The 120460-nt window shown below is 48.0% G+C and overlaps 20 protein-coding genes, 1 long non-coding RNA gene and 1 pseudogene across 29 annotated transcripts; 11 read left to right on the plus strand and 11 right to left on the minus strand.

Annotated features, from left to right (window-relative positions):
* The first annotated feature begins 44769 nt into the window (after positions 1 to 44769).
* Positions 44770 to 45540, plus strand: LOC9650780 (cytochrome c). Of its 3 annotated transcripts, none has more exons than XM_024673840.1 (3): positions 44770 to 44895; positions 44975 to 45108; positions 45152 to 45540. In XM_024673840.1, the coding sequence occupies exons 1-3, from the start codon at positions 44775 to 44777 to the stop codon at positions 45212 to 45214; spliced, it is 318 nt and encodes a 105-aa protein (XP_024529608.1). In that variant the 5' UTR covers positions 44770 to 44774; the 3' UTR covers positions 45215 to 45540. The 3 variants fall into 3 exon arrangements, with proteins under 3 accessions (XP_024529608.1, XP_024529607.1, XP_002968670.1); XM_024673839.1 differs by having other exon boundaries at positions 45162 to 45540; XM_002968624.2 differs by having other exon boundaries at positions 45186 to 45540.
* A 1113-nt stretch (positions 45541 to 46653) lies between these two features.
* Positions 46654 to 48728, minus strand: LOC9651624 (purple acid phosphatase 23). The gene is made up of 7 exons (XM_002968899.2): positions 48476 to 48728; positions 48209 to 48400; positions 47837 to 48158; positions 47575 to 47783; positions 47333 to 47523; positions 46976 to 47257; positions 46654 to 46918 (listed from the first exon to the last, which is right to left on the minus strand). The coding sequence occupies exons 1-7, from the start codon at positions 48726 to 48728 to the stop codon at positions 46715 to 46717; spliced, it is 1653 nt and encodes a 550-aa protein (XP_002968945.1). The 3' UTR covers positions 46654 to 46714.
* Positions 48729 to 48909: 181 nt separating this feature from the next.
* On the plus strand, positions 48910 to 50574 carry LOC9651625 (probable mannitol dehydrogenase). Its single transcript, XM_002968625.2, has 7 exons — positions 48910 to 48919; positions 49114 to 49261; positions 49315 to 49428; positions 49537 to 49761; positions 49810 to 50095; positions 50148 to 50301; positions 50358 to 50574. The coding sequence occupies exons 1-7, from the start codon at positions 48910 to 48912 to the stop codon at positions 50552 to 50554; spliced, it is 1134 nt and encodes a 377-aa protein (XP_002968671.2). The 3' UTR covers positions 50555 to 50574.
* An 18-nt stretch (positions 50575 to 50592) lies between these two features.
* LOC9650782 (uncharacterized protein YKR070W) lies at positions 50593 to 53284 on the plus strand. Its single transcript, XM_024673837.1, has 14 exons — positions 50593 to 50711; positions 50784 to 50899; positions 50962 to 50997; positions 51051 to 51124; positions 51194 to 51234; positions 51322 to 51393; positions 51452 to 51623; positions 51676 to 51771; positions 51842 to 51909; positions 51959 to 52124; positions 52169 to 52252; positions 52304 to 52655; positions 52836 to 52913; positions 52975 to 53284. Exons 1-12 carry the CDS (start codon positions 50650 to 50652, stop codon positions 52361 to 52363), a joined length of 1047 nt encoding a protein of 348 aa, XP_024529605.1. The 5' UTR covers positions 50593 to 50649; the 3' UTR covers positions 52364 to 52655; positions 52836 to 52913; positions 52975 to 53284.
* A 1040-nt stretch (positions 53285 to 54324) lies between these two features.
* On the minus strand, positions 54325 to 54879 carry LOC112345972. The gene is made up of 2 exons (XR_002992243.1): positions 54779 to 54879; positions 54325 to 54595 (listed from the first exon to the last, which is right to left on the minus strand). It is a non-coding gene; the product is annotated as an uncharacterized LOC112345972 (long non-coding RNA).
* Positions 54880 to 56905: 2026 nt separating this feature from the next.
* Positions 56906 to 60602, minus strand: LOC9650784 (DNA-binding protein SMUBP-2). Of its 3 annotated transcripts, none has more exons than XM_002968900.2 (7): positions 60012 to 60596; positions 59594 to 59917; positions 59200 to 59480; positions 58110 to 59147; positions 57834 to 58002; positions 57556 to 57713; positions 56906 to 57438 (listed from the first exon to the last, which is right to left on the minus strand). In XM_002968900.2, exons 1-7 carry the CDS (start codon positions 60502 to 60504, stop codon positions 57217 to 57219), a joined length of 2685 nt encoding a protein of 894 aa, XP_002968946.2. In that variant the 5' UTR covers positions 60505 to 60596; the 3' UTR covers positions 56906 to 57216. The 3 variants fall into 3 exon arrangements, with proteins under 3 accessions (XP_002968946.2, XP_024529730.1, XP_024529728.1); XM_024673962.1 differs by having other exon boundaries at positions 59594 to 59912; positions 60012 to 60252; XM_024673960.1 differs by having other exon boundaries at positions 57239 to 57481; positions 60012 to 60602.
* A 24-nt stretch (positions 60603 to 60626) lies between these two features.
* Positions 60627 to 62589, minus strand: LOC9651626 (annotated as a pseudogene).
* Positions 62590 to 62665: 76 nt separating this feature from the next.
* On the plus strand, positions 62666 to 65953 carry LOC9651627 (putative elongation factor TypA-like SVR3, chloroplastic). The gene is made up of 14 exons (XM_002968628.2): positions 62666 to 63045; positions 63110 to 63225; positions 63285 to 63488; positions 63563 to 63739; positions 63790 to 63942; positions 64007 to 64093; positions 64155 to 64289; positions 64348 to 64464; positions 64531 to 64682; positions 64729 to 64813; positions 64878 to 64972; positions 65034 to 65196; positions 65317 to 65512; positions 65600 to 65953. The coding sequence occupies exons 1-14, from the start codon at positions 62808 to 62810 to the stop codon at positions 65734 to 65736; spliced, it is 2055 nt and encodes a 684-aa protein (XP_002968674.2). The 5' UTR covers positions 62666 to 62807; the 3' UTR covers positions 65737 to 65953.
* Positions 65954 to 66664: 711 nt separating this feature from the next.
* Positions 66665 to 67508, plus strand: LOC9650785 (auxin-responsive protein SAUR72). The gene has a single exon (XM_024673829.1). The coding sequence runs from the start codon at positions 66857 to 66859 to the stop codon at positions 67256 to 67258; it is 402 nt and encodes a 133-aa protein (XP_024529597.1). The 5' UTR covers positions 66665 to 66856; the 3' UTR covers positions 67259 to 67508.
* An 841-nt stretch (positions 67509 to 68349) lies between these two features.
* On the minus strand, positions 68350 to 69424 carry LOC9650786 (auxin-responsive protein SAUR50). The gene has a single exon (XM_024674006.1). The coding sequence runs from the start codon at positions 69097 to 69099 to the stop codon at positions 68671 to 68673; it is 429 nt and encodes a 142-aa protein (XP_024529774.1). The 5' UTR covers positions 69100 to 69424; the 3' UTR covers positions 68350 to 68670.
* Positions 69425 to 69667: 243 nt separating this feature from the next.
* On the minus strand, positions 69668 to 71993 carry LOC9651628 (dihydrofolate synthetase). Its single transcript, XM_024674005.1, has 10 exons — positions 71835 to 71993; positions 71687 to 71784; positions 71498 to 71639; positions 71350 to 71412; positions 71136 to 71297; positions 70905 to 71087; positions 70727 to 70826; positions 70546 to 70677; positions 70361 to 70492; positions 69668 to 70310 (listed from the first exon to the last, which is right to left on the minus strand). The coding sequence occupies exons 1-10, from the start codon at positions 71991 to 71993 to the stop codon at positions 70060 to 70062; spliced, it is 1422 nt and encodes a 473-aa protein (XP_024529773.1). The 3' UTR covers positions 69668 to 70059.
* A 1187-nt stretch (positions 71994 to 73180) lies between these two features.
* On the plus strand, positions 73181 to 74843 carry LOC9651629 (auxin-responsive protein SAUR50). Its single transcript, XM_002968630.2, has one exon. The coding sequence runs from the start codon at positions 74006 to 74008 to the stop codon at positions 74474 to 74476; it is 471 nt and encodes a 156-aa protein (XP_002968676.1). The 5' UTR covers positions 73181 to 74005; the 3' UTR covers positions 74477 to 74843.
* Positions 74844 to 75695: 852 nt separating this feature from the next.
* On the plus strand, positions 75696 to 76457 carry LOC112345934. Its single transcript, XM_024673688.1, has one exon. It carries the CDS (start codon positions 75846 to 75848, stop codon positions 76320 to 76322), a length of 477 nt encoding a protein of 158 aa, XP_024529456.1. The 5' UTR covers positions 75696 to 75845; the 3' UTR covers positions 76323 to 76457.
* A 1189-nt stretch (positions 76458 to 77646) lies between these two features.
* LOC9650787 lies at positions 77647 to 78872 on the plus strand. The gene has a single exon (XM_024673687.1). The coding sequence runs from the start codon at positions 78067 to 78069 to the stop codon at positions 78583 to 78585; it is 519 nt and encodes a 172-aa protein (XP_024529455.1). The 5' UTR covers positions 77647 to 78066; the 3' UTR covers positions 78586 to 78872.
* A 426-nt stretch (positions 78873 to 79298) lies between these two features.
* Positions 79299 to 80550, minus strand: LOC9650788 (auxin-responsive protein SAUR50). Of its 2 annotated transcripts, none has more exons than XM_024673689.1 (3): positions 80474 to 80550; positions 80213 to 80414; positions 79299 to 80083 (listed from the first exon to the last, which is right to left on the minus strand). In XM_024673689.1, exon 3 carries the CDS (start codon positions 79926 to 79928, stop codon positions 79506 to 79508), a length of 423 nt encoding a protein of 140 aa, XP_024529457.1. In that variant the 5' UTR covers positions 79929 to 80083; positions 80213 to 80414; positions 80474 to 80550; the 3' UTR covers positions 79299 to 79505. The 2 variants fall into 2 exon arrangements, with proteins under 2 accessions (XP_024529457.1, XP_002968950.1); XM_002968904.2 differs by having other exon boundaries at positions 80465 to 80542.
* Positions 80551 to 80580: 30 nt separating this feature from the next.
* Positions 80581 to 81321, minus strand: LOC9651630 (sm-like protein LSM5). Its single transcript, XM_002968905.2, has 4 exons — positions 81226 to 81321; positions 81033 to 81156; positions 80848 to 80920; positions 80581 to 80766 (listed from the first exon to the last, which is right to left on the minus strand). Exons 1-4 carry the CDS (start codon positions 81257 to 81259, stop codon positions 80740 to 80742), a joined length of 258 nt encoding a protein of 85 aa, XP_002968951.1. The 5' UTR covers positions 81260 to 81321; the 3' UTR covers positions 80581 to 80739.
* Positions 81322 to 82164: 843 nt separating this feature from the next.
* Positions 82165 to 83130, plus strand: LOC9651631 (50S ribosomal protein L9, chloroplastic). The gene is made up of 5 exons (XM_024673881.1): positions 82165 to 82221; positions 82448 to 82512; positions 82639 to 82684; positions 82748 to 82845; positions 83010 to 83130. The coding sequence occupies exons 1-5, from the start codon at positions 82165 to 82167 to the stop codon at positions 83128 to 83130; spliced, it is 387 nt and encodes a 128-aa protein (XP_024529649.1).
* On the plus strand, positions 82639 to 86703 carry LOC9650789 (pentatricopeptide repeat-containing protein At3g26782, mitochondrial). 2 transcript variants are annotated; one of them, XM_024673685.1, is made up of 5 exons: positions 82639 to 82684; positions 82748 to 82845; positions 82900 to 82947; positions 83010 to 86445; positions 86480 to 86703. In XM_024673685.1, exon 4 carries the CDS (start codon positions 83332 to 83334, stop codon positions 86431 to 86433), a length of 3102 nt encoding a protein of 1033 aa, XP_024529453.1. In that variant the 5' UTR covers positions 82639 to 82684; positions 82748 to 82845; positions 82900 to 82947; positions 83010 to 83331; the 3' UTR covers positions 86434 to 86445; positions 86480 to 86703. The 2 variants fall into 2 exon arrangements, with proteins under 2 accessions (XP_024529453.1, XP_024529452.1); XM_024673684.1 differs by having other exon boundaries at positions 83010 to 86703.
* Positions 86704 to 86798: 95 nt separating this feature from the next.
* Positions 86799 to 87800, minus strand: LOC9650790 (cyclin-dependent kinase A-2). Its single transcript, XM_002968906.2, has one exon. It carries the CDS (start codon positions 87798 to 87800, stop codon positions 86799 to 86801), a length of 1002 nt encoding a protein of 333 aa, XP_002968952.2.
* Positions 87801 to 95033: 7233 nt separating this feature from the next.
* Positions 95034 to 97418, plus strand: LOC9651633. The gene is made up of 5 exons (XM_002968634.2): positions 95034 to 96021; positions 96183 to 96240; positions 96384 to 96467; positions 96622 to 96763; positions 96856 to 97418. Exons 1-5 carry the CDS (start codon positions 95409 to 95411, stop codon positions 97219 to 97221), a joined length of 1263 nt encoding a protein of 420 aa, XP_002968680.2. The 5' UTR covers positions 95034 to 95408; the 3' UTR covers positions 97222 to 97418.
* Positions 97419 to 97440: 22 nt separating this feature from the next.
* Positions 97441 to 101199, minus strand: LOC9650791. 3 transcript variants are annotated; one of them, XM_024673791.1, is made up of 10 exons: positions 100797 to 101199; positions 100529 to 100629; positions 100374 to 100466; positions 100189 to 100299; positions 99100 to 100116; positions 98608 to 99042; positions 98418 to 98522; positions 97969 to 98313; positions 97773 to 97904; positions 97441 to 97708 (listed from the first exon to the last, which is right to left on the minus strand). In XM_024673791.1, exons 1-10 carry the CDS (start codon positions 100948 to 100950, stop codon positions 97559 to 97561), a joined length of 2643 nt encoding a protein of 880 aa, XP_024529559.1. In that variant the 5' UTR covers positions 100951 to 101199; the 3' UTR covers positions 97441 to 97558. The 3 variants fall into 3 exon arrangements, with proteins under 3 accessions (XP_024529559.1, XP_024529557.1, XP_002968954.2); XM_024673789.1 differs by having other exon boundaries at positions 97969 to 98316; XM_002968908.2 differs by lacking the exons at positions 97441 to 97708; positions 97773 to 97904 and having other exon boundaries at positions 98204 to 98541.
* Positions 101200 to 101301: 102 nt separating this feature from the next.
* LOC9651634 (phosphoglycolate phosphatase) lies at positions 101302 to 102514 on the minus strand. The gene is made up of 6 exons (XM_002968909.2): positions 102323 to 102514; positions 102199 to 102264; positions 101983 to 102135; positions 101824 to 101909; positions 101646 to 101754; positions 101302 to 101568 (listed from the first exon to the last, which is right to left on the minus strand). Exons 1-6 carry the CDS (start codon positions 102503 to 102505, stop codon positions 101404 to 101406), a joined length of 762 nt encoding a protein of 253 aa, XP_002968955.1. The 5' UTR covers positions 102506 to 102514; the 3' UTR covers positions 101302 to 101403.
* Between the last annotated feature and the right edge of the window lie 17946 nt (positions 102515 to 120460).

Genomic DNA, 120460 nt, shown 5'->3' on the forward strand with positions numbered 1-120460 from the left:
CAGAACCCGAGGTTCAGGGCCTTAGGCCACTGAATGAAGGAATGGTGCCAAACTCCCAAGCATGGAGCCAAGGAGTGACAGAACTAGACCACGGAGCAAATCCTGAGCATATAGCCCAAGGAGCAAAGGGAAAAGAGCCCGAAGTGACTTGGAACAGTCCTAGAGTAACCAGCATCCCAATGCTAGGACCAGCACACAAAATGGAGCCAAACAGAGTCTGGCATCATTTCGGCATATTAGTGGCCTAACACGAGGACATGACCACCAACTAGCATGGAATGGAACTTGGGATTAGACCCAAGCCAACATAAAACAAAGACAAGCATGCAAGCGGGAGCTAGACTATGCCTCAAATTGTTCAGCCATGCCCGACCTACCCACTATCCTTACTATACATTTGGAACCCCCCCCTCTTGACGGACACATGCTTTGGGCTTTCACCCCAAGCCTCCTTTAGTATTAGAAGTTAGTCTCTGGGACAAGCTTAAAACTTACTAAATATGGAATGGCACAAAATTGCGAATTTAGAGACGGGACAAACACCATTCTGTTCAAAACAATTTCTACATTTTGTAGATGTGCCAAATGAGGGAATCTAGACACTTTCCATAAATAGCATTTATGACCGAAATGATATTAACACAAAGGGCATGATAGCGAGGGTGTTTGGCAGACACAGTAAGCTATCATCCAGCGATATTGAGGGAATAGTCTCAATATACGAGGGTTTTTGTCAAGCCAATGCAAGACAGAGCAAAAAAGAACTAAAAAGCCAAGCCAAGTATGCTTGGCTAAATAGACACTTAGGAATTCCGTCCTTATGCTCATTCGGCCAAGTACAGATGCAAAATCTAGTTTACTAACACTTGAACAAGAGGGGCCAATAAAGGGAACCAGCAATACCGAACTCCTACCATCGTGGCAGTAAGGAAAGAGTGTCCGTAAGGACTGGTTGACAGGTAACTTTTGATACTTGAAGTCACATTTGAGACACTTTCCCACCCTAGGGAAGATCGACGTCCTCGTCAATGCATACTCCAGTCTAAAATACTGCCAAGGAAACAACTCCAGAAAAAGTTCATAGTATTCACACTATGTAAGAAATACACCAACTTAAATGAGTTAGGAGGCAACCTCTTTGTGTAATGCAGATGCGCTACCAACTCAGACACCTTCCGACCATCGCTGACAAAGAAATGACCAACAGAGTCAGCCACCCTTGCTGCTCTGGGTGTCACCCAACTTACAAAAGTGTGATACGCCCCTGCCCGCAGGGATATAAAGAGAGAAGTCAAAGGCCCTAACCCTCCTGAGCAAAGAAACCAAACCTGTTGGTAAGGTTTAAATAGATTATTGTAAACAGGCAGTTAGAGTTGTTTACACGGTCATGCCCTTTTAACAAAATAAGGACATCAACAAAGAGGCAGGTGATGTGACCACTTGACAGTAGCTACCCCATGACTAAAGATTTCACCATGCACACGAAGTGCCAAAGCTAGTCTGCCTATACTAGCCCAAATTCAAAAATCAATACATGGACAATATCAAAGTCAAAGACAATGATATCTTAGAAACTTAATTATTAGTGTATAAATCTTAAATTAGAACACAAAAGTATTCTAAGTAAGTTATCATCTGATAAACTAGTAGTATAGGATAGGAACCATCAAGATCACTATCATTGAAAAACATAGGATTCACTATCGAACAAAATTCAATAGCAAGTATTTCATCAAGTAAACTCAATGAGAAAACTTAACTACCGAATATTGTAAACAATACACCAAACAACTTACTAAAGATAACTCAAAGAACAAAAAGTATCATTGACTGACAAACACAATACTCACGAATGTATCACCTAAAGGAAATAATATCCAAATCTATCAAAACTAACTTGAGCAACAATCAACAGAATAGAATGAATGCAGTAAGACTAATAAACACTCATTCATGCCAATTATCACACTAGATAATTTGAATATATCCTAGTTAACAATACCAAGGAACCATAGTTGCTCAAGCAAGTGCCAGCAACATTCTATTTATGTCTCAAACCCAAGAGACCAATCCAAAGCAAACCACAAAAAACATGTGATATTGTGAAAAGCCATAAGCCACCAAGGAGAACCAATAACTATCATGAAAGATCATCAGTCATCCCATCAAAAGGAGATGCATAATCATCGGCGAAAAAAGAATCCACCATCCCGAAGAATAGCGAATCATTCTAGATCAACAATAATCAAGCAAAACCTTTGACAAGGATAATCAATTATCTTAGATGATAGTCAATAATCACCAATGATTGCCAGATGCAAAAACCAACTTCAACATTGAAGTTAATAAGCCAAAATGCCTTCCCCAACAACTCTTAGCAAATGGAACAATGAGCATAAAAACTCAAGGAACTAAAAGCTTGAAGAAGCTTATAGCTAAGTCGTGCTTAGCAATGATCATAAGTCTTGCATGAACTAACTTCAATAAAGAAGAAATCATGGTACAACCTATAATATCCTCTTCAACACATCCATAAGCTAAATTTCATAATGCCAAAGCTAATGAAAAGTATATCTGCATCAATCCAAAAGCTAAGCACAATGAAACTATGCTCAACAAGTGATCACTAAACGATCCTCTATAAATCCATCTATAGCAAGATATAACTCACTTTATAACAAGCATAAAAAGAATCATCAATGATCAATATATTCAACTCAAATCCAATAAAGAATAAAATATTCCAATATCAATCACTAACTCTTCATTTTGTAAAGCTAACATGGTCAACAACTAAATCACTTTTCAAGGAAAAGCTAGAGCTCAACCCCTACTAAATAATCTCGTCTAAAACATAACTAACTCAACTTGCCACTTAGTTCATTTGAACGTCAATACAATTGCTAATTAGCAAATGCACGAATGCTAATAACACAAAGCTACAACCAAATTATCAACACTATCTTCATCAAGATTAATAAAACTCAAAATCAAGCTCTAAGGAGAATTCCTCATCACTTAAAATAACAATACCACTTCCACTAACACAAGTGTTAGCAATGTCAATGCTTCAACTACACACCTTCTTCATCCAACAATCTACTCCAAGTGCTAACGGATCAACCGATGAGCTATAGCAAATGAATGCTATAACCCTTTTCTAACACCTTATGGGCAAACCCTCAAGAAACAGGGTACCAACTTAAACTTAGCATAATGGACCACCATCGAGAATTCAGTCAAAGCTACTACAATGCTATTACTTGTAAGTAGATTAGCTTCACCATCAGCTACTTTGGGGTTGATCATCATTTAACCAAACAACTTTGTAAATACATTGCTTATTATCACATGGATATAATATAAGTATCACAATGACTTGATCATCAATCAAGCAACACAAGAAATGTCAACGTCATTACTTCAAAGGTTTATATGAATATCAAGTGCCAACTTGATTCGATAAATTGCAACATAAATGCCACACTCCACCGATAGAGATTTACAACACTTAATACCATTAACTTTTGTCCACAACATGGACAAACTCATGCCACTCTCTTTCAGACCAAACTCAAAATTAATCCAACACCAAGCTACTCAACGAGCAATAGCAAGGTTCCCCAGAAAAGAATTAAGCATTGCAACCCAAGTCTTTAATAGCAAGCTTAGACAAAATGGTTTAGCGTTTCATCGCTATCCATCCCATGACTCACCATTTACAAGACTGTCATTTCCAACATGCATCAAGGTAGGAACTCTTGATTGCATGATGTGAACATGAGCAATGAGTCACACCTCATTGCAAATCATCTCTCCAAAAAAAGAAGATAATTTACATGTTTGATCCTTCATCCCTGACGACTCTCTTTTTGGTCTCATCTTTGACTAAACCTTAAACTTGCTTTCACACTGCCTTCAATCCAATCCAAGAAAAGTTTATGAGAGAGTACGGCAATGACTATTTGAACCAATAGGCTAATCCCTACAATCTTGATTTATCCACTTGTAATCATGCCTAGGAAGGATCCACTAGTGCTATGCTTAATAGCTACGGACCAGCTTATTTGCCACTTATAGCAAACCCATAGAATAACTCACGGAACCATTGGAACAACTTATGGAACCACCGATATGCTAACATTAATCTTGCCAACTCAAATTGTAATCTTGAGTTGCTAATGTGCCTTACTCACGAGCCCAAGCTCAAACTCATGCAAAATGGTACAACTCAATCCCTCTTATAAGCCCAAGAGCAAGCTCACATTATTACGGTACAAAAGGTAACCAAATCCATACCTAAGGAATGAATGCGAAGCCTTTGCACCAAAACGTGTACCCACTCGAATCATTGTTTTCATCTCTGCGTATGCAACAAGACTAGTTGCCCAATCTCATTGAATAGTACTTGTTGAGACTCATTCTCTGATACCAAATGTAGTGCACGTGGTTTTGACCCATTATCCTATGGTGATTTACTATAGGATAACACTATGTAGTGGAATCTAAACCCTCTTTATGCCACGTGACACATGCCATGTGTCATATGCCATGTGTTCAAAGGACAATGGTGTGGAACCCGAAGTTCAGGGCCTTAGGCCACTGAACGAAGGAATGGTGCCAAATTCCCAAGCATGGAGCCAAAGAGTGACAGAACCAGACCACGGAGCAAATCTTGAGCATATAGCCCAAAGAGCGAAAGGACAGGAGCCTGGAGTGACTTGGAATAGTCCTAGAGTAACTAACATCCCAATGCCAGGACTAACACGCAAAACGGAGCCAAACGGAGTCTGGCGTCATTTTGGCATATCGGTGGCCTAACGTAAGGACATAGGTACTCCACCAGCTAGCATGGAATGGAACTTGGGCTTAGACCCAAGCCAGACGCAGAACAAAGATAAGCACGCAAGTGGGAGCTAAACTATGCCTCAAGTTGGATCTAGAGACTTTCTATAAATATCATTTATGACCGAAATGAGACTAACACAAAAGGCATGATAGCAAGGGTGTTTAGTAGACACAATAAGCTGTCATCCAGTGATATTGAGGGAATAGTCTCAATATGCAAGGGTTCTTGTCAAGCCAGTGCAAGACAGAGCAATAAAGAACTAAAAAGCTAGGCCAAGTATGATTAGCTAAATAGACACTTAGGAATTCCGTCCTTATGCTCATCCGGCCAAGTATAGATGCAAAGTCCAGTTTACTAACACTTGAACAAGAGGGGCCAATAAAGGGAACTAGCAATACCGACCTCTTGCCATCATGGCCATAAGGAAAGAGTGTCCGTAAGGATTGGTTGACAGGTAACTTTCGATACCCGAAGTCACATTCAAGACAAAATTGAGTTGGCACTTAATAGTCATATAAACCTTTGAAGTAATGACATGAATGTTGCTTGTAATGTTTCTCAATTGATGATCAAGTATTTGTGATTTTTAAATCATATCTATGTGTTAAGGAGTAATGTGTTTATGAAGTTGTTTGGGTAAACAATGATAACCCCAAGGTGGTTGATGTTGAAGCTAGTCTACTTACATATAGTAATATTGATGTACTCTTGACTGAATTCTCGATAATGGTCCATTATGCTAAGTTTAAGTTGGTACCTTGTTTCCATAAGAGTTTGCATATTAAAGTGTTGGAAAGGGTTATAGCATTCACTTGCTTTGTTTATTTGTTAGCACTTGGAGTAGATTGTTGGATGGAGAAAATGTGTAATTAAGGCATTGACATTGCTAACACTTGTGTTAGTAGAAGTGGCATTATTATTTTAAGTGATGAGGAATTTTTCTTATACCTTGATTTTCATGTCATTTTTTTTGTTAGTGTTTTGGCTTCACATTGGATCTTGAAGGTGGTTGAAAAAGAGTGTTAATGCAATGTGGATATCCAAAGATATAGTCTTTGTGATCAAGCCTTAGATGTTTATTTTGCATTTTGTAGATGTCAGTGTTGGATTTGGAGATATGGTTATAATGTTCGATGCTTAAGCATGCTATTGGGTCATGAGAATTTGTGTTGAGGTGAACCTGTATAAAGTTGTAAATAGGAGGAAGTTGGTTGAGTCTTGAAAGTTTGCATTCCTGGACTGAGAATCATTCTTTCTCTCGGATGGAAAACTTTTCTACAAATTTTCTTTGACTTATCCAATGGCTGATATATTGATCATTTTGCTCGAAAACTATTCAATTTTCATAAGCCAGTACAAACTAGTGAAAAGGTTGGAATTGACTTCGGTTAGCTTAGACTTTAGTATGTAGTTTATATGATGCGGCCCAAAAGGGATACTTACTTTTGGGAATAAGGCAATTGAGTTGAATAGAGTTTGGAGTTGATGTAGAAAAGTGGCTATTACAATTTTTTAGAAATGTGACTTTTGTGCTTTTTTTTTCTATAGCATTATAATTGGCTGAGGATGCTGATATCTAACTTAGTTGTTTGAGGTTAAGATGTTAATACCTATACTAGAGCTTTGTCTATGGGAAGGTTGTGTACAAATATGAGTTCATCTCATGGTCTTCACTTTTGTTTCGATGAAGTGTTGATCATTTATATCTAACATCTTCAAGGCATACTCAAAGTTGTTGGCTAAATGTATTGGTGAGGTTATTGCGGTTGAGTTGGATTCAAGTGATCATTTAGTTTGTGCTTGTTTATGAACCTTTATCTCATACCTAGGGTATCACGTTCATGTTGGATAAGTATATGACTCGATGGCAAAAGTTTAGTGTTTGGGTCTTGTGAAGGCAAGTTGAAAAGTGATTGTTAGTTGCTTTGCGATTAGTGATTACTGTTGCGAATATGACTTCGGGTATCAAAAGATACTTGTCAGCCAGTCCTTACGGACACTCTCTCCTTACTACCACAACAGCAAAAGGTCAGTACTGTTGACACGGTGATGAGAAATTCATGATGTTAGCTTGCACTTGCTAGTGTTGGGAACCCCCTTGATATTGAAACTAGTCCCTCAATATTCACTAGATGATAGCTTACCATGTCTGCCAAACACCCTCGCTATCATGCCCTTCATGTTAGTCTCATTTCGGTTATAAATGCTATTTATGGAAAGTGTCTAAATTCACTCATTTGGTATATCTATGGAATATAAAGGTTTGCCTAAACACAATGGTGTTTGTCCCATGTCCAAATTCGCAAGATAGGGACATCCCATATTTAGTAAGTTTTGAGCTTGTCCCAGAGACTAACTCTTGGTACTAAGGGAGGCTTGGGGTGAAAACCCAAAGCATGTGTTCCTCAAGGGGGTGGGGTGTGGGGGACTGTGGGGGTTCAAATGTATAGTAAAGATAGTGGTTGGAATGCATGTTTGACCACCTAAGACATTAGTTTGGCTTCCGTTGGGCTGTATCACTCCTTGTTCTGTGTCCGGCTTGGGTCTAAGCCCAAGTTCCATGCTGCTCCAGTCGGTGGGGTACCCTCCTCCTCGCGTTAGGCCATTGGTATGCCAAAATTGTGTTAGACTCTGTCTGACACCATCTTGCGTGCAGATGCTGGATATGGGGAGCTAGTGCTCGTGGGATTGTACCAGACCTCGTTTCGTAGTGCAACGGGCTTGGAGTTTGGCACCAAATTTAGGTGCGCTACATTTGGTATCAGAGCATTGTCTCAGCAATTCCTATCCAACTTTTGTTGGATTCTCTGACTCAAATTGCAGTTTCAGAGACTTTTCTAGTAGATCTAAAGAGATTTGTGTAGGATTAGTTGGATTGCACCATTCGATAAGAATGTTGTATGTATGTTCAGTTACTGATACAAGCATGCATACAGCTAGCGAGATGGTGAAACAGAACCGTGCTAATGATGCTGAAACCTCTAAATGGGCAAATTGAGAGGAGGAAACTCCTGCTGGAGATGCTGCAATAGAGGCAGAGGCTGAGTCAGAAGAGGAAGAGCCAAATGCTGTGGCACTGCAGCGTACGGCTCAGGAAGCCGAGATCGAGAATTTGCAAAGGGAGATTCGCAAATTGAAGAAGGAGAACAAGAAAAGGAAGAAAGAAGCTGAGGCAGCTAAACCTAAGCAACCAGACTCCTCTTCAAGTTTTGAGGACGATGAAGTTCTGCAACCACCTCCGGTTGCATGAGTGTCAAAGTTCAAGCCTCCGAAACCACCCAACTTCAGAGGCATGCAGGACTATCAAGTTTTGGAAGATTGGGTCTACGATATGGAAAACAATTTTATAGCGGCAGACGTAGATGATCCTACAAAAGTTGCATGCGCGCAATCCTTTCTCATCGATCATGCCAAAACTTGGTGGCACCAAGTGTGTGCTGAAAAAGGGCCGACTAAAAGTTGGACCAAGATGCAATCTCGTATCCATAAGGAATACTTGCCAAATGATCTTGGTTTAAGACTTCATTCAAAGATGTAGCGGTTAAAGTAGCGAGGGGACCTCATGCATTACATTAATGCGTTTGCTTAGAAGCGCATTATAATTGCAAATATAAGTGATGAAGATGCTCAAAATTATTTCCTAGAGGGTTTAAGTTCACTTTCTCTTAATGAGATTTTGAAGTTTAAGCCAAAGACATACCTAGAGTGTAAGGAGGTAGCGCAGCAAGTTGCCTTTAGTCACTCGCTCATGGAACAATATCAGCAGCCATATGCTGGTACCTTAGACAAGAATAAGAATTCTGGGAATAAACAAGGTGATCGGAAATAGAGGGTGGAAGGCAGGTTCCACCCTGGAGGCTCACAAGCAATGGTTAACAAAGGTGGTCAAGGGTGGAGACCACTAGCAGCTTCTTCTGGTCCTAGGCCCTTTGTTCCTCCTCCTAGTGGGTACAAGCAGTAGCAACCTGCAAAACCTGCTCCTATTGGAACGGGTAGTGTGGGTCATTGCTTCCATTGTGGAGAATTAGGACTTAGGTCCTCGGAATGTCTCAACAAGCATAAGACAAAGTTTTGCGTTAATATCATGAGGGAAGACGGTGGTGGTGAAGCTGAAAGGGTTGATGAGTTGGTCAATACAGACTATGAGGAAGAGGAGGTGAGTTACTTTCGTTGCTTTCCTTAAGCTTTTCTTGCAGTCAATGCAAACACTGATCCGTTAATGTATCTAGTAGGCTTTGTCCACGGACACTGAATCTGAGTGATGATTGACTTGGGAGTTACGCACAAGGTGATATCCGAAGACTTAGTTAAGTTGTTAGGATTGAATGCTGAGCAAATGTCGCCTATGTACTTCTGGTTTGCGGAAGGTGGGCAAGTAGCCAGAAAGTTTGTGAGTGATGTTCCAATAAAAATATCCAAGTGGAAAAAAAGAGTGGACTTGGTAATGTTGAAGATACCAGATTTTCAAATGGTGTTTAGTATAGATTTTTCAACAAATATATAAAAGGGATTTATGGTGCTGGACAAAGTCGTATCACGTTGAAGTCGGAAGGACATCCCGATGTGTCCTTTGTTATGATCCGGCGCAAAAAGATAGAGATCTAGTCGCCCTAGACTATGCAACGCCACCTCTTGAGGTTCCTCACCACCCAACCACCCCCGAGCTACCTCAAAAGCTCCATTGCACTACTGCTCCACTATGAGCCCTAGGGTAGGTTTTTTGTCCCTTACCCTAACATGCCTTAATATACCCTTGAGTCTCCCTTTGATTGATGTTGACCACGTGGTCAAAGCTAATGCCTAACAATTCTTCCCCCCCAACAAAGTCCTTATCCCAAGGACGAGTTGTACCGGTGATCACCCTTTCTGGGGAACCCTGCTTAAGCTCCTGGTCCATCTTCTACAGCCATATATATCAAGGAGGCATTGGACTCATCACTCCGAGATAGTACACCTTTCAACTGGCTGACATAAAATACCGGATGAATTTTCACCCCAGCTGGCAGTCGCACCCGATAAGCTGCTTTACCAATGCGCTCCAGCACTTCATATGGACCAGCACATCGATAGAAAAGTTTATCACTCTTCCCTGTCTGTAAAGGCACCAGTGTTCCGCCACTCACTTGAAAAAAAGATCACTCGCACACAGACATGATCACCCACTTTATATTCCCGGAATTGGCGATGCTCATTGGCAAACTTCTCTGCTCTATCCTGAGCTGCTTGCAAATTCCATTTGCACACCACCAGAATCTCATCAAGTTCTGTGGCCAGATCAGTTGCCTCGGAATCAAGCTTATCTTGATTGTCCTTACTTAAATGCAATCCCAACTCCACCTCTGTTCGAGGATGCCTTCCAAACATGGCAAAGTAAGGACTTAGCTTGGTTCCACTGTGTTGGTTATTATTGTAAGCAAATTGCACTAACGGAAGATATAAATCCCATTATCTTTGCATTTGACCAATGCTACAACATAGCATATCTGTGAGACACAAAATCCCTAGGCCCCAAAGTGGAGCCGAAAGGGTGCCACGTGGTAACGGCCGAAGCGAAAGCCAAACAAACGTAACACTTTTGGATTGAAAGCTCTGACTTGAAAGGTTGAGAGCGGGAGTGGAACTCCCAACAAAGTGCTCGAGGAACAAGCATGAAGCAAGCAATAAGCGAGGCTCCAAAAAGGGACCCAAAAGAACCAAAACATGACACATGGAAGTGTCTGAGATGGAGTCCGAGATGGACCCGAGTTGGAGTCTGAGGTGGAGTCCGAGACGGAGTCCGAGATGGAGTTTGAGATGAAGTCTGAGATGGACCGAGACAGAGTCCGAGAGGGATCCGAGATGGAGTCCGAGATGGACCCAAGATGGAGTCCGAGATGGACCCGAGATGGAATCCGAGATGGAGTCCGAGAAGGACCCGAGATGGAGTCCGAGGTCGAGTGTCGCGAATGTGACTTCGGGTATCAAAAGTTACCTGTCGGCCAGTCCTTACAGACACTCTTACCTTACTGCCACGACGGCAGGAGGTCGGTATTGTTGGACCCGTTATTAGTCTCCGCCTAAGCTAGTTGAGAAACTGGTCCTCGCGTGTGCACTTGACCAGATGGGCATAAGGACGGAATTCCTAAGTGCTATTAGTCAAGCATACTTGACCTGGTTAGAGAAACTCATTCGTTGACTTGCACTTGCTAGTGTTGGGAACCCCCGCGATATTGAGCTTGGTCCCTCAACATCGCTAGATGATAGCTTACCGTGTCTGCCAAACACCCTCGCTCTCATGCCCTTTGTGTTAGTCTCAATTCGTCCCAGATGCTATTTATGGAAAGTGTCCAGATTTGCTTATTTGGCATATCTACGGAATGTAGAGATCGTCCTGAACACAATGGTGTTCGTCCCGTGTCCAAATTCGCAATCTAAGGACATTCCATATTTAGTAAGTTTTGAGCTTGTCCCAGAGACTAACTCCTGATACTAAGGGAGGCTTGGGGTGAAAGCCCAAAGCGTGTGTTCCTCAAGGGGGGGGGGCTATGGGGGGTTCCAAATGTATAGTAGGGATAGTGGGTAGGTCGGGCATGGCCGACTAACCTGAGGCATAGTCTAGCTCCCGCTTGCGTGCCTGTCCTTGTTCTGCGTCCGGCTTGGGTCTAAGCCCAAGTTCCATTCCATGCTAGCTGGTGGAGTACCCATATCCTCACGTTAGGCCACTGGTATGCCGAAATAGCGCCAGACTTCGTTTGGCTCCGTTTTGCGAGCTGGTCCTGGCATTGGGATGCTGGTTGCTCCAGGACTGTTCCAAGTCGCTCTGGGCCCCTGTCCCTTCGCTCCTTGGGCTGTATGCTCGGGAGTTGCTCCGTGGTTCGGTTCCATCACTCCTTGGCTCCATGCTTGGGAGTTTGGCACCGTTCGTTCGTTCAGTGGCCCAAGGCCCTGAACCTTGGGTTCCTATGGACACGTGGCATGGACACGTGGCATGTGACATGTGGCATCTGTCACGTGGCACAAAGAGGGTTTAGGTTCCGCTTCGTGGTGTTATCCTATGGTAAATCACCATAGGATAAAGGGTCAAAACCACGTGCGCTACATCGAGACCGAGACCGAGACCGAGACCAAGACCGAGACCGAGACCGAGATCAATACCGAGACCGAGACCGAGGCCGAGGCCAAGTCCGAGCCCGAGCTCGAGCCCGAGGCCGAGCCCGAGTCTGAGCCCGAGCCTGAGCCTGAGTCCGAGTCCGAGTCCGAGTCCGAGTCCGAGTCTGAGTCCGAGCTCGAGCCCAAGCCCGAGCCCGAGCTTGAGCCCGAGTGCGAGTGCGAGTCCGAGTGCGAGTCCGAGTTCGAGTTCGAGTCTGAGAGGGTGAAAACCCAAAGCGTTCATCTCCCAGACCCTGGGGGGTTTGGTGAGCTCCAAAAGTATAGTAAGGGGGAGGACTGCAGTGGAGCCAGTTTGGCCATGAAAGGCCAATTTGGCCCAGGAAGGCTGTAGCTAGTGTTGGGTGATGAGCTACCCACTGGGAAGTCCAAGACTAGAGTGAACACAGACCGACAAGCGGGGTAGCTTGGTGAAGTGTTCAAGAGCCGGCTCTAGTTCCCCCGGGAGATCGACTGGCCGATGCTCCCAACCCAAGTGTGGGTGGCACTACCTACTTGGATACCTAGTGTGGCTCAATGGAACCTCGCTCTAAGCCCATGGCTAGAGCACCCGAAGGCGGAAGGTGGGGAGAGTACCCACGAGGCTCGCGTAAGGCCGTGGTGTTCCAAAATGTTGTCCCAAAGTCCTAGACTGTGAAAAAGAGGAGGAGCCGTCCTCTAGTGTAGAGACCGAGGATACAGTCATGTGAGGAGGTAGTCCCAGAGGACCAAGGGACTTAGTGGTTGGGCTTGTGGGCCTTGATCTAGTGGCAGTGTTGGTGAACACAGCTATGGACAAAAATGGACTTGGTGGGGACTACAAAAGGGATATTGGGGAAGGCTAATCCCCATGTTTGTGGGCATCTTAAGGATGCTAAAGAGTGGATCAGGGATGATCACTCATGGATGGATGGCCTAGTCTTTGAGGGATAGGACTGTGATGCAGGTGGTGTTAGGCCACCGGTATGACCAAGGTAAAGGGGCATGGCCTTAACGTAATAGGCTGATATGCCAATTGTACCTTGGGGTGTCGGTCATGGGATCAGACATGTCAAGCACTTGGAACAAGTGCAAAGGTTGAGTGGCGAGGATGCTATTCTTGGGGCTAGCAAGCCCAAGTCCAAAATAGGACTTATGGAGGTTGTGAGTGAGACTCCTCCAAGTGGTCGGAGGTGTGGTTAAGTGACTAAAGTAGAATGGAAAAATTAGTCGCTTATAACTTGGTATCGGAGCTGTTCCTTAGTCCGCCTTTTATTGGTGCTCAAGTATATCACCATTGATATTGGCATCGAAAGGTCCTAGGAGTGGGCCTATCCTTGAGGAGTAGCATATCAAGAGGACATGGCTCTCCACTCAAGTTCATACGTGAACTTGGGCGCGATGTGGTGGATAGAAAAGGGGCCAGTAAGGGAACGACTTTGGGATCTTGGGAACAATATAATGGTTTCCTCATAGAGTTGAGGATGTGATCCAGATGAGTGTTTGACATAGCCAACTGGCTAATGTAGTTGTGGTAAACAACTATAGTTGGTGTCAGGAATCCCCCAATTCTTGCCACATTTCTGACTCTCGCCAGATTCCTGACCTGCAGACCACATTCCTGACTCTCGAGACACTTCCCTATTCCTGACTCTTGAGACACTTCCCGATTCCTGAGTCTCGAGACACTTCTTGATTCCTGAGTCTCGAGCCACATTCTTGATGATGATGTGGCGCCTCCTCGACCTCAGCTGTATTTAGGCCGTCCTCAATCCAAGAGTGGTGGAGCTTCATCAACCTATAGTATATATAGGTTAGCCTTGTTCCATTTCTCCACAATCTGAATCAACACCAGTCTAAGGCCTCTTCTTTGATTTCACTAGCTTTTTCTCTTTGTCTTTAGCATTTTCCAGTCTTGATCTTGTTGGGGGTCTTGACAGTTTGATTCAGATTGTGGTTTTTTGCTTTTCTTTTAGCTCGTTTTGATTATTTGATTTCCTTTGTCTTTTTCCCCCTTTTCTTTTCTTTCTTCTTGCCAATGGAGTCTCCAAGCCATCCTGATTTCTTTGCCGAAGTCCTTGCAAAAATCCAGTCTGAGAATACCGAGCTGAAGGCGACCCTTCTTCGCATGCAACAGGAGCTTGCTTCACTTTCGGCTCAAGGATCCAGCAAAGTTCCTGAACCGAAGGTGAGTTTCCCGGCGAGCTTTCAGGCAAGCGTTCGGAGCTTCGTGGATTTTTGAACCAAATGGAGCTGATCTTTGCACTTCAACATCGGCGGTACCCCACGCCCGAGTCTCAAATCGGCGCGATTGGGACGTTGCTCGAGGGTGCAGCTTTGTCATGGTTTTCTCCTCTTCTGGAGAAGAGCATGAAAGGGGTCGTGGTTCCGGAGCTGACGGATCTTCAATTGTTCAAAGAGAAGCTCAAAGCATGTTTTGGCGAGATGGATCGGGTTCAGGCTGCTACCACAAAGATGAGACGTCTCTCTCAGGGGTCTCGTCCTGCCTCGATCTACGCTGCAGAGTTCCAACTCCTTGCCTTGGACACTCAGTGGGATGAGCGGGCCCTGATTGACCAATTTCGTTTCGGCCTCAACAACGGTGTCAAGGATTTGTTGATCACCATGGAGGATCCCAAGGACCTGTCGGACGCCATCAACAAAGCTGTTCGATGTGACAATCATCTCTTTGAACGTCGTCAGGAAAGTCGCTGCGCCGCTGTTTTTCCGTCCCAGACTCAGGAATCCCAGCTTGAGTCTTCGGGGCATAGTCCTGAACCTACTGCTCCGGTCCCGATGGATATTTCTGGTACTCCCCGACTCATTAGAGGGAAGTTGAGTCCTGCTGAGAGGCAACGTCGAATATCTCATAATCTTTGCCTCTACTGTGCTGATCCTAATCACAAAGCAGCTGTGTGTCCCAGGAAGCCTCCCCGATTGCTCGAGTTCACTCTGCCTCAAAGTCCACTTCTGTTGCAGTTGGGAAACGACCCTGTCCAAACAGAGTAGGAGCTGTCTGTTTGGACTCCCCAAATAAAAATCACTTTTCTTCCTTATCAAGCTCCTCACCACCTTTCATCAAAGCCACCACCAATTCCCACAACTTCCGCGTCCCATGTCTCCTTTCTTTCACCGGACAATCAGGACTCAAGGCTTTGGCGCTACTGGACTCGGGTGCAACTTCCTGCTTCATGGACACGGACTTTGCTGCCTGATATCACGTTCCTCTTTCTCCTACCATATGGGATCTGAGGGTTGAAGGCATTGGCGGGCATTTTGTGTCTCCATCTTCTGGACTTAGGGAAACATTGCCCGTTCGAGTACACATCGGGTCCACCGTCACCGATATCGCCTTCAACATCATCAACAGCAAGTCCTCCTCTGTGGTGCTCGGTCTTCCTTGGTTCCAACTACATCAACCTCAGATTTGTTGGAAATACAGCTCATCTCTCCCATATCACCATCTCCCACGGCTTCCCCTGGTGTTCATCGAGTCCGAATCAGGAAAAGTTCCCTAAACTCAAGTCGGGGTGTTCTGTTCCTGACTCTACGAAGTTTTCATCCTCTTCTTTTTCCTCTCTTCCATCTTACACTGGACAGTATCCTCGTCTCATCATTCCATTTAGTCGTACCCCTTCTCCTATCTCCACAATCACTATGAAAGAACTCCTTCATGAAGAACCTCTTTTTCTTTTTGCTTTGCATGTTTCTCCTGTCAGTCTTCCTGAGAAGTATCATGATTTTGGGGATGTGTTTGACAAGAAAAAAGCTAGTGTACTGCCTATTCATCGGCCTTATGATTGTCCCATTGATTTACAGGAAGGAGCGTCACCTCCGTGGGGGCCTATCTACGGGTTATCCCCGTCCGAGCTTAAGGCCCTCAAAGAGTACGTGGATGAGAACCTTGCCTCGGGCTACATTCAGCATTCGCAGTCCCCGGCTGGAGCGCCTGTCTTCTTTGTCAAGAAGAAGGATGGGAGCTTGCGACTAGTCATCGACTACCGAGGTTTGAACAAGGTGACTGTTCGGAACCGTTATCCGCTGCCCCTGATCTCGGACCTGTTGGAACGTCTCGGCGGTGCCCGCTTCTTCACCAAGATCGACCTCCGTGGAGCATACAACCTGATCCGGATCCGGCCTGGTGATGAATGGAAGACTGCGTTCCGAACCCGCTATGGCCACTTCGAGTACACTGTCATGCCATTTGGCTTGACAAATGCTCCAGCAGTTTTCCAACACATGGCGAACGACGTTTTTCGGGAGTTTCTTGATCAAATGGTGATCGTCTACCTCGATGACATCCTCATCTACTCAAAAACTCAGGAGGAGCATGACGAACATGTTCGCAAGGTGCTAGCGAAGCTGCGAGAACACGGCCTATACGCGAAGCTTGAGAAATGTTCCTTTGATCAGCAGTCTGTGGAGTTCCTTGGGTACATTGTCACTCCTGAGGGTATCACGATGGATCCTGCTAAAGTCAAGACTATTCTCGAATGGGAGCCTCCACAATCAATGTCGGACGTTCAGGTTTTCCTTGGCTTCGCCAACTTCTACAGCAAATTCATTGATCACTACTCTGACATTGTCCTTCCTCTCACACGTCTCACTCGCAAGGATGTTCCCTTCTCTTAGTCTGCTACTGCCCAGCAGGCCTTCGACACACTCAAGGCAGCCTTCAGTTCTGCTCCTGTCTTGATCCATGCTGATTCCTCACAACCTTTCTTCATCGAGGCTGACGCCTCCAACTTTGCCATTGGTGTTGTGCTGTCTCAACTCGGAGCGGATCACGAACTTCATCCGGTCGCTTTCCATTCTCGGAAATTCCAGCCTGCGGAGATCAATTACGAAATCCACGACAAGGAGCTCCTTGCCATCGTGGATTCCTTTGGAGAGTGGCGCCGTTTCTTGGAGGGGGCGAGCCATCAAACAACAGTCTGGACGAATCACAAAAATCTCGAGTACTTTGCCACTTCCCGAGTTTTAAGCCGTCGTTAAGCAAGGTGGGCACAATTCCTGAGTCGGTTTGACTTTGTTATCAAGTACAGACTTGGAAAGTTTCAAGGCCTTCCTGATGCTCTTTCAAGGCGCTCCTATCTCAGTCTCAGGCCTGGTAATCCTGCCTTCGATCAACAGGATCAAGTTATCCTCGGTCCTGATCGGCTTCAAGTTATGGCAATTTCCCTGGCCCCTCAGGACTCCTCCTTGATGGATGCAATCAGAAACGATCTTCAATCCGATGATCTCGCTAGCGACATTTTCCCCCATCTTCAGGCTGGACACCCAGTGACTCCTGACTGCCGGCGATTTGACGAGTTCGAGTTCTTAGATGGCTTATTGTACCGTGGGGAGCAGCTTTACGTTCCTGAAGGTGATGCTCGAAGGTTGGTCTTGATGGCGTGCCACGATAGCCCGACTGCTGGTCACTTCGGCATTGCGAAAACCTATGAGCTAGTTGCACGGGACTTTTGGTGGCCTCACATGGACGACTACATCAAAGCTTTTGTTACCTCCTGTGACACTTGTGCCCGGAATAAGGTACCTCGCCACCTTCCTTCAGGTTTGCTTCGTTCCCTTCCGGTCCCTTCAGGTCCTTGGGAATCCATCTCCATGGATTTCTTGAGTGATCTTCCGAGTTCTGGAGGCTTCAACAGCATTTTAGTTGTGGTGGATCGCTTCACAAAGATGGCACACTTCTTGCCATGTACCAAGGAGTTTTCGGGCGAGGACATGGCAAAACTGGTATTCAGGGAAATTTTCCGACTTCATGGGATTCCTACAGATGTGGTTTCGGATCGGGGGCCTCAGTTCATCTCTCATTTCTGGCAACGGTTTTTGCAGCTGCTTGGAGTGAAGGCCAACCTCTCTTCGGCATATCATCCTCAAACTGATGGGCAGTCCGAGCGAACGATTCAGACGTTGGAACAATTCTTGAGGTGCTTCATCAACTATCATCAGGATAACTGGTTCGATATCCTTCCCCTTGCTGAGTTTTCCTATAACAACTCTGTTCACTCCTCTCTTCGAGTTTCCCCTTTCTTTGCGAACTCTGGCCGAAATCCCCGATTCAATCTCTCACTTCCTTCCCCATCTGAATTCTCTCGTTCAAATCCCCGCTCTGAGGCATTTATCTCCAACCTCCAGGAAATCCACAACTCCATCTCCTTCCACCTCCATCGTGCTCAGGAATCTCATAAAACATTTGCCAATGTCCATCATCAGGATTGTCCCCCTTACAATATCGGGGATAAAGTCTGGCTCCTCAGGCGAAATATCTCCACCACCAGGCCCTGTCCAAAACTCGATTTCAAACGCCTTGGTCCTTTCCCTATCACTGCCATCATTAATCCTGTCACTTATCGCCTTGCACTTCCCTCCTCATATCAAATTCACCCCGTTTTTCACTCCTCTCTCCTTGAGCCTTATATTCCCAGTCCTATTCCAAATCGGGTCATTCCTCCGCCTCCACCAGTGCAGCTCGAGGATGGGTCTGAGTACGAGGTTCAGGACATCCTTGATTCCAAGATTTCACGGTCTAAACTCTATTATCTGGTGGACTGGAAGGGTTACGGACCTGAGGAACGCACTTGGGAACCTGCGGACAACCTGATTCATTCTCCTGACCTTGTTCAGGACTTCCACCGTCGCTATCCTTCTCGTCCCAGTCCTCATTTTTTTTCTCCATCTCCCATCCCTCGCCGCTCATCTCATCCTCCTCTTCGTTCTCATTCACATCCTCGTTCCACTCGTTCTTGAGGAGGGGGTGCTATCAGGAATCCCCCAATTCTTGCCACATTCCTGACTCTCGCCGGATTCCTGACCTGCAGACCACATTCCTGACTCTCGAGACACTTCCCTATTCCTGACTCTCGAGACACTTCCCGATTCCTGAGTCTCGAGCCACATTCCTGATGATGATGTGGTGCCTCCTCGACCTCAGCTGTATTTAGGCCGTCCTCGATCCAAGAGTGGTGGAGCTTCATCAACCTATAGTATATATAGGTTAGCCTTGTTCCATTTCTCCACAATCTGAATCAACACCAGTCTAAGGCCTCTTCTTTGTTTTCACTAGCTTTTTCTCTTTGTCTTTAGCATTTTCCAGTCTTGATCTTGTTGGGGGTCTTGACAGTTGGGATCAAGTGAAAGATAGAGACTCTAAAGCAATAAAGGAGTCACAAGATTATCCTCATATAGTTGAGGTTGGTGCTCATGAATGTGAGACCAGAAGTAATGACTGCGGGAGGTCAAATATGGAAAAGGATACGAGTCTTTGAAATGGTAACCGAAGCTACCTCTAATAAATGCTGGAACAACCCAAGGAGTTTGGGGTGTACTCAAAGGATGAGTTGGTATTCTCATCACATGGACAAGTGGTCCTAAGGGGCAAAAGGTTGCCCCAAGAGAACAAATCAAGTGTCAGAATAACACTTGCAAAGATGGTCCTTATGAGTAGGATTTGAATACAAGAAGTTGTATTCTAGTGAGTTGGCACCTTAAAGGTAGAACCTCATGGGTCGTCAGATGACAAAGTCCAAAAAGCTGGATGACTCAAATAGAGTCAAAGAATAATCCTAAAGGATTGATGGAAACATTTGGACTAAGCTGTATTGTACCCCACGGGGGGATCATAAGATCCAAGGATGAGAATAGAGGGTATCTCATTGATGGCAGAATGGGCCATGCTAAAGTCGTGGGAAAGGTGTTCCCCAAAAAAAAAAATAATTTTGGCATAGAGTTGTATGTGAACACTATGGTGCAGTGCTAACTGATAGTTGGCATGAAAAACAATTGCTTTGGTCTTGGCAAAGACCTAGACACAAGTAAGAAGTGTCATACAGGTAGGCTCGTGGAGCCATTGGTGTGGAGACACCAAATGTGCCAAAGTGAGATACTTTAAGGTTATGTTGATGGGTTCATGGGAACCCCTTGCTAAGGGAATGGCATAGCTTAAGCTAGAAGGCATGTGGTTGGCGTGTGGTGACCCAGATAATGATGAAGGTATGAAAGCACCAAGCAATGAGTTGTAGGACTTGATAACTATGGGGCAATTAAGCAAGAGGTGCAAGATAATTGGTTAAACGGGTAGAAGGTAGCTACCTAAGACTTCTTAATGGCATAAGGAAGTTAGATATACCCTTACAGGGTATAAATTGCTTATGTTGCGATATAGTGAGTCAATGTTGAAAAAAGAAATGCTCATTGTCAAGGAGACCATCATTAAGACACCCAAACACTCTAGAACACTAGGAGGTGGTGTTTAGTGTCGCGAGGGCAATAGATAAGGCCTAAGGGACTAAGTCACTAGCGAATGATGACTAGAAGATGCTATCCAAACGTCCAAGGTTGTGGAGACGGGAGGAATCCGTCTATCCGATTTGGACAAAGCCAAAAATGGGATTTTGGCAAGGCTAGTGATGGGCATATGGAGGCCCATAAGTAGCAACGGTAATCCCGGTGTGTGGAATTATAAGGTGAACATGCCCAGATTGATGAACCACTCCTTAAGCTATTGGGTAGGTTCATCCCTATGAATACTTGCTAAAGCATAGTAAAATGTGCAAAGCTATCCTCCTAGTTTGGAGGAGAATAACTAAAAGAAATGTGTGAGAGCAAAAGGCAAGTAGTAAAGGGATAGAACCAAACCATAGGAAGCGAAGGGTATAACCTAGGATGGTTATGCAAGGTGGGAGTGAAGAATCAAATAGGTGCTTGAGTGTGTTGTTGGTAGCAACTGTGATGCCATAGAGAGTCTAAAGTATGGAATTGTTCATGCTAGACCATATGGCAATTGGAAAACTTGCGAAAGGAGAGGCCTTAGCAAGCTAAGGGACAAAGTTCCTTCAAGGTTCCCAAAGACAATTCTAGGTAGTGTAGTACTTAGAAAGCCAAGTGTAAATAGTTCATAAAACGCGCAAAATTAGAATGGCGCAGCAAAAACATGGTCTTGAAGGTTGCCATAAGGCAATGCTATCAAGGTTGGGGAAGTAGTTCCCGAGTGTTCAAAGGGATGACTTTGAACGAAAGTGGATGGTCAAGGACTTTCACGCTTATGCATGAAACCATGTTACATTGGTCGGATGACTTGCTAAGCGAGAGTGGCAAGTCAGGGGAATGAATCCCCTAATTGAAGGTGCTAACTTCAAAAAGGGTGGCCTATGGGGCCAAGCATGGAAGAGTCCATACATGATCATAAACTTATCAAATGAGAGGACTTGGCAATTTGGAGGGACTAGGTTCCTAAGTTATGATCCGTAATGCACTTTAGAAATAAATTGGTGCACTGGCATGGGGAGTTACGCCAGACATCTAGGGTGATGCCATCCGTAGATGCATATATGGAGGTTGGGTTTGAGTCCCAACCCTCTAGTGTTTGGGTTCAAGTCCCAAATCACTAGGGTGTGATGATGGTTTGGAATATGAGGACACTCATTTTTTGGTGGTCATGGACTCTTAGTGAGGAGACTGGTTTGGGCACACTGCCAAGCGAGGGATGCCTGGGAGTCGTGATGCACGGTTAGATTGCTTAGTGTGGCTCGGCATATCTAACTTGAACACTTGGTACAAGTGGCACCAAGGACATGGTGAATGAGATGGGGACACCCAGTCTCAGTTGCTATGGACCTTTAGCCGGAAGGGCTAACTTGGGTGCACCGCCAAGTGTGGGGGATGCCCCCGGGGTCATGGTGAACAACTTAAAGGTCTAGAAGATTTAGTACCTATTGGCAAACCTGTTAAGGTGCCAAGGTGTGATCACCAGATGATCTTATAGCTAAAAACAAGGACAAAGTCCTTGTGAGGTTAAGGGATAAAATCCCTAGTTCAAAGTGTAGGTTTGAACTATTGATGATGGTGTGGCTTAGTCAAGGTGACCAAAATAGGAAAAACACCTAAGGGAAATGATTTGTGACTATGTGATGGCATAGTGAGTCTGAATAAAGTAGTCTCTATAAAAGACCCATGGGAGGGTCACAAAGTTGGGCCAATAGAAAATCCACAATAGAAAATCCTAAAGAGACGTACTAGGGGTGAACACTTTCTGGACTTGGCAAGGCAAAGTCCTTGCTATAAGACTGAAAAGATACCTTGAGAATGGAGGTAGTGATCTGATGTTGCTAGGTGTAGCAATCAAGGATAGGAGCAAAAGACTAATGGCTAAGAAAAGAGCCATGGGAATCATGGGAAAGAATCCAAAACACAAAGTTAGGCTAAGAACACTAATGTGTTGGGTGCTAATAAATTGTGGGAAAGGTAATGTGTTTCCATTTAAGTTCTTTCTCCAAGATTCCTGCCTATTGTACCAACTCCTACTTGGTCCTACTTAGTTTCAGCAACTAATTACATGAGTAACAAAGTGTTAACCATCCATCCATAGATTCCCAAATTCTTTCCCAATCCCTCTCTCTAGGTAGACTGGACTTAAGGTTCAACTACACTCCCTGCAAACACAAGCAACCAAGCACACTAAACCTTCAGATTCCTAACATCCCTTGGTATAACAAGGTTTGATCATAGGACCCTTTAAATCCTAAGTCTTGGGTGCAACAGTTGCTTTGGGACACCTAGGGGAAACACCATAGCCTAACAACCTAGTATAGGTACCCCTACTCCCCCACATCCATCCTAAAGGGAAGGCCCAAGCCCTTAGGAAGGGTGAGGATCAATGAGCCGCAAGGTACTCAAGTGGGGTACCACTTTACATAAGCCAGGAGCATTGCAATTGGTTTCCCTTCTGGGAGTGGGAGTTGCTCTTGAGCACTTCCTTGGGTGGCCCCTCTAGCACCACCTGAGTCCATGCTCACTCCCATCCAAGGCCCCTTGGCCCCAGTCTCAACCTCAAGTCAATTTGGAAGCACCACTAGAGAATTCCTTCAAGACTGGTTTCTGTACCTCACTATCTCTACTATACTTTTGGAACCCCCTACAGCCCCCCCTTACCCCCCCTAGGAGGGCTTTCACCCCACGACTTGTATTAGTATTTGGACTCGGTCTCGGACTCGATCTCGGACTCGACCTCAGACTTGGTTTGGAGTCAATCTTGGACTCGATCTTGGACCCAACCTCGAACTCGGTCTCAAACTCAATCTCAGACCCGATCTCAGATCTTGGACTCAATCTCGATCTCAGTCTTGGACTCAGTCTCAAACAAGTTGGTCTCGAACTTGATCTCAGATTCAGTCTCGAACTTGGTCTCAGAGTCGGTCTTGGACTCAATCTCGGACTCAATCTCATCCGATGAACTCTTTATCATTTTAGTCATGCTTTCGGGGATTCTTTAGCCTTCGACACCTTGGGGAGTTGGTTCCTTACACTTATCTAATTAACTTACAGTTAATTCCTTACACTTAAAGGGAGAGAAATAAAGTGCACTACAGCCACATTGTCACTGATCAAAGAGTATGTCACTTAAAGTTGTTGATATTGCTTCATTAGATTAAGTTTTTAGTGATATATATAATCATATTAGTGTTGTGCCTATTCTTAATATTCTGCCATCTCTTATTGATGTGGAGCGTGATTGTGACATCAATTAGAGAGCTATGAATGATGTAATTTGGTTCTTAAAGAATGTTCAAGGATCAAGTTAATGGGAAGATGATGTTTATGAACTCAAATGAATTCTAAATTGTGATTATAAGCTTGATTATTATAAAGATAACTTTGGAGATGAGATGGAGAGTTTGTAGGGTAGGTGTTAGTCTTTCAATCTACCATCTAATCCTTTCCTAACTTTTTATTATTTCTTGGCCTGAGCCACTTTCTCATGTTCCTAGTGTTCTTTCCTCATTTACAATATTTTTTTCTCTTAGCACATAGATCATTTGTGACTCTTATGATTTTCATTCTTAATCTGTTGTTGAATTAAGTGTCTTTTATGCTCGTCATACTAGTTTAAATAGTGAGTATGTATGTGAAGTTGAGAATTTTACTTTTATTTCTTTGGTAGAGTCTTTGATCAATTCTGGTGTTGAGTATTCCCCTATTTGAAAGGGTTAAATCACTTTGGCTAGAGTTTCGGGTTGAGTGTGTATCCCTAGTTGTAAGTGCCATTGAGAGTTTTTGTTTTATCATTGTTGCTGAGGAGTTTATATTGTTTTTTTTTTTTTAGTGTGTGAACTTTTCTATTGATTTTTCTACTCAAGTGTTGAGTTGTATATTAAGGAGGTTGAGCAGTGTGAATCTTTTACATATATTGTGGTGGTTGAAGTATTTTGTCATAGCATATCCTCTGTTCTCTAGGTTTTAAGCACAGTTCCTTTTTTTCTCCCTATTTCTATTTTGACAATTGTTGAAAATTCCTCTTTTGATATTTCTTTATCCACTTTTTCTTCTTCCACAATTTTTCTTGCTTTCTCCTCTTTGCCTTGACACTATAAACTTTATTTTCTTCAAAGAAGGGGGGAAAAGAGGACAAATGGGAGTCTAGCCCTAGCAATGGAGTGAGGATAAGTATAACAAGTTTAAATGGAACATTCGACTCTAATGTAGTGAGGCTAAACAAATGCAATAATGGAGTGAGGCTAAACATAGATAGCAGAATGAAGACGAGTCTAAATAAAGCTGGTGCTTCAAAAAAAAATTCCTTCAAGAAGGGGATAGAGAGGATATAAAAAACAAACGAAGTGAGTCAAATTGTTAAATAAGGATGAAGGTTGTGAGTTTGAGTTAATATAAGTCTCAAATATTGACTAAAGGGAAGATGTAAAGGCAAGATCTAATTATAATAATATGTCTAAGTTAATTGTAGTCTCAGACGATCGTCAATAAACAAACTTAGAGATAGAATGTAATATTTACTACAATAGTGTTTTTTGGACTATAATGGCTCCCACAGTCCCTTGTTTTAGATCAAAGTTATGGCTTTGAGATTGATTTGAGCATTATGTAGCTATATATAGAGTTGCAATTGGTTCATCATTCAATGTTTATACCATGTTTTAGTCATAGTTGTTAGCAATTTGTGGGAGCTTAAAATTCTCGCAGTATTTTTGCAACAATAATAAATCTTGTCTCTAAGTCTACTTGTTGACAATCCTCTAAGATCACTATCTCACTACCATAAGTAAATCTTGCATTTATGTCTTCCCTTTAGTCAATATTTGAAAACCGTGCTAACTCAGATTCATCTTCTTTTTCCTTATCTAACACCTCACATAAGAAGACAAATTCACTTCATTCATATTCCACATCCTCCTTATCTCCTCCTTGAAGGAAAAAAATGTTCTAAAGCACTAGTTAAGCTCTATTTCGTTAAAGTGGGATTTATTCAGTAAAATGGGACTAGGTACAAATTTTCAAGTATTTGAAAATGACGTGAAATTATATGTTTTTTGTCCAGGGGCTAGACATATCTGGGGCATGGTGACTAGCGCGGTGACTTTGTGTCCAGACTGAGTCCATCTGGTTGTATAATAAATCTTATTGTCAAGGTGAACAAGCCAAATCTGAAGCTAAAGAAGAGCGATGGCATGCGTGCACACATTATTTGTTTGTTCATTGAGCGTGTGGTGAGCTTTCCAAGATGAACGTCATTCCTATTAGCCAGACATATAACTTAATGGTGAGAACATTTAGATATTATTCAATGTTATCTTATTCTAATGAATCTAATTGTGAAGGTGTAGCAAGAGGCATTGCTAGTCTGGAGAAGTCATTTAACTCATTTGACCCTTAGTGTATTTTCATGAAACTAAATAACATTCATATTATTAAGGAATTTCTCTAGTACCTTTTTTTTACGACATAGAGGCTTGCATTTCTTTCAAAGGTGATTTAGTAAAAGGCCTGAGGGCACATGCCATTCTATTTCTCAGACCGGTATTAAGATATACTAGTGCAAAGGGCCACATGCCATCACGCCTCCTCTGATTCAGATTCAGATTGTTCACCTTGAAATAAAATACATTAGAAACTTAGTAAAGGAATATTAATGAATCTCACCTTGAACCCGGGTTATGAATGCTCTTGCTGCATCTCTTGCATGGTCTGGCAAGGTGATGGTGGCACTCTGCTTCCGCATCCAACCATGCACAACATTATCCACCGATATGCTCATGCTGGGATCCCTTGGATTCAGCACCCATCTCTTTTCTAGGCAATCCTTCGTATATCCGGAACTTGGCTTGAACCACTCCACAGTTACATTGAAGGAGTTAGTTTCCGCGTCCTCCTCTGCATCAATGATGCAGCGCCCCACCCATATCATTTGTTTTTTATTACTGGGTCTGACAAGCACGACCATTCCTTTGCAGACCTGTACTGGATTGAATGCTGAATCCGGCTTCTTGTTCCTCGGCCCACAATAGTGATCCTCAACATCGTTATCTGTCACTGCATTTCCAGAGGACATTGTTCCGCTACTATCTGGTGCTCTGGGTTCTGGCCAAAAGGACTCTTCCAATTCTTCATATACACTCGGCCCATTTTGGATAGCAGATATAATCTTCTCCCAGTATTCGAGCAAAGGCTTGCACCTCTTAAAATAGGATTCTCCACCAAACACCAACCCCCTCTTCCAGAAGGCAATATGCTGTCTAATCCCGGCCACTATACTTTTCTGGTCTTTGAGTCCATCCGGGTGCATCGGCCGTGGGGAACCCTGAGGAATCATAGGTTCCTCAGTTATGGGATCTCTCTTGAAGAGTTCAATGCCATCCACTGGCAGCCACACTATGTCCCATTCTCTCATCTTGTACCTCATCACTGGAGCACCGTCACGCATGCTGAAATGAAACTAAAGAGGCTTGGAGTGGCCAATCAGCGTTTCGAATCCGTCCCTGATGTAGCCTCTTACAAACCCCTTAAAGTCTGGAACCTCTGTCACAAATGCAGCTTCAACAGTGCCTTTGATGTAATTTTGGAATTCATCGTAGAGTTGTGGGAGGGTGAGGACATTGGATCGCCGGAGGGACTCTGCCAGGTGACTGAACATGGCATCGACGTCTTCATGAGTGTGCCCAACCATGAGAAAGCCAAGTGTAACCGTTTCAAATATGCCTTTGGCAACAAGCATCGCCAAGTACGCGAAGACATACATGTTTTTGTTCTCACTGCCAGCATTGTCTGTTTGGAGCAGAAGATGGGGTGGAAGGCCACATCGGCCGCAAGAACTTCCTTGAGATTCTGCTTCGTTTGGATGAGGCTGTGCATTCACCGGGCGACCAGCCTCGTCGGAATGGCATGAGGCCTCACGTGATAACCCTACAATCTGACGGCCAACATATTCACTGGGATGGCATGGGGCCCCACGCGATACTGCAAGCCTTTGCTCCTCCTCTAGCTGAAACCTGTATGGGGTTCGATCGACAAGGGCCTTATGCAAGGGTTGGCCGTTCAGCTCAGTCTGCGCACTTTGCAGAGACCTTAAGTGTTTTGCTAGGGACGCAATCATCATGTTTGCACCCCCGCCACCCCATAGAGGTACAAAGAAGTTCCCATAATTCTGGGCACCATGCCCATGAGCGATTATGCCAAACAGAGACACAGGCAGCTGCATGGATGAAGAGATTGCCTTGGGGGCAAGATTGAGTCGAGGTAAGCACGTCTTTTTCTGGTCCATTTTGTCGTGGATGATGCAGAAGTAAGAGTCAGGTCTCTCCATGGAGAGAATCCTGTTATGATAATATGCAGTCCTGCAGCTTCTCTGCTCGATGTTGTGGTCGAGCCGCCTTCTAACCAACGTCTCTCGCTCTTGAGCGCTGCAAGAATTCTTCGACAAAGCCATTTTGATAGCAATGCACTCGTCACACTTTGAAAAGCTGGAGTACTTTCCTATACTCACATCCCTGAACCTGTTGCTCCACAATCTACTAAATCTAGATTGGCTCAGCTTCCTGTAGCCATTACTCTGGAGTTCCCGATTCACATCTTCCAATATGGCCCCCTTGGTATACATGGAAGGGAGAACTCGTTGGGTGTCTCGTGTTCCATCTTCCAAGAGGCAGGTTTTATGTGGTTGCTGCTTGCTACATGTGTCGACAAACCTCTTGAAGATTGCCTCTCCATATACAACATGATCCCTGGTTTTGTGCGTACCGTCGTTCCCATGGACTGCCTGTTGAACCCTTTGTTCCTCGAACTCAGTTTTGATTCTGTAGAATGTGCTTCGAGGGACTCCATAAATGATTCTCCATGCCTTCATGCAGACCAAACCCCTCTGGAAGACCATGCCCCCCACCTGATGTTCTGAAGCATCAACAGATGACCGTAATGCCTCATACACAAAATTGCGAGCTACCTTCCAGGACAATGTCTTGTATCTTGCTCTCTCCTCTTCAATAGCATCCCAATTAGCATGTTGACAGCACCTCCTCTTGCAACAAGCAACTGTCGAGACCATTCGAACCTCCATCGCCATTTTCTGCCTTTTCGGTTCGTTGCTCAGATCCCTTTGGCTGCGCTGTAGGAAGGTGTACTTTCTTTTCCCATGAAGAGATGTTCTGTCATCAGTTGTAGTGGTGTTTGATTGTGAATCCTTCACATTCTCAAACACTAAATGCCTCAATTTCCACTGCACAATGCTTCCAATAGTCAGACTGTTTTCTTCTGTGTCAACAACCTCTAAAATCGCAACTCCAATATCATCCCAGCCCAATTCTTGATTAGCAACCGCATCTCTTGGATCGACAACTGTGGCTAAGCCCTCAGCTACCACCTCCCCCTCGGGGTTGTTTAGAAACACCTTTGCCTGAATCCATGTAGCACGGTTCTTAAGATCCACGGAGGGAACATGCGTCGCACTTGCGCTGTCCCCAACATCTGCTTTCTTCTGCAGATTTTTCAAGGCAACAACAACATTTACCCCGACGACCATCTCTCCTCGTTCAATAGTGACCACATTCCCATCGAAGACAGTCTCTACTGATACAGCAGCATTGCCTTCCCCAAGCCTTTGACAGTGTATAACAAAGTTCCAATCTATAGACACAAGGGTCCCTTTTGCAACTCTCTTCCCACCATTCAAAATGTAAACCTTTTCCCCAACCCTGAAGGCCATTCTGAAAGTGCAGAAAAGAAGTTAAGACCATACAAAAAATGATTGGAGAATGGCCTAAATCATAACATACCAAATAGCATGAGGCCACATGCCATTATTCAAACATGCTATTGACACCCACGTGAAATTTCGCATTCACAAAATTGGCATGAGGCCTCATGCCATCTTGATATACACACAGCTGCAGGCAAGTAAAAACATACATGACAATACGCTAGCCATGAAATTGCAAGGGCCCAAGATGGCATGTGGCCTCATGCCATTTCTAAATGTGGTCCTAAACCATTCCATGGTGAACATACCAGGAAGCACAAGTGCCGAATATCAAGAGGAAGCGGTAGCCACACCAAAGACAGTGCCGCTCGCAACACCGCAACTACTCGTAGCGCCACTCGCAACACCGCAACTGCTCGTAGCGCCGCTCGCACAAACTGCCACTCGCATAAACTGCCGCTCGCAATGGCGCTTGCAATGCCGCAACCGCTTGTAGATGCATAAACCACAGCTCACAATGCCGCTTACACAAGCAGCGCTCACTGCGCTCAGCGGAACCAAGAACACGGCGCACAAAAATGATAGACCTAGGAATGAGTTCGAGAATTCAAAAATAACACACGCTTGAACGTCACATCAAATCCTCTGACAAACTAGATCTTATGATTCCTCTGACAAATTTCAAACTGAGTACCTTCTAGACTTTGCTGTCGGAGGTTGAACTTTGTCACATCATGTCCTTGCCTCGATCCAGCTGTGCCATGTCAGTGATTCGAACTTTGCCATGCCATGTCAGCGATCCGCGCCAAGATTATTCGCTGTGTAAAGGAATAATTATGCTGTGTGTGTGCCATTCAAAGAATAATGCTAGTCGAGCATTTTTTGGTGCATTTTTGGGTTCAAAATTGCATGAGCCCACACGCTATAAAGTTTACCTATACCAAAAATAGAAACAGCTTTATTTACTTGGGAATTTAAGTGGTTGAGGCATTTTTAAACTTACAAACACATGCCCTACTTACATTCCTTTGGTTGCTTAAAATTCAAAAATATTATAAACCTTTCTTTTTGCATTTTCAATGTTTTCAATTATGGTTTTTGATTTTTGCAGGACCAGCCTAGTAATCTATTTGCATCCCGTCATGTTTATAGCTATCTTTCGTTTGTCCTGAGATACATCTGCTCGGCATCTGCCTCTTACAGCATTTGCCCAGAAAGGGCATCTTTCTTCACGCAGCATTTGCCACATGTTTAGGGTTAGGGTTTAGGGTTTAGCAATTCAGTAACTTGATAAACATGCAAATACAGAACTTGATGCAAAATCCTTTGATATGTCACAATGCACCTAGGACGATAAACACATTTCAATAGAGAGGGTCCTTTCATTTCATAACTCTTTACGTAGATCTTGGTGAAACCAGAGTTAGTGAAGTTGGTTTCTTGTGATCCCGCATCTGATTGTGATGTCCCTTTGCAGTGTCAATGGAAAGGTCAATGCACACCAAACAATAGAATCTTGGAGCAAAATAACGGTCGGATCTATGGCAAATGCCCCTGAAACATTGTAAGGCTCGTGTGGTCTCATGTGGTGTCCGATCGAGATGCTTCTTTGCAGGGTCATCAAGAAGGACATTGTATACCATTCTGTAAAATCTAGTTGCGATCTAACGGTTGGATCTCCAGGAAACTCAAAACAATCTCGCGCGTGTCAGAATATTCTAGGAATATACTCCTATGTGCTCCTGAAAATGGCATGCGGCCCCACGCCATTCAAGAGATAACGCCAGATGACGCTGAGCATTTTTTGGTGCATTTTTTGGGATCAAAATTGCATGAGCCCACACGCTTGAACGTCACATCAAATCCTCTGACAATTTATTTAGCTGAACATCTAGCATTTTTGGAAATACAAGATGCTTTGGAATATCCAATCATGCATGGTATAAATATAGCGAGGGTATTAAATGATATCCCAATCATGATCTTTCTGTTGGATTTCGCGTGCATGCAGTCCAAGGAATTGCGGATTTCTTTTGGATTTCACGCATGCGCGCGCCGATCCAGAAATTAATGGTGGCGCCTAAGTCCGAGGAATGATGACGTGGCGGGATTACCAACCGTCGTGACATTTCGCGCGTGTGAGGTTAGGTTTTGCATTTTGCTTCGTACTCGCGCTCGCACACTCGCGCTCGCATCACGCTCCCACTTCTCTACAGGTTTCTCGTGTGCATCGGCGTCCACTTGCGCTTGCATCACACTCGCGCTCGTGTGCATCGGCGTCCACTCCAAGACACACCCAGTTTGTAACTTTGCCGCCAACTCCGCCGCCCACTCCGCCACCCACACGCAGCCCACTTGGCGTCCCGGGAGATTTCAGCGCCACTCTCCAACTGTAAGTGGCAAAGTAGCCTTGCTGCTATGATCCGCTGCACACACAGTGCACATTCGCCAACGAGTCCGGTTGTCACGCCTCCATTCGGCTTCAAATGGTAAGTCTTTTAGGCCAAGTAGAAAATGGCATGAGGCCATATGCCATTTAGTAGCAACATTGGCATGCACCGATTGGGCTCTCGAGTGCAGTCCGGTTACAGATGGCGTGTAGCCTCACGCCATCTTAGGATGCAGCCTCAAGACATCTGATGCAGTGGTGAATGGCGTGTGGCCTCACGTTATTTCCAGCTGCTAGCTTTTCATCTGTCAGCTCTAATTGTTGTGCATTTCTGAATAGGCGAGGAATTGCGTTCTTCTTCCAGCCACTGTCAATGTGGATGTAGAGAAGGGGGAGGAGTTCACTAGTTGGACTTTCGGGATGGAAGGCGAGGATCTGAGGCTGTACAACACAGATGGTGGGAGAAAAGAATGCATGGGGATCCTCATCCAAGTGACAGACACTCCATGCAGTTCCATGCAAGAATATGGACTGGCACTTGTGGTAGAGACAGCGTCTGCCTTCAAGATCCACCTTGCACATCCTAGCGGCTTCCCGGAGGGGGGCAGCGGCTATGAGGAATTCCTAGAGGGAGCCAGGGAGAGGTTGTCCAGGAGGCCCACAATTTCAAAGATGCTGCGGGTCTATGAAGATCACATGGAATCCACGGACCTCACCTACGGCGATGTTCAAAAACTATATTCCAACATTGAGCCGTTGAGAGTGCCTCCAGTTCGCGAAGCGAAGGGGAAGGGGGTCGATCTGGAAACTACCCCGAAGCAAAAAAGGGTGGTCAAGCTCAAGCTGACGTCCAGCTCTCCTCCAAAAAAGAAGCTACTCGGTGATGCCATTGCCTCGGGTTCGAACACTACACCCACCAAAAAGAAGAGCCGCAAAGAGCAGAAAGAGCAAGAAGAGGCAGCAAAAATCGTCGCAGATAATAGTACTTGTTACTATTCCAACAAAGTATATACAATCGACGTGAGCCGTATCGACATCCAAAGCAAATACAACCACAGGCTAGTATCTGATGAGTGGGTGGAGAAACTGAAGCAGAAGATGCTGGCAAGTCCAGTAACACCCGACATCACAGACGTGATCCCCTACTACCGAAAAATGAAGGGCGAGACGAGGTTTCTAGACTTGATCAATAGGAAGGTGTTGGACGATCAGAACATCCGGTTCTATGCCGTCTCCGGGCAGCATTCTAGCTTGGCGATGCAAGAGATAGTTGTGGATATTATGGTGGGCGAGGAGGTGAAGAAAGTTTTCAAGACAAGAGTTGTCCGCCTGATAAAAGGCAACTCGCCCCTCCGATCTATCATATACATTTCCCACGCGCAGAATGTCAAGCAAGAAACGTGCTACAAATCGGGTCTGCACGAGACATTGGCACAAACACGGAAGCTCTGGGTTCAACTGAAGAAGCCACAAAAACCAGGACAAGGACGTGCACTAGCAACTAGCGCCTGGCAGGTAAGCCTCGTTGCATGTGGCCTCACGCCATTTCCATTGCAGGAATTCTCGAGTCTTCTCTCAAAAACACTGGGAGTCAATGACACACTCAGCATCCATAACATTCTACTCGCGACAAAAGTTGTTTTTGACAAATGGGTAGATGTGCTGAGGAGGTACCATGACGGGGAGTTGCCAAACTCAATGGGTGTGGAGGACGGCCGGAAGCCCAATGATTTGAAGCTCAACGCCTTGCGTTTCTCGCGGTCTCTAGACGACGACGACCTTTTGACAGTGGCTAATGCTCTTCTACGTGGTGAGGTAGTCTTCAACAAGACCAAAATGACTCCCGGCCATATTGTGACATACGAGGACTTGTGCACGACTCTGAGAGCTCGTGCGCTATTGAAGGATTGGATCTTCGAGCAAGTGGCCGTGGAGAGGGTGAGCATCGACACCACGCAAGAGATGATGGAAGCGCTGGATTTGTCAAATGAAGACATCGACGAGTACGTGAAGGGGGCCCCCAAGTTCATCGATCTGCTGCGGGATGCCACGAAAAGTAAAGCTGAGAAGTTGGATTAGTATCCAAATTTCATTAAGATTGATGTCGACCGCCGGCTTCAGAAACAGCTCGACCCCGCAGCAGAGGCCTATCGAGAACCTTACCGGGTATACTTGAATTCGGATGAGGATCAAAGGTGGAGGAGCATCGTTTCCCGCGGAGATGAGCAGGTCAAGAACATCTTTTGTGTGATGGACTTCACAAACGAGGAGATCACTCATGCAGACGAAGTCAGCTCCATCATTGACTTAATGGTGGGACTTGCAGAGGTGGAATCTTCAGTCCACTATATGATCTACGACTCCGAATCCTATCACAAGTTCTGGAAGGCCTTGAACGAGGTGAAGGCTCGGTTGAAAGGCAAGGAGATGCAGGAAATCCATGGGATAATGGCTAAGAAGAAGATACCGACGAATGTCCGCATCTTCACACTCGCCCTTGTTATTGGTCCTGCAGCAGAGTGGGACTGGAGTGACTTCCCAGCTTCGTTCGACAAGGCCAATCGAATTGATCTGAGGGAGGTCAATTTACCCGTGCCTGAGGAACTGAAGACGGCTATGGAGCTTTCAAATCCAAAGAAAGCTCCAGGTGCAGCATGGGAAATGCTCAGCTGGGTCTTCAACGCAATAGCGAGTGGGTCACCTGCTTCCGACTCCAAGGGCAAATGCGTTGTCGAGTACAACTGCGGCGGACTATTCTTTCAAGCCGCACTACTCAAGGGTGTCCCGTGTGTTGCGGTGACAAACTCCATTGAAGAGGTGACTTCAATGGAGCATATAATTACAGTTGCCAAAGAAAAACAGTATCTTCTCTGCGAACCTGGTGAGTACACACTTTAAGTTTAAATGTTATCTCACAAGCTCTGTATGCAGGAGTGTGGCCACCCCCAGATGCTGAAACGGCGTTAACAGCTACTGTTGAAGATACCCATGTTGGGCCGAGCTCACAACCTGTACAAGGTAAGGTCACGTGAGGCCTCATGCCATTTTGATTATAGATCGTTGTGAATATTCAGACACGAGGACTGAAAAGCACACTGGTGGCGCATCGAAGAAGGACAAACAGACAAGCAATAGGAAAAAAGGAGGTACAAATTATATTTGCAATGGCGTGTGGTCTCATGCCATTCCTTGCAGGAGACACTTCTTCAAAGGCAAAACAGGCAAGCACCAGCCAAGCTCAAACTGACAGTGGTCATAAAAAGTGAAAGCACGTTGGACAGTCGTCGAGATCAGAGGCATTTGATTCGAAAAGGAAGAAGGGCAACGAAAAGATGATAGGTAATGCCTCGCGGTTATGGCGTGTGTGCTCATGCCATTCATTGTAGATCAAGGGCTGAGTGAAAGCAGGCAGTCACCACCTCCTGACTCAGATTCCTATGGCGGACTCCCCTTCCCCAATCTCAATGAAGAGGTACAATGGATGAGGGATGCTTTTCAAGTCAGGGCCACGTTTTTCTCATCTCGTCGTCTTCGAAGGGTGCAAGAACGTGCAAAAACCATGTTAAGACAGTCGGGTGAGGATACGGTCCTAGGTCACGCACTAAAACAGGCTATGGATGTCTTGTATTTTGAGATGGAGACTCGGCCAGATGATTTTCCCAAGATGGTCCTGGAAGAACAAGCCATCCAGCCTGAGCAGCCTATGGAAGAAATGCAGGAGGGGGATGAGGAGCCAGAGAAAGATAATGAGCAGGAAGAGCAGAAGGACGAAGAGGAGGACAAAGAAGAGGAGGACGAAGAAGAGGAGGACGAAGAGGACTTGGATGGTCCTCACAATGGTGACGATCACAATAACGACGACGACGACGATGATGACGATGGCCAGCCTGAGGTGGCCAAAGAGCAGCGGAGGAAGGTCATACAAGACAAACCATCAGGTAAATAATAGTACATCCATTCCTAACCCTTTACCATTTCTAACATTGTCCATGTAGGTCGCAGAGCAAATGGTAAGTAGAGATTATTCAGTTGAATTTACAAACTCTAGCCTTTAGTGTCGAGGAAGGATAGTGCCAAGTAAGGGTTGAAACGTATGTCCAATCCTTCAGAATCAGCAGTGCGCCCAAGTGATATCGGTCATAGTTCCTCAATAGCAGTTGATGGTAAATACAGTATAGTCGATTCAATGTGCTAATGAGTTTGTTTTTAGTAGCACGGGAGGATACCATCTCAATCGAAGGGAGATATTTGGACATGCATATGGATCCACCAGTGGACTCTACTTGCCTACAAGAGTCATCAGAGCTGGTGGAGGCTACTATCCATATCAACGCCAAGCAAGCTGACCACGCTCCACTTGATGCTGCCCATACCACTAAGTCAATCTTGTCCACGTATCCAACTGACGGTGACCAGGCGCCATTGGACCCGCATGAGGCCGCCCCAGCCGCCGAGCCGGTCGTATCCTCATTTCCAACGGACTCAATGTGTGCCCAATCGTCTGACTACGCGCCGTTGGAACCTCCCTACACCGCCCCTGCTGCCTGTTCGGTCATGTCCACTTTGCCAACGGAGGCACCAGCTGAAATGGCGTATGATCACACGCCATCAAAACCACCCCATGCCACTGTTGAGCCAGTTGTACCAGAGTCTACAGCTGAAATGGCATGTGCCCACACGCCATCGGATGCAATTGACCCCACATTGCAGAGGAGAGTATTTCCGCCCTTCACGTTTCCTTGACCAAAACCCTCTCAACGACCATCGGGAGCACCATTCGCTAATATTGTAGATGGTAAAATTGACTTGTACCATTTTTTATGCTGACGCATTTCATTTCAGAGTCACGGCGAAGGTACTGTATCATTTTTGATCTGAACGGTGTCCTTTTCTCCCATGAGCGTGGCTCGTCCTCGAATGTCATTGCACCCTCCAAAGCCTGCGGTCGCAAGTTGGTCAAAAGAGACAGATTCACATTAATCACACGGGAGAAACTGCGGGATCTAATAATGACCATGCGACACTTAAAACAGAGGGCTGGGTTCAATTTGCAATTGGGAGTTTGGACATCCATGATGCGCCACAATGCATTAACGTTGTTACAGATGATGCACGATCAGACGCGAGTAATATTACCATTTGACTTTCTCCTAACGCAGGAGGATTGCTTGACTATGGTCCATGTGAGGGGTAGCAAGCCCATCTTCGTCAAGCCAGAGGCTGTAGTGATGAACCGAACTGCTAGCTCAAGTGAAATCCTCATCATCGATGACTCGCCGATTAAAACTACAGCGAACACGCACACATATGCAGTGCACCCCATCTCTTGCAGTATGGAAACTAGGGAGAAGAAACTGTATGTTCTGGGGGACCTTGCAAAACGGCTTGGAGCGATGGTGATAGAGAACCGGCCAGTCCAGGAGGTGGCTGCAGAAATCAACCAAATGGCAGATGGAACGGTATATCAGAAGCCATTTGATCGGACAAACACCAGTCATCATTTATGGCATGTATATTGTCTAGCCAAGCACTATCCGCATCTCCATAATCTGCTCAACCGGATGGGTTCTTCGACCACTGAACATGAGCGTGGACGTATTAGAGAAGAGATGGCATTACTATTGGGTTTAAATCCTGATAGTGTGGAGAGTGATGAAATTCCAAGATTATTGTATAGGCGTTGGAGGAAAAAAATAACAGTCTGAGATGGCACGTATTTATTTAAAAATGTAACTTATTATGGCATGGGGTTCCATGCCATTGTATTAATATTAAAAGACAATTCTTTGAGAGGATTTGCATTATACTAGAAGTGTTACAGCATGTTATTGGAAGTCTACGAAATTGTTTTATTAATAAGGGGAAAGTAAAGATTGAATGGGGACTTGGGCTCCACTTAGACTCGGAGCAACTGAGCCAATATTAAAAGGATGGAAAGAAATTGGACGACGATGACAAGGAGAAGAGAGAGGTGAAGTAGTGGCAGGGGGAGGAGAAGTGATTGAGTAGACATTTCCTTGTTTAAAATAAAATGGCATGTGCCTCAATGCAGTTGAATTTTGTTATATTTATATACTATATAAAGGTTTGGAAACCTTATTTTACAAGTGGGATAATGACAATTCCCACTTTAACAAAATAGAGCTTAGTTCCATTTAGCCTTGCTATATTCATGTTTATTTTACTATTTATGTTCAACCTCATTCCACTATTGCATTTGTTCGATCTCATTATATCACTATACTCATCTTTACTTTACAATCTATATGATTTGTTTTTGTTCCACTACTATATCCATTAATTCTCACTCTATTGTCAAGGCCGGACTCTCAACTGTTTCCTCTACCCCCCTCCTTTAAAGAATTTTTTTTTGAAATGTTGGGGCAAAGAGGAGAGAACAAGATAAATTAAAGATGTGAAAGAAGAAAAAGTGAATAAAAAAGCATTAGAAAGGGAATTTTTAGTAATTGTCAATGTGAAAATAGGGAAATAAAAAGAAAGATATATGCTCAAAACTTGGAAAATTAAGAACTTTCTATCATAAAATACTTCAACCACCACTATATAAATAAAAAATTCACACTATTCAACCTCGTCATGAGATGGGAAAATCAATAAAAATGTTCACACTCTTAAGAAAATATATAAACTCCTTAATAATAATGGTAAAGCAAAAGCTCTCAATGGCACTAACAAGTGAGGACATGTGACTCAACCCTTGAAATAGAGAATAATCAACACTAGAATTGATCAAAGATTCTACTAATGAAACAAAAGTAAGATTTTCAACTTTATGCGCATACTAAACATCCAAATTAGTATGAGGAGGATAGAAAACACTCAACTCAACATTGTCAAGACCCCCAACAAGATCAAGACTGGAAAATGCTAAGACAAAGAGAAAAAGCTAGTGAAAACAAAGAAGAGGCCTTAGACTGGTGTTGATTCAGATTGTGGAGAAATGGAACAAGGCTAACCTATATATACTATAGGTTGATGAAGCTCCACCACTCTTGAATCGAGGACGGCCTAAATATAGCTGAGGTCGAGGAGGCGCCACATCATCATCAGGAATGTGGCTCGAGACTCAGGAATCGGGAAGTGTCTCGAGAGTCAGGAATAGGGAAGTGTCTCGAGAGTCAGGAATAGGGAAGTGTCTCGAGAGTCAGGAATGTGGTTTGCAGGTCAGGATTCCGGCGAGAGTCAAGAATGTGGCAAGAATCGGGGGATTCCTGACAGCACCCCCTCCTCAAGAACGAGTGGAACGAGGATGTGAACGAGAACGAAGAGGAGGATGAGATGAGTGGCGAGGGATGGGAGATGGAGAAAAAGAATGAGGACTGGGATGAGAAGGATAGCGGCGGTGGAAGTCCTGAACAAGGTCAGGAGAATGAATTAGGTTGTCCGCAGGTTCCCAAGTGTGTTCCTCAGGTCCGTAACCCTTCCAGTCCACCAGATAGTAGAGTTTAGACCGTGAAATCTTGGAATCAAGGATGTCCTGAACCTCATACTCAGACCCATCCTCGAGCTGCACTGGTGGAGGCGGAGGAATGACCTGATTTGGAATAGGACTGGGAATATAAGGCTCAAGGAGAGAGGAGTGAAAAACGGGGTGAATTTGATATGAGGAGGGAAGTGCAAGGCGATAAGTGACAGGATTAATGATGGCAATGATAGGGAAAGGACCAAGGCGTTTGAAATCGAGTTTTGGACAGGGCCTGGTGGTGGAGATATTTCGCCTGAGGAGCCAGACTTTATCCCCGATATTGTAAGGGGGACAATCCTGACGATGGACATTGGCAAATGTTTTATGAGATTCCTGAGCACGATGGAGGTGGAAGGAGATGGAGTTGTGGATTTCCTGGAGGTTGGAGATAAATGCCTCAGAGCGGGGATTTGAACGAGAGGATTCAGATGGAGAAGGAAGTGAGAGATTGAATCGGGGATTTCGGCCAAAGTTTGCAAAGAAGGGGGAAACTCGAAGAGAGGAGTGAACAGAGTTGTTATAGGAGAACTCAGCAAGTGGAAGGATATCGAACCAGTTATCCTGATGATAGTTGATGAAGCACCTCAAGAATTGCTCCAACGTCTGAATCGTTCGCTCGGACTGCCCATCAGTTTGAGGATGATATGCCGAAGAGAGGTTGGCCTTCACTCCAAGCAGCTGCAAAAACCGTTGCCAGAAATGAGAGATGAACTGAGGCCCCCGATCTGAAACCACATCTGTAGGAATCCCATGAAGTCGGAAAATTTCCCTGAATACCAGTTTTGCCATGTCCTCGCCCGAAAACTCCTTGGTACATGGCAAGAAGTGCGCCATCTTTGTGAAGCGATCCACCACAACTAAAATGCTGTTGAAGCCTCCAGAACTCGGAAGATCACTCAAGAAATCCATGGAGATGGATTCCCAAGGACCTGAAGGGACCGGAAGGGAACGAAGCAAACCTGAAGGAAGGTGGCGAGGTACCTTATTCCGGGCACAAGTGTCACAGGAGGTAACAAAAGCTTTGATGTAGTCGTCCATGTGAGGCCACCAAAAGTCCCGTGCAACTAGCTCATAGGGTTTTGCAATGCCAAAGTGACCAGCAATCGGGCTATCGTGGCACGCCATCAGGACCAACCTTCGAGCATCACCTTCAGGAACATAAAGCTGCTCCCCACGGTACAATAAACCATCTAAGAACTCGAACTCGTCAAATCACCGACAGTCGGGAGTCACTGGGTGTCCAGCCTAAAGATGGGGGAAAATGTCGCTAGCGAGATCATCGGATTGAAGATTGTTTCTGATTGCATCCATCAAGGAGGAGTCCTGAGGGGCCAGGGAAATTGCCATAACTTGAAGCCGATCAGGACCGAGGATAACTTGATCCTGTTGATCGAAGGCAGGATTACCAGGCCTGAGACTGAGATAGGAGCGCCTTGAAAGAGCATCAGAAAGGCCTTGAAACTTTCCAGGTCTGTACTTGATAACAAAGTCAAACCGACTTAGGAATTGTGCCCACCTTGCTTGACGACGGCTTAAAACTCGGGAAGTGGCAAAGTACTCGAGATTTTTGTGATCCGTCCAGACTGTTGTTTGATGGCTCGCCCCCTCCAAGAAACGGCGCCACTCTCCAAACGAATCCACGATGGCAAGGAGCTCCTTGTCATGGATTTCGTAATTGATCTCCGCAGGCTGGAATTTCCGAGAATGGAAAGCGACCGGATGAAGTTCGTGATCCGCTCCGAGTTGAGACAGCATAGCACCAATGGCAAAGTCGGAGGCATCAGCCTCGATGAAGAAAGGTTGTGAGGAATCAGCATGGATCAAGACAGGAGCAGAACTGAAGGCCGCCTTGAGTGTGTCGAAGGCCTGCTGGGCAGCAGCAGACCAAGAGAAGGGAACATCCTTGCGAGTGAGATGTGTGAGAGGAAGGACAATGTCAGAGTAGTGATCAATGAATTTGCGGTAGAAGTTGGCGAAGCCAAGGAAAACCTGAACGTCCGACATTGATTGTGGAGGCTCCCATTCGAGAATAGTCTTGACTTTGGCAGGATCCATCGTGATACCCTCAGGAGTGACAATGTACCCAAGGAACTCCACAGACTGCTGATCAAAGGAACATTTCTCAAGCTTCGCGTATAGGCCGTGTTCTCGCAGCTTCGCTAGCACCTTGCGTACATGTTCGTCATGCTCCTCCTGAGTTTTTGAGTAGATGAGGATGTCATCGAGGTAGACAATCACCATCTGATCAAGAAACTCCCGAAAGACGTCGTTTGCCATGTGTTGGAAAACTGCTGGAGCATTTGTCAAGCCAAATGGCATGACAGTGTACTCGAAGTGGCCATAGCGGGTTCGGAACGCAGTCTTCCATTCATCACCAGGCCGGATCCGGATCAGGTTGTATGCTCCACGGAGGTCGATCTTGGTGAAGAAGCGGGCACCGCCGAGACGTTCCAACAGGTTCGAGATCAGGGGCAGCGGATAACGGTTCCGAACAGTCACCTTATTCAGACCTCGGTAGTCGATGACTAGCCGCAAGCTCCCATCCTTCTTCTTGACAAAGAAGACAGGCGCTCCAGCCGGGGACTGCGAATGCTGAATGTAGCCCGAGGCAAGGTTCTCATCCACGTACTCTTTGAGGGCCTTAAGCTTGGACGGGGATAACCCGTAGATAGGCCCCCACGGAGGTGACGCTCCATCCTGTAAATCAATGGGACAATCATAATGCCGATGAACAGGCAGTACACTAGCTTTTTTCTTGTCAAACACATCCCCAAAATCATGATACTTCTTAGGAAGACTGACAGGAAAAACATGCAAAGCAAAAAGAAAAAGAGGTTCTTCATGAAGGAGTTCTTTCATAGTGATTGTGGAGATAGGAGGAGGCGTACGACTAAATGGAATGATGAGACGAGGATACGGTCCAGTGTAAGATGGAAGAGAGGAAAAAGAAGAGGGTGAAAACTTTATAGAGTCAGGAACAGAACCCCGATTAGAGTTTAGGGAACTTTTCCTGATTCGGACTCGATGAACAGTAGGGGAAGCCGTGGGAGAGATGAGCTGTAATTCCTTCCAACAGATTTGAGGCTGATGTAGTTGGAACCAAGGAAGACCGAGCACCACAGAGGAGGACTTGCTGTTGATGATGTTGAAGGCGATATCGGTGACGGTGGACCCGATGTGTACTCGAACGGGCAACGTTTCCCTAAGTCCAGAAGATGGAGACACAAAATGCCCGCCGATGCCTTCAACCCTCAAATCCCGTATGGTAGGAGAAAGAGGAACGTGATGTCGGGCAGCAAATTCCGTGTCCATGAAGCAGGAAGTTGCACCCAAGTCTAGTAACGCCAGAGCCTTAAGTCCTGATTGTCTGGTGAAAGAAAGGAGACATGGGACGCGGAAGTTGTGGGAATTGGTGGTGGCTTTGATGAAAGGTGGTGAGGAGCTTGATAACGAAGAAAAGTGATTTTTATTCGGGGAGTCCAAACAGACAGCTCCTACTCTGTTTGGACAGGGTCATTTCCCGACTGCAATAGAGGTGGACTTTGAGGCAGAGTGAACTCGAGCAGTCGAGGAGGCTTCTTGGGACATACAGCTGCTTTGTGATTAGGATCAGCACAATAGAGGCAAAGATTATGAGATATTCGACGTTGCTTCTCAGCAGGACTCAACTTCCCTCTAATGAGTCGGGGAGTACCAGAAATATCCATCGGGACCGGAGCAGTAGGTTCAGGACTATGCCCCGAAGACTCAAGCTGGGATTCCTAAGTCTGGGACGGAAAAACAGCGGCGCGGCGACTTTCCTGACGACGTTCAAAGAGACGATTGTCACATCTAACAGCTTTGTTGATGGCGTCCGACAGGTCCTTGGGATCCTCCATAGTGAGCAACAAATCCTTGACACCATTGTTGAGGCCGAAACGAAATTGGTCAATCAGGGCCCGCTCATCCCACTGAGTGTCCAAAGCAAGGAGTTGGAACTCTGCAGCGTAGATCGAGGCAGGACGAGACCCCTGAGAGAGACGTCTCATCTTTGTGGTAGCAGCCCGAACCCGATCCGTCTCGCCAAAACATGCTTCGAGCTTCTCTTTGAACAATTGAAGATCCATCAGTTCTGGAACCACGACCCCTTTCATGCTCTTCTCCAAAAGAGGAGAAAACCATGACAAAGCTGCACCTTCGAGCAACGTCCCAATCGCGCCGATTTGAGACTCGGGAGTAGGGTACCGCCGATGTTGAAGTGCGAAGATCAACTCCATCTGGTTCAGGAATCCGCGAAGCTCCGAACGCTTGCCTGAAAATTTTGCCGGGAAGCTCACCTTCGGTTCAGGAACTTTGCTGGATCCTTGAGCCGAAAGTGAAGCAAGCTCCTGCTGCATGCGAAGAAGGGTCGCCTTCAGCTCGGTATTCTCAGACTGGATTTTTGCAAGGACTTCAGCAAAGAAATCACGATGGCTTGGAGACTCCATTGGCAAGAAGAAAGAAAAAAGGGGGAAAAAAAAAGGCAAAGGTAATCATAAAATCAAAGCAAGCTAAAAGAAAAGCAAAAACCACAATCTGAATCAAACTGTCAAGACCCCCAACAAGATCAAGACTGGAAAATGCTAAGACAAAGAGAAAAAGCTAATGAAAACAAAGAAGAGGCCTTAGACTGGTGTTGATTCAGATTGTGGAGAAATGGAACAAGGCTAACCTATATATACTATAGGTTGATGAAGCTCCACCACTCTTGAATCGAGGACGGCCTAAATATAGCTGAGGTCGAGGAGGCGCCACATCATCATCAGGAATGTGGCTCGAGAGTCAGGAATAGGGAAGTGTCTCGAGAGTCAGGAATAGGGAAGTGTCTCGAGAGTCAGGAATGTGGTTTGCAGGTCAGGAATCCGGCGAGAGTCAAGAATGTGGCAAGAATTGGGGGATTCCTGACAAACATTAGACTGAAAATAAGAATTATAAAAATTACAAATGATTGATATGCCAGGAGAAGGAAATATTGTAAATAAAGAAAAAAAACTAAGAACATGGAAAGGTGCCTCAGGTGTCGAGAATAAAAAAAGGTTGGGAAAGAGTAAAAGTAAAGATAAAATATTAGTAACTTGAAAGATTGATAAACATAAATGTATATTATCCTATGTCCTATAGAGATTAAACAACATCAAGAGCACACTTTCACAAAGAGAAACTAGGTAGCACTAGATATTCATGCTCATAGTATATTAATTGGGGTTTAAACCCATGTTTATGGATCATACTCAATTTTAAATGGACACATAATATTTAGTATATTACCTAACCAGGGTAATGCATGTATATATATATAAGTTAAGAAACTATAAATAAACCTATATTAAAATTTATATAATAAATATAATTATAAAAAACATTTTCTCAATATTTAATTTTACATCATAGCAATTTCTTTTTAACACTACACAAAAGATATAAAACTTACACTCATAATTTTTTTATTTTTTTCATAAATTTAGAATTCATTTTAATGAGATTCCCTTGCCAGCCAAGGTGGGAAAGAAGTGGTAACTGTTTTTTTTCTTTTATGTGTGAAACACATCCCCTTGTCAACTTTTACTGTCCAAAGGGTCCTCGAGTAGCCGTGTTGAACCAGTCAATGCGTCCAAATGAGATTTTGGTTGTAGGACCTCCTTAAGAGCTGATATTTCAGTCATTGCAAGAAGTGCCGCCCGGAACTACTACAACGTGGTAGGAATTTGTGAGGAACTCTCCGACTTGGATCCGGCAGAGGGAGAGGTAGTTGCTGTGAAGAGCTGCGACAGAGTTATAGAGAAGGTGGTCAGGCAACATCGATGGTGGAGCTGAGTTTTCTAGTAAGCCGGGCAAATATACTTTTGTGCAAAATTGTTCTTTTTTTTTATTGTATCCGATGCTGACATGCAAATATTCTTTGCCATGTGGCAACAAGATTCAAGAATTATCCGCAGGGATTATCATGGCGACAAGCTTCCAGGACGCGCCAGTCATTGTCCGCAATGCTGCCAATGGGCGCAAGATTTTCATGGCCAAATGCTCAGACTGTCACGCAGTGGAGAGCGATGGCGGCCACAAGCTTGGTAAGGCCCAGCTGATCGATGATTTTTGTCCTTGTAGTTTCGGAATTTTACTGTGGCCCTTGATCTCGATCGGTTCCAGGCCCCAATCTCCACGGCTTGTTTGGAAGGCAAGCAGGGACCGCGCCAGGCTACGCATTCTCGCCGGCAAACAAGAACACGAAAGTAATCTGGGACGAGGGAGCGCTTTTCGACTACATTTTTTATCCGAACAAGGTACCACAGCCATTATCTCTTGACGATCGCGCAGTACTGCTAGAATTATCCAGTGTTTCTCCTCCACTCCATCGCAGTTCTTTCCAGGAACGAAAAAGCCCTATGATGGCCTCGCTTCCCCGCAGGAGAGAGTCGACCTGATCGCGTATTTGAAAAGAGCGTGCTGACCGGCCGTAAGGTTTCTGACTGCCTGTAGCCAGTTGCTGGAAGTTCTGCGAAGGGCCTGGCAATTCTGGCGGAATTTTCTTGGTGTCCAAACGGGACATAACTATTTTGAATCCTTTATCTTTGGAGGAACTTCATCGGTTTGCTACTTCTTTCGTAGACTTTCACGGCGGTGCCTGGACACACTGGATAATCTTCGCTATGGGCACGTAGAAATCGATGTCTCTCCCCAAAAAGGGTGTCTTTTTATAATCTAAAAATTAAAAAGAAACACGCAAACTTGAAAAATCATAAACTGAGCTAAATTTCAATATTTACTTGTATAGCACATTGCGTGGGCCCCGCGGTTGCAACGTGGCTGCCCGTTGCAGCCGCGGGGATGGCGTTCGCGTCTTCTCCAGTCGCGATCTCAACGACTGCATCCAGAACGTCGAGGGAGTTCTCCAGTGCTGCTAGATCCTTCTGGATGATCAAACTATATCCATATGATGAAAGATGAATAACTGAGTGAGCTCCCATATGATCTCTCTCCTTGTGATGTTCATAAAAAAATGTTTCGCTGTTCTGATCAAATAAAACTTACTCACGGAAGTTTCCAGTCTTACTTGTACAACTTTTTCTCATACAAAATTTATATTAAATTAAGGTATATTATTCCTAATAAATGAGAATTTCTTTCACTTTAAAGTCTATGATCCTTATTAATGTCCCGTTTCATCAAGGATTAAAATCATAAATGTAGTCGACATGGGCTTGCTGCTCGTGATCACCAGAGATAGTCGACTGACAACACACGATCATGCATGTCAAGAATATTGTCTCAAATACAGGATTATTTTACCCCCGGTTCGGCAATTTTTGCGGTGGAATTGGAATCCAGCTGATTAGCAATCGTAGCCATCACTGTAAAAAGACAAAAAGATTCAATTACGTAAGAACCAGGTTACACGCTTGCATGCAAGCGAATGCAGGCATGGACCATGATGTTTCAAAAGAAACACAGAGATCAATAAATCCAATTGAGATTAGAGATCGGCATATTCAATCGAGATTGGAGAACAGGGATTGTAAGAAACGGTACGTACCTGTTTCATTCTTCACTGGCCGAGAGGTCACAGCAGCAGCCACCAAGAGGACGAAGAAGAAAAAACTTAGTGCGCGAGACATGATCTAGAGTTTCTCTTGCAAAGAAAATCTATCAAAGAGAGACAAAGAGCCAATCAATGATATGATCAGCGTTTGTGTTGATATCGTATATATGCTGCCGAGAAAAGGTCAACCACTGAAGAACGGCCACGTCAACATGCAAAGTGGCAGTTTTGACTGGATGGCTGGAAACCAGACTTCCAGTTAGCTTTTCCCTCTCCGAAATTACTGGAATTCACTCGCGAGAATTCTTTTCATCCTGCTCATTTTTATTAACTTTTGCACTTTCAAAATTCTAGAGTAAAAGCAAAATGGCTAGAGCTCCCAAGATCCTGGAGAGACTTCCACTGTTTCCACCCGATCTTTCGTCAGCTTGGAAAGCGGGATAGTTCCGGCACTGCGGTGATTTCACAATGTAGATCTGGTCTCCAAGGTGACTATCACCATACACGTCTTGGTTGCGGTACCACGTCCACAGGGCATGGGTATTGTTCTTCACCTAAAGAGAAAAAAGAGCAAACTTCGATCGATCAAGAGGTTCAACTCTCGGGGTTACCTCCAAGACGCCGTGACCAAAGCTTCCATCTCGCAGCGCGCTCCAATCCGGCTGCCTGCCCCAGCAGAATTGATTCGCCGCTGGTCCAGTGCTGAAGTTTTGAGCACAAACTCCACCGAATTGGGGGACGTTGTCCTCAGGCTTGGGGCACCTCCCCGGATCGTCGGCGTGCTCCGTGTCCACTCTCTCTATATTGCCGCCATCGCCCACCACGATGTAGAGCGGAGCGCACGGGTCCAGCTCGTAATTGTAGACTCTGTTCGTCCTCTCATAGGCATGGACCTGGAAGAACACCCAAAGAAATTGGAACCCAAATGTGAGGATTCCTGTCGAGATCGAAAAGAGAGAGGGATTTACATGGCCATTGATGACAATGTCGACGCCGGCATTGTAGAGAAGCTCCTCCATTTCGAGACGCATGCACTCGACCTCGCGGTAGTGGGAGCCGTAGCTATTGTACCACGGCGGATGCCACGCCGCCACGATCCAGGGCGTGAGGAGCCTGTTGACGCGCTGCAAATCATCCTTGAGCCACGCGAACTGAGCCCCTAGTGCCAAGAACCCTAAAAACAGAGCCCAAGAACCCTACAAGGTAGTACCTGTTCTGTTGTAGTCAATGTATCCTCCCAGCATCAGGAAGTGGATGCCGCCGACATCGAACGAGTAATAAAGGCTGGAATTCGATCCAGGAGGCACCGAGAATCTGGCCTTGTATGATTCGAATGTTTTGCCCAATGCCTGGGGCTCGATCTCGTGGTTGCCCTCGATCACCATCATGGGCACCTTGGCCGTGAGCGGTTCCATGAATCTGGGAGCAAGGAAATCAGGGATTGGATCGCGAATCTATAGTCTTGCTCTCACCTCCCCCAGTGATCCCAGTGAGGCTGATAAGTCTCCCGGATTGGCGCGTCTGGAAATGCGCAGCTGAAGCAGAGCGATCCAGTGCCATTGGTGATGTATTGATCCGAGTATGTGAGATCGCCCACCATGAGGAGGAGCGAGGGATCGTTCCGGATGACGTGATCAACCGTGGCGCTCGAGTTGTAAGTGAGTCCCAGATCGCCCACGACGGCGATCCTCGCGGGATAGCCGCGATCGTCCAGCGTCGTGAATGAGAGCTCCTCGCTCAATCGCTCCAGCGAGCTGCCGCATCGGTAGTAGTACGTCGTCGATGCCTTCAATCCTGCGCAGAGACTTCCCGAAAATTCCACGAATTTGCGCTCTACATCTTACCGTCGAGGAGGACGTGGTGATTGAATCCCGAGGTGTAATTGAGAAGGCCCACGAATGGATAGAGCTGGCTGTAGACCACCACCGATCCCTCCGCCAGGAAATCGTAGTTGTGAGTGGAAGTCCCATACAGGACAAAGCTCTTAGTGGTGGAAGGATCGAGGGGGACGACGTTGTCCCCGATTTGATAGTCCCCTGTTACATCAAGCAGCACACAAATCTCAAGATCGATCGATCAATTCACACCCCCAATCTCATGGATTTGATTACCGGAGACCCACGACACCCACATCGATCCATGATGCGAGAGCGCGAGCTTGATCTGCTCGGGAAATCCGTGGGGCCTCGTCCGCTGGAGCCGCGGATCATCGGTGGGCAAATCCTGGCTTCCTCGCCGCAGGGAGCTGTCGAATGGGATCGTGACTGGCTTGAACGGGCCCTCCAGCGTCGTCGGGGTCGATCGCGAAAGCCCCGCGAGAAGAAAAATCTCCACCAAAAGAAAGATCCTCCTTCTCCAATCCATTTATTCGCGGGAGAGAAAACACCGCAAAGCTCCAAGGAAAATAAATACGTTTGGCGCCCCACCGTACGGACTGGGGAGCGTACTGTTTCACGCGCCAAACGTTGCTGATGTGGCAAGCCCTAGCATTTCAAATTTTAGGGCTAGAGCTCTTCGTCTTCTCGGGGCTCCGCGAGGCGAGGTGATGGCGTGCAGCAGGTGAATAGGGTCGGGATTTGAGTCTCAGTGTAGGTGGCAGTAGCGGCGCGGCTCCCGAGTGGATTTTTATGGGACAGGCGCGCGTTTCTTGCTGGGGATCGTTCTAGGGTTTCGTCGGTCCAGCGCGTCGATCTGCGAGTGCTATGATTTCATTCGCGTCATCATCCCTCCGTGAAGAGAGATTCGTGAGGCTTCCTTCCAGCTTGCAGACGGATTGACATTGCTCGGTTTTTCGTTTTGTTTCGGCCGAGCAGCAACACGGGGAAGGAATCGGAGTGCCTTGGCTGGGCCGCCAAGGATTCCTCGGGTGTCTTAGCTCCATGGAAATTCCCCAGAAGGTATGAATCGTTCTCATTCCATCTCCATCACTACATTCTTTTTGGAATGGCAGACCCTTGCGTTCTACCGATGTAAAATTCAAGATCTCCTACTGTGGAATTTGCCACACAGACTTACACTTGATCCACAACGAGTGGGGTTCGTCCAAATACCCCATGGTTCCTGGGTAAGAAAGGCAGTCCGTCTGTCTGGGTTATAAACTGGAAGATCCAAAACAAGAACATTGGAAGCAAACATCCGGGTGACTAAACGTTTGGGTGAGATGATCGACCAGGCATGAAGTTGTGGGAGTGGTCACCGAGGTTGGTCCCGGTGCCAAGAAGTTTAAGGTTGGCGATCACGTTGGTGTGGGATGCATGGTGTTTTCCTGCCTAAAGTGCGACCACTGCAAGCACGGAGACGAGCAGTACTGCGATCAACTTATCTGGACGTATAACAGTCTGGAAGACGGGAAGATCACTTTCGGAGGCTACTCGGGATTCATGGTGACAGACGAGAAGTAAGTGAGGATCTTTAGCAGCACAAGTCTAACTCTTTTCTTCTCCAGATTTGTGTGCCGTGTTCCAAACAATCTTCCTTTGGACGCTTCGGCACCCTTGCTGTGTGCTGGGATCACCGTCTACAGTCCCATGAAGCACTTTGGCATGACGCAGCCTGGGAAGAACTTTGGCGTCGTCGGCCTCGGTGGTCTGGGTCATATGGCCGTCAAGTTTGGCAAGGCCTTTGGGATGAAAGTCACAGTTATCAGCACCTCTCCAAACAAGGAGAAGGAAGCCCGGGAAGTTCTGGGTGCTCATAACTTCATTGTCAGCCGGGACGCAGCTCAAATGACGGTAACGAGCAATCGTTCCTGGGGACTGTAACTTCTTAAGTTTTTGATTCCAGAAAGCTGCGAAGACAATGGACTACATCCTCGATACGGTGTCTGCGCCGCATCCCCTGGATGCCTTGCTCGAGCTTCTAAAGATCGATGGAAAGCTCGTCATGGTGGGATTACCAGACAAGCCCCTTGATCTTCCGGCAGGAGTCATTATCTTTGGTACGCGAACTCTTTTGATCTCCTCGAGTTCTAAAAGGTTTCCATGGATCAACCAGGTCGTCGAACGCTTGCCGGTAGCTTCATCGGATCAATCAAAGAGACGCAGGACATGCTGGATTTCTGCGGCAAGAACAATGTCACGTCCATGATCGAGCTCGTCCCCATGGACTACGTCAACAAAGCTATGGAACGCCTCCGCAAATCGGATGTGAAGTATCGTTTCGTGTTGGACGTGGAAAAGACTTTGAAATAGAGAGAGAGGGAAAGAAGAAATTCCATTCAATATAAACAAACATATGCCAAGAATTTTGATTAGGGTTTATCGAAGAGCAAGGGCGGGAGGGAGTGATGGCGCTCGCTCGTCGCGTCTCTAGAAAGGCTTGTGCCACGCTCCTCCTGTCGATTCGAAGGTATGGAAAAATGTGGATCGCGATTGAAGGAGTGAGCTGAGATGCTTGTGTCACTTTGCGTGCCCCATCCAGGCATAGTACTTTCGGCATTGCCTTTGACATTGATGGCGTCCTTGTTCGCGCAAACAAGCCGCTGTGTGGGTCATCGCAGGCCCTTGCTCGTCTCTATCAAGAGCCCTCTTCAGAAAGCACGTATGTTGTTCTTTCTTCTTCTCTTATTGATTGTTTTTCCCTTTGCTGTGCCTTGCAGCCACGCTTCGTGTCCCTTTTATACTTTTCACAAACGGTCGGTAAGATGGTCTTTCTTCCTCTCGTACTGATCTTTTCGCATTTTTCTAGGTGGCGGGTACACGGAAGAGAAGAAATCCTTGGAGCTGAGCAAATTGCTGAAGATCAAGTTGTCAAGTGATCAGGCAAGCGGGATTGTACTCCATGTTTGTTTTTCTTCACCATTTTCTCTAAGCTCCTGCGCGTTTGTACAGGTGTTCTTGAGCCACACTTCCTTCAAGGAACTTGCAAGCTGGTCAGTGGTTTAAACTGCAACTTTCACGTATGTTTGTGCGTGTGCCCGGATAGACAAGTGGACGTAAACGCTGATTGCGTGATGCAGCTACCGGGACAAGAGGACGCTGGCTGTTGGCAAGGGCGAGCCGGCTCAAGTGCTGCGGCACTACGGGTTCATGTAAGCGTGTTTCTTCGCTAGAGCTTCGACGCTGACAAGCATTATTGTACTGCACCAGGAACGTGGTTGCGATGGACGATTACGTTTGTGAGTTTGAAAGCATTGATCCATTGGAACAGTACAAGCCGTGGTCGAGAGCTGGCTCGGCAACATTGGCAGGGAGGGAATCGCAGGACGTCCAAGCTGTTTTTATCGTAAGCGACCCTGTTGATTGGGGCCGTGATATACAGGTCGTGTTTCTGGATTTTCATTTCGGTGACAATATGGAGTGCTGGCTTGCAGGTGGTTTCTGATGTTCTAAATGGTGGAGGCAATCCTTTAAAAGTTGGTGGAAAGGCTCCGCCTTTATATTTTGCGGCGGACGATCTTATCTATCAGGTGAAGAATCCACCTGGCATTCCTCGAGCTTTTGGAAGAACAAAAAAATTCATCTTTGTTTCATGTGCAGTCAGCATTTCCCGTCGTGAGGTATGGGATGGGAGCATTTCGAATCGCGCTGGAAAGCGTTTATACCAGGTAAAACGTGATGAAGCTTCTGCATTGTTTACACATTCCTTGTGTTCAGATTAACCGGCATGCCAATGGTGTACACGTCTTTTGGGAAACCAAAACCAGCGACGTACAAACTCGTTAGAAAAGAATTGGAGAAACTTGCTGGCTCTGTGGATCCATTGCAAACGATCTACATGGTTGGTGACAACCCGGCGACTGACATCCGCGGTGCAAAGGAGGTGGTGTGACTGTGCATAATTCAACACCTTAACGTTGTCCTTAGGCAGGAAAGCCATGGTTTTCAATCCTCGTGAGGACTGGATGCTTCAGGGGAATCAACAACGACGAAGAATTTCCAGCCGATGGGGTAGAGTTTGTGAGCGATTTCTTTGCTTTAACTCCGATATTTGTTCCTCAGGTCGTCGATAACATCGTCGAGGCAGTAGATTTTATATTGAAAAGAGAGGGACTAGATTGAGACATCAACGTCGGTGTAGCTTGTAAGGACGTCTGGATTTTTTTATTTCTTTTTCTCATCGCTGGTTACCATCGGCGTTGAAAATTCGTCGTACGGAGGCGAGAGATCTTTTTTTCCCCTACTAACATTGCTTGATGGAACGAAAACTCGAGTTTTCCATGCAGATCAAGCGGGCCTGTTCAGAGTAAGGCAAATGTATCAATCGCGGATCGACAGAGGCATTTACAAGTCCTGTGGCGCCGGTGGTTGGTTGCAAGGGACAAAAGGATGCACGGAACAAGGCCACGGAGAGGTACGGTTTGGTGGATAGGGTGTCTCAATTGGAGTAAATGCCGCGAAAAAAGAAAAAAAAAAAAAAAGAAAAACCGCAGCAGTATCCCCGTGTGGAATGCTTGTTGCCTTCGCCCCTCGTTGCTCTCTTCTTTTTTTCTCTCTCTCTTTTTTCTCACACTTTTTCTTTTCGTTTTTCCAGTCCTGCGAGGATTCCAGCAGTAGGAGCCAGTTCTCTGGTTTTGATGGAGCTGGACGTTAGCGGCCTGCGAGCAACCAGGTAAGTTAAGTCGCCAGTTCCATTCATTGTTGGAACGACTTCTTCCAGTGCTGCAGTGCAGTGCTTCTCTCACAGTGGCGTCGGTTATCTTTGCAGGAGGGGGAGCTCTCCATCGCCTCGGTGTAGCGCGATGCGACGAGAGCTTTGGTTCATCTCTTCCCGATCCAAAAGGTCGTAGCAGCATTGGTTGGAGATTCGGTGGGGCTTCCCTGTCTTTTGTCCGCTCGCTTGTTATTGGGACTAGCGAACCAAGCTTCCCGAGAAGACGAAGACGAAGGCGAGAAAGAAGAGCTCGCCGAGAATTTGTCTACGCATGTATGATCGTTATCCTCATTTGCTTTTCTCTTTTGCTGAGAGGCCATCTTTTCTCTCTTCCTTGTTGTCTCGCAACCGCTAGCTAGGCGAGAAAAGAGACGAAGTTTTGACCGACGGGCAGGATGGGGTTCCGCGAAAATCGCGACACGTGGACGGCCACGATGCTCGGCTCTCCGCGTTGCTTATATTCCCTTCTCTTCTTTAAAGGCGGGTTATATATTTTATTTTTCACTCGCGGAGTTTGAGCGTTTTCGCGGGGCAATGAGCAAGAAAATGTGTGGCATTGCATCGCTCTTCCAGCAGAGAAATTCCTCCTCGTCGTCGCCCCGGAGCCGGAGCTCCTATTCCTGCGGCTCCAATTCGGCTCTGGGATCCGACTGGTTGCAGCGCGTCTCCAGCTCCTCGTGGGACGATCTCAGCAGTCGGTCCTCCTCTCCTTGCTCCACCGCCATCTCCTCGCCCAATTGCGGGGAGGCGGCGCCGCCGGATGTGCCCGAGGGATCGCTGGCGCTCTACGTGGGGCGGAGCGAGCAGCAGCGCCGGCGATTCGTGGTGGGCACTGCCCATCTCAACAATCCCCTGTTTCGCCCGCTGCTCGACAAGGCCGCCGAGGAGTATGGCTACCACTACGAATCCGGGGCGCTCACCATTCCCTGCGACGCGCACCTCTTCCAGCACGTAGTCTGGCTGCTCGACCACAGCGATGATCCGGCCGCCCAAATCGGCCAGCTTCTCAGCTGCGGCTCGTCGTGAATTTGGGCCTCGATCGCCCAGGTGATCGATCCTCTTGCCCCTCTTATCTGCGAGGATTTCTCTTCCAGAGCGCGACGACGTACGACCCAATGAATCTTCCCGCAGGGAAAAAAAAAAGCCTCTCAGGGTGAATTTTCGTTCGCGATCTCATACTCGCGCGCGCTGCTCGAGAAGAGATTTGTAACATCATCTCCTAGATAAATCAATCGATCGATCATGGCATAGAAACCACATTCGAGAAGCAGTGATGTACAGCGCTCCTCCTCTTGATGCTGAAAGAGAGAAGAACAAATAGACTTATCGGGCGAGTATCGTCATGGAGATAGCAACACGCCAAAGTTTGTGCATAGGATCAGTCGATCAAATTCCATGTATCCAATCAATCACATGTTCACTCACTGGATGGAGCAGTACGATCGATCCCGCCGATGATCGCTGTTCGTCTTACTCATCCCGTGAGCGCGAATGCTCTGGAGTGGAGGAATGGACTGGAGCCAACTGTGGAGCTGTGACACGCAAACGCAACGTGCTTGGGCGACCTCGTCACACAGCCACATTGATCTTCCATTTGTCGGCCAGGAATCCGACCGCTCTCCCAGCTCGTTCGAGCTCACCTGGAGAAACAGAGGAGGGAAAGAAAAGAGGAGGAATTTTTTAGAGGAAAAGGTGATCCTCATTTAAAGATCTGGCTGGAGATTCTAGCTAATGCAATCACGCAAGAACCATGCCTCTGCTTTGGCACCAAGAATAAATAAAAGAGAGCGAGCTCCAAAAGCAAAACCGGAGAGAGATCTTACAGCTTGGAAGCGTCGGCCTCTCGTTCCTGAAGTTCAAAAGATGGACTTGCACCGCAACAGAACTCGCGGGAACTGCTGCATGGAAAGAGCGAGGAACTTATCAAAACCATCTTTTGCGATGAATAGTCGATCTAGTGCAATCGATCCATCCGGAAACAAAAGGAGTAGAGAGAGAGCGACGCCAACCTGCGTCCAGGATGAGAACTTTGACGTGCAATGTCGGCTTCCAAAACGATCCAGTTCCCAAGTGGTCCATGCACTCCTCGCATCCCATTGCCAGGCTTCCAAACGCTTGTCTTGTATCCAGCAACAGTGTGGCTGCTCGCGTCCTCCACGCCTTTTTTTTTTCTCTGTCTCTATGTTTTTTTTTTTTTTTCTCTCTTTTTTCTTTCTCTGTCTCTATGTTTTTTTTTCTTTGTCTCTATGGCTTAGATCTCGATTTCCTACACTTTGACAATGCTTTTGATTGCTTGCTTGTGTAGAGAGGTTTTTATCCATCCTCTACTCTTAGATTCTTTGAATATATGGTGTTGGTGAAAAGAACCGGCTTGGACACACTGGACTTGGAGCATCGCCGCTTATCACCGGCTTATGCGTTGACGCTGCATGAGCAAAGTTGCGAACACGCAAGCTGCAAACAATTCCGATCCAGCACGACGCTTCCATTGCCTCCCCCGCCTCGTCCACCACCGCTAGCCCCCGCTCAATTTAACACTCGTCTTGAGCCGCCGCACTTACGTCTTGATGTTACCATCCTACCGCTGCACGACTTTGGTGATGAAAAAAGGCCAGGATACAAAGGCGCATGCGACCGCTCGCATGCAACCGCTCGCTTATACTTAGGACTCTTGCAATGGAACCAAAAAATTCAGAGTGTCTTTTTGACAAGTCCCAGAGTTCGGGCTGGAACCAAAAATTCAGAGTGTCTTTTTGACAAGTCCCAGAGTTCGGGGTGGAAAGGATGCCGTGATCAAGCTACTGCTGGAAAAGAAAAAAGAAGCCCCCAAAGCAAGTAAAGAAAACGTCATGCAAAATAACCATCCTTAAAAGAAGATCCAAGAGACAAGAGAAAATTAGAAATTGCTTTAGGTGGAATTCTAAATATCATTTTTCTTGTGCATGACTGTCATCTTCAAGAGGTAATTCTAGACTCCGTCGTCGAGGGTTCACTTCCTCAGGTTTGAGGTCTGTGAACCTGTTGAGGACCTGCCTGGACATGACGCCCGGTGTGCTGTTGTGCTCCTCAATCTCCTTGTACGCCTGCTTGAACAACCCAAAGCGATACGCCTCCTCCTCTGCACTGGAGTAACTCTTGTGCCACTTCTCTTTCCACTCTTCAAACAAGCGCAACAACGCCTCCTCCTCTATTGGTCTTCCCATACCTATACACCTCGACCTAGTAATAACCCGCTGCCTTTATTCTCATCTAGAAACATCATCCAGACCGTCGATATCAATGACAAGGATCATAGCAAACAAAAGAAGAGAGAACAGTTGCTTCACAGGTTCGCTGGGAAGAAACAAGAAAAGCTGTCGGAAGCATAATCCTTTGATGAAACAAACAGACCTCGTAAGTTGTTGCCTTGGCGGGATCAAAGATCTTGTTTTGCTAGGTTCGATCGAAAAGACACCCCTACCAAGCCTGGGAAGAAGAGACAATCACAAAGTTAGAAACCATGAAACAAAGAATGCGATTGACACTATAGATATGGTCAAGCAGAGAAAATGATGAGACCTTTGAAGGAACTGATAGCAACCAGGTCATGCATGATGGAAGAACTCGAAGAGCTCGAGGAACTTTTTTCCTCCTCATGCTTTTCACCGCAGCGGGAGCTAAGATTTTTCTTGCCTAGGCCAGCATCGATCTACGAAAGCGTCTATGTTGCTGGATCCCCGCCACCATCTCCACGCTCAATCCCTTGAAACTTTTTTTTGCCATCTAGAATAAGAACGTTCACCGGCGCTTCTGACACTTAATTTATTGACCATATAACAAAAGGAGAGTGATCTCGATTTTCTTTAACAAAACTCTTCATTTCGCCCATTTGATCGTTCCAAAGTATCAAAATCGTCGAGTCTACTTGGAAAAAACTACATTTTCCTCCTGTTTCTACTTCATCCAGCACATTCCAGCTTAGACGACGTCCAATATTGAATGACCAACAGTGAAGTAAGCAAAGGTTCGTCTTGTTCTCAAACACTGAAGCATAGCTACTCGAAGAGTTTTCCTACAGTGGAAACTGTGCCTGTGAAAGAGATGAGAAATCTACTTGCTTTAACTCTTTCTCTGCCGAGGGTTCACTTCCTCAGGTTTGAGGTCTGTGAACCTGTTGAGGAAGCCTGGACGTGACGCCGGGTGTGCTGTTTTGCTCCTGTACGCCTGCATCAACAAGCTAAAGCGATACGATTCTCTTATATTGAATCAATCACTCGATCAATCACTGGGTGGAGGAGGAGTACGATCGCTGTTCCTCCTGCTCGCGTACCACGACGATCCCGTGAGCGCGAATGTGCTGGAGGAGACGGCGGAGGAATGGATTGGAGCCAACCGTAGAGCTGTCACACACAATCGCGACGTGCTTGCGCGACCTCGTCACCGCCACATTGATCCTCCGCTTGTCGGCCAGAAATCCGACCACTCCCAGCTCGTTCGATCTCACCTGGACAAACAGAGGAGGTGATCCTGAGATATAGACTATCTGGCTGGAATGCAATCACGCAAGATCAAAAAGAAAGATTTTTACAAGATCCAAAAGCAAAAAAGAGGGAGATTTTACCATGGAAATCACGACAGCATCGGCCTCTCGTCCCTGAAAGCTGTCGATGCTCTCGGTCTGTACGATATCTCCCAGGCTTTCCTCGTCGAGCCTGGCTCTCAAGAGATGGACTTGTGCCAGGTACGGCGATTGCACGGCAATAGAACTTGCGGGAACTCCTGCATATTAAAAGCGAAGAACTTAGCAATGAAAAAACCATCTTTTGCCGATCCATTAAGCAGCTAGAACGATACGATTGATCAATCCAATCGTAGTGAAAAGAGGAGAACGAAGGCAACCTGAGTGGATGAGAGCTTTGACATGCTCCACAACAATGTCGGCTTCCCCATCGTTGTAAAACGATCCCGTTCCCAAGTAGTCCATGCACTCCTCGCATCCCATCGCCAGGCTTCCAAACGCTTTTCTTGTATCCAGTAACAGCATGGCTGCTCGTGTCCTCCACGTCTCCTATGAAAGCAAGCAATCAAAGCGTAAGAAATCGAAAAACAAAATCTCTCTTTTTCCTGCCATGGAAGAAGAAGAAGAAAGTCGAAGAAGAAAGAAAGTCCAAGTACCTTGACTTGTGGCGAATCCGATAGAACTTGCTTGGCCACCGAAGGAGCGGTCTTCACCAATCCTCCATACATCTCGCTCGACGCCCAGCTCGCGATGGCTTCGTTCATCCGGTACTGGACCTGGAGCATCGTGTTCATCACCGCGGAGTGGCCCAGCGACGTTGACGCTCGCTCCATCAGCGAAGTTGCGAGGCCTCCATCCACGGCTTCAGCTGAAAATACCGTTGGTGCCAGCTGACAGGCATCCCCGGCCAAAACCACGCGCGAGCTGCGAAGAATTCCGATCCAGCACGACGGTTCCATCGCCTGCCCGGCCTCGTCCACCACCGCCAGGTCGAATAACCCGGTTTTGCGAAGCAAAGGATCGCCAGCTCCAATGCTCGTGCACAGGACAACTTGGGCAGCCGCCAGGACCCCGACTGGGATCTCCTCTTCCTTTTTTTTCACGGATTTGTCTAGCCTCCGCAAGTTCTTGTCTATCTCCGCCTTGATCTTGCCATCCTGGCACCGCATAGAAGCTCTCCTCAAGGCGGCTTTGTCGCTGGCAATGCTCCGCTTGAAGTCGACGAGTTCGGAGCTGACGATGTGAGTGAGCGATTTGGAGACGACCGAGGGCGACATTCTCACAGGATTCCCGACGCGAACAACCCGCAAGCTCGTGTCGCTGAGCCGGTCGACGAGATTATCCACCGCTGCGTTCGTAGGGGCTGTCGCAAGAACTTTGTCACCGCGAGCCACGGCCTGGATGATGATCTCCGTCACTACGTTTGTTTTTCCTGTCCCCGGAGGCCCCTGGATCACGGCCACTGGCCTCGACTTGTCCAGCCCGAGCTGGATCGCTCGCCTCTGGGATTTGTCAAAGGATGCTCCAGACAAAGTTGACGCAAGCAGCGAGTGAGTATCTTCAAGTTGGTCTTTGCCGCGAGCAAGTTTTTCGATCTCTTCTCCTTGTCCGAAGAGAACAGCGGCGATGGCAGCTGCTGGATTGTCCTTGCTCACTGCAACTTTCTTGAGTTGCTTCAGTGCTTCACAGTTTCGCTGGGAAGAAACAAGCAAAGTTAAGACAGATCCTTGAGTGAAACAAACACACCTCGTAAGTTGTTGCGTTGGCGAGATCAAAGATCTTGTCGATCCGTATTGAGCGACCCGATAGCTTCATCAGCGCCCGGCCTCCACCGGGAAGAGCTACTTCGATAAACTGGCCATCTTCACAAAGCTTGTAAACGGAGCCTCGCAGACACTCAGTCGCAGGGATTCCTTGCCTGTTCGAAACTCTCACACAGACCATATCCCCGGGAGAAAGGCTTGTCGGAGGAAGCCGGTTTTGCGAGTTTTTGGATCGAAAGGACACCACTTCAGTGCCTCCCAAGCCTGAGAAGAAGAGACAGTCACAAAGTTAGACGAAACCATGAAAGAAAGGAATGCGATCGACATATGCTCAAGCATCGATCATGCTCAACCTCACAGGGAGAAAATGATGAGACCTTTGAAGGAACTGACAGCAACCAGGTCGCACAATGCACCACACTCTTCATGCAAGATGGAAGGACTGGAAGAGCTCGAGGAACTCTTTTCCTCCTCATCGTGATCCTCTTCGTCACCGCAGCCGGAGCTCAGCTTTTTCTTGCTGCTTCCATCGAGTGCTTGCTGTGTGGCAGCCAACTCGGCCTGTCTCTCTACGCTCAAGAGCTCGAGGTATCGATCTACGAAAGCGTCTACCTTGCTCTGGATCCCCGCCACCACCTCCTCGGTCAACCCGTTAAAACTCTTCTTCGCCACCTTGATCCTCGCGGAGCTTCGATGCTGGCCTAGATTTCAATCCAAATCACGTTCTGAGAATGATCGGTCGGTATGATCGATCCCTGATCAAAGAGAATGACAAGGAAGAAGAAGAACGCTCACCGGATTTTGATCTCTTCTTGAACAACTTCCACGAATCCGTCTCCTGCCACTCCTCGACACTCCCTTTCTCCTGGAGATCCACCAGAGAGTTCTTGAGCTCTCGCTGGAAGTGATCATAGAGAGTGGGATAGTGATTCCTGGCTCGCTGGCACTCATCTTCCAGGCCCTCTGGAAGCTCCACCCTGTCGAGAAATGGCTGGACGAGCCTCACGAGCTCCTCCCCGACTCCCACTCTCTCCTCCACTCCGGCCAAATCACGCGCCCTCTCCGCCTCGGCGATCTCGGCCGCCATAGCCTGGATTCCTCGCCCCACCCAGCTCACCACCTTCTTCCCCAGCTCCCTGCGGCCCAATGGATTGCAGTCTTCGCGGCTCAAGGCCGCCACGATCGCGTTGCCGCTGTGAGCAAGATCCGAGCTAGGATTCATTCTCACCTTGATCCTCCTGCCCAGGAAGCCATGCATCAAGAGCTCGGGATTGCAAACCGCGGCCATGGTCGATCAAATAGTGGTCAATCTCGAGCTCTTGGGAACGCGGGCTACAGCATCGCGACACGAGCTCCAAACACGACCGCGCCACAAGAATTCGAGAGAACTTCCATGGCCCAGATCAAAGAGAAGTAATATCCAAGCGATTAGTTTTTGAGAAAAAAGAAGATTTTTACTCCATCCTGCTAGCATTCTTGCGAGATTGCGCGATAGTCGAGGTTTCTCATACAAAATCGAGATCGCTCTCCTTTGCCAACCAAGTGTTACATGGTTGATCGCTCTAGAGTTTCAAGTATCAAAATCGTCGAGTCTACCCGGAAAACTCTACGTTTTCCTCCTCTCTACTTACTTCAACCTCATCAGACTCGGATTCGCTAGAAGAAGACGATGATTCCGACGAGCAATGGCTCTGCAAACTCTTGAGGAACTCCCGCAAGCCATCCGTGAGACCACCTAGGCCGATGGAGGTCAAAAAGTTGATGGCGAAGCGTGTGCTCTTGGGGTTATCTCGCGGGAAGATGCCGGCCACACTTCCTCGCATCTGCTCGTCGTCTAGGCGCTCCTTCAGCTTGAGCAATCCCAGGTGATCCGCGAGCTCCTGGAAGAGGATCTTGATGAAGATGCGAGACGACGACGTCGTCGCCTCCTCGCTCAAGCAGATGTACCCGAGACTCGTCCACGGGAGAGCGTCCGTTGCTAGCAAATGCGCGAAGAACCTCGCCACGTTCCTGAGCTTGTTGGTCTCTAGCCTGTGGATTGATGCGTACTGGCCGAGGAAGCACTCGCCAAATTGCTGCTGGAACTTCTGGTTGATCATGGAAAGCCTCTGTCCCAAAAGCCCGTAATATCTCTGGTACGTCCGCTCTTGGCAGCAGCATTCCAGAAGCATGATACATACCTCTTTCTCCTGGCCTGGTTCCATCTCCATCTTTAGCAGCTTGTGCCCAGACTCTTCAAACCCGACGCTGGACATGATCGTCAGATAGATGGTCCGCCTGAGATTCACCAGATCTATTTCAGTGACGTCTTGAATGCCCTGCGAAGGATCTTCTTCCTCTTCTTCTTCGTCTTCACCATTGTCGGGATCATTCGGCTCCGAGCCATTCTTTTCCTGCTTTCCAAGAATGCTACTCTTGATGGCCTCGTATTTCTTTTCGTTCTCCAAGTAATCCGGATCCTCAGAAAATATGTCAAGGCCGCTCTCTGGATCCAGGTCCTTGTCCAGGAGCGAGATCTGGTGCGTCTCCTGGTCACCTTCCACGACAAGATCCACCTCTCGCATGATCGCTGGATGCCCCTGGAAGTTGGACTTGCGCAGAGCAAAGACGTCCTCGATCATAAACTGGACACGCTTGTCGATCTCTCCCTCGTGAAGCACAGCTCGGAGCCGATCGAAGACCATCTGGAAGCACTTGGGCGATGTCCCCAGCAGATACGCTCCACATCCCTTGAGGAATCCCACAGCCACCTCCACACTATCATCCGTTGGAGTCTCCAGCAGCAGCATGAGCAGCTCCAACGCAATCACCTCGTGCGCGACGCGTTGATTCACCAGGTGCGCCAGGAGCTTCGTAAAAGAGAGCAAAACAGGCTTGTCATTCCTCTTGAAGACCCTGCGGAACTGGAGGATGATTCTCGTCAGCAGCAGCCCTCCGAGAGCTGGAAACCTGGAGTTGATCACCGCGACTAGCCCGGCAAAGACGTGCGTCAAGGCCGGAGATGCCATCTGCGACTTCATGCACGACCTCGCGAACAATCCCCTGCCCCGGACCAAGTTCTCAGCGATCAGCTCCCTGGCGATGTCTTCCACGTTGGAAGCGCTCACCTTGTTCATGAGACCATTGATGCTCTTGCGCAGAGCCTCCCAGGCCATCCTCTGGTATGTCTTTCACGTCGCCCATCATCTGGGCGAGCTTGGAGGGAGGAATCTAAGTCCCTCCACACCGTCCCAAATCCTTGTCTTCTCCTTGCCTAGCCTCATTCTCTCGGGCTCTGGAAGCTCTACCTGTGCGGCCCTCATCTGCGGCGATGGCGCCGTAGCTTAGATGGCCGCCATACCTGTACACTGGAGACCATGGTGGCATCGCCACCGCCGCGGCCATAGCGTGTAAACCCTAAAACCTTTCTACAAAGAAGAATATTTTAGGGCTGACGGTAATGGCGATAGCAAGCGTGTGGTATGAAGCAGGGAATCGTCGCCCAAGGGTTTAAGCGACTGGTGGACAAAAACCCTCCTTCCTTTCTACAGCGGAAAAGAGAGGGCATTTTTTTCTCCTTGTTCCTCCCATTCTTTGCTCCGGTGCTCCACGATGGCGATGGAGATTGCCGCCACCGCCTCAAGAGGGCTACTCCAGTCCACCACCACAAGCAGCACCGGCAGCATTAGCGGTAGCAGTAGAGTTTTGGCTAGATTCTCCGAGGAGAAGCGGCTGATTGTCGACAAGCTCGAGCTTGGAGCGCTCCGGAAGCGATCGCTGCATCTCAATTTGCGTAGGATTGCTCCGGCGCCGCGATGCCGAGTTGCCACAACCGAGGAATCAGTCCAAGGTGAGGAAGAACTTCTATTCTCTAGAGGATTTTCATCTCATAGTCTTTTCTTGTTTCCATCTAGTCAAGGACGCTCCAAAGAAGCTGGACTTGAGGACTGATATAAGGAACCTCGCCATCATCGCTCATGTCGATCACGGCAAGACCACGCTGGTGGATGGAATGCTTCGACAATCCAAGGTAGAGCAGTTCGTTTTCTTTTCTTTCTTTTGCATATGGTTCTCCTTGCTCGAGTGAAGGTTTTCCGGGACAACCAAACAGTCCAAGAGCGAATCATGGATTCCAATGATTTGGAAAGAGAGCGAGGGATTACAATTCTCAGCAAGAACACGGCCATCACGTACAAGGGGACGAAGATCAATATCATCGACACACCGGGTCACTCGGACTTTGGAGGAGAAGTGGAGCGTGTTCTTAACATGGTTGACGGTGTTCTTCTCCTCGTAAGAACTCTCTCTTCCATGCCAACTTGGAAGAAATCTAGAAACTTTGTCTCAAAGTTCTTTGTTTCTTTTAGGTGGACGCTGTGGAAGGTCCCATGCCACAAACGAGATTTGTTCTCAAGAAAGCTCTGGCGCTTGGCCATAGAGTTATTGTTGTTGTCAACAAGGTGGACAGGCCAGCAGCTCGGCCGGACTACGTTATCAACATGACTTTCGAGCTGTTCTTGGAGCTCGAGGCTTCTGACGAGCAAGTAAGCTCTCGGAGTGCAATGCTGTTTCCAATGGTTTCTTTGCTTTACAGTGTGACTTTCAAGTAATCTATGCGAGTGGCCTCAAAGGACAAGCTGGCCTGGAACCAGATGCTCTTGGGAACGACCTGGAGCCTCTTTTCGAGGCTGTTCTTCGTTGCATTCCTGAGCCCCGCGTGCAAATAGATGCCCCTCTCCAAATGCTTGTAAGTTCCTTTCCAAATGTTCTGTCGATATGGTTTGATTGTTTGATCGTCTCATGCTCCTCAGGTAACCAACTTGGATTATGACGAGCACAAGGGACGCATTGGCATTGGAAGAGTGAACGCTGGCACATTAAGCAAGGGCGAAGTCAAGGTATGTGATAGCTTTGGTGCTGTGCTTCTCTTTTGGAAGAAATCCCTCACTTCTTTCTCAGATTTGTAAGCCGGATGAAGCTGACAGGGTTGGCAAAGTGAGCGAGATCTTTGTTTTTGAGAACTTTGCGAAAGTTCCAGCCGTTAAAGTCGTGGCTGGTGATATATGCGCTTTTGCTGGGATCAACGATGTTATGGCAAGTAGCTTCACCGACTTAGAGTGCGAGAGATTGACGTTTCTTTCTTACTCCACAGATTGGAGAAACGGTGGCAGACAAGGCAAATGGCGTACCACTTCCTTCCATTAAAGTAGAGGAGCCCACGGTGAAGATGTCTTTTTCTGTGAACACTTCACCATTTTCCGGGCAAGAGGTTGTAAACTACTTTCACTTGCTTTCGTGGTTGTGAGTTGATTTATTTTTCTTGTCTTGTTTGCAGGGAAAGTTCGTTACCAGTAGGAATTTACGTGATCGGCTCTATCGCGAGCTTGAGAGAAACCTTGCGATGAAAGTAGAAGACGGCGAGACTGCTGAGACATTCATTGTCAGTGGAAGAGGCACACTTCACATAACAATTTTGATCGAAAACATGTAAGTTCTTGCTTTGTTTTTCATATTTCTCATTCTTGTCGTGCAGGAGGAGAGAGGGGTACGAGTTCATGGTTGGTCCTCCCAGAGTAATCCATAAAGTGCTGAACGGAAAGAAACTCGAGCCTTACGAGGTACTTTGTTCTTCGGAAAAAATTCTTTCTGCTACTTACGAGCAAAGCACAAAAACTTGCACAGGATGCTATTGTTGAAGTTCCCGAGCAGTACGTTGGAGCCGCAGTTGATCTTCTCGGCAAACGCCGTGGACAAATGCTCGACATGCAAGCCTCGGAGTAAGTGAAGTAGTTTAAAGCTTAAGTTTAAAGCTTACTAGTTCTCTGTTTGGTTCTCCAGACTTGGAAACACCATCTTAAAGTATAGGCTCCCGACCAGAGGCCTCTTGGGGATCCGAAACTCCCTCCTCTCCGCGAGCCGAGGCACGGCCATCCTCAACACTGTTTTCCACGGCTACGAAGAATTCGTTGGTGATATTAGCACCAGGGAACAGGGATCGCTGGTAAGCACCAGAATACATGTTCCAAAGAAAAGTAGGAGGAACAATTCAACTTTTTTTGCTAGCTAGTTCTTCCAGGCTTTTGTCAGCGAAGTCACCTCACTCCCACTGTGTTTCTTGCAGGTGGCCTTTGAGACTGGGCAAACAACATCCTACGCTCTTTGTAGCTGTCAAGAGCGAGGACAACTCTTTCTGGGTCCTGGTGTGGAAGTCTACAAAGGACAGATTGTTGGCATCCACCAGAGGCCAGGCGACCTCTCCATCAATGTCTGCAAGAAGAAAGCAGCCACCAATATCCGGTCCAACAAGGAGCAAACTGGTATTGTCCGATGTCCTCTTTGTATCCCTTTGTACTTCATCATCTTTTTGACTCGTTCTTCTTTCCCAACTTTTTTCTTTCTCGCAGTTGTTCTGGATGCACCACAAGACTTTAGCCTGGACGACTGCGTCGAGTACATTGAAGAGGACGAGCTGGTTGAAGTAACTCCAGTGAGCGTGAGGATGTGCAAAAATCCCCGGATGGCCAGGCGAGGTGGGCGATGATTTCCAGATAGGATTGATCGATTGCTAGAGTTTGCGACTTCGTTCTACGAGGGAGGTACGACTCGTGCTAAGTTTCAAGTGTATAGCATTCATTCCAGGCCCAGGATAGGACCTCCGGAAAGAACACTTGTAAGCTATATCTGTAAAGACGAGAAAGATCGATCGTAAAGATTCATGACGAGAAATTTAATGGGCTTATCGAGCGAGTGTTGGATCAGGTCTGTCTTTCATAGAAAAACGAGCTCTCTTTTTTTTCTCTCTGCGAACCAAATTGACAGGCAAGAGTTTTCAGTCTTGATTGATGGTGTTTTCCTTTAAATTTTCTTCTTTCTCTCCTTGCCGCCTGCTCTTGCCTGCCAGTGGATGATGGATTGAATTTATGGCAGTCATGAATTATCCATGGTTTTTGGCTATGGTTTCTTCTGCTAGCTCTTTCATCCAATCTTTGCAACTTGCATCGCTTGCTCCCCAGCGACGCTGCCACCACAAGTTCGCATTTAAAGTCTCCCATATGTGGAGCTGCCTGGCCGGCCCGGGAAAAGCAACGATCCAAAGGACCAATTCCATCGTTTCACTCGCAATCACAGCCTCGGGGATGGAGAGCCGCAAATTCGATGGCGACTTCTTGTTAGTCACTCGATCCATGGTCTCCATTAAACAAAGCGCTCTCGCGAGGATTCATGAACTGGCGACCCGTGAAAACCATGGGAAGTCCATCGCCATTCTTTCTCACGCCACACTTGGAGGGATATATTATCAATCGACTGGAGAGGGGAATTGCGAGATCTCGGCCATCACGGGGTCGCGATTTTGGGTGTGTGGTCGCTGCCGCCAGCGATCGCTTTTACTAGTGTGGAGGCGGAGAGTGACTCCCACGTGATGGTGGTGGCCCGGCGCTCTTCCTCTCTGGCCGGGCATTCCCTTTCCCTTCACTATAAAAACCCAGCTGGGCACTGCCAATTCCACTCCATCATTTGCTACGGCCACAATCTCCTCGCATTCCATCCGTAGAGTCGATCAATCGATCCAATTTCATCCCCATTCCATCGATAGCAGGGGATTTAGGGTTCTTCCAAGATTTTAAATTTCGCGGGATCTTGGCAAGAGAGCGAAGAGAGAAATGCCGATTTTGGGAGCCAAGATGCAGCGTCTCGTCTCCAAGATCAAGCCCCACAACCTGGATTTCACCGCCCATCACCACGATCTCGATCTGGACGACGATGGCGACCTGGATCAGCCGCCGCGGGACGTTCCAAAGGGATGCTTGGCTGTCTACGTGGGCTCGAGCGCCAGCGGCGGCGACAGGCAGCGCTTCGTTGTATCCACTCAGCTCCTCAGCAATCGATTGTTCCGGGCGCTGCTGGATCGCGCGGCCGAGGAGTATGGATTCGAATCGCCGGGGGCTCTCACCATTCCTTGCGAGGCCGTGCTCTTTGAGCACTTCATCTGGTTGCTGGGAAGGAACGATCCCGCCGCTGCCAGGATCGAGGTGGACGAGCTTCTCAATTTCTACAGCTCGTGATAGATCATCAAGGAATTCGTTCTCATCGTTTTGGCGGTCGCGAGGCGAGGATAGAATGCTTTCGAAGGAATTCAAGAGCTCTTGTGAGGCGTGCTTCCATGGTCGCCCTCTTTGTCACTTGATCGGTATCTATCATCTCCAAAAATCGCCTATTTTCCGGGCTTGTGTTTCAAGAACAAGATAAGAAATCGGTTTGTCACACTAGTGTTTGATTCAATTGCAAATAACAATCACTATACTTTCATGTTCACAAAAATTTGGGAAGAATCATAATGATCAATCACCCTCTCATGATCGATCGCTTGCAACTTTAAGAAAATCGAAGATCTTTTGTTTGGAGCTGAGATTGGTGTTGGATCAGCTCTTTTCTATTCCGTTGTGCACATGATCACGATCTTGCCAGAGATCCATCCCATTTTCTCTCAAGAATTTTCTATCGTAGTGTCAGCTTCTCATGCCAACTTCACGCGCAATCTAGCTTGGCTAGTAGCTAGCTCCACGTTTCGATCCAAAAAAATAAACAACGATCCAAAGAACTAGAAACTATCGTTATTCCCCGAGAGAATGGATCCAAAAATTCAACACGCCGCTATAACTAGATCACACGCTGCCAACTGCGAAGAACACATTGAAATCCCAAAACCGGGATCTAAACAATTCAATGAAGTTGGCAGCCAACGCAAGTTGGATTGGATCTTTTCCCTCCGCCGCAAGATAGAAAAATCCCCAAATTTTGTAATGGAAGAACATCACTGTTCTCGACATAGTTTTCAGTTTTCTATGGTTTTCTGCAAGCTCCAGAGCATGGCAGTTAGGTTGGTGCCAAAGGTTGACGCTGGAAAGCAAAGTTTCCACATGGGAAGCGTACGAATCCATGTCGTTTGCTCGTAATTTATAAGCCTGGTTTGGAAGTTCCTTCTTTTTCTGGTGGTGCCATTGCTCATGGATGGTGGATCGTTCGTTTGCGCATTAAATTCTCTACTGCCATGGAGGAAAAAAGCTTGCTAGAACCGCAAACTTCCACCCAAATTCGCTACTGCCATGGAGGAAAAAGCTTGCTAACTTCCACACAGCCAAAGAGATTCCACCAGTATGCTTTAAATGCCTTTGATTGATTGTGTGTATAGTAGAGATTTTATATACATTTGCTTTAGATCCAGGCTCTTGTTTGTGATCAAAACTAGAGAGGAAATTGGTCGATCGAGATCCAGCCACGCATGATTGGTGGCTTTTCGTTTTCCCCTCTTCCAGCACTTGGGGCGCCGCAATTTCTTCGACCAGCTCAATCGCCCCAGTGGAGGATCGATCATCCTTGGAGACCCCAAGAGAAAAGATGAAAATTTGAGGAACCTCGAGCTAGATCAATCGATCTTGGATACCACTTGTATAAACCACCTCTTCCGTGGATCCCTTCACGAGTAGAAGGCCATGAGATCGTTCACCTCGAGCATCGCAGCGGCGGGATCGTCGTTGCTGAGAAGCCATAGAAAGTGCTCAAACAGGACTGGATCGCATGGGATCTCGAGAGCTCCGGAGTTCCTGTATCCATACTCCTCCGCCGCCCTCTGGAGAAGAACTCCAAACACTGGATTCGTGAGGAGGTGCGTGCCAACCACGAATCTCCTCCTCTTCTTCTCGGAGCTCCCGACAATCACCGCCATACACCCCTTTGGAACATCGGCCGGGATGGAGAAATCGGCATCTTCGTCGCTGTCGTAGCAGCATGACCCATGGCTGCTCATGCTGCTCGCGCTGCTGCTAGACGAGCTAGATCTCTCGAGACTGAGTCCCTTCTTGGAGGCCGATCGAAAGAAGCTGCCAATCTTCGCAAGAACCGCCATTCTTCACGATTGAATTGCAGAGAATTTGGAGAGAGCGACTTATAGATGAGAAGCTCTTGGCTTAAAGTGAGCTCTGGAGGCGATGGAAAAGATGGATGGTGTTTTGGGGCAGCGAGGAGGCGGCCCTATATACTCCCGCGACTGTTACCACAGTTAACCCAATCCAGATAAAGAAAGAAAGAAGAGATTATCTTATAATTTCCTCTCCGTCTATCTATCCCGCGCGATGGATCACTCAAGAACACACCGAAATGCCAATCAATCAATCACAGCGCGACCAGCGAATTGTAACAGTGGTTGGGGCGCAGCTCCAAAGCACAAGGACTGGCGCTGCCTCGAATGCTTGAGTGCTCCTGTCCGGGGCCTGGAGCTTATGTATGCCAGCGGCGGAACAGAGCACAGTGGGAGCTTTCAATTTTGCTAGTGGGCGATCGGGATTTCTTGGTGGGCAGGCGCATTTGACCCGCGCAAAGCGACCCATCTCGGCCGATTGCGCAATTCCGGTTCGCGCCGGTGTGTCTTTCAGGTTCTTCCCACCCAAAGAGACAATGTGGAAAGAGACGCAGCGTACGGTGAGAAGTTCCACATGACGTGAAAGAATTGTTTATAGGAATGCCCCGCGGTGGAAAACAGCTTCTCGGGAAGAAGGAAAGGAAGCCAAATTTCCAGCTATGCAAAGTTTATGATCATCACATGAGCTTTTGTCAACTCCTCTCACATTCACAGGGAAGTTTTACCAGCGCGGTCGTTCTTGGCACACCTGCGGGGCCTTTTTGATCTTGGCACACCCAAATGTCACGCTTTTGCGGGGCCTTTTTGATCTGCGAGAATATTTTGTTATTGGGACCTCAAACAAAGACTTATGTTATATCGAATCGAAGACTTTGGAGAGAACTCTGATATCTAATCCGGATGACATACTTATCCTTTCACAGCTCCAACCTTCCCGAGGAGCGAATGTCACGCACTGACCAAGTTGAGCACGGCCGAAACCAGATGCAGTGAGCCAGTGACGCAGACAACGCTTCCAGGATCCAAATCCGCAGCTTTCCTGGCAGTCGCTAGAGCATCTACGACTGACTTGGAGATTTCCACGGCGATCTCAGGCTTGACTTTACTCCATGCTCCGGCAAGAGCTTCTGTAGTGGCAGACCTCACACTGCTTCCAGCCACGTCCGCAGTAGTGACGACTACCAGGGTTGGTCTTGCATCTGGACAAAAGTCTTAGATAAAGAAGAGAATAACTAGAAACTTGGCTGACCATCGGAGAACGCAGACGCGAATTTCAAGTGATCTTTGTCCAAAGCCATTGCGGTCACCAGTATGAGAGGTCGCGAGGGAAATGCAGTTTTCAAGGTGGTTCCGAGTGCTGCTGCTGATCCGGGAGTATGTGCTGCATGGAAGAAATACCATCTCAAGTTCGGATTTGCGAGGAGTCTTTCTTACCTCCATCTAATATGACCCTCGCTGAAGTAAACCCGAGGCTCTTTACTTGTTCATGGGTGAGAATCTGGAACCTCCCCAATATATTTGTTTGCTCCAGGCCCGTTTGAAACGCCGCGTCTGGGATACGCCAGCCTACATATTCAACAAGTAAGAAAATGAAAATGTCGTGAATAAATACCACCTTCCACTCGAAGGGACAGTGCAGCACAGACTGCTGTTAACGCGTTGTCCACTTGATGAGAACCAAACATACGCATTCTACAATTGTCTAAGAATAAATTCTGCAGATGCCAGAGTTAAAGCTGCTGAGGACACTCGAACAAAAACAAAGAAGAAAGAACGCATGAAAAGAAGATTACCTCGCCTGCACATCGTATACGCATATCGCAAACTTGAAAGCAATCACTTTCATCCGTTCGAATGCTTTTGATAATTCCATGTACGTTCTTCCCAAAGGCACTAAAGACGGGAGCATTCTTTGCCGATGCCTGTGTCCTTATGATACTCTCAGCAACAGGGCTCACCTGACGACTAAGAACAACCTGATAGCAAAATCTTAGCGTTTAAGATACGTGACAAAAAAAACATACCGGACGTCTTTCCTTGATAATCCCTGCTTTCGCTAAAACGACGCTTTCTAGACTTCCGCCCAACGCTTCCAGATGTTCTTCGCCAATTGAAACAATGACGGACGCTGCAAGGCCTTCCGAATCAATCACATTCGTAGCGTCCCTTGCGCCACCAAGACCTGCCTAAGAACTTAAGAAAGAACAGATTAAGAAAAAAAAAGAAACTGTGACTAACCTCAACAACGGCAATGTCTACACTCTCTTGTGCAAAGTACTTGAATGCCAAGGCTGTAAAAACCTGCAAATGGACGATGGAACCAACAGTGAATCACTTGAGAAAAAAAGAGAGAAAAAGCCATGCCTCACCTTAGCACGCATCTCACCTCGAAATGAGTAAGCGTATGGTTTTCAGCTTCAATTACTTTCAGCAATGATTCACGAACACCCCAAAACAAATCATCCAATCCATTTGTCGAGATTGGTTTTCCCACGCAGATTCTCTCGTGAATGCTCCTCAAATGCGGGCTGCGAAAAACCGCATGAGCTTGATCGTTTTACATCGAAAAACTTACCTCGTATAAGTTCCCACGGAGAACCCAGCAGCACGCAAAATGCTGCTGAGAAACGCAACAGTCGATCCCTTTCCTTTGGTACCAGCGACGTGCACTACCTGAAACATGCCCCGTATTGGATCGAGAGACGCCAATCCATCGCACTTACTGGAAATTTCGAGAGAGGATTCCCGAGGCTAGAAACCAGGCGGCGCATTCTCCCAAGATCAAACCCCTTGCTCGTGTCTGTGCCTGCGTCCTTCGGCACGCCCAGCCGCTCGAGATCGCTCAGCTGCTGGAGGAATCGCAGCGCCCCGCCCTCCGCCATCGCTGGAGCGCTCTAAAACCCTAAAAGATATTCCAACGGGATAGTTTTTAAAAAGGTAGGGCTGACAAGGACGCTGACTCCGCATTAAACGAGAGCTTACGTGGGCCAATGGAATTTGAGCTCTCGGGTTTGAATGCGGCGAACAGGGGTGTTGGGAGGCAGGCTCTGGAGGCCGGCCTGGATCATTTGGGCGATGATTGGGTACTCGCATAGTACGGTTCCGTCGATTTAATGCGAAAGCTTTTGATTGATTCATTCATCGCTGTCGCTGGCGCTGGGCAACTGCGGTGCTCGTGATATCGGTTGAAAATTTTCAATGAGGACCAAAACGACAAGCGCTGGACTGGACGATCCAATCGCGTGCCGCTGCCACTGACGGGATCAATCAATTCGGCTGCTGCGAGCGAGCTACAACGATCAAAGGATTCATTGCGATCCAGAGCAGGCCTCAGAAGACAAATGTGCGCAGAGAAAAGGGATTGATTGATTGAATACAACGATCATCAATCAATCGGCTAGAGGGCTTCGCAGTGACCACTTGGTGGGAGAGAGACAAGGAGAGGTTTTTATGATCTTCACATGGCAATCGAAGCGCTGGTTGTCTAGTGGACCAGGATGAAACGACACAAACTTACAACTCACACACAACGAACAACTGGAAAATTTTCCAGAAAAGGAAGAAAAGGTTGGAGCGGGAGAAAACCGATTAAACCGTCACAAACAAAGTTACCTTCCTCGATTCATCCCAATCGATCGTGACAAACTGATCATCACTGCTGCTTGGGAATTGGATCGAATTCTGGTGAAACTTTGCTGTTTCGCAACGGCGAGGAATGGAACGCACCCCGAAGCTTTGGATTCCGTTCTCTTTCTTTATCTCTCTTTTCTCTCGCATCCATCACTGCCATGTTTGCTCGTCAGTGATCTCACAGCTCACTTGCTAAAGATCAAGTGTCATGTGTGTGTGTGTGTTGGTGGCGGTCTCAAGTTTGCGTAGTGGACACTATACTGTATAGACTTGTGTGTGTGCTGTTCGAGGACTTTGTCCGTGGAAGACAAAGCACAGCACAAACCAACATGTAAATTTGCCCAGGCCTGGCAATCGCAAGAACCGAGATTGCCCATAAGTCGTCACGTTGGTGATGACACCACCATATACCGTAGAAACAGTGCCGAAACACTAAACAATGGCCTAGGAAACGAGTTCCCGAGTAGAAAACTCTAGTTTCTTTGGCACCTTGCTCATTAAAATCGACTTCTCAAGTAGAGAAACCATATTCTATCAAGCAAATGTTGGCTTGACTGGTATCCAGCAAGCCCGATTCAATGCCCGGCAGTGGCAGGGCCAAAGATTGGGCCACTCCAAATGCGGCGAGACAAAGCTCTTTCAATCCATCCATCCATTTGAGCTGGGCCAGAGTGTAGTGTACTGCGCCAGTCCGTCCGAGCTGGAGGAAGAACACACAGCGATCACGCCGCCCAGTTGGGTGGTGTGATGGATCCATCGCATCAATCCATCCATCAAAAGAATCTCCCTCAACCTCTTGCAAGGATTATAAAAAAGTAGAGCGCGCAAAAAAAAAAGCATGGAGAGGCCTTTCGTTGGATTTTTGGGGGAGAGCGATGGATCGAACAGGTGAGTTCGATTAGAAAACTAGGGCGGAGGTCTGACCGGTACGAAACGACCACGGCCTGGCGCCCGGAAGCATGTGGGCGCCCATGTGAGGCCCGGCTTGTCCGATTCCACTGCTCGCAACTGCTGGTCTTTAATTTTTTTCCCTGACACTGCCACTCCAATTTGGATCCATCGTATATAAAATCCCCAGCCCTCCCCCGGAATCCCCAAATCCAAGCAAAGCAAGCAAGCAAGGCAAGGAGAAGCAAGCAGCATTGTGTTCTATAGATCTATCTATCTCTCTATCTTCCTCTCTCAATCGAGAGCGACGATATATCAATCACACTAGCAAAGCCCAAGAGCAAGAAGAACTCTCCATCCATCTCTAGCTACATCCATGGCTTTTCTGGCAAGGATTGGAAGTCTGCTCAAGTCCGCCTCGATCAAGAAGAGATCTGGGCGCAGCCTGGATCGCTCCTCCAGCAACAGCAGCTGCTCCTCGCTCGGCTCCTCCGCTTCCGCGGCCTGGGACTGCTGCTACGACAGCGATCTCGACGTGGACCAGGCCCCCGATTCGTGCTCCTGCGCCATCCCCGCCGACGTTCCAAAGGGATGCATGGCGGTCATTGTCGGGAGCTGCGAGAAGAAGAGGAGGAGGTTCGTGGTTGGCACGCATCTCCTCTCGAATCCGGTGTTTGGGGTCCTGCTACAGCGCGCGGCCGAGGAGTACGGGTACGAGAACTCGGGTGCTCTCGCGATTCCGTGTGATCCCGTCCTGTTTGAGCACTTTCTATGGCTGCTCAACAACAACGATCCCGCTGCCGCCATGCTTGAGGTGAACGAGCTCCTGGCTTTCTACGCGTCATGAGCGAGCATCTTCATCCAAGAGAGCACTACTGGGATTCATCACGATCGATCCATCCAGATCCAGAGCAAAGAGTGCCCCAGCTCGGCTCGGCAAGGAAGAAGAGACTGAAAGAGGAGCACGAGCACGGGCTTCATTTGAAGAGTCTACAGCTTGTTCGAGAGCACATTTTGGGCTCTAGATCTGGTGCTGCTCCACCGAAATTGCGCATTGCAATTCGTGACAGCGGCGCGACTGTGATCGATCGTATCAATTGTTTTCTAGCTCACACACACATAAGAATACTACTAGTATTACAATACATTTCCTTGTCATTTCAGTCAAAGATTTACTGAGGTCCATGTTGAAGAGCTAAAATGACATTTGAACATGTTCACTGTTGTTTTGAAGTGGTAGATTTTAGTAGAGTTTGAAGTGCCCAAGATTTCAGTGCCTCAAAGCTGGGGTCCGGGCAGTTGGGCTCACTGACCACCCAAAAAATCCGCCCTCCACAAGTTCATCTTGTGGTTCACCTTCTGATTTCAGTTTCTGCCTTCTGCTGCTGCATGCAACAGCAGCTGCTGCCTTATCAACCAGCATCTCCCATCAATTCTCGTCCCAGGCCTGGCTTCAATTCCCACTTTCTGTGTGTACTCGTACTTGGGATATAGAATGGAATAGATCGAAAATCCATATAGCGAAATATGACCCGCTGTTCTTCCTCCAGCCCCATGTCGCCTTATTCTCCCAGGACGTGACGGACGGAGTAAGGTACTCTGGACTTCTTCTTTTCTCTCTGGTGGCTACGTCTCCACAGATATAATGCGCTCCACTCCACCTCGAGCTCGCTCGATCTATGCCACAGAAACAGAAGCGATGAAATTGCAGCCACGAAAAATTACTGCATACGGATCAAACCTGTCGCCGCCAACAGTAACCGAACCCCAAACCGCTGCACAAGCCAACAAAAGGTACGACGGAAAAAGTTGGCCTAGATGGAAACACTTTGTAGACATTGCATGGCCAACCCCACATATATTAGCTGGCCACACTCCTTGTTATTAAATTTCTCCTTTACTTTGCCTTTTTCTGGCTATTTGTCTTTGGTTCTTTCGGTTGTGCCGGCTTCGAGCAATGTGGCGTGAGATCATCATTCCAATTCCGTGCTGAGATCACCTCCATTTTGATCTATGATTCTGCTTTGGCCCGGGCAACTTTTTTGTTTATATGGTGTCATCAAAAAGCGAGAAAAAAAGAATCCATCCAGGTGTGCTTCACATCGCGGTCACTGATTTTCACTCCAGTCGAGCAGTATATCGGGTCCTTGGTATCCATCCCTAGGACACACGCATTTCTTGTATAGAGATCATAGAAGATCAGTCAGTCACTAGCAATGACGATCCTTTCCACCAAGTTGAGAAGATTGCTACTCTGCGCCGCCAGCAAAGCCCGCGCTCTCTCCCCCTCCTCGATTCGCATCGCCTCCTTCTTCAGCCCCTCCAGATCAGACTCCTCCCGATCAAACAGCTCCAGGTGCGACGAATCCGATGGCTTCTCCGATCGAGACGACGGCGACGGCGACGCGGAGATCCAAGAGAAGTATCTCGCGGATGTCCCGCAGGGCTGCTTTGCTGTATACGTGGGCCGCGACCGGCAGCGCTTCGTGGTCGGGACGTGCTTGCTGCGCGATCCCCTGTTTAGGGTTCTTCTGGACAAGGCCGCGGACGAGTATGGCTTGGATCGCCAGGGCGCGCTGCTCATCCCCTGCGAGGCTGTGCTCTTCGATCACATTTGCTGGCTGCTGGGCAACAATGATCCGGCGGCGGCGAGCCTGGAGATGGAGGAGCTCCTCGATTTCTACTCCATCTGATTTGGATCAACGCTTCCTTTTGTCCTTTGATTTGCTGACACTAGCTCTCCCCATTCTTTTGTATCAACTGGTATATAATCTAAGATTGTGAGCGTGGTTGACGCACCACCAGATGGATCATGGATTCCACCACACGTCGCGATCCAGCGCGAAGCAATGCGAGCTTGTGGAAGATTCTGGGACGAAATCCACCGTTTCAAACAAGACATTTCCAGGGAACCTTTTAGATTCTTCCCTTGCAGAGTGATTGATTGCGCGAGCACAAAACAAAACTTGTGCTTCTATCACGATCAATCAATCAATCAGTCGTCGTGAGATGGAGGAGAGCCGCCTTAAACAACGTTGTATTCTACAATTTCCCCTTGTGGGGCATTTTTTCTATGGTTAACCGCTCCTATATATCGTTGAAAAATCGCACCGAAACCCATAGTGCCCCGCACATGATCAAGTTTGACATTTATTTTGTCATGCGTTGTTTTTCCAGAGAGCCAAGCAAACCTAGCGTGCAAAACTTCTTAGATCCCGCAAAGCGGCATTTGCACTCGGCTTGTTTCATCCCCGATTTGGTCATTCAGAGTAAAAACATCCAAGAAACACTGAACCCTCTGGTCTGGCTCACTTGTCCCCCTGTGATATCTCCCATCAACTTTAGTTATTTCTACATTGTCTTGTTCTTCTCTCCTTTACGTTGCGTTTTGCCCCAAAAAGATTCCCCAACCTCCCATTCGCGGCGCGGCCGCGCGGCGGATCGAACCCCCGACCCCTTGACCCCGGTCAAAGCCCCGGTCAATCATTCAATCCCTTTTTATTTGTCCAACAAAACCGTGCGCACGGCAGGTACCCCCGGCGTACCGTACGGCGGGTTGGGCAGTTTCAGTTTCCCAGAGACAGCCACACGTGGCAGCACCAGATTTGCATCAGTAAATGCGGTGCCGTACCCGGCCGTAGCACGGAATCACGGGGAAACGCTTTGCGTCGCCCCGTACAAACGGCCGGCTCTGGGCCGTCGCGGCCCGGCAAAGCAATCGTGATCGTCCGATGGCATTCATTGGTCCGGTTAACGAACGGCCCAACCGACTGACCGTCCGTACGCACCGCGGCAGCGTACGGTCGAGCGCGCAGTTTGGTTTACCTACCTTTGTGTGAAAACAGTCATGTGGTGTCTGGAAGTAAAAATAAAAAAACCATGGCAGTGAAAGTCACAAGTGGAAGTAGTCACATGATGAAAGGATATTCGCTGCATTAGAAACTAGAGAGAGAGGATCTTCTCTGTGCTTAAAGTGTAAGTGATGTTTTATGTTGTTAGGTTTTTATATAACTGCTGAGTAGTTGGGGAAGAGTTCCTTCATCCCCTTGGTGTGGTGCCACTAGGTAGGGCAGAAAGAAAAAGGAAAAAAAATTGGGCATTGTTTTTGGGTTGTAGACTGGATCACTCACTACTCCACATTGTGAGAGGAGAGAGTCTCAGCTCCAAAACTCCATTCTAATCGCGAGCTCGTTTAAATACCCGCGGCGGCTTTCTTCTTTCCCTAACCGCCAACGCGTTCCTTGTGTTTGAGAAGATCATCAATCGAGCTCTGTGATAGTGCCTGTGTGTTCTCCTTTTTTTCTCTCTTTTCTGGCTGTGTGGTCGATCGAAGTGAAAGTGAGGAAATGGGCTGGATCTAGGACGCATTGGGTCTCTTGGGTTCCAATCCGATCCTCCTGGGTCGCGCTCCATCGCCAGATCTCCTCGCGCGCGGCAATGCATGTCCATGGCTGCAGTGGCGGTGCCACTCGCGGCAGCATCGCGCGCGGCCTCAAGAGGCTCAAGCTCCTCCAGCGCTTGAGATCCTCGCGGGTGTCGAGGGATCACTATTCCTCCAGCTCCGGGAGCAGTAGCCTCGGCTCAGATTGGCTCCAGCGCACGTCCAGCTCCTCCTGGGAGCTCTTCAGCGAGGAGGAGGGCAGCCACAACGATGGCTACGATCACCATAGCGACGACGAGGAGCTCTATCTCCCCAAGGACGTCCCCGAGGGGTTCCTCGCCGTCTACGTTGGCGAGGAGAGGAAGCGCTTCGTGGTGGATGCCCGGCATTTGAATCACCCCTGGTTTAAGATCTTGCTGGAGCGATCGGCGGAGGAGTTTGGCTTCGATCACAAGGGCGGCCTCACGCTCCCTTGCCGAGTCGTGGTGTTTGAGAGCCTCCTTGGTGTTCTTGAGCGTGGCGATACTCCCAGCTTGAAGCAGCTCGCCCAGATCGAAGAGCTCCTCGCGGTATAGGAGGGAGAGGTTCGTGCAAACCACCATTGATTGATCTCTTTCTCTTATTTCCTTTCTAGAATCTAGTGAGAAAGAAAAAAGAAAAGGCTGAGGAAGTGGTGCCATTGTCACTAAGAATGCGTGCGCGCCCTCCTCTCTCTCTCTCTTTCGCACAAAGTGTATGTAAAAGGGAGGAGAGTTTGAAGCTGGAATTTTCTTTCCTTCTTTTTTTTTCCCTTCCAGTGATCAATCGATCACCTCAATTCAATCAAACTTAGATCATGGGTCGCTTGTCACTTTCGATTCCATAGATGATCACCTCATGGTTTCTAGACGAGGACGAGTATATTCGGCTAGTTTGAGCGATTGTTGTGGGCCTCGGAGATTCCCCTGGAGTTTTTTTTTGTTTCGTATGAAACTAGGCTTTAGCGGCTTGCGGCTCGAATCCTGCCCGGCTCCTGTCGTACACAGACAATTTGGTACGTAAATTAATTTATCCAGATGGAAATAAAATGCTATCCTGTAATGATAAGCTATACATTTTATTACTTAATAATAAAAACACACTTCTCTTTTTCCTCTGATGTCATTGTTTGGAAAACTTCTGTGATACTTCGATTACTCGACTTCCATTTTTTGTCAAACTCTTAAAAATGTCATATTGTTATATCTTTAAAACGAGGGAATTGATACGATACGTGCAAAGACGTTATCTCACATATAGTTTTACGCAATAGAGAAACACCTCGTCGTATTGGAGCGATGGCATCTTAATTTTTACAAGCAATCCACTCACACTCAACAGCTTCTGGTGTTACAAACACCTCTCTTGATTTTGATTCTTCTCCCAGCAAAAACTCGGTATCAAAAATGCCTCTGTTTGAGCCGAATTCCAGAGAAGTTGCCGGGAGATTTGATTGCTTCGCATCGATCTTCTTCCTCTAGCCACTTTGGACGCTGAGGAGTGTCAAGCTGTGAGGCGGTGGAGGAGGACGAGGACCAGGAGGAGCAGCTGTTTCGCCGCTTGCAACTCTCCACAAGAGATCCTCAAACACCTCGACTTCGCAGTGGATAGTGAGCCCCCCATTGTGATGGTGTCCAAACTCCTCCTCCGCCTTCTCTAGCAGCTCACGGAAGAGTCGGTGATTCAAGTACTGCGTCTTGAGGAGGAACCGGAGGCGCTCCGGGCCAACGTAGACAGCCAGGTAGCCTTGCTGAACGTCCCTGGAGCGGCAACCCTCGGAGTCGGAGTCGTCATAAATTCTGGAGCTCGGAAAGCAGCGCCCCGGAAAGGAATGCGTCCTCTCCAGGGAGGCTAGCTTCTGGTATCTCTTGAAGCTGCTCCACACCTTTTGCACCTTCATCTTAGCGAGAAAAAGCGAGCTAAAAACCAGACCTTCGGAGGAGAAAAGGAGATAACCGACACAACTCGATCGGAGAGGAACCGTTTGTTTGATCCACTCTTTTCTCTCCTCTCCTCTCCTCTCCCAGAGAGCCGAGACGCGAGGAACAAACAGGCCTGATAAGCACGAAACGGCAGTGAGAAGAATAAAAAATATATATAGCGGAGACGAGCGTGGTGGGATCACCCAGCGTGGTGCCGGCTGCCTACACCACGCGAGCAGCTCCAAGAAAATATACACGCTACCTTATCTCGCGCAAAGTCAATGGCTCCTGCTCCAGAGAAAGCCGGCTCTTTTCAGCACTGTGTAGAGGCATTTCACCTCCGCAGAATCACCAGCGGTGTCATCCGAGAGCTCCGGACTCTTGCCTCAACGCAGATGGATAACGCTCACTTGTCCTCTTGCAGAGCTTTGATTCATTCTCTCCACCGCGGGGCCGCCTTGCCCCTGTAGAGAGTAAGTCAGCCGCGAATAATATCCAAAAGAGTGGAGGTCACCGTAAATACGTTGTTCATTGTGACTTGTCCAGATGAGCTCGGATATTTCTGATATTTGTTTCCCCCCGTCGGGCGCCGGAACGAAAGCGAACGGGGATTACTCTGCGACGAGCGGGTGGCGAAATGGAAATTCTCTTGCATTGACAGGCCGGTCACTGAGTCCAACTATAGCTGAAAGAACCAAAACGAAGAAGAAAAGTGGACAAAGAAAACTATTAAGTCTTGGCTTGTGTCTGTTTCATGCAGTGACTTTAGCGGGGTGGGAATCTCCGGGTCTATTCAGGTGCTCCACCTGGTACTAGCTGCACAAGAGTTTGCCAATGTGAGAAAGAATATAAAAGGGAAAACCTCTCTATAATGAGGAAAGACAAACTAAAGCTTACGATTGCAATGTTGTTCCCGTTGAGAAGAATTTGGTCCAGCTTGGTGATTCGTTTGCCATCGGGCGTGATCTCACTGCAAGAAGCCTGTTTAGATGAATGGAAACAATCCAAAGAAAAACAACTTTAAGCCACAAATCTTGCCCAAGCAAAGGCGGCAAAAGAACTAAAAAAGAAGAGAAACTTACTACTCGGTCACGTCTTCTAGAACCATATTGACGTAAACATCAAAGCCACGCAGCGTTCCAACGAGCTCCTTGTCGCCCTTCATGATTACCCAGATTTTGGAGCCAATGCATCGATCGATGAGCTCTACGGCAAGCGATGCGTCAAGCGATCGCGTCACTGGAATCTAAAGAGAATGCGAATGCGAGCGCTTACCCGATGGAAGGAGCTGCGATGGATTGTGCGCCATTGTGCCACGAGAAGAGGAAGCCCTAAACCTCGCGATGCCGAGGAATATCCGTGTTTGAGATAACCTAGATCGGGCGGGAAAACTCGAGGACAAGTGGCGGATCCAACGGCTACCTTAGAAAAGCTTCAAAGAGGGCGCGTCCTTTCTCAAGCTCGTCGACTCGAGAAGAGGAAAAACATTCGATCGATCGATTGTCCCATTCCAGCACCAATGCAGCAAATCCCTCCTCTACCGCGCAGCTCCAGCGCGAGATCGAGATGGACTTGCGCAAGAACATAGACAGGATCTCGTCGTCGCAACACAGGGTCAAGATCCTCACGCTCCTGGCGGTGTCCGGGACCGTGGCATTGATCATCATCGTGAGGAGGAACAACCAGGGGTCGCGGGGGCGCGTCAATAGCCCCGGATTTGGGAGCTCGTCGCCGAGCAGGAACAACCAGGTCTATTCCTCGCCGGATCCGCCCAGGAAGCAAAACATCTCGGCGCCGCGAGGGCACTCGGATCAGTCATGGAGCTTGCAATCGCTCTACCAGCGCAGCCGGCCAAGCCGCGGGCAGCGCGCAAAGGATTTCGCGCGCCGGGTCCGGCATCGATGCTACGTCCACCGCCTGGATTTCCTCTTCCTGGCGGCATTGATCGGTTTGGGCATTTACGCTTATGGATTTTCGGAGAGGAGGTACCAATCCCAATACAGTAGCTACAATCCACTCTACTACTACCAGCAGGAGCCGGATGGCTGGTTTTCCTAGCGAGGCCGAAGAGGTTTTTAGGGCTCCTCCTCTGGACTAATGTACACGTTAAGCTAATTAAAACTATGAGTTTAGTTAAGGGAAAACGTAGAATATTCCTTATCCCCCTAGGGGTTTTTGGCAATAGCGTTTTTCTTCTTTCTGGGAGAAAGGGCCATGGCCGCGGCACTTCCCGTCTTCGAAGGGCTTCGATGCGCCACGACGAGCAGCTCGGTGAGTTTTTAATCGGTCGATCGGCGTGCTTGCGGCTGAAAATCTCATTGTCTGGCGCCGAGTAGGCAAGGCTTGATGGCGTTTCGCTGGGAATTTCGCAGCCCCGGAGGCTGCGAGTGATGGCGAACAAGAGATCTGTAAAGACTAGGCAGGTAATGCGACTCGCATCCGAAAATGTGGCTCGATTGTGGACATTTTTCTATCTTTTTTTTTTTTGCTTTCTCAGATTATTTTGTCTGAGGATGTCGAGTTTCTCGGCAAGACGGGCGATCTCGTGAGCGTCCGGGCTGGGTATTTCCGGAATTTCTTGTTTCCGAAGGGCAAAGCAAAGATGGCAACACCGGAGTATCTAAAGTGAGTCCGTGTGCTTCTTTCTCACGGTGTATCGACTACTTTGGTGAATTCTTTTGTGTATAGGGAGCTCAAGCTTGAGGCCGAAAGAAAAGAGAACGAGAAGAGGAAAGTAAGTTGTAGTTTTCTGCCTCCCTCTTTGTGTTGAGTATGAATCTGATGGTGCTATCTCCAGTTGAGAGAGGATGCTGAAGCTCTGGCACGGGAACTGCAAAGACTAGGACCTCTCAGCGTGAAGCGTAAGCGTGGAATGGCCAGGCTGATTTTCGGAACGTGAGTTTCTCGGTTTGTTTGGACTTCATATCGAAGTTGTCTTGCTCCATGCAGTGTGACTACCCAGGATTTGGCCGACATTATTGAATACCGGACGAAGAAGTAAGCAGCACGTTTGTGATTGTCTTCTAATTCTCTATAGCACTCATTTCTTCTCCTTGCAGGAAAATCGACAAAAGGAACATGACCGTCCCCGAAATCCGAGAGATTGGAACGTACACAGCCGAGGTCAAGTTGCATCCCGAAGTAACAACTCAAGTAAAGATCACCGTGGTGGGAAGCTGAGGCAAAGTTGTGAACTTCTACATGTAAGTAGAAGCGACTTTGCAAGCGTTCTGACTGTGAGCCTGCAGCAAGGCAAAAGTGGGAGGCTCGAGCTGCGAGACACAGCTCGCCTGTTTCTTCGTTTATCTTGACGAAAAAGTCGGCTTTTCCTTACGACCCGACTTATAGGGCTGTGAAATTCCGAGTTGTGATGAACCAGCTATGGTGCTTCATCCGGGTTTGAATTGTTCGTGCTTTCCTACTACTTCATCGTCTTTCAGTGACTCAACTCAAGCTCCTGGCAGGTTCTCGCCGGCTCCGTCTTGTGTGTACGTGAATTCTCGTCCAGCAGTGAAGCAAGACAACCATAGCTCGAGTAGCTCGAGATTGGAAGCTGGCTTGGAGAGATATCCTCCTCTACTGAGGCAATGCGGGGCAGCAAGAGATCTCTCGCAAGCCAGGCGGCTGCACGTAGAGATCATAGAGAACGGGCTAGACAGGGAGAGGTTTCTGGGAAATCTCTTGGTACAGGCTTATGGAAAGTGTGGAAGTCTCCAAGACGCTCGGACAGTCTTCGATGGCATGGTGGACAGGAATCTCTACTCGTGGACACTGCTGATAGGAGCCTATGCCCAGAATGGGTTTCACAGGGAAGCACTGGACTTGTTCTGGGCGATGGACAGGCAGCCAGACAACGTTACGTTCTTGACAGTCCTGTGCTCTTGCTCGAGCTGCGGAGATGTTGTAGAAGGCCGAGCTCTTCACGAGAGGATACGATGCAGCAGATTTGAGCGAGACACGATGGTGGGAAACGCACTCATCAGCATGTATGGCAAGTGCGACAGCTTGGTCGACGCCAGAAGCGTTTTCGAGTCGATGGATTGGCGGCAGAGAAATGTGGTGTCGTGGAATGCAATGATCGCAGCGTATGCCCAGAACGGGCATAGCACTGAAGCTCTGGTTTTGTACTGGAGGATGAACTTACAGGGGCTGGGGACGGACCACGTTACGTTCGTCAGCGTTCTGGGTGCATGCTCTTCCTTGGCACAGGGCCGAGAGATTCACAACAGGGTGTTCTACTCAGGGCTGGATTCGTTTCAGTCGCTGGCCAATGCACTAGTGACGATGTACGCAAGGTTTGGGAGCGTTGGTGACGCGAAGAGGATGTTCCAGAGCTTACAGACGCGGGACGAGACATCGTGGAACGCAGTGATTCTAGCTCACTCTCAAAGCGGGGACTGGAGTGGTGCTCTTCGTATCTTCAAAGAGATGAAGTGTGACGTGAAGCCAAACTCCACCACTTACATCAACGTGATCTCTGGGTTCTCTACTCCAGAAGTGCTACCGGAAGGCAGGAAGATCCATGCTGAGATCGTCGCAAATGGTTTCGACACGGACTTGGTGGTGGCCACGGCACTTATCAACATGTATGGGAAGTGTGGAAGTTCGCATGAGGCGCGGGAAGTGTTTGACAAGATGAAGAAGCGAGACATGGTCTCGTGGAACGTGATGATCGGGTGTTACGTCCTGAACGGGGACTTTCATGAGGCACTTGAACTTTATCAGAAGCTGGACATGGAAGGATTCAAGCGGACCAAAGCAACGTTCGTGAGCATTCTCGGCGCGTGCTCTAGCGTGAAAGCTCTAGCTCAAGGCAGGCTCGTTCATTCCCACATACTCGAGAGAGGCTTGGATTCGGAGGTTGCTGTGGCTACTGCTCTGGTAAACATGTACGCGAAGTGTGGGAGCCTGGAGGAGGCGAGGAAAGTTTTCAACGCCATGAAGAACAGGGACGCGGTTGCCTGGAGCACGCTGATAGGGGCATATGCAAGCAATGGATATGGGAAGGATGCTCGCAGTCTCTACGAGGGAATGGTCAGGGAGGAACTCAAGCCGGACAATGTCACCTTTATGAGCTTGCTTGGAGCGTGCTCGAGCTTCGAGGAGTGCTCCTGGGTGGACTCGGAGATTGTGAAGAACGGGTTTGAGAAAGACGCCGTGGTTGGAACTACGCTGCTCAACACTTACGGGAAGCACGGGAAAGTCGAAGAGGCTAGGAAAGTATTCGACAGGCTGGGATCGCGCGACACCATCTCCTGGAACGCCATGATCACGACTTACGTCCAAAACGGCTGTGCGGTGGCGGCCATGAAGATCTTCAGGGAGATGACCGGCGCCGCTGGCTTGAAGCCCGACGCCGTGACTTTCATCGCCGTGTTGGAGGCCTGCGCGAGCCTGGGCCGCCTCTCGGAAGTCAAGGCCCTCCACGCGCAGATATCCGAGAGCGAGCTGGAATCCAACGTGGTGGTGACGAACACGCTGATCAACATGTACGCGCGCTGCGGGAGCCTGGAGGAGGCCGAGCGGCTGTTCGCGGCGGCCAAGGAGAAGACGGTGGTGTCCTGGACGGCGATGGTGGCGGCCTTCTCCCAATATGGCCGCTACGCGGAGGCGCTGGACCTCTTCCAGGAGATGGACCTCGAGGGAGTGAAGCCGGACGACGTGACTTACACGAGCATCCTGTTTGTGTGCACGCACGGCGGCAGCCTGGAGCAGGGGTGGCGCTACTTCACGGACATGGCGGAGCTCCACGCCCTGGCTCCAACGGCGGACCACTTCGCGGCGATGGTGGACCTGCTGGGACGATCCGGGCGGCTCTTCGACGCAAAGGAGCTGCTGGAGAGCATGCCGTTTGAGCCGGACCCGGTGGCGTGGATGACGTTCCTGACGGCGTGCCGGATCCACGGGAAGCTGGAGCTGGGCGAAGCCGCGGCAGAGAGAGTCTACGAGCTGGATCCATCGAGCACTGCTCCTTACATCGCCATGTCCAACATCTACGCGGCTCACGGGATGTGGGAAAAGGTGGCGAGCGTGAGGAAGAAGATGGAGGAGAGGGGGCTCAAGAAGCTGCCGGGGCTGAGCTTCATCGAGGTGGACGGGAAGCTCCACGAGTTTAGCTCCGGCGGGAAGTACCATCCCAGGACGGACGAGATCTGCGAGGAGCTCACGCGGCTCCACGGGCTGATGCGCGCGGCGGGCTACGTCCCGGACACCAAGGCGGTGCTTCACGACGTGAGCGAGGGGGAGAAGGAGACGATGCTATTGTATCACAGCGAGAAGATGGCCATCGCGTTTGGGCTGGTGAGCTCGCGGGGGAGCGGCGAGCCCATCCGGGTGGTGAAGAACTTGCGGGTGTGCTCCGACTGCCACACCGCCACCAAGTTTATCGCCAGGATCGCGGGGCGGGATATCATCGTGCGGGATTGCAATCGATTCCACCGGTTTAGCAGCGATGGGAAGTGCTCGTGTGGGGATTACTGGTAGAGAGAGAGAGAGAGAGAGAGAGAGAGAGAGAGAGAGAGAGAGAGAGTTCTGCCCCGGTGGCGCGGGATCCCAGCAGCAGCGGCGCCGCCCGCCCCGCCGCCATGGTTTGGAAGATATAGTACTTAATGCTGGTCGTGCTCGTGTTGTGAATCTCCCGTGGTGGCGATCGTTACCACCACCACCACCAACAGTAACACAAGTGGTTCATCGTTTACAAAGGATTTTCTCTTTTTTTCTCAAAAACTTTGAATGAATTTACCATTGCTTGGACATGATTGAGCCTTTACATGGTCTACTTAGAGAAAAAGATAAAATGTTTTGCAAAAACTTTGAATGTATACATTCACAGTCTCCACAAGCATTGTTTACATTGTAGCTATTGATGGGGCTGCGTTGTTGATTTTAATCCAAGCTGGCCTCAAATTTCCACTCGCAGTCGTCATTGTCGGGAGCACTCGCCTGGCTGTGTCCTCGGCCTTCTCTTGGAAATATGGCATCTTCAAGGCGTCTTGCGCCGAGATCCTCCTCGCTGGATCAATCGCCAGCATCCTCTTGAGCAGCTCCACCGCATCGGGGTCTTTAATTCTGCTTCTCACGTCCTCGGCTTTCCACCGCGCCATCTTCTCCAAGATCCTCTCGCGTGCTCGCTCTCGGCACCAGTCTTGATAGCCCATGCCACAGCCATCGATGCCCAGCTTCTTGGCGAAATCAGCCACAAAATAGTCGAGCGAGTCCCAGTCCTCCTCGTCGGTCACGTCAAAGGGATTGCTACCCAGGAGCATCTCCGCGAATATACACCCGGCGCCCCACACGTCGATTGCGGTGCCAAAGCTGGTGGCACCCTTGAGAAGCTCCGGAGCGTTGAACGTTAGGGTGCCGACCTTGTTCGACCAGGGGCGTGTCCGCAGCCTCCTCGCGGCAGCGAAGTCCGCCAGCTTCACCACAAGCTTATTCTTCTCTCCATCCCTTTTGACGAGAACGTTGCTCGTCTTGACGTCTTGGTGAACGACTCTGTGCGCGTGAATCCACGCCAGGCCCTCGAGGATCTGGCGCATCACGGCCCTGATGTGGTGCTCCCCAAGCTTGCGCGACGAGATCACATCGCTCAAACTCCCGTCCATGAGCTCCATCACCATGAACGTACCCTGGTTGTTGCAGGTCAACCCAAGGAGATTGACAACGTTGTCGTGCGCTACCTCTTCCAGGATCTCCGACTCGTTGATGATGGCATCGTAAAGATACTCGTGCTCGTACATCTTCTTCATGGCTACTTTGTCTCCAGTCTCTCGGTGGAACCCAACCCTCACCTCTCCGTCGCCTCCAGCGCCTAGCAACCTCGCGTCACTCGCCCACACATAGTCTGCCATCGCTCGAAAAAATGAATGGTTAGGAAAACCTAAAGGATTTGTTTTGCAGAAAAAGGCACCTAGCTTCAAGAAAAAGATGGAGAAAAGGGAGTTTATTTTAATTACAAATGTAAAAAGAAAGGAAAAAAACTCTTTAAGTCTTGGACGCACACAGGCTGCGGGCAGCATATTCTCCTTGAGCTTCCTTGATCATGTCCAGTCCTACGTTGGGCGCGGTTGCAGAGGACCTGTCCGGGATCGTCAAGAGAGCACCACCACTACACACACACACACAAAAAAAAAGAAAAAAAGAAAGGATCAGAAAGCATAGAAAAAAAAAACGTGCCAAGCTTTTTTTGTTTACCAGAGTTTCCTGGGTTTTGGCTATTGAGGGCCGAGATGTAAAACGCACGCTTAGTCCCAACGTTGATCGTGAGATCGCCCGGGTGCAAAAGGTTGATGCGTGGTACTCCTGGAAAATCACAGCATCTCTCTCTCTCTCTCTCTCTCTCACACACACACACACACACACACACAGAGGGAGAGATTTTAAGCTTGGTGATAAAAAGTCGTAGAAAAAAATGGCCAAACAGCTTAAAAGGTGCAAAGAGAAGAAAATTGCCAAAAGGTTTTTAGAATTTGACCATTTTTTTCTCTCACACATTTTGTATACTTTTACCCATCTTACCTTTTTCTTTAATATAAAAAAGGTGGTGACAGAGTTTTAAAAAAAAACATTGGAGTTCTAGAGGTGTGTGTGAAGCTAAAAAAAGGTGGTGAAAATCGTGCAATGAGAAAAAAATCTGACTGGGGTAAAAATAATGTGGATTAAAAAAAGCTGGGTGTTTGGAGAGGGAGGGTTTTTTAGGGTTCTTGACGATGACGTGAGAGAGAGCGAGCGAACGGGCGATCGGCGATCGGCGCGGCGGCTGCGCGCGCGCGAGGCGAATCCATCCATGTCATCAGGGGCGGAATCCAGCGAGCAGCATCAGCTCAGCAGCAGCAGCAGCGGCGGGAGCGGGAGCGGGAGCGGCGACAAGGCAAGTAAGAAGAAGATGAGCAGCGGTGGCGCCATGGCGGCGGAAATGGGGATCCCCAGCGGCGCCCTGGAGCGCATCCTCGTCCGCCTGGACCGCGACGACGTAGCGCGCTCGTGCGCGGTGTGCCGCCGCTGGAACCGCGTCATCTGCTCGGAGGCGTTCCAGCGGGTCTACCGCAAGCAGCACGGCAAGCAGCCCATGACGTGGGAGTGGCTGGTGTCGATCAAGTCCGCCCAGCGCAAGAAAACTCCCGGAGGAGACGAAGAGCATGTTAATGCAGAGAAAGAAGATCATTGCCAGCAGCAGCCTCAAGACGATCGAAACGAGGTGGTGGTGGTGGCGGAAGAGGCGGACAAGGAGGAGGACGAGCGGCGGCGCTTCCAGCTGGTGGCATGGAACCTCCAGTTGCGGCGGAGCTTCACGCTGCTGGACATCGCGTGCTGCCCGGCGGCGCCGCGCAGCCACCCGGACCTCTGCTGGCTCGAGTTCGCGGCTACCTCCGGCGGCGGTGCTGGTGGTAGCGAGCTCCTTGCCTGGGCCTGCCGCCACACCCCGACCTCCATCCGGGTGGCCGACCCCCTCCACCCGAGCTCTGTCCGGATCATCCCCGCCCCGCCAGCTTTCCCGGACCCCGTCGTCTACGAGTTTCGCCTTGGCCTCGCCCGCGACAGCCACCATCTTGTTGTTCCAGGCCAACCAAGCTCGCAGCAAGCCCGGCTTCTTCCCAGCTCGCCAAGCTCGGAGAGTCGTGGAGGAGGAGGAGGAGGATTCAAGCTGGCGCTTCTCCGGCTCGGCTTCCCCCACGCCGACTCCGCCACCGCTCACGCCTGGGCCGTGGCCAACGTCTACCACTCCGCCACCCGCCAGTGGAGCTCCTTCAAAATCAAGCTCGACGGCGATCTCAAGCGCTGGGGCGCCTCGGTGGTGTGCAAAGGCCACCTCTACGTGCTCCTCCGCCCGCCCGGCCGCCACGGCCCCGGCGTCGGGCTCATCAGCCTCAACATGTCCGCCGCCGTGGATCCCTTCGGCTACCACGACGTCGTCCTCCCCGGCTTCGCTTACGAGTGGCACGACGTGATGGACCTGGTGGACCGCTCCGGCACGCTGCTGCTCGTCGTCTTTAGCTTTGCGAAGTCTTCCCTGTCCATCTTCCAGGCCGAGGACGCCGCCCCAAGTCGGATGTCCAGGACCGCCACCTCGCGCTGGCTGCCGCTCAGCACCATGCCGGGTGGCGCATGCGCGCAGTTTTGCAAGGAGCTGGAGACGCAGTGGAGCTACCGGTGCCGCGGCTCGAGCGAGTGCATCTTCTTCGCCAACACCCGCGGGGGCCCGGGATTCGTCTTCTGGATCACGCGCAAGTCGTGGCACCGGATGCACTTCCCGGACGTCGACAGCCGGTACCTCTTTGCTCTTTCGGTCTAACGATTCGTCGTGGTTTTTTTTTCTTTGGTTCTCTTTTGTTTCGGTCGTCTCGTTTTCCGGTTCTGCTTTCGTACCTTCCCAGTTTATATGGTTCTTGTGAATACTGTTCTCTTTTTTGTTGGTCTAGCTCCTCGAAGTGGTGGCCTCGAAAAGTTGTTTACATCTTTTCTCCCCCGAGTTTTGAGAGCTATGAACTGTAAGCAGCAGCAGGAACTTAGTTTTTACTCTTACGAAAAGAAGGAAGAGAGGCACCTGCTGAGAATGCTAGCCAGCTTGCGCAGAATCTATTGCTCCTCTGGCCTTCCTGTGATTCACAAAGCCGGGTTAATGCACAAAACGCTTCAACTAAATGAGAGAGTTATACCTGACTTGTCTCGATTGTGGAAAGAAAAATCCGCCTCACTGCTCGTACTGCTCGCGTGGTTTCACGTTCGTTGCGACGTGATTGCTCTTCCCCGAGCGTTAACGCTTCTCCCCCTCGCCGAAGTCCTCGTCTTGGACGGGAGTTTCTTGAGCAGCTCCTCCTGGGTGATCTTCATGTAGAAACCAGTCGTCATCCCGTGCTGCTTCACTACGTTCGAGAGGCAGTCGTGCTGGAGCTCATCCTTGTGCTTGTCTTTGAGCTGGATCTTCCCGTCTTTAAGGCTGAGGAACAAGGAAACTCTCTCCTTCTCCTTCTCGGACTTCGACGGAGCAATAGCAGTAGAAGCAGCCTGCTCTTGACATGCGATCGTCTCTTCCAAGCTACAGTTCCATGCCTGCCTGATAAGCTGTGCCTCCTCGCTCAAAGACGTCAGGAGCTCCTGGAGAAGGTCCTTGTTTCGATCTTCAAACAGAGCGCGGTATGGACTGAGAGACTTCGCCGAGTGCTTCACCTCCTCCCAGATGGTCTTCTGAGTTTCAGCAATGCTGCTAGCCGCGGCTCGCTCTTCTGCCGACGACTCCGGAGGAGGTTCTTCTCCTTCTTTCGAATCCTGCTCGTCACCCGAGGCTGAGTACTCCGACTGGCTGCAGCACGCTGCTTGATCCAATGAAGACATCCGACGTAGGAGTTCTCTGAAGAGGAGATACTTTGTAACTTCGGCTGTCAGATCGGAGGATGGGCTCCGCGTTCTCCTTCTCCTTCTTGGGAGAGTCCCAGCGAGATCTGACGTACTGGAACTGGATACGTTCGTGGGATCGTCTTGGTTGTGCTGGGAGCTCCACGTCGATGTCTCAGGAACAACACTTCCACTGCTACTGGTGCATGCACTTTCTTCCAGCACCAACGGAGCTTTTGAGAGATCCACCGGATCGGTGGTACTGCTACCACCTTGTACTCCGACGTCAACGTAGCTAGCACTAGCGTTGTCAAACTCTGTGCTGTCTTCCTGGAGCTTAGAATCCACACCGGTGCTGACAAAAACAAAATCGTCGTGCTGGAGTTGTGACTTTGAGTCGCTGCTGCTGTGATCGGCAGCCACCATGAGGAGCCCGCAAGAGCAATCCGTGAGCACGTCATGGTCCTGGAAGAACTTGGAAGATTGATCCACGGGTTGCTCGCGAATTTCCGCGGCATGGTCAGAGATTTGGATGTTCCGCCTGAAAGGCAACTGCAAGCTCTTGCTGATCTTCCACCTCCTCCACACCTGGACGCATTCGGCTGGAAGTAGCTTCGTCTTGAAATCCACAGTAGAAATCCCAGCCTTGAAAGAGATGAAGCTATAAGCCAGTGGAAGCTTTTTTCTTCCCTCAGAAGCCATCACTGCATTGTCTCCTCCTCCTCCTCCTCCTGGGAAGTGCTGACGACCGCAAGTGGAAGGATGGTGGCGTCCCAGGAAATTCTTCGCAACGAGCTTGTCTTTGATCCTGGCAGGATTGCCGCAGTGCTTCTCCCACTGCCTCTGGATCCACTTCGTGTGCCTGTTGTCGATGAGCTTCTTCTTGAGAAGGCTCTTGCAATCGCAGAGGCTAATCTTCCTCTGCGATCGAATGCTGTGGCTCTTTCTGACGGTCTCTTCCTGCTGCTTGCCTCCACCGCAATCCTTGGCACCTTTCTTGCTGCTAGCACCCCAATCGCAGCACAGATCGTCCGTGTCCAGCGCCACGTCGAACGACACCTTCTTCACGGCACCATCGTCGGCGAGGATCTGGTGGTAATCGATGAAGCTGTGCTGCTCATCGCTCGCCGTGGAGAAGAAGCAATCCAGTTCTTGCGCCGTCACAGGCCACATTGATTCAATCACTCGATCGCCCTGCCGCCGAATGCTGGCGAGAATCACAGATACCTTCTCGCGCAAACCCTCGCGCTTGCGTCGCGCGCTGCTGGAGGGGCGGAAGAATGCCGCGCTTCTTAAATCGCGCCCCTACCCCATTAACGGTCCTTGACCTATCTCGCCATCCAACGGCCCATCTCCTGGTTTAGCTGCCCTAATTTTAAAACTTAAGTGGGCGGGAGCTCTAAAAGCGGGAGAGATGCCGGCGTCGCTTTCGCGCGCGTGGGCGACGCGCGGCCTACCGCCGGCAACGAGAACTGTTTTTCTGGTGCTCACGAGAACACTGTGGACGTCAAGTAGCCAACACTGTGCTTGCGAGCGATCGCGCGGTCAGTGAGTGTGAGGTTTTCTCTGAGCACTGCGCTGCAAATTGGTGTATCGATCTCGAATTCCAGTCTCTCTTGGCGCGTAATGGCAGCAACCAGCAGCAGCGATGGAATCGACCAGTGCGTGAGCATCTCCACAAGCATGAATTCTTGCAAGTGGGAGAGCAAGAGCAATTTATAGATCGATCGAGGCTTGTCTAGCTAGACATCGAAATGGACTGAAGAACCACATAAGAAAAGGAGAAAAAACACTCTCCTGGCACTCCCCTGTCCTGTCCCTCCCTTGTCGACTATTACAATACTCTTTAATCGAGCTGGGCTGTGCCGTGTACTCGAATTCGCGACTTCTCCCTCTGTTCTTAAAAGTTTTTCCCCAGAGTGAATTTCTCTTGACGTGGGTGGCGCCCAAAACGCTCTACGTCGACTTGGGTCGTCACGATTTGGCATCACCAATGGTGGGTCGAGCTCGAATTTATCATCTCAATCCGCGCTTGATCGCAATTTGGGCATCCTGGTCGCTTTTTCTCGTGCTTTCTTCGTGGACCCGGGCCCAAGAACTTTAACCCGTGTCAGGGAGGGCGAGTGTGTGTGAGTGAAGTGATTGCGATTTGCCCTTTGTTCGCTCGCGCGCCTGGCATTGCACATGGAGGAGCATCACAGCCGGTATAGATAGACAGCGGCGCAGCGCACCACTTCCAGCCAACAAGAGCAGCCAAATTTGTTGGGATCAAGCGCTCCCAAGCTTGATTGATTGCTGGAATGATCATCGATCGAATCCAGAGATTATTCCAACCCCTCCAATATTCTATTTCCTCTGTTAGAAGATAGCTTTGCAATGCCTTTTGCCGCTGGATAGCACTCCAATCCATGCGTTGCAAGCCAGTCCAAGCCAGGCCAGCAGCACTTGCGCTCATGATTTTACCTTCTTTTCTTTCGCTCGCCACCTTTTTTTCGTAGCTCGTACTGAAAGAATCAATCAAAGGTATCTAGATATGTATGCGTTGATTTTTCCGTGGGAGTTAGTTTAGCCTAATGGAGGATCAGGGTCATGGCCACGATCATCTCCAAAATCTCGATCGTGGGATATCTGACCAGATCTTACGTTCCTTTCATTCCGTTTGATATGATCATCACCAAACACGGAGCAATTACAGGAATCTCCTGAAATTGATCGATGGATTTGCGCGTGTGACGCGAGCGGGACGAGATCAATCGGGAAATACCTTAACTTTTTCGCTTTCACGATAGACGACCGTTCGTTGCCGACAGTGCGAGAGCGCGTAAGTGCCCAGTGTTGAAATTTGCGAGTAGAATGTGTCTTTCATCCAGATTTTGACGAAAACAACACCCATGGGTCCCTTGTTGAGAAATTGCTTGACGAGCTTGACGATGACACGAATCCAAAAGGTGGCGGTGGTGTGGATCCGAGCAAGATTAACGATTCCAATGTTATAAACCTCTGGGAATCTAGAGATGTGTCCTCCTCGATCGCAGCGATGGATTCATCGATCTGGCTGGCTGGACCAGCAAGCACAGGGAGAGCTAACGCAACACGCACCCACATTCCCTGGACATGATATCTATACACCCACAGACAATTGTCTCTGGGTTTGATCCATAGTTTTCCACCCAGACTTTCAACTATGGTAAGAACCCTAACTTAGTTCCCGCCATCCACATGGAAAGCCTCGTTGGAATTTAGGTCTGGAGGACCATGGAGTTCTTAAGTTGGGACCCCACACAACATTATAACGCTTGTGGTCTTGGGTCTACTCCCACGCTACTGTTTGATCGATCCTTCCATCCTCTCTCCCATAACGATAAAATAATATCGCATTGGAATCAATCGCTCGATCGATCAGCCAGTGGCCATGGTCGTCGGGTCGCGACGTGGTCCCAAAATTCAAATCAATAGCTTTTTCTTCTTTCATTCCTGACGATCAGTGTAGAACTCTACACTTGACAAGAGAGAAGCTTCTAAGAGCCCTAAATTTTAAACTGGTTTTATTAGTGCTTTAAATTTGAAAATGGGCGCGATAATCCAAACCCAAACCGGGTCAAGAAGGCGTGCCGTCGGTACACAGGCAGTGGCGGCCCAGCAGCCAACCGCGTCGTGCCATCTCTGCCGCTGGGCAATGATAGTGGGCCACGTGGGGCCGCCCCATTAGTTCCAGCTTACGCCCTTCATGTGGCTCCAAAAACCCTCCGGAGTTTCCATCTTGAGAGAAGCGATAGAGCGCCGCAACAGAGTAACAGAAGCGGCAGAGGGATTGTTGGCCACGCAAGGGATTCTTGTTTGATCAGGGCGCGCGAGCGAGCTAGGGTATAGCGATTCGTGCCGCCGTCATCGATTTCCTGGTTCCGGAGCAGCGCAGTTGCATCGGATTCGCCTTTTCTTGCTTGGCCTGATCAAGCGCTTCCTTTTCCTCTTATCTTTCTTGGATTCCTGGATCTCCGTGAGCTCAGGAGCACGGATTTCCTTGGATTCTACTGCGTTCCTGGCTGGCATTTGCGATATTTCGGCTCTGTGGTGAAATTCTAGCGGTTCTGTGGGAGATTTTGTGGAGCATCGGTCGATCGAGAGCTATGGCCGCTGCTGATTCGTCGTCTCGGCCTGTGCTCCGGCGAACGCAGCCAAAGGTGTTGCCAAAGACTCCTCCGGCGGCCCCCAAGCCGCTCAAGAGCGCTCCATCAATTGCCAAGAAACCATCCCCTCCTCCGGTGCCGGCGGCCGAGAAGATCAGCACTCCAAAGCTCCGTAGCGTCCAGATTCCAGTGCCGGGTCCAGCGGTTCTCAAGCCCGTGGCCGCGGATTTGAGCCCGGCGTCGGTTCTTCACGATCAGCCTAGCATTGTCGACGAGGAGGACGATTCTTCCAGCATTGCCAGTAGCAGCTGCCACAGCAGCCCGTGCTTCAGGAAAGATCCCTCTTCCTCGCTTCTAAAGGGTGGGAAGAGCGTGGCAAAGAAGGCGCCGCCGAGAAAAATTCCAGAGGCTCCCTCCACTCCCGCGATAGTGAAGAGGACGACGACCACGATGTTTCCTTCTCCTCAAGAAGTTCTCGCCCAGAGGAAGCTCAAGATTTCTCACTACGGTCGCAAGCAAGGCTCGCTCAAGGCTGTGAAAGTCGTTCTTCCGGAGGAATCGCTCAACTCTCCTGCCACCCAGAAGCGATGCGCTTGGATTTCGCCTCAATGTGGTGAGTTTTTTTCTCCAGTTTTTTTTTTTCTTTTCTTTCTTCAATGTTTGCTTCGTTTGTGGTGGGTTGTCAATCCGTCTGGTGAGCTGCTCGGATCTTTGCGTGATTGTTCTTTCTTTTGTTTCGCTTTGATTCTTCATCTAAAGCCTTTTTCAATGCAGATCCCGCGTACATCGCCTATCATGACGAAGAATGGGGAGTTCCTGTGCACGATGACAAGTAAGAGCTGGATCCTGTTGAGCTTTATTTTAGTATTGCTTGCTCGTTGCTGTTCCTTTGAGTTGTTGCTTTCACTGTTTCTATGAGTTGTTGCTGATCCATCTGGTTTATTTTTTCCTTTCCACTTGGTGGTGTTGATGCAGCTTGCTTTTCGAGCTCCTGGTGCTAGCCGGTGCGCAGTCGGAGATGGGGTGGTCTTTAATTCTCAGCAAGCGAGATTGTTACAGGTTGGTAGCCACTGCTTCCACTTCTTGCTCGTTTCTTTGCCTTCTCTTTTACTTTGATTCTACGTTGAATTTCTTGCACCTCGAGGGAATTGTGAACAGCGGGCATTAACGTGTGGATGTTTTTTTTTTCTGTTTTCCCTTCTACTTCTTCCAGGCGTGCCTTCCAAGGCTTCGATCCAGCAGCAGTGGCAGCCTTTGACAAGAAGAAAGTTGCTGCGTTGAAGAGCGAGGTGGACATATATCAGCAGGAGGGAAAGCTCCAGGCAGTAATTGAGAATGCGGGACGTGTTCTGCAGGTAACAGTTCATTCTCTTACGTCCCGATATTTTCTCCTTTTTTGCTTCCCTTTTTCCGTGCCTCACTCACTGTTCGACTGTTCGATGGCCAGATTGTCCAAGAATGTGGATCACTAAGCAATTACTTGTGGGGCTTCTTGAATCACAAGCCCGTGACGCCCAACTTCCGGATGCCGGCCCAGGTCCCCATCAAAACGTCCAAGTCGGAGTTCATCAGCAGGGACCTTGTCCGGAGAGGCTTCTCGTGCGTCGGGCCGACCACCGTCTACTCGCTCATGCAAGCCGCGGGGATGACCAACGATCACACCACGCAGTGCTTCAGGCACAAGGAGTGCGCTGCCGCTGCCGAGGCGACGACGATCAAGACTGGAGCTCCATCGCCGAGCTTCGCAATCGCTAGCGCTGACAACCGAGATAACCTGACGAGCAGCAGGAACAGCAGCGTTTTTGTTCACTGATTTCCAGGGACGGAGTGGGGGCGATGATCGATCAAAAGGCAAGCAAAAATCGCCCATCGCCACAGCAAGAAGAGAAAGCTTTCGTCTCTCTCTTTTTACTTTCCTCCCATTTACTTATTTTATTGTACACTACAGAGCTTTTGTATTATACGTGTTGTGTTTGCTCTAAAAGTCAAAGAAGTCAACTTATAAAAGTCTTCACGTGAAAGAAACTCTAAAAAAGTTAACAGTCAAAGAAAGTCAAAAACCATTGTAGAACATTTTCCTGTAACCATTTTTTTCTCTCTCTCTTTTGTTTGTTTTTTTGCTTTTCTTTTTCATGGATGTTTTAGAATAATCAAACCACCTGGAAAAGTTGGTCAAGGTGAGGCAAGGGAGAATTACGCCTTCTATCTTGTTGGTGGAGTTTGTGGTTTTCTTGCTGCTGATCTTGGTGTTGATCCTGTTGAGGCTTGGCCAAGACGAACAGCATGTCCCGCATAGCAGCCTGGTTTGGATTTGAGATCTTACTTAGGCCGAAGAAACGTTTATATAAAACGCTAGAACTTTACCTGGACGCTGCTCATCGCAAAAGATCCAGCCCCGACATTCATGCCGGGCTTCAATGGATCGTCAATCCACAAAGACGTTGGCTGGAAGCTCGGCTCCAGCGCAAACATCCCTCCAGAGCTACCATTCGAGCCCTGGTTGGAAGACAAATCCAAAACTCAAATGAGAAGAGGAAGAAGAGAGTAAAGTGTGGAGTACCTTGAGTACGATCTTTGCTCTTGAGAAATCGAATTCCTGTCCAAAAATGTGAAGGAACCCAATCAAGAGCGTGCCAAGATTTGGTGCACCTGGAGCTTGGAGTGACACTAGCAAGTCATCCACAATCCTCCAAGCCCGGGAAATAAGTTCCTCCTCTTGACACGGAGGCCTCGCGGCGGACACACAACCGTCCTCGGACGCCGTGGTAGACGCGGACGAGTCCGTGAGATTTGTCTCGTCGTCCTCCGAGTCGGATACCTCGGACGATGCCACCGAATGATGATTCGCATTCGCAGGCTGTGCTGAAACACCGTTTTTATTGCCACCCCACGACACAGGCACTTGCTGCTAAAACGAACGCGAAGAAAAAAAAAACAGAAAGCGATGAAAGACATGGAGAGAAAAGCTGGTTCTCTCTTGCGAAACTGGAAAAGACGATTGCTTCTTACCTCGAGGTAGAAGACGAGCAAGAGCGTGAGCGAGAAGGAGCCCAGGCCACCAGTGTAGACGTTGTTCAATCCCTTGCAATGCAGGAAGGACTTCATGAGGAGCACCTGCAGCGTAACAGTGATGCTTCACCACAGAAGTCGAGCGGGGATATCAACCTTCATACGAAAAGCGAGAAAGCTAGGCGCGTACCAGAGGAGCCAGCGCCGGGAGCTGGCGGAGTTTGTCGAGGACGTACTCTCTCGCGGCGGCTCCATTGTGGACAATCGCCGGAGAGATGGCTCCCGGCCTCTTCTTGCTGCTGCTGCTGCTAGTCCTGGAGCCTCCCCGCGACTTGCCACCGAGAGTTACGTCGATGGCCACCGGGGGAGCGTCGTCCGAAGCTACGTCCGGGAAAGGGTCGCAGCACAGCTTGATCACCGGCATGGAGGCCGTCTCGATCGTCATCAGCGACTTACACCACCTGTGGTGCTCCTTGAACTCGGCCGCGAGGCTGCGGATGAGCGGGAGGAAACCTCTCGCACCGGAGCCCCCGTCTGCGAGAACCGGAGGCGCTGGCGTGTCCAAAACGACGACGTCCACGTCGCTATGTGGAAGGCACAGGCCGGTTGCGAACGAGCCAAACACCTGCAAGAACAAAGCTCAAGTTCCAGTCTTGTAAGAAAGAAACGAAAAAAAAGAGACCTCAACATCAGCTCCAGGCCAGAGCTGCTTCACTCCCCGTCGGACGCAATCCACCGCGGCCTCGGCCCGTGCTCGAGCCGCGGGTGACGGCCTCGCAGTGCGAGCAAACTCCAAGATCTCGGCGTGGAGCACTCCAAAGTTGGAGTCCACGTTTGCCGCCACCACCGGCGAAGGCAGCGAGAAAGCCGCCGGAGGGACGAGCATAACCGGGACGCTCCATGCAGCTCCAGGGATGTAAGTTTGATCCCTCTGGACGGGGCGATACCAAAAGCCATCCATCTCGCTCACCGGCGGCGGCGGCGGTGGCGAGTGGAAACGTATCGGTGTCAGGAGCGGAACGTGTGGCAAAGTCGTGAACGAGTGGAGCTGTATGAGTGGCAGCTTCTTCCTGTTGTTGGTGTTGTTGGTGTTGCTACTGGCATCGTCCCTTTGCTTCCACGGCTTTGGAGCCTTTCCCTCCGGAGCTTCCGACTTCGCGTCTGTGAAACCATTGCCAGTGATCTCGCTGTTGACGGCGGGATCCGGATCGTGTAGCCGGCCCATGATCGCTGCTGGAGAAGCAGCAGCAGCAGCATCCAGCTTCACTGCAGGAACCTTGGAGCTCCCGTTGCTTTTAACTGCAGCGCTCTCCCTTTCTCCAGGTTGCATCCCAGACTTGAGAGCTGCTACGTACGAACCCCGGGAGGTGGAGCATTCCACTCCATCTTCTCCTCTATCACTTTCGCTTGCCAACACCCCCACCATTTTGTTGGTGCATGCAGCAACTTCGTCCCTTATCGCGTCACCACCTACATTATCCACTGCCAAATGCTCCCCGTTCGACGAAGATCTCCAGGCCCGGGAGAGATCTGCTCTACTCAAGCTTGTGCCCGTCGTGAAGCCATTCCGTTTTCGCGGAGAGCTCGCAGGGCCTGGCTTGGGCCAGTTTATCCGAGGCTTGCCGCGCACTGTCTCCCACTCGCTGCCATCGGATGATTCAAGCCTCTGGTTGCTGAAAAGCTTGAGCAACGCTGCTGTCTGCAAAGTTTCCAGGGAATAAAAAAAGAAAGAAAAAATTTAATAAACAAATTAGTAGAAAGTTGCGAGTACCTCGGACATGGACAGCTCTAGCCTGAATTTCTTTGCTTCATAATGGAAGAGTACCGGCCGAAAGGCATCCTCTTCAAGCGGTGCCCGATTTTCTCGAATCCGCACGCGAACCTGGATGGATTCTCTCGGGTGTAAGTTGATGATCTACCACCCTTTGCAGTTAGATAGAACTACACGCAACTTACCTGCGCCGGATATCTGGAAACATCAACTCCGGACCTCGCATCCTTGTTGATCCAAGCATCCGGCTCGATATTCAAGCCACCATCACTAGATGCCTACAAGTAAACGCAAAGTATTAAACCAAAACAAAAGAAGAAGATGGTTTTCTCGGGCTCACCTCAAATACTCCGTGCAAGCATCTGTTACTGTAGTTGTAGAGAAATAGTGGCAACCCTTTGCGTATGCCTTTGACGGAATCAATGAAACTCCTCGGCAGCCCTGCAAAGAGAGAGAGAGAGAGAGAGAGAGAGAGAAGAGCACAGCACGATCGATTCAACACGGATCTAAACAGAGCAATTTGAAACAGTCACTCCATCCAATTAAGAACAAGCAAAAAAGAAGCGAAGAGAAAATGGGAGAAAACGAAAAAAGACAAAAGATTTTACCGAAGAGGCACCGCTCAAAGTCTTCGGGCATGGTCTCATCGTTGCAAAAGAAGATGAATCCGCCCAGCGGCTGCTCGTGCGGGGACAATCGCGGGACCTCCTGCGGCACGCGCCGCTCCAAGAGAAGCCTGTGATGGTGCGCATTCACAACCATGTCTGTGTCGCGACCAAAACCATCCAAAGAAGGGAGAAATCTCTGAAATCTCAACAAAATCCTTGCCACGGAGAGAAGACACCGATTCCAAGCGCTAGAAATCTCACTCCGCCCGCCCCGGCGGGCCTGATTAGCTCCGTCACCGGGGCGAAAGCTTCCAGAACAGCAAATTCGTGGAGAATCTCAGAGAATTCGGCTGCTGCGGGGGAGAGAGAATGAAAAGCCCTAATCTCTTCCACACAAACCCTAAAAAATTTAATGTCCCGTGTCAAACTATATCGCTGAAAGCCTTTTTTTTTTGGTCCAGTGGCCAAAGCGAAAGGAGAAAAATTCAACCAAAGAGTGTCCTCCTCCGTACGAAGCACTCCAAAAAAAAATCCGAAGTTCCTTTTTTTTTTTTCACGGCGAATGAATGATATATATATATTTTTGTCTCGAGAGCAGTCGCGTCCTCTAAAAACCTCCAAAAATCGCGAGGAATGCCTCCGCGTTGGTCAGGTCGTCGAGAATCACGGCATTCGTGCCGCTGGCTTGACGCAATTCACTGCCGGTGAAAATCCCGGTGCACACGGCGACGGGAAGAGCGCCTCCGAGCTCGGCCGCAGCGACGTCGTTGGGCTGTAGAAAAAAGTTTTTTTTCTCTCGTGAGCAAAGATGGAAAGAACAAGAAAAAACGTGTTTTTTTTTTCTCTTACCGTGTCGCCAACGTGAGCGTGCAGACGGATGGTCTTGTCGAAGAGCTGGAGAGCTTTTTGGCGAGAGAGCTTGACGAGCTCGCCGCGGTCTTCATGGTCACTGCCAAATCTTCGCAAGACAAGAAGAGAGTTTTCTCTTCGTCTTGATGGGAAAGAACGACCGAATCGAAGAACTTACCCTCCGAAATGGGGGACGCTGAAGAACTCCTCGATCCCCAAGCTGACCATCTTCATCCAAGCAATGCCCTCGAGGTTTCCAGTCACCTAGTTGCCAAAAAAGTGATCCAAAGTCTGAGCACGACCGGAAAGAGAGGAAGAAGACGATGGGATTTCTTACCAGGCCAATTAAGAAGCTTTCATCCTTGGAGAGCGTCTGGAGGAGATGATAAACTCCTGGAAGAAGTTCCAATCCATCTCCAATCTCCGACGCGTGATCGTGTGCGTAGCCAACCATGCTGGCTTTCAGCTCTGGAAGCTTGGCCGTGGACTCCTGTAACAAGTGAGATTGCCAAATCACAGTATTTTTTTGTTCTTTCGATCGATCCATACAAACCTGTCTTGGAACCCCGTAATGCTCCAGAGTGCTCACGAGAATGATCGGATCGGTGCTACCATGGTGCTACATCGGGTATAGAGATCATAGAAACTTCATTCGTACACCCAGATCTAACACTTACCTTGACAACATCAATGGTAGCATCGCGCACGCCAAATATTTCCTCCATGGCGTGCGAGAAGGCGCGCTTGTGGAGGCGATTCGCTAGCGGCCCGACACTGCGCATCAGAGTGCCATCCACATCGAATGTGACGAGGATCTTGCCGCCATCGCCATCGCCATCGCCATCGCCATTGCCCGCCATGGAGAGAAATGCGAATCTTCTCAGATGCCATAGCTTTGCCCTAATTCCGTACAAGTATCTTTCGTACAGGCACACTAAGGAAAGTGCTCTTTTTACGTTTTTTTTCTACTTCAACTCATAGTATCTGTTGGTCTTGGGATCATAGTAACAATCCAGCGTCGGATCATAGAGCAAATCGAGGTCGTCTTCGGATGTTCCTTCGAGATCTGGAGGAGCGAAAGAAGCAAAGTTTGTCGCCAAGAACTTGAATGAATCATATCAAATACCATCAGCCGCGGCTGGACGTCCGCAAAGCTCCTCTAACTGTGCCGATCTCGACTTCCTGCGAGAGGAGCTCGGGCCGGGAGAGATCTTCCGAGCACTGTTTGGACCGTTGGCGCCGTTTGGACCGGTGGCGCTTCCCATGCTGGAGTCAAAAATAAAAATGTCGCAAGTGCAAAAGAGAAAAAAGAGAAAAAAGAGAACTTGGTTAGTGACAAAAAGTGATAGTTACCTGTCTAGCTTGAGGACCGGCTTTGCGACCATATGGGGCTCAAACACCGTCTGCTCGCCAGAATCCTCAAACTCTTCCTCGTCATGCTCATCGTATGCATCGTGCGAATCGTGCTCGTTTAGATTACTGTGGTCCTGTACAAGCAAAAGAATCTCACAAGTGGAGCTGGGGAAAACAAAAAGAAGAAGAAGAAAAAAACACATTACCTGTTCGTGAACAACAAACAAATCATCGGCGCTATCAAACGGAGTGATAGCCACAGTGGTTTCTTCTGGCAAGAAGAAAGAAGAAAGAGTTAAAAACCAAACATTCAAGTTTCTAAAGGTGGACCGTCCAAGTTCTAGAGGTGGAACTCCCAAGTTCTAGAGGGAACTTCCAAGTTATAGAGAAGAACTTCCAGTTCTAGAGATGGAACTTACGTACCTTTGGCGATGGCATCGCTGCTGGGAGCCTTTCCCCCGCTCAACCGCGTCTTCTTGACGAGGTCCTCGAGATCATTCAGCGCGCTGGGGCTGCCACGGCCCGAGCTCCCCGAGCACCAGCTCTCATCGTCCGACGCCGACGCCGAGTTGTTCCCTTCCCGGAGCATGAAGTCCTTCTCCAGCTCAAATTGGTAGAACTTGAGCCCCTCGGCGTCCCTGCTCGCGATCGTCTTGGACGGCTTTTGCTCGGCTTGCGACGAGGACGAGTTCGCCGGCTGTGGAGCCTGTGCCAGGTCCGGAGCCGCGGTATCCTCCGAGGCCTCCTTCTCCTTGTCCTCGCCATCCTCGGACATGGACGAGAAGATCTCCGTGTCGTCCTGTGCGTAGTCTCCCAGCTTCTCAAACAAGGTGTGCACCTTGAAGTTCATGTCGTCGGAGCCGCGAGCGCTGGCGGATCTCTCCCATCCGCACGGGGTGATGGGGGGAGAGTCCTCGTACCTAGCCTGCTGCCTGAAATCCTTGGCTCTCACCAGCTCGGCCTCCTTCCGCCCGTGCTTGCCGTTTGCGATGTATGGTATCTCGGCTCGCTTCCACGCCTGTTCTTCCTTCTTCTTTCCCGGCTTTGCGCCACCGCCACCTTTCATAAGCTCGACAGCATTCTCGGCCTTCTTCTCGACTCTGGCGGCTTCGTTGCTGGCTACCAGCGTTGCTGCAGTGTTGTTCTCGCCTTTCTTGGTCGTGGTTGTGCTGGGAGTTTGGATGTCTGGAGTGGAGGACCTCGCAAGCATGGGAAACCTCCGGTCGAGCTTCTCCGGGGCCGTCCTGTTGGTCGTCGTGTCCATGGAGGTGTCCGGTGGGAGCGGGAGCTTTGGCTGCTTCTCCCTGACGTGCCTTTCTTCGATGGTGGCCTGAGTATTTTGCTGCGCGGTGGAGCAGACGAGAGGCATCCTGGAGCCAAACGCGACGTGCACCTGTCTCGGATACTCCATCCTGTTCAATGTCAACTTTCTGGCGCTCAGGACAGACTCCGGACCACCTCGAGCTGCATCGATCGTGAAGTCAGTTTCAAGCAAGAGAGAACTAGAACAAGCAAACAAAGGCAAGAAGAAGAAGAAGAAGAAGAAGGAGTGTCAAACTTGCCATCAATGGAAGGAATCTCAATGCCAAGAGCAGACTGTAACTTCGCAATATCAATCACTTGCGAACAGTTCTCCACCCCTGACGCAAATGTATGTTCTTGCGGGAGCGGTTCCTCGATGCCAAGCGCATTCTCGCCTCCAGTCTCTGCTAGCCGGGTCCTCAGCGTGAATATCTTGCGGAGCTTACAGACGGGTCCTAGGACAATAACTTCAACGGACCTGTGGATCAAGAAACCAAAACCAAAATGAAACGAGTGTTAAAAACACATTTCCTGGACCTTTAAACTATTGCACGGAGGCAACTATTCTCACCGAAAACTTATTACCCGGAAACAATTGTAGAAAAGGTCTGGGACATGCAGTGCCAAGCTGAGCCAAATGTTCCGCATTACCTGTCGATCACAGCCTTGATCCTTTGATTATGCTTGGGAGATTTCCAGAGCATCTTGCTTACCATTGAGATTGGAATCTGGCAGTGAAGAGGCGTGATCTTGAGCTCGCTGAAAGAGGTGGAAAAGTACATCTTTCGCCGAGTATTCGTGGTGTCACTCACCCTGCATCTCTACTGATTGTTACTACAGCAACGAGAAAGCACTAAAAGAAAAATGAAATCGCAAAGGATAGATCATACCTTAGCTCGAAGTTGAAATGCTGTCCGGAGGGAATAAAGAGCTGTAGCACCAGATATGGATGAATCAACTGGAGGCCTGACTCAATCACAGTGAGAAAAAAAGAAGGTAAGCTCAACTCATAAGCTTTGCAAAACAAGAAAAAAAAACAACAAAAACAAAAGAGTATCACACCTGTTTTGATCTCGTCCTTCGGTAGCTGGATCTTGGACGAATGCCCTCCAGTACAGGAATACACATAGCCTTTCACCGATTTGTCATAAACCTGCGAAGAAGAAAAAGAAGAAAAAAGAGATAAAAATCCCATCTTTCGTGCTGGAAAATCAATGGGAGTGTACCTTCTGGATACCTTTCCCGCAGAGCTTGCAATTCACCAAGGGATTGCTTCCCTGCAACCAGAAAACACACACACACACACACGCCCACACAAGATGGAATGAGAAAACCAATATCTTGGAGCGAGCAATACCTGAGCACTAAACACTGTAAACGTCGATCCTCCTTGGTACTGTGAAGACCTCCCAGCCATGACCGCGCCCCCGCCTTTGGTCCCGATAGCTGCCGGAATGCTCACGGTGGCGATGCCCGTCATACTCGCGCTGCTCATCTTGTTTGCCGCCCCGGCACTCCGGCCTTCGATACCCAGAGTTGCCATACTGTAATGCATCTGTGTACCATCGATCGGCTTCCCAGCTCCTCTTGCACGAAAGCTCTCGCTTCTTGCTTGCTAGGGCTGTAAACGCAATGAAAGTTAGTTACAGGGGTTCCCGGTCCCGTGAAACTTTGGCCTTCTTTCCTTTTTAACCTTTTAATTGTTTTTTTTTTCGTGTTGGTTTTCCACTTGGCGGTTGCTCCAATTCAGGTGAAGAACCGGCCGGTACTTTGGAGAAGCCTCTCTTCTTCTTCTTTTTTTTCGTCGTCTGGTTGCTCGAACTCTTGGTTTTGTATAAATGTGGTGATGGCGATCACCCGCGCCGACTTGGAGATCAGAAAGGGTCTCTTCTCCGGCAAGGTGAGCAACAGCTTGATCATCGTGGGGACGCTGCTGCTGGGGTTTATCGCGTTTGCGTTTTGCTTGATTGCCGAGACTGCACGAACACAGGTACATTTCGTCAAAGCTCTTCTCGAGTAAGGAAAACAAAAGCTAGAAAAGAAGACGAACTTAACTGTGGTTGGCAACGACTACTACAGGTGCTATGGACGTCCATGTCCGTCCCCAGCCTCTTGGACACCGACGCCTACACGGACATGAAGTGCAGCTACTCCAAAGCCGGGAGCGCGGCGCTCGCCTGCGCTCTTGGAGCTTTGATCGCGATGGTGATCTCGCTCGCTCTGGCTTTGTCGAGGAAGAACTCGGAAGAGATCATCCAGCCCCTCAGCATCTGGAACACGAGCACCACCGTCACGTCGGCTCTTCGATGGCAAGCAGCGATATTTCTCGTCACGTCCTGGTAACGGAAAAAAAATCGAGCAAAGTTCTCAAGAGTGATCCAAAGTGTTTTGTTTTAATTTACATACCAGGACCTCCTTCGAGGTTCCATGAACATATGGAGTTCATGAATGTAGGGTTCATGTTCTTTAAATACTTAAAAATAATTACATACATACACATACCCATACACATACATGTCCTTTAATTTATAATAATGAGGTCTATGTAAGCAATGAAGTGGCATGCAAGTCCAAATAAGCAAAATGGGGCCTGATTCATCTCTAATCGTTTTGGACTCTTCCTTTGCTCTGGTGTCTTTGGATCGTAACAATTTGCTGCTTTTGTCGTTGGTGGGAATGAGCGAGGAACTTATACCGTTTGTAGAAGTGATAAGAGTGTAGAAGAGTAGAAGCAGAGTCAAAGTTTCCTTCTTTTGATCCTCAGTGCAAGAGTTGTCAAGTTTGAGACTTAAATCTGCAAGGCTATTCTTGTCTTCTCCAGTGTGTTAAAGTCCAGACGCATCAACAACTTAGCTCGAGGGGTCCCATCGAGATACAGTAGCCATGATTCCATGAACATATAAGGATACAGCATGAATGTCCAACAAGTAATGCTCTTCTAAGCTATCAATTTATAGCATTGTTTGAGTCTTGTAATAAGAAGTTGAGTTGAACTTAACTCAACTTAAGTAAATGAAAGTCAATTCAGTCAACTAAAAGTCTTATAAAGGAAATTGGAGAAATGAAGGCTCTGACAAACTTTAGATAAATACTTAGGTTAAAAGTTTTTACTAGAATGAATCATTTAAAAAAGACAAAGTGAACATGAACTTATCTTTTCTAAAGTTATATTATTTGATTGACTACTATTATAGCTGTCATATTTTGATTTGACTACATAATATTTTGACTAATTTTATAGCTGTCATATATTTATATACTATTCCTTCATTTGAAAGTTTTTACTAGAGTTCTTGAGAAGATAGGAAGCAAAGAAAATAAAAGATTTTGTGAGTAAGAGTTGTAATGTATAAGAATGTGAAAATGTTAATTTTGTTTCACTACCACAATCTCTATATTACACTCTTACTCTTTATTACTCATCTGGGAATATAGAAGCTACTCTCATCATTGATAAAAATAGTCATGTTATTTTTAAAACAACAGTCTAGAGAAAAGAAATGAAGAAATGAATAACACAACAAAAAGCACAAAATAAAACTTTCTATGACATTTATAATTTATATATTAATTCATATCAAAAACTTTATTGCTTACCTATATCGCAATCCTTCTATATAAAAAGACAAAGGTATATTTTTGCACTGAATCCCTAATAAGATTTTTTAGGAGTTGTTTATGAATAATAATAAAAGAAATTGAATTCTTTTGAAAAACTTAAAATAATATCACAACAAAGAATCAACTTTATCTATATTTCAAAGATTGAAAGACAATTTCATATGAGAGAATAGCAGTATGCTAATATGCCTTACCACTATAATGTGGTTTATATTTCCCTACAGTTTATCTCCCTAGGAAATTAGTATATGTAGAAAACAATATATGCATCATGAGGTAGGTTTTTATTAAAATGATAGAGAATGTGTATACAAGATAATCTAGAATTCTAGAAGCTCTTATGTTTACAAGTAGGCTATGGTTATAAAGCCCCATTTCCAAAACTAACACTTTAGTATTGTTAGTGTCATAATAAATAACCTAAAATTTAGTATATAAATTACCAAGAAAAGTTATAGTCATTATAGTCTTTTTATTTTTCTTGAGATCTTTGGAAGTTTGTATAGAAATGGCTTTAAGGAAAGTTATTGCTACTTGTACTTAACCCCCTAACATTTCATACCATTCTCTATTTCCATCCTTAAATTCTACCAAAATTCCATCTTCACTTCCATATAATAACATTTTTTTGCTAGGGGCTTTAGTGAAGCTAAACTAAAGCTCCTTTTATATAAAATTTTAGATCTTGTTATTGCCTCCAATGCTTCAAAGGCAATATTATATGTTTTTGCAAGATCTTACTTTTGACATGGTGAGACTTCTTGAAAGTATAGAATGCTATTATATTTGGTGTTTAATATATTACTTTTTTGGATAAAACAAATGGCTCTATAGGTTTATAAATTTTTCTTGAAAGCCATAGCAATTGCCCAATAGCAAGTCTAGAAAATATGTACGTGGATGCAATAGATTCAAGAACAAATTATGGACACATACCCACTATTGTTTTATAGTGAGGAATAACATCCCTTTGGAAAACACTACATTAGCTAGTATGAAATATGGGGTTTTTAGGCCACTCTACAGTGGAATGTAAAATTTAAAATTATTTTACTATACTATAGTATTGTCTCTTTTAAAAGAAAAATAAATAATTAAATGATATTAGTTATAGGTAACATACTTTATTCTAGATAGTGCTATTATATCATATACAATTGTTTATAAGATGTTGAAGGAGGATAGCAACACACAAGTGCTACAAAGTGATGGTGATAGGTGAGAATGACAATTTGCAATTATAACATTTAACATTTTCACAAACATTTAACATATAACAAGTTTATTATTTCATGTAAAGATGCAATTAACTTTCTTCTACCTCATCATCAATATATTGATTCCTTTTATACCTCCTCTTATATTAGTATTATAGGGAAGATTCACCTTGCATTTGTTGAGCCATAGCTTTTTCATAGTTGGAAAGACTTCTAAAGCTTTCAATTCTAAAAACTCTAGGTGGCTATGATTTATAAAATAGAACTAAATATGTATTGAAATCTTAATAAATGTAATTTACCTCCTTAAGGTTGAAGGCAACTCACAAAACCTTTTGAGCTAACGTTTGAAGAAATAATGTTCTTCAATAGCAAACACTAACCTACCAAAGTCACATATTATGTCCATCATAGAATTACTACTTGTTGTGTAATCAATCACAACACCATCTGGTAGGCAATAGAGTTGAAGATTTACAGTGCTAATGGAATTTGAAATTGATACCTAGGAAATGTGTTGTGAATCTACTCATCTACAAGGTTGGGTATGATGTCAGTGGAATTGTTGTAGTCAAGTAAAATGTATGTTGCAGACTCATTATCACAAAACCAATCATGTGTGTTTAAACTTGTAGAAGGCATGATAGGTCTATATCATAATCTAGAAAATAAGAAAGTTTAAAAATTAGATAGAAATATGAAATACATAATCACGTTTTTAGGCTTCCCTTGGACGCCTATAGTATTAATGCCAATAGGATCCATGATGCACCTGAAAAAGAATGACTTGAAATAAACTTTTATTGCACACATCATAAGCTCATACATTTAGTTGGGATTGTTCAATAGGATGAAGGTTTGTCTTGTTTCCCCAATAACACACTGAGGCATTGTAGGTGTGTTCATTGGCTACTATAATAAATTATTGACATCTTGTATGGAAGATGACTCAATTTGACTGTTAGCACCTAAAGATATAAAGGATTTTACTCCCAATTATGGATTTCATTCTTTATTACTTTCTAGAAGGTCTTTCAGATATTGATAGGAAAGTTGAGGATTGGAACTTTCTCACACTCGACCATATATGTGATGCATTTCTCTTGTCATAAGCACTTATGTGCGAAGTTGACTATAAAGGTAAGTAAATGAAAAAAAAAAATGAATAATATACTATTGTTATATGGTATGTTTTCAATGAAAGTTCCTCCAACTTTTTGTTATGAGCATCTCATTGAGCTAAAATGAAATTGTTGCAAAAAACATATGTTACCACCTTTGGTTTGTAAAATTCACTTTTGCTTACCTCAAGGTTAACGTAATATTTTGTGAACCACTTGATTATCGCCATTTGTTGATGGAACCTAATTTAAATCTTGGATGTCTAATGGTGGAATTGGAGCTTAATGTTGATTGTTTGGTGGTAGATTGTGAGCTTTATCTACATCTTCCTTATCCTCCTCTTTATCATGATTTACATTACCATTATTGTCAGTATTGACAATTTTTTCTTGGTCTTGGGTACATTCTGTTGTGAGACACAAAATCCCTAGGCCCCAAAGTGGAGCTGGAAAGGGTGCCACGTGGTAGTGGCCGAAGCAAAAACCAAACAAGCGTAATACGTTTGGACTAAAAGCTCCGACTTGGAAGGTCAAGAGCGGGAGTGGAACTCCCAACAAAGTCCTCAAGGAGCGAGCACGAAGCGAGCAACAAGCAAGGCTCCAAAAAAGGGACCCAAAAAGGACCAACACATGACACGTGGAAGTGTCCAAGATGGAGTCCAAGACGGACCCTAGTTGGAGTCCAAGATGGACCCGAAGTAGAGTCCGATATGGAGTCCGAAGTGGAGTCCGATATGGAGTCCGAGATGGACTCGAAGTGGAGTCTGATATGGAGTCCGAAGTGGAGTCCGAGATGGAGTCCGATATGGAGTCCGAGATGGACCCGAAGTGGAGTCCGATATAGAGTCTGAAGTGGAGTCCGAGATGGAGTCCAATATGGAGTCCGAGATGGACCCGAAGTGGAGTCCGATATGGAGTCTGAAGTGGAGTCCGAGATGGAGTCCAATATGGAGTCCAAGGTGGGCCGAAGTGGAGTCCGAGGTGGACCGAGACGGAGTCCGAGATGGACCCGAGATGGAGCCCGAGATGCAGCCCAAGATGGACCAAGACGGAGCCCGAGATGGAGTCTGAGATGGAGTCCGAGGTTGAGACCGAGATCGGGACCGAGACCGAGACCGAGACCGAGACCGGGACCGAGACCGGGACTGAGACCAGGACCGAGGCCAAGGCTGAGACCGAGCCCAAGTCCGAGTCTGAGTCCGAGTTTGAGTTCGAGTCCGAGTCCGAGTTCGAGTCTGAGAGGGTGAAAGCCCAAAGCGTTCGTCTCCCAGACCCTGGGGGGTTTGGTGAGCTCCAAAAGTATAGTGAGGGGGAGGACTGCAGTGGAGCCAGTTTGGCCAGGAAAGGCCAATTTGGCCCAGGAAGGCCAGACCCAGTGTTGGGTGATGAACTGACCACTGGGAAGTCCAAGACTAGAGTGAATACGGACCGACAAGTGGGGTAGCTTGGTGAAGTGTTCAAGAGCCGGCTCTAGTTCCCCCGGGAGATCGACTGGCCGATGCTCCCAGTCCAAGTGTGGGTGGCACTACCTACTTGGATACCAGGCGTGGCTCAACGGAACCTCGCTCTAAGCCCATGGCTAGAGCACCTAAAGGCGAAAGGCGGGGAGAGTACCCAGGTGGCTCGCGTAAGACCACGGTGTTCCGAAATGTTGTCCCAAAGGGCTAAACTGTGGAAAGGAAGAGGAGCAGTCCTCTGGGGTAGTGACCAAGGACACAGTCGTGTGGTGAGGAAGTCCCAGAGGACCATGGGATTTAGGGGTCGGGCCTGTGGGCCTCGATCCAGTGGCAGTGTTGGCAAACACAGCCAGGGGCAGAAAGGGACTTGGTAGGAACTGCCAAAGGGACTTGGTAGGAACTGACAAAGGGACTTTGGGGAAGGCAATTCCCCAGATCTGTGGGCATCCTAAGGATGCTAAGGAGTGGATCTAGGATGACCACTCGTGGACAGATGGCCCAGTCTTGGAGAGACGGGATTGTGATGCAAGTGGTAGTGGACCACTAGTGCAGCAAAGGTGAATGGGCATGGCCTTAGCGTAACAGGCCGAGATGTCAGTGGTACCTTTGGGTGTCGGTCTTGGGACCAGACACGAGGAGCACTTGGACCAGGTGCAAGTGTTGAGTGGCATGGATGCCATTCTTGGGGCTAGCAAGTCCCAAGTTCTGAATTGGACTTATGGAGGTTGTGAATGAGACTCTTCCAAGTGGTCGGAGGTGTGGTTAAGTGACTAAAGTAGAATGGAAAAATTAGTCGCTTACAACTTGGTATCGGAGCTGTTCCTTAGTCTGACTTTTATTGGTGCTCAAGTATATCAGCATTGATGTTGGCATTGGAAGGTCCTAGGAGGGGGCCTATCCTTGAGGAGTAGCATGTCAAGAGGACATGGCTCTCCACTCAAGTTCATGCGTGAACTTGGGCACGATGTGGTGGATAGAAAAGGGCCAATAATAGAACGACTTTGGGATCTTGGGAACAGTATAAGGTTTCCTCCGAGAGTTGAGGATGTGATCCAGATGAGCATTTGACGTAGCAAACGGGCTAACGTAGTTGTGGTAAACAACTATAATTGGGATCACGGGAAAGATGTAAACTCCAAAATAATAAAGGAGTCACAAGATTACCCTCATATAGTTGAGGCCGGTGCTCATAACTTTGAGACCGGAATTGATGACCATGGGAGGTCAAATATAGGAGAGGACACAAGTCCTCGAAATGGTAGCTGAGGTTGCCCTTGATAAATGCTGGAATAACCCAAAGAGTTGGGGATGTACTTAGAGGATGAGTTGGTATTCTCATCACATGGGCAAGTGGTCCTAAAAGGCAAAAGGTTGCCCCAAGAGAATAAATCAAGTGTCGGAGTAACACTTGCAAAGATGGTCCTCGTGAGTAGGACCTGAATACAAGAAGTTGTATTCCAGTGAGCTGGCACCTCAAAGGTAGGACCTTATGGGTCGTCGGATGACAAAGTCCAAAAAGCTGGATGACTCCAATAGAGTCAAAGAATAATCCTAAAGGATTGATGGAAGCATTTGGACTGAGTGGTACCCCACGAAGGATAGGGGGGATCATAGGATCCAAGGATGAGAACAGAGGGTATCTCATCGATGGCAAAATGTGCCATGCTAAAGTCGTGGGAAGGGTGTTCCCAAAAGAAAACAACTTTGAAACAAAGTTGTGTGTGACCTCTATGGTGCAGTGCTAACGGTTGGTTGGCATGAGAAAAAGTGGTATTGGTTTTGGCAAAGACTTAGACACAAAGAAGAAGTGTCATAGAGGTAAGCTCATGGAGCCGATGGTGTGGAGACACCAAATGTGCCAAGGTGTGGTACCTTGAGGCTATGTTGGTGGGTTCATGAGAACCCCTTGTCAAAGGAATCCTAATGGAAATGGGAATGGCATAGCCTAAGTTGCAGAGCATGCAATTGGAGTGTGGTGACCCAGATAATGATGGAGGTGTGGAAGCACCAGCAATGAGTTGTAGGACTTGACAACTATGAGGCAACTAAGCAAGAGGTGCAAAATAATTGGTTAAACGGGTAGAAGGTAACTACCCAAGTCTTCTTAATGACATAAGGAAATTGGATATACCCTTACGGGGTGTGAGACACAAAATCCCTAGGCCCCAAAGTGGAGCCGGAAGGGCGCCACATGGTAGTGGCCGAAGTGAGAGCCAAACGAGCGTAACACGTTTGGACCAAAAGCTCCGACTTGAAAAGTCAAGAGCGGGAGTGGAACTCCCAACGAAGTGCTCGAGGAACGAGCACGAAGCGAGCAAAAGACGAGGCTCCAAAAAGGGACCCAAAAGGACCAACACATGACACGTGGGAGAGTCCGAGATGGACCCGAGATGGACCCGAAATGGAGTCCGAGATGGACCCGAAATGGAGTCCGAGATGGACCCGAGATGGACCCGAAATGGAGTCCGAGATGGAGTCCGAGATGGACCCGAGATGGAGTTCGAGATGGAGTCCGAGATGGACCCGAGATGGACCCGAAATGGAGTCCGAGATGGAGTCCGAGATGGACCCGAGATGGACCCGAGATGGAGTCCAAGATGGAGTCCGAGATGGAGTCCGAGATGGACCTGAGATGGAGTCCGAGATGGAGTCCGAGATGGAGTCCGAGATGGACCCGAGATGGACCCGAAATGGAGTCCGAGATGGAGTCCGAGATGGACCCGAAATGGAGTCCGAGATGGAGTCCGAGATGGACCCGAGATGGAGTCCGAGATGGAGTCCGAGATGGACCCGAGATGGACCCGAGATGGAGTCCGAGATGGAGTCCGAGATGGAGTCCGAGATGGAGTCCGAGATGGAGTCCGAGATGGAGTCCGAGATGGAGTCCGAAGTCGAGACCGAGACCGGGACCGAGACCGAGACCGAGACCGAGATTGGGACCGAGACCGAGACCGAGGCCGAGGCCGAGACCGAGCCCGAGCCCGAGTCCGAGTCCGAATCCGAATCCGAGTCCGAGTCCGAGTCCGAGTCCGAGTCCGGAGCCTGAGAGGGTGAAAGCCCAAAGCGTTCGTCTCCCAGACCCTGGGGGGTTTGGTGAGCTCCAAAAGTATAGTAGGGGGAGGACTGCAGTGGAGCCAGTTTGGCCAGGAAAGGCCAGTTTGGCCCAGGAAGGCCAGACCCAGTGTTGGGTGATAAATTGACCACTGGGAAGTCCAAGACTAGAGTGAATACGGACCGACAAGCGGGGTAGCTTAGTGAAGTGTTCAAGAGCCGGCTCTAGTTCCCCCGGGAGATCGACTGGCCGATGCTCCCAGTCCAAGTGTGGGTGGCACTACCTACTTGGATACCAGGCGTGGCTCAACGGAACCTCGCTCTAAGCCCATGGCTAGAGCACCTAAAGGCGATAGGTGGGGAGAGTACCCAGGTGGCTCGCGTAAGGCCACGGTGTTCCGAAATGTTGTCCCAAAGGCCCAGACTGTGGAAAGGAAGAGGAGCAGTCCTCTGGGGTAGTGACCAAGGACACAGTCATGTGGTGAGGAAGTCCCAGAGGACCGTGGGACTTAGTGGTCGGGCCTGTGGGCCTCGATCCAGTGGCAGTGTTGGCAAATACGGCCAGGGGCAGAAAGGGACTTGGTAGGAACTGACAAAGGGACTTTGGGGAAGGCAATTCCCCAGGTCTGTGGGCATCCTAAGGATGCTAAGGAGTGGATCTAGGATGACCCCTCGTGGACACATGGCCCAGTCTTGGAGAGACGAGGTGGTGATGCAAGTGGTGTTGAACCACTAGTGCAGCAAAGGTGAATGGGCATGGCCTTAGCGTAACGGGCCGAGATGTCAGTGGTACCTTTGGGTGTCGGTCTCAGGACCGGACACGTGGAGCACTTGGACCAGGTGCAAGTGTGGAGTGGCATGGATGCCATTCTTGGGGCTAGCAAGTCCCAAGTCCTGAATTGGATTGATGGAGGTTGTGAATGAGACTCTTCCAAGTGGTCGGAGGTGTGGTTAAGTGACTAAAGTAGAATGGAAAATTTAGTCGCTTACAATTTGGTATCGGAGCTGTTCCTTAGTCCGACTTTTATTGGTGCTCAAGTATATCACCACTAGTGTTGGCATCGGAAGGTCCGAGGAGTGGGCCTATCCTTGAGGAGTAGCAAGTCTGGAAGACATGGCTCTCCATTACAGTTCATGTGTGAACTTGTAGACGAGGTGGTGGATAGAAAAGGGCCAATAATGGAACGACTTTGGGATCTTGGGAACAGTGCAAGGTTTTCCTCATTGAGTTGAGGATGTGATCCGGATGAGCATTTGTCTCAGCAAATTGGCTTAGGTTGTTGTGGTAAACAACTAAAGTTGGGATCACGGGAAAGATAGAGACTCCAAAACAATAAAGGAGTCACAAGATTATCCTCATATAGTTGAGGTTGGTGCTCATGAATGTGAGACCAAAGATAATGACCGTGGAAGGTCAAATACGGAAGAGGACTCAAGTCCTTGAAATGGTGGCCGGGGCTACCTCTAATAAATGCTGGAACAACCCAAGGAGTTGGGGGTGTATTAAGTGGATGAGTTGGTATTCTCATCACATGGACAAGTAGTCCTAAGGGGCAAAGGTTGCCCCCAGAGAACAAAATCAAGTGTCGGAGTAACACTTGTGAAAATAGTCCTTTTGAGTAGGACCGGAATGCAAGATGTGTATTCCAGTGAGCTAGTGCCTCACAAGTAGGACCTTACGGGTCGGTGGATTAACCAAGTCCAAAACTGCTAGACGACTCAAGTAGAGTCCTAAAAAGGACTGAATGAAGCATTTGGACTGAGGTGCGTTGTACCCCACAAAGGATGGGGGGGGGATCATAGGATCCAAGGATGAGAACAGAGAGTATCTCATCGATGGCAAAATGTGCCATGCTAAAGTTATGGGAAAGGTGTTCCCAGGAGAAAACAACTTTGACATAAAGTTGTGTGTGACCTCTATGGGGCAGTGCTAACAGATGGTTGGCATGAGAAAGAGCGGTGTTGGTCTTGGCAAAGACTTAGACACGAAGGGAAATGTCATAGAGGTAGGCTCGTGGAGCCGATGGTGTGGAGACACCAAATGTGCCAAGGTGTGATACCTTGAGGCTATGTTGGTGGGTTCATGAGAACCCCTTGCCAAAGGAATCCCAATGGAAATGGGAATGGCATAGCTTAAGCTGCAGAGCATGCAGTTGGAGTGTGGTGACCCAGATAGTGATGGAGGTGTGAAAGCACCAAGCAATGAGTTGTAGGACTTGACAACTATGAGGCAACTAAGCAAGAGGTGCAAAATAACTGATTAAACGGGTAGAAGGTAGCTACCCAAGACTTCTAGTATAGGGAAGTCGAATATACCTTACGGGGGATAAGTTTCTTATGTTGCGATATAGTAAGTCAATGTCATAAAAGGAAATACTCATTGTCAAGAAAGCCATCATTGGGACACACGAACACTCTAGAACACCAGAAGGTGGTGTTTGATATCGCGAGGGCAATGGATAAAGCCCAAGGGACTAAGTCCCTAGCGAATGATGGATAGAAGGTGCTATCCAAATGTCCAAGGTTGCGAAGACAGGAGAGGACTGTCTACCCAAGTTGGACAAAGCCAAAAATGGAATTTTGGCAAGGCTAGTGATGGGCATGTAAAGGCCCATAAGCAACAATGTAACCCCAGTGTGTGGGATTATAAGCTGAGCATACCCGGATTGAGGAACCACTCCCTGGGCTATTGGGTAGGTTCATCCCTAAGAATACTTGCTAAGGCATGATAGAAAGTGCAAAGCTATCCTCCTGGTCTGGAGGAGAATGACCGAAGGAAAGGTGCGAAGCCAAAGGCAAGTAGTGTTGGGATGGAACTGAACCATAGAAATCAAAGGGCATATCCAACAGTGGTTATGAAAGTTGGGAGTGGAGAATCAAGAGGGTGCTCGAGGATGTTGTTGCTAGCAACCGTGATGCCATGGAGAGTCTAAAATATGGAATTGTCCATGTTAGACTATATGGCAACTATAAAGCTTGCGAAAGGGGAGGCCTTAGCAAGCTGAGGGACAGAGTTCCTTCAAAGTTCCCAAAGACGATTCTAGGTAGCGTAGTACCTAGAAAGGCCAAGTGTAAATGGTTCATGGAACGCGCGAAATCAGAGTGGCACAGCAGAAGCGTGGTCTTGAAGCTTGCCATGAGGCAAGGTTATCAAGGTTAGGGAAGTAGTTCCCGAGTGTTCAAAGAGAGGGCTTTGAACGAAAGTCGATGGTCAAGGACTTTCACGTTTACGCAGGAACCATGTTACAATGGTCGGAGGACTTAAGCTCTATTTCGTTAAAGTGGGAATTGTCATTATCCCACTTGTAAAATAAGGTTTCCAAACCTTTATATAGTATATAAATATAACAAAATTCAACTGCATTGAGGCACATGCCATTTTATTTTAAACAAGGAAATGTCTACTCAATCACTTCTCCTCCCCCTGCCACTGCTTCACCTCTCTCTTCTCCTTGTCATCGTCGTCCAATTTCTTTCCATCCTTTTAATATTGGCTCAGTTGCTCCGAGTCTAGGTGGAGCCCAAGTCCCCATTCAATCTTTACTTTCCCATTATTAATAAAACAACTTCGTAGACTTCCAATAACATGCTGTAACACTTCTAGTATAATGCAAATCCTCTCAAAGAATTGTCTTTTAATATTAATACAATTGCATGGAACACCATGCCATAATAAGTTACATTTTTAAATAAATACATGCCATCTCAGACTGTTATTTTTTGCCTCCAACGCCTATACAATAATCTTGGAATTTCATCACTCTCCACACTATCAGGATTTAAACCCAATAGTAATGCCATCTCTTCTCTAATACGTCCACGCTCATGTTCAGTGGTCGAAGAACCCATCCGGTTGAGCAGATTATGGAGATGCGGATAGTGCTTGGCTAGACAATATACATGCCATAAATGATGACTGGTGTCTGTCCGATCAAATGGCTTCTGATATACCGTTCCATCTGCCATTTGGTTGATTTCTGCAGCCACCTCCTGGACTGGCCGGTTCTCTATCACCATCGCTCCAAGCCGTTTTGCAAGGTCCCCCAGAACATACGGTTTCTTCTCCCTAGTTTCCATACTGCAAGAGATGGGGTGCACTGCATATGTGTGCGTGTTCGCTGCAGTTTTAATCGGCGAGTCATCGATGATGAGGATTTCACTTGAGCTAGCAGTCCGGTTCATCACTACAGCCTCTGGCTTGACGAAGATGGGCTTGCTACCCCTCACATGGACCATAGTCAAGCAATCCTCCTGCGTTAGGAGAAAGTCAAATGGTAATATTACTCGTGTCTGATCGTGCATCATCTGTAGCAACGTTAATGCATTGTGGCGCATCATGGATGTCCAAACTCCCAATTGCAAATTGAACCCGGCCCTCTGTTTTAAGTGTCGCATGGTCATTATTAGATCCCGCAGTTTCTCCCGTGTGATTAATGTGAATCTGTCTCTTTTGACCAACTTGCGACCGCAGGCTTTGGAGGGTGCAATGACATTCAAGGACGAGCCACGCTCATGGGAGAAAAGGACACCGTTCAGATCAAAAACGATACAGTACCTTCGCCGTGACTCTGAAATGAAATGCGTCAGCATAAAAAATGGTACAAGTCAATTTTACCATCTACAATATTAGCGAATGTTGCTCCCGATGGTCGTTGAGAGGGTTTTGGTCGAGGAAACGTGAAGGGCGGAAATACTCTCCTCTGCAATGTGGGGTCAATCGCATCCGATGGCGTGTGGGCACATGCCATTTCAGCTGTAGACTCTGGTACAACTGGCTCAACAGTGGCATGGGGTGGTTCCGATGGCGTGTGATCACACGCCATTTCAGCTGGTGCCTCCGTTGGCAAAGTGGACATGACCGAACAGGCAGCAGGGGCGGTGTAGGGAGGTTCCAACGGCGCGTAGTCAGACGATTGGGCACACGTTGAGTCCGTTGGAAATGAGGATACGACCGGCTCGGTGGCTGGGGCGGCCTCATGTGGGTCCAATGGCGCCTGGTCACCGTCAGTTGGATACGTGGACAAGATTGACTCAGTGGTATGGGCAGCATCAAGTGGAGCGTGGTCAGCTTGCTTGGCGTTGATATGGATAGTAGCCTCCACCAGCTCTGATGACTCTTGCAGCCAAGTAGAGTCCACTGGCGGATCCATATGCATGTCCAAATATCTCCCTTCGATTGAGATGGTATCCTCCCGTGCTACTAAAAACAAACTCATTAGCACATTGAATCGACTATACTGTATTTACCATCAACTGCTATTGAGGAACTAGGACCGATATCACTTGAGCGCACTGCTGATTCTGAAGGATTGGACATACGTTTCGACCCTTGCTTGGCACTATCCTTCCTCGACACTAAAGGCTAGAGTTTGTAAATTCAACTGAATAATCTCTACTTACCATTTGCTCTGCGACCTACATGGACAATGTTAGAAATGGTAAAAGGTTAGGAATGGATGTATTATTATTTACCTGATGGTTTGTCTTGTATGACCTTCCTCCGCCGCTCTTTGGCCACCTCAGGCTGGCCATCGTCGTCATCATCGTCGTCGTCGTTATTGTGATCGTCACCATTGTGAGGACCATCCAAGTCCTCTTCGTCCTCCTCTTCTTTGTCCTCCTCTTCTTTGTCCTCCTCTTCTTTGTCCTCCTCTTCGTCCTTCTGCTCTTCTTGCTCATTATCTTTCTCTGGC

This window comes from Selaginella moellendorffii, unplaced genomic scaffold, assembly GCF_000143415.4.
Source record: "Selaginella moellendorffii unplaced genomic scaffold, v1.0 SELMOscaffold_11, whole genome shotgun sequence".
NCBI lineage: Eukaryota > Viridiplantae > Streptophyta > Lycopodiopsida > Selaginellales > Selaginellaceae > Selaginella > Selaginella moellendorffii.

Bases quoted from the DNA above. Each gene is read 5' to 3' on its own strand.
- LOC9650780 (XM_024673839.1), top strand. From the start codon at position 44,775: ATGGCGACAAGCTTCCAGGACGCGCCAGTCATTGTCCGCAATGCTGCC. The intron at 44,896-44,974 runs GTAAGGCCCAGC...GATCGGTTCCAG, and splicing joins CGATGGCGGCCACAAGCTTG to GCCCCAATCTCCACGGCTTG. The intron at 45,109-45,161 runs GTACCACAGCCA...AGAATTATCCAG, and splicing joins ACATTTTTTATCCGAACAAG to TGTTTCTCCTCCACTCCATC.
- LOC9651624 (XM_002968899.2), bottom strand. From the start codon at position 48,728: ATGGATTGGAGAAGGAGGATCTTTCTTTTGGTGGAGATTTTTCTTCTC. The intron at 48,401-48,475 runs GTAATCAAATCC...TTGATGTAACAG, and splicing joins GTGGGTGTCGTGGGTCTCCG to GGGACTATCAAATCGGGGAC. The intron at 47,784-47,836 runs GTGAGAGCAAGA...CCTTGCTCCCAG, and splicing joins CACTGGGATCACTGGGGGAG to ATTCATGGAACCGCTCACGG.
- LOC9651625 (XM_002968625.2), top strand. The intron at 49,262-49,314 runs GTATGAATCGTT...TTGGAATGGCAG, and splicing joins CCATGGAAATTCCCCAGAAG to ACCCTTGCGTTCTACCGATG. The intron at 50,302-50,357 runs GTACGCGAACTC...TGGATCAACCAG, and splicing joins GGCAGGAGTCATTATCTTTG to GTCGTCGAACGCTTGCCGGT.
- LOC9650782 (XM_024673837.1), top strand. From the start codon at position 50,650: ATGGCGCTCGCTCGTCGCGTCTCTAGAAAGGCTTGTGCCACGCTCCTC. The intron at 51,394-51,451 runs GTAAGCGTGTTT...GTACTGCACCAG, and splicing joins CTGCGGCACTACGGGTTCAT to GAACGTGGTTGCGATGGACG. The intron at 51,910-51,958 runs GTAAAACGTGAT...CCTTGTGTTCAG, and splicing joins CTGGAAAGCGTTTATACCAG to ATTAACCGGCATGCCAATGG.
- LOC9650784 (XM_002968900.2), bottom strand. From the start codon at position 60,504: ATGGCCGCGGTTTGCAATCCCGAGCTCTTGATGCATGGCTTCCTGGGC. The intron at 59,148-59,199 runs GTGTGTTTGTTT...GTTTCTTCCCAG, and splicing joins CCAACGCAACAACTTACGAG to CGAAACTGTGAAGCACTGAA. The intron at 57,439-57,555 runs GTAAAATCTCCC...CTGTTTGTCCAG, and splicing joins ATGCTGTCGTGATTTCCATG to GTGAGATCGAACGAGCTGGG.
- LOC9651627 (XM_002968628.2), top strand. From the start codon at position 62,808: ATGGCGATGGAGATTGCCGCCACCGCCTCAAGAGGGCTACTCCAGTCC. The intron at 63,740-63,789 runs GTAAGCTCTCGG...TTTGCTTTACAG, and splicing joins TCGAGGCTTCTGACGAGCAA to TGTGACTTTCAAGTAATCTA. The intron at 64,465-64,530 runs GTTGTAAACTAC...TCTTGTTTGCAG, and splicing joins CACCATTTTCCGGGCAAGAG to GGAAAGTTCGTTACCAGTAG.
- LOC9650785 (XM_024673829.1), top strand. From the start codon at position 66,857: ATGCCGATTTTGGGAGCCAAGATGCAGCGTCTCGTCTCCAAGATCAAG.
- LOC9650786 (XM_024674006.1), bottom strand. From the start codon at position 69,099: ATGGCGGTTCTTGCGAAGATTGGCAGCTTCTTTCGATCGGCCTCCAAG.
- LOC9651628 (XM_024674005.1), bottom strand. From the start codon at position 71,993: ATGGCGGAGGGCGGGGCGCTGCGATTCCTCCAGCAGCTGAGCGATCTC. The intron at 71,298-71,349 runs GTTAGTCACAGT...TTAAGTTCTTAG, and splicing joins TAGACATTGCCGTTGTTGAG to GCAGGTCTTGGTGGCGCAAG. The intron at 70,827-70,904 runs GTAATCTTCTTT...TGGCATCTGCAG, and splicing joins GTATACGATGTGCAGGCGAG to AATTTATTCTTAGACAATTG.
- LOC9651629 (XM_002968630.2), top strand. From the start codon at position 74,006: ATGGCTTTTCTGGCAAGGATTGGAAGTCTGCTCAAGTCCGCCTCGATC.
- LOC112345934 (XM_024673688.1), top strand. From the start codon at position 75,846: ATGACGATCCTTTCCACCAAGTTGAGAAGATTGCTACTCTGCGCCGCC.
- LOC9650787 (XM_024673687.1), top strand. From the start codon at position 78,067: ATGCATGTCCATGGCTGCAGTGGCGGTGCCACTCGCGGCAGCATCGCG.
- LOC9650788 (XM_024673689.1), bottom strand. From the start codon at position 79,928: ATGAAGGTGCAAAAGGTGTGGAGCAGCTTCAAGAGATACCAGAAGCTA.
- LOC9651630 (XM_002968905.2), bottom strand. From the start codon at position 81,259: ATGGCGCACAATCCATCGCAGCTCCTTCCATCGG. The intron at 80,921-81,032 runs GTAAGTTTCTCT...GGCTTCTTGCAG, and splicing joins CTAGAAGACGTGACCGAGTA to TGAGATCACGCCCGATGGCA. The intron at 80,767-80,847 runs GTAAGCTTTAGT...ACTCTTGTGCAG, and splicing joins ACGGGAACAACATTGCAATC to CTAGTACCAGGTGGAGCACC.
- LOC9651631 (XM_024673881.1), top strand. From the start codon at position 82,165: ATGGCCGCGGCACTTCCCGTCTTCGAAGGGCTTCGATGCGCCACGACG. The intron at 82,513-82,638 runs GTATTTCCGGAA...TTTTGTGTATAG, and splicing joins CTCGTGAGCGTCCGGGCTGG to GGAGCTCAAGCTTGAGGCCG. The intron at 82,846-83,009 runs GTGAGTTTCTCG...TTCTCCTTGCAG, and splicing joins GCCAGGCTGATTTTCGGAAC to GAAAATCGACAAAAGGAACA.
- LOC9650789 (XM_024673684.1), top strand. From the start codon at position 83,332: ATGGTGCTTCATCCGGGTTTGAATTGTTCGTGCTTTCCTACTACTTCA.
- LOC9650790 (XM_002968906.2), bottom strand. From the start codon at position 87,800: ATGGCAGACTATGTGTGGGCGAGTGACGCGAGGTTGCTAGGCGCTGGA.
- LOC9651633 (XM_002968634.2), top strand. From the start codon at position 95,409: ATGGCCGCTGCTGATTCGTCGTCTCGGCCTGTGCTCCGGCGAACGCAG. The intron at 96,022-96,182 runs GTGAGTTTTTTT...TTTTCAATGCAG, and splicing joins TTGGATTTCGCCTCAATGTG to ATCCCGCGTACATCGCCTAT. The intron at 96,764-96,855 runs GTAACAGTTCAT...TTCGATGGCCAG, and splicing joins ATGCGGGACGTGTTCTGCAG to ATTGTCCAAGAATGTGGATC.
- LOC9650791 (XM_024673789.1), bottom strand. From the start codon at position 100,950: ATGGTTGTGAATGCGCACCATCACAGGCTTCTCTTGGAGCGGCGCGTG. The intron at 98,317-98,417 runs GTAAGAAGCAAT...CGTTCGTTTTAG, and splicing joins TGCTCGTCTTCTACCTCGAG to CAGCAAGTGCCTGTGTCGTG. The intron at 97,709-97,772 runs GTAAAGTTCTAG...AATCCAAACCAG, and splicing joins TTGCGATGAGCAGCGTCCAG to GCTGCTATGCGGGACATGCT.
- LOC9651634 (XM_002968909.2), bottom strand. From the start codon at position 102,505: ATGGCGGGCAATGGCGATGGCGATGGCGATGGCGATGGCGGCAAGATC. The intron at 101,910-101,982 runs GTAAGAAATCCC...TTTGGCAACTAG, and splicing joins AAAGCTTCTTAATTGGCCTG to GTGACTGGAAACCTCGAGGG. The intron at 101,569-101,645 runs GTAAGAGAAAAA...TTTTTTCTACAG, and splicing joins ACGCTCACGTTGGCGACACG to CCCAACGACGTCGCTGCGGC.